The sequence below is a fragment of the Onychostoma macrolepis genome, chromosome 21 (genome assembly GCF_012432095.1).
Source record: "Onychostoma macrolepis isolate SWU-2019 chromosome 21, ASM1243209v1, whole genome shotgun sequence".
NCBI classification, from domain to species: domain Eukaryota; kingdom Metazoa; phylum Chordata; class Actinopteri; order Cypriniformes; family Cyprinidae; genus Onychostoma; species Onychostoma macrolepis.
The window spans coordinates 24,180,984-24,300,537 of record NC_081175.1 but is presented as its reverse complement, the minus strand read 5'-3'; the positions used below and the strand labels follow the sequence as shown (position 1 = coordinate 24,300,537).

At 34.7% G+C, this 119,554-nt stretch overlaps 5 protein-coding genes across 9 annotated transcripts in view; 3 read left to right on the top strand and 2 right to left on the bottom strand.

The window, feature by feature from the left end:
* Positions 1-14,835: 14,835 nt before the first annotated feature.
* Positions 14,836-33,236, bottom strand: LOC131529480 (olfactomedin-like protein 2A). Its single transcript, XM_058759261.1, has 8 exons — positions 33,083-33,236; positions 27,127-27,387; positions 24,471-24,578; positions 23,313-23,501; positions 22,434-22,689; positions 18,927-19,175; positions 18,429-18,614; positions 14,836-17,507 (listed from the first exon to the last, which is right to left on the bottom strand). The coding sequence occupies exons 1-8, from the start codon at positions 33,149-33,151 to the stop codon at positions 16,894-16,896; spliced, it is 1,932 nt and encodes a 643-aa protein (XP_058615244.1). The 5' UTR covers positions 33,152-33,236; the 3' UTR covers positions 14,836-16,893.
* Positions 33,237-34,384: 1,148 nt separating this feature from the next.
* On the top strand, positions 34,385-60,103 carry nr6a1b (nuclear receptor subfamily 6, group A, member 1b). Of its 2 annotated transcripts, none has more exons than XM_058757164.1 (10): positions 34,385-34,565; positions 41,167-41,202; positions 50,859-51,086; positions 52,497-52,552; positions 53,912-54,072; positions 55,569-55,661; positions 56,908-57,162; positions 57,260-57,381; positions 57,462-57,614; positions 58,400-60,103. In XM_058757164.1, the coding sequence occupies exons 1-10, from the start codon at positions 34,502-34,504 to the stop codon at positions 58,513-58,515; spliced, it is 1,284 nt and encodes a 427-aa protein (XP_058613147.1). In that variant the 5' UTR covers positions 34,385-34,501; the 3' UTR covers positions 58,516-60,103. The 2 variants fall into 2 exon arrangements, with proteins under 2 accessions (XP_058613147.1, XP_058613146.1); XM_058757163.1 differs by having other exon boundaries at positions 55,455-55,661; positions 58,400-60,102.
* Positions 60,104-68,154: 8,051 nt separating this feature from the next.
* On the top strand, positions 68,155-87,664 carry nr5a1b (nuclear receptor subfamily 5, group A, member 1b). 2 transcript variants are annotated; one of them, XM_058758965.1, is made up of 7 exons: positions 68,155-68,392; positions 69,248-69,366; positions 69,843-69,984; positions 71,514-72,259; positions 82,276-82,395; positions 82,486-82,633; positions 85,732-87,664. In XM_058758965.1, exons 2-7 carry the CDS (start codon positions 69,265-69,267, stop codon positions 85,983-85,985), a joined length of 1,512 nt encoding a protein of 503 aa, XP_058614948.1. In that variant the 5' UTR covers positions 68,155-68,392; positions 69,248-69,264; the 3' UTR covers positions 85,986-87,664. The 2 variants fall into 2 exon arrangements, with proteins under 2 accessions (XP_058614948.1, XP_058614949.1); XM_058758966.1 differs by lacking the exon at positions 69,248-69,366.
* Positions 87,665-101,792: 14,128 nt separating this feature from the next.
* Positions 101,793-106,408, top strand: psmb7 (proteasome 20S subunit beta 7). 2 transcript variants are annotated; one of them, XM_058758173.1, is made up of 8 exons: positions 101,793-101,947; positions 102,808-102,901; positions 103,029-103,126; positions 103,221-103,361; positions 104,136-104,251; positions 104,492-104,550; positions 105,346-105,497; positions 106,179-106,408. In XM_058758173.1, exons 1-8 carry the CDS (start codon positions 101,886-101,888, stop codon positions 106,288-106,290), a joined length of 834 nt encoding a protein of 277 aa, XP_058614156.1. In that variant the 5' UTR covers positions 101,793-101,885; the 3' UTR covers positions 106,291-106,408. The 2 variants fall into 2 exon arrangements, with proteins under 2 accessions (XP_058614156.1, XP_058614157.1); XM_058758174.1 differs by lacking the exon at positions 106,179-106,408 and adding an exon at positions 105,853-106,116.
* Positions 106,409-106,746: 338 nt separating this feature from the next.
* Positions 106,747-119,554, bottom strand: part of nek6 (NIMA-related kinase 6) — a 14,331-nt gene continuing 1,523 nt past the window's right edge. For both annotated transcript variants that reach the window (XM_058759270.1, XM_058759271.1), the window contains exons 2-10: positions 114,207-114,284; positions 113,880-114,020; positions 113,569-113,631; positions 113,374-113,484; positions 110,509-110,617; positions 110,301-110,408; positions 110,053-110,147; positions 108,938-109,051; positions 106,747-107,784 (exon numbers count right to left, since the gene is read on the bottom strand). In XM_058759270.1, coding sequence (XP_058615253.1) covers positions 107,674-107,784; positions 108,938-109,051; positions 110,053-110,147; positions 110,301-110,408; positions 110,509-110,617; positions 113,374-113,484; positions 113,569-113,631; positions 113,880-114,020; positions 114,207-114,269 — 915 coding nt within the window. In that variant the 5' untranslated portion in view covers positions 114,270-114,284 and the 3' untranslated portion in view covers positions 106,747-107,673. The remainder of the gene's footprint in view (positions 107,785-108,937; positions 109,052-110,052; positions 110,148-110,300; positions 110,409-110,508; positions 110,618-113,373; positions 113,485-113,568; positions 113,632-113,879; positions 114,021-114,206; positions 114,285-119,554) is intronic.

Here is a 119,554-nt window from a genome sequence, read left to right as displayed (position 1 = left end):
CTTTAAAGTCAGTTTTTTTATCAAATATTTTGCATTTTTTTGGAAAAATATTTTTTACAAGAAGGGAACACAAGTAAATGCTTACATTGTTGCCAACAATCACAGACACTTTGCACATTTTGTTAATCATTTTCTAAGTACAAACTCAGGGACATTACAAAATGCTTGGTTCAAGATAGATGTAAGTGAAAAGCTTCTAACAATTCATTTTGGTGAACCACCACTTTAGAAACTCTGGGGCACTGAAATATTACCGAATCCCAGGAATGACCCAGAAATTAACCTTCCTACTGATATTTGACTCCTTCAAGTTTTTTTTTTTTTTTTTTTTTTAAACCTTTGCCATTTTTCTAACTTTATTAAATGTATGTCATCTTTTGTGCCAAACAAAATTAGATTTATAAACTTTTATCACAAAATTTTAACTAAACAATAAAATCAATTAAAATAATAAGATATAACAATAACAATCAGGAAGAATAAGTTTCCAGTCAAATGAAATCAGCATCAACAATTCATCTTTGCATGGCACAGCAGAGCACAAATGTGGTATTAAGGAATATTTACAGAATTTAAGAAATTTTTGACAAGACTCAGAGGTGGCATTAATGCATCTCATAATAACAATGTTATGAGATTAATGTTTTAAATATAGAAATTTCAATAAATTAAATGACTCAATTTATACTTTAAAAATGAAACAGAAACTGCCAGTAGGTGGCAGCAAGTCACTGTCTTTGTCACTGAATCATTCATTCAATCGATTTGTTCAAACGGCTGATTCATTTAGGAACGAAGCAAGTGACTCTCTTTATGAATAGGTCATTGAATCATTGACTCACTAGATTTGTTCAAAAGCAAAGATTCATAAACGAAACAGCGCTGTCAAAGACTTGCAGAGGCTCAGCTGTGACTTTGATTTTAAACAATATTTTTGTTGACGAAATAGAGCAAAATAGACAACAGTGTTCCTAAAATGTAAGTCACTTAATATAAATTTTTGTATAAAATCAAAAATGTATAAACTGTTGTATAAATTCAATTTCACATTTGCAAACTCTCTATAATCATTAAAAAGCTGTTACCCTCCGTTCATCGCTATCTCACAAACTTCCATTTTAATGAATGAAGCTCTCTACACTGCACACTTAATATATTATTTACATATACTTTGTTTGTTACAATGAATGACAACAACTGCAGTCTGCTTTCAAGGTCTGTGCTGTGAGGAGCAGGACGCACAGCGATAGAGAAGCATTTCTATTGGCTGCAGTCTGCAGATATTAAATGGCAAAAGACGGCGAACCATAAACACATGTTTATATGCAAAACTGGGATCGCTTTCGTAGTCTTTTGAATGGATAAAATTCAAAAACTTATTTTTTTAATTATCATTTAAAAATTTTTAACGCAACAGGTTTCCTCAATTTTTTTAAGTTAAGTCAACTTATCACTTTTTACAGTGACAGTTGGAAATGAAATTATAAAATTAGCAACTAATCCAAAAAAATATAAATATTTACATACATATATGTATGTATTGTACATGCTATAATTATTAACAGAACAGATACATATACTTTTTTATGTGCATGTTTTATGCACTATGCACAATCAAGTATTCTGTAAAGCAGAGCTCTCGATGACAGGTGTCTTCTACAGCAGACCCTGAGAAGCATCTGGTTTGTCTGGCTAGAGCAAAAGCACTTAACCTCCGTCTGCCCCTGGAGGACGAACCCTGCCATAAATGCACTGTAAGTCACTTTAGATAAGAGCGTGGCTCTCTTTTGTGGTCTGTACAGTAGTACCCTCTCTCTTTCGCTCATAAATACACACTTTGATCTTACACTAAGGTTGATGGCCTTGTGGAAAAACAGGTATGTTCCACATTCTTTAAAGTATTCAAGTATAGCAGCTAAAATGTATCCTGCAGTATGTGCGTGTGTGGGTGAGCGTATGCCAGACCGATGTTTGTGCTCAGTTAGCTTGGCTGATGTAGATGCTCATGCTTTCCCAGCATGCTGTCTGTCTGGAGGGCATCAGGTGAATGACCTGTGACTTCAGAATCAGCAGGGCTATGAGTTAATGACCATCATCACCTGATCCTTATTTCTCTTTCACGCACACAAAGAAAACAGCTGGTCATGTGTCTTTAAAAATCTGTCAAAGTTACAGTTAAAACAGACTGTGTTTGCCAGAACTTTACTGTAAAAAAAACAACAAATAAATAGTATCAACATTTTAGGTTTTACATATTGAACTTGAATCAAATTTCATCACAGGTAGTTTTGCACAAACTGAGGGAAATACTAATATGTGACCCTGGACCACAAAACCAGTCTTAAGTGTCAATTTTTCAAAATTGAGATTTATACATCATCTGAAAGCCGAATAAATAAGCTTTCCATTGATGTATGATTTGTTAGGATCAGACAATATTTGGTCGAGATACAACTATTTGAAAATCTGGGGGAAAAAAATCTAAATATTGAGAAAATCGCCTTTAAAGTTGTCCAAATGAAGTTCTTAGCAATGCATATTACTAATCAAAAATGAAGTTTTGATATATTTATGGTAAGAAATTTACAAAATATCTTTTTTGTAAACACATAAAAAACATCCAGCTAAAATGTTTCAGAAAAAATGTTCCGTGAATGATGTACAAATAACATTCTAAGAACATTATTAAGGCGAGACACTGGAAGTGTAACTAATAAAAAAATAACTAATAGTTATCGCCTTACTTACCCAGCTGATTGATTACATTGATAATTGCAAACATTTTTGTATTACAAGTTTTCTAAAATGTTAGGTTTAGATGTGCAAACGAGTCTTTATTTAATGAAATATGTGGGTTTCAGAAAATAAGCAATTCAGAAAATGCTTAGAACGGACAGGAAACACTATATCTTCTAAATTTGGGGGGGATTAAAATGTTGTATATAATCAAGCAAATTATATATGAACAAATCCATCTGTAAAAACCTTCAGGATATAGACAGGAATAAAACTGTAAAGTTTGGTGTGTGTAAGTACTACTGAAGTATAGATTTCTGGCTCAGTGTAGGAGGAAAAAAACATTTTGAGAAAACGGCCTTTAAAAATATCTATTGTAATTGAAATCTATTGACATAAATAGTGTCTTTTAGATGTTTTCTTTCCACCTTTATGAAAAACCAAAAAGCCCAAAATCTCAAACTTGACAGGTGCATGAAAAAAACTGTGTTTTTGCCTGCAGTGTCTCCCCTTAAAGAACAGACAACGTTGAATATTAATATTATTAATTTAAATGTTAATTAATGTCACCAAAATGTTAGCCAAAGTTTTGAGGACGTTTCTTTTTTAGCTGGGTTGTGGATTGCCTGAACTATTAAGTCCCCATATAATATAGGCTGGTTTTGGATTTAACTGATTCGGATAATGCATGTCATGTTGCCTCAAAATGCTAATTCTCATTACATATTAATGACTTCCTGTTCATTTGCATACTTATTAAGAGCACTGTATGCAGTGTTCAGCTAACAAAAAAACTGTATTTCTCATTTCTGTATTCTTTCAATCACATATCCAACATTGTGCATTCTGCAATACCCATATCTTTATTGGATGAGATAACTTTTTGCTATTAAAATGAACGTGAGACACATCAGGCAATAAATACACACTCCGGCTTTCAGAGAAGGAAATTCCCCTCGCTACGCTCACTGCACTGGAAATCCCCCCATGTTGCCTTTGAACAATGGAGTATCTCACATTTCTTAAATAAAGCGTCTTTATTTTGGCTGGGACATGCATGTACAATTGATTTGGAGAGCTGGGAAATGACAAATCCTTTTAGTGTGACATGATATACGATTACTGCCCTTCCCAAATCACTATACGGCTCGCTGCTAATTAATTTGTTTTGTTGACAGAAAGGTTTTCTCCGGAGGATTAGCTAATTGATAGATTGATCTAAAACTCTTTCGACTAGCCAATTACTTTACAAACCTCTATACACAAACACATACCTAATGCTCAAACGCCAGCCAAACACACCCATGTCAAAAACAAAAGCCAAGACGGGGCCCAGAATATGGCATGTGTCTCATGGATGTATGACTGTAGACTAAATAGAGCAAAGTGTTTTTGTGGTTATGTTTTATAACAAATATATCAAGGAAATTTAGACACAGTTCAGTTCTGTAATCCAAACATGCTCAACAATGCTCATGACTGATGTTTATTTGAAGGAGGGATTTTTATTTTTTTATTTATTTTTATTGTTTGTATATATATATTTATATATATATGTGTGTGTGTGTGTGTGTGTGTACTTTAGTTATTTACATTGTGTAATAGTATATAGTAATAGTAATATTCTAAAATATTATTATAATTTAAATTAAATGTTTTCTATTTTTCTATTTTAAAATATTATTTATTTTTGTGATGCAAAACTGAATTTTCAGCATTGTTACTCCAGTCAGTGTCTCTTAGTATTTTTGTGGAAATCATGGATTTTTTAAAATAATTTGTTGATGAATAGGAAGTTTATGTATTTGAAAAATATATATTGTGCAGCAATGTGAAAGTCTTTACTGTCAATGTCTATCTATTTAATGCAATTATTGCATGAAATATTATATATATATATATATATATATATATATATATATATATATAAAATATAGGCCTATATATAATATTTAATATTTTATTATTAATAAAATTTTATATATGTATTCATTTTAGATTTTGGTGTATACCATGCACTAAGCTCCATCAAATAATTATATGTAATTTATATAATATAATTCTCAATAATGAGTAAATCTCATAATTATATTTTTGCAATATTAACAATATCAATAGACAAAGGCAATGTTACGAACACTAAAGTAAATGTTGCAACAGACTTAAACCAACTGTATTTCTAAGCACATCACTGTTGCAGCTGTTGGCTGTTGGTTGCAAAGTCAACTGTAATCACCAAACAGTAAAGAGAAGCTGGGCTTCTAAGAGAAAAAATTACATTGATTGAAAATCCCACAATAACAATCAGATAATTTCCCCCATATAAACAGCCCTCATGATGCTCTCTTAGACAAAGACGACTTAATTTCTGCCCAGTGAACATTGATTTTTGCACCACTGAAATTAATGGAGCAAGTATCTGTCACAAACTCCCATCCCAGCTGAACCTAAAATGAGTTTGGCACCATCCAGCTCAGAAATACTAATGCTTCAGGATAAATGCAGAGGAAGGTACTGTATGTCAATAGCACTGGCTAAACACTTTCTGTATGTTGCGTGCCTGCCTAGTTCTACATGTGTTGTGCAGCTTTATGATGGTATGTTTATGTGCACATGTGTGTGTTTCAACCATTGGTCCAGGATCTTAAAAGATCCCTTCATATTAATTTAAAAGAAATTGTACATCAAATTGTCAATCAAGTATATTCATTTCCCATGAAGCAGGATGTGATAAAATAGAAAGAGGTTGTTTTGGGGTTCTGTATATGTTAAAAGCAGCAGATGGCCTCCAGGCAATGCAGAAGTGCAGTAACAGGAATCATCTGCGGCGGAAATAACTCACTCTCACTCTCATCCGCACACCCCCACTTCTGCGGCTTCTCCTGCAGCCTTTCTGCCTCTCTTATCAAAGATGGTTTGATCCTCTGATTATTAATTCACTGTCCAGGGAAATTAAGTGATGTTACTACAAAACTTATTATAATTATCAACAAAATTACAATATAACCTGGCTTGCCATTTAGGACGCTTGTTGTAGTCTTTATCAATGTTTCATCAATCTAATTCTCTTGGATTTGCTTCTATCTTATAGAAATATCATTGCAAATTCATATCCCACTCAAGCAGTCACACTATTAATCCCAATCTAGGAATCACCTAAAAAAAAAAAAAATGCTATTCAAATATTCTGGGAATATAGAATTAAGATCTCTCTAAAAGACAACCTTTTAAAGTGATGTAATGAATCAAAGTCTAAAAATCGAGATTTACTATCTCACTTTCTGTAACCATAGGTCTTGTAATCAGATTTATAATATATATATTATACTCTGTATTTTTCCTTCTTTGGATGCTGTTTGTGACCTACGACCCACTAAAGGTCTAATTGATTGGTTGGTTGGGCTAATTATGATTACAGGTGATGCAGTTCATGGAAAAGCATTTTAAAAAAACAGTTTGTGGCTCTTGTGTCAGAAAAAATTATGTTGAAGAAATTACATTTTTAGTTTTAAATGTATGAAGACAAGATTTTATTTTATTTTATTATATTTTTTAAACAGAAGAAAGACTCTTTATGCTTTATGCTTTATGTGGGTCCAGTGAGACTGTTCGGAGCAGATCTGTGTTCTTGGCTCCCATTTACTCTTGTATTTAATACAACATTTACACAGATTTCACCACTAACCCATTTCAAGGGATAGTTCACCCAAAATGAAAATTCTGTCATTAATTACTAACTCTCATGTCGTTCCAAACCTGTAAGACCTTTGTTCATCTTTGGAACACAAATTAAGATATTTTTGATGAAAGTCAAAGACTGACACGAAAGAGAAGAAATTGTTGAATAAAGTAGTTTTTTTTTAGCTTTCTTTGCGCACAAAATGTATTCTCGAAGCTTTATAAAATTAAGGTTCAACCAGTGATGTTACATGGACTATTTTATCAATGTCCTTATACCTTTCTGGGCCTTGAAAATTATAGTTGTGTTGCTGTCTATGCAGGGTCAGAAAGCTCTCGGATTTCATCAAAAATATCTTGTGTTCCGAAGATGAACAAAGGTCTTACGGGTCTGGAACCAAAAAATTTCATTTTTGGATGAACTTTCCCTTTAAGAATGAAGAGAGAGAGGGGGCATGTTCGGTTCACTTAGTTTTGTCGTAACTCGTGGGAATGTGATAATATATTGTGGCCACGAGTTTAATGTGTGAACAAACCTGTGTGACCAATGACCATAGTAACCCAGGATTATCAGAGATTAATTAACTAATATTTCATTTTAATTAAAAGATTATATTAATTAGGCCTATTTTTTAGCGGTATATCTCTTTAACGCTATTTAAAGCAGGAAATAAACATTAATGCATGTCAAATGCAATAAGATATTGAAATATATCATGTATTCACCCAGGCAGTGTTTTAATCGCGGAAAAACATTAATAAAACCACTTGTGAACAATATGACACGTGACGTCATATTTACCTCAGGAAAGTCATTCAATGTCCATGGATCATTCATCTAGAAAAAGGAGCACTTCAGAGAATAGCTAAAACCATGAATATATTGTTAAATATGCATATATATGCTTTTTAAAAACTAGATGTAGTTATAGAATCAACCAGCAGGGGCTAATAAAAAGCCAAACCTTGAGCCCTCTGTTGCTATGCAGGGCTGCCAGCTGAGGATTGTTTCTTTTGTGTTTACGGGGCACAACCTCTGTCTCTGGGGACAACAGCTGGCACACAGGAGGGAAAATGGCCAGTGTCCAGACACACACACACCATTTATCTTGCTTAGCGAATGTTTTGATTTTGATTAATGATATAAAGTGTCATTTTATGTAAGTTATTACTCATATTTTTTGGTGTCAGCTACATAAAGCAAAGCCAATGTGCATGTATAGTGTGCATTAAAAGCCAGTGACATTTTACATGTTTGTGCATTTGGCAATCGCTCCACAAGCCTGTGTTCATTCAATTTGAGGGAGAGATAGAGAATGAGTATAAATGTTTGACGCTTAAAAGAGGGTATGCATTGATCTACGGCGTAAAGAGCTCTTTGTTCCCGGTAACATAGAGCAGAGCGTGACATGAGCTAATTAATCACATAGCCTTTAACAAGCCACGGCCTGAGCAAGATTGAAGGAGTGAGATAATGAGTGAGAAATTAAGGACATGGGAATGTGATGGAGAGATAAAAGGAAAGTCAGTGAGAGGGAAAGGGATACAAAACGAAAGTGTACATAGACACAACAGTGAAGAAAGTGACAGTACCAGCTGCATGTTGACTGGGGCACCCAGTAAACATTAAATAAACAGTTAATAAAACCCATTAAACAGACGATAAACAGTTAATGAACAGCTCATTAATTGGTGAAGATAAAGCCTTTATATTCTTTGAATTTTTGCTCTCTATGTGTGTGCAGTTTCAAGCTGGCTGGCACAAGTGGCAAGTGGATGTTTCGGTTGTTTTCAATGCAGACACATGCTGAAATGTCTGTGACAATGGTGTGTGTGTGTTTTTCTTTCTTTTTTTTTTCTTTTCAAAATGTAAAAAATGTAAAGAATTAACAATAACAGTTGTAAAATTTAAAATATTATATATATTTTAAAGTATTTCTTAATCCTTCCTCATCCCACTGAAATATAAATACGTGGTTTTCCTTTCCTTTTAGTTCTGTGGAATATATTTAAATTTCAAATTTACATTTTTAAAATATTTTAGTAAAAAGACATAATTATAAATGTCATTACTTTTGCAAAAAGTTGCAATTTAGGCTTGATAAAATTGCAGCTGTTTAAGGTTGCAATATTGATTGATTATTATTATTATTGCTATTGTTATTATTTATTATTTATTTATTTTTGTATCATTCATGTCCATTCTACAAATCTCGTGGGATGAAATACACCCTGAAGTTTAATACTAAAGGATAGGGGAAATCAGGCCATTTAACATAAAACTGCACTTCATATAGTTAACAGCTTTGCCTACACTGTAAACCCCGTAAACTTTACGGTAAAAAAATGGCAGCTGTGATTGTCGGAATTCTACTGTAAAAAATATGGTAGCAACATTTTAGGTTTTAACTTAAATTTACAGTTAAATACCGTAATTTCATTAACTGATGTAATGTTAATATACCAACCTATTGAAGTACTGAAATCTGTTTTGTACCTTTGAAATACACTGATAAGTGGTGATGAGAAAGTCACATGATGAACCAAAGCCCATCACAAGCAGCTTTTAAATAATAACATATATAGAAGGTGCACAGTGTCAGTCACACAAACAGTAAACAGCATCATGGTGAGACTCATTAAACTGGCATATGCAATAAACATTAATTTAAAAACATTAGATATAATATACAACCCTAATAAACATAACTGATAAGAAAAAATTAAGAAGAAACATAGTTATTTCAAAGAAAAAACATCAAATTCAAACAAAATTTGAAACGCAAAGCGGGGAAATCTGGGAATGTAAATTTACGTTTTTTTCCCCTGTAAATTTTAAATTCCTTTTCACTTCCAAAAATTGTCTGAAATGTCTATTACAGTTTTTCACCGTATATATTAGGGGAACTTACCGTTAACCATTTAACAGGTTTTTACTGTAGCATTTTCACAGTTTTTTACCGTTAAAATCACTGTAATTTTTTACAGTGTATAAAATCTATATTTCCTCCATAGTCATATTTCTCCAGGCACATTAATGGTTTGGCTCTTTCTGCAGAGTAATGTGAGGTTAGTTCTGATTTGAATTAGTGCTGGACCACAAAGTTTAACATCTGTCTGTTTCCGATCTAACCTGAGGTTATAGAGTTTGGTTTTAATTGTAATTCTTTTCTACAGATTTTACAGTGAGGCCCTGCATCCCACAACAAACCTGGACCAAAAATATATATATATATAAACAAACAGCTGCTCACATCCCATCCCATCTCTCACTGCACTGGATCTGGGGATTTCATGGATGAGCTCAAAAGGAGCCAGACATCTGATTGAGATTTTGGAGGGCTTCTTGCCATCATACACTGGTATTATTCCTTCATCAGCTAATGGATGACCGGGTGGAGGTGCTGACCAGCGTCTCCGTGAGTAATGATGATAATGCAGCAGAACTGGTTAGTGTGGCAATGTAACAGGTTAATTGAGTCTCATTTTATGACTCTGTATTGAGTGAAAAATTAATATATTAAATGGATGGCAGTTTCTCTAGAGGTCTGAAAAGGTGGCGTGTCACTGACAGAGGGGAGGGGCTAATACGCAGTTTCAATAAAGAGGCGGGGCCAAGACTACTAAGTATAATACCTTTGATCATCGTTTTGAACTTTACATTTTTTAAAATAAAATATATGTATTTATATACTTTTTTAAAAATAAATGTATATATTTAAATAAAAAAATATTTATTTATTTATTTTATTTCAGTGTGCCAGTGCTATCAATTTAATTTAATTTAATTTAATTTAATTTAATTTAATTTAATTGTTTGTGGTTTAGGTGTCCATATGATTTTTTGGGGCCATCTTCTTAAACAATTACAAATAACTTCCAAAAGGTCAGTGCAAAGTATTGTGATTTCGCAAGCAAACACAGTTAATCACTGTTGTGCTCATATGGAGAGAAGAATAACATCTCATTTCTCAGAGGCCATTTATCTGCGAGCCAATCTGATTATTAAAACAAAGAAAGCTCTGATGTACATCAATAATGATGAACACTGACGGAAAATCTAACACACATGCACGCATTATCCGCTCTCACTCTCAATCTGTTATCTGCTTCCTACCACAGATCTGAGCCATCCATGTACAAAATTTCATTTAATTGATTTACTATAAAGAAACCATCAAACCATGTATTTCAAGACACCAAGCCCATTGAAAATTAAAATGGGTGGGAGATTTTAAATAAATGGCACGGAGACCTTATTTAAAGTATTCAAATGCCATATTTTGCATTGCAGTGGTGGTGTTTAACATGTTTTTCCTAGCAAAACGGTGTTCTCATTGACTTTAGTTGCTCACCACCATAAATGTCCAAATGCCCACCCCAGTATGGCATCTTTGTAATGGCACTCATAATTACTGTCTATTAATAATAAAATCTTCCTGAGACAGTAGTGACCCACAACAATGACATATCAGGGAGAGATATCATCTCCACTCACTGTCTGCGGCATGTGTGTGTTTTGCATTCATCTGTGTCTGAGAGAGGTTTGTCCATGTGCAGATCTTTCCTCGCCTCCAGCTCCAGTCGGATAATGAAAGACTTCGTTGTTTTGTTTCTGAGTCTCTCTTATCTGCTTCTGAAGGACAGTGTGAGTGTTTGAGCTGCGATTTTTGCAGAAAAGTATTTGCTGTTGACTGAATAGCCAAGGTCAGCTGAGAGCTGAAAAACCTTCAGATGCCTCTTAAAAATATATGCACATTCTCTCCCACTGGAGACTTGAAGTACTGAGAGAAAAAGTACAAATTTTAATTTATCTATTTTATTTTATTTTATTTTATTTTATTTTATTTTATTTTATTTTATTTTATTTTATTTTATTTTATTTTATTTTATTTTATTTTATTTTATTTTATTTTATTTTATTTTATTTTATTTTATTTTATTTTATTTTATTTTATTTTATATTTTAAAGCACAGTCATTGTTATTGCATGGATATCCTGCTATTCTTCAGACTTCTCTCCTGGGACAAGTCCAAATACAATCTTCCACTGCCATGCTTAAAAACACAATTCAAATAGCATGGCCTCCTTAAGTTTCTTAATTTAGTGCTGATATTCATAATTTGCTCCAGAGACAGAGAGAACGTGAGAAAAAAGAGAGTCACTTTCTTATTCCCATGGAGGCAAAGAAACGTCGGAAATTGGAGAAAAGAATCAGAATTGTTTACTTATTTTGATGATTCTCCCATTTAAGGGCATCCATGAAGAATTGCTGTTATCCTGACATCAAGATCAGCTCCAAACTAAAGCTCCTCATTTCCTTGTGTTTGGCTTGGATTGTGCACATTAAAACACTGAGGATGTTTTCACTCTGAATGAGGAATTCTCTTTAAGATAAATCTGACAGCATCTTCTGCACTAAATATACTAATATTTAGTATATTTCATATTTAATATATATATATACTTATATATATATAATTTTTTTTTTTTTTTTTTACTGAGGAATTATGATGTCGCAAACATTTGCATGGTGCAATTTCCGATCTGGCAGGCCAGACAATTGAATCAGCTTTATAAAATGCCAAAAAACCATTACTCTATTGTGGGTTTGAGATTATGCCTAGTTATAATGCTCTTCACTATTATTTGATGAATTACTGCTGTCACGATCAATAAAAATGAACACAAACATCTCTTTTTAATAACATTTTCTTTACCGCTTGCTATCAGAAAACTTTCTTGACCCAAAGCAGTTGTATATGGCTTCAGGAATATAGCCCACAAGTCAAATAGACTGTTTTTAATAGATTTTTGTCTTTTTCTTTGTTTGACTACATTTCAATAATACAGTTTTCGGAAAACATGAGGGTGAGTAAATGATATAGCCTATTTATTTATTTGACTTTTAAAAAAAAAAAAAAAATGAAATCTGAGAACTTTCATAAATGGTCTCCATTTCTTAAACTGCAAGATGAGGTGGATAAACAACACTACTTATTAGGCATCTTACGTTTTAATCTAATATTTTATTTTATTCCAGCCTTATTTAAATGAATGAAAAATTATTGAATAGTTTTAGTTACCGATAACAACATCAGTATTGAAATGAAACGGGTGCACCAATTCAGTCTTGGTTGAGGATGAACCAGAAACAAGAATCACAAATGTCATTTCTCAAACTTGCCCTTGACCGCAGCACTTAACCTCAGGAAGCCCTAGAGGGATTGTTGCTTTTGGCCATTAAATTATTACATATGACACTTTGGTGTCTGTATGTAGAAGCACAGTTGGAGGACTATAGCTAACTAACCCCTGCTACCCCAACCCAAATACCACAGGATGAGATGCTAGATAATGAGAGTGAGTTCCCTCTGTTCTGTCTAATCTGGGGCTCAGTTTTAATCCCTAAACCCTCTGAGGCCTTAACAAATGCACAAACACATATGTGGCCTGAATGTATGTGTCAGCAGAACAAGAGGTCTGGTAGACCACTGTAGTCCGACGAAAAAACAGTTATCATGTTCCTTAATCTGGTTGGACCTGGTTTTTCCAGCACTGTGGGAAACATATTAGCTAAAAACAGTGTTATTTTAGTATACTAATATAAAATTATAGACTAATATAGTTTTAGTTGTTATTTTTATTTGTATTTTTTTAGAATTAATTCTGTTTTAATTTTAATTTTAGTTGAATTGTTAGTAAATTTGTGTTGTAATTTTATTAAATTTATTTTAAGTTTTAGTTTTGATTTATTTAGTTTTATTTACTTTAGTACTTAAACTAAATAAATAAATGTTGCCTAGGCTTTATGTATTTAATTTTATTTCATTTAATGCTGATTTTATTTCAAGTAATGAAAATGTTTTTATTTTTATTTAACGAAAATAACCCTGCCTAAAAACATCTGTAATGTTACCATGTGTGAATTATTAACAGCAATTGTTAAAACATTCTCACATTATCTTGTTTCTGAGAAACTAGTGTCTTCTCTCTCCTCCTCAAACTATCCGTAGCTTCAGCCAAAACCATAAAGTGCTTTCAGGCACGTCTCTCATCCGCTGCCTGATTCTCTTCATTGGAAGTTTGATTAATTGCAGATTACAGATTTTACAGTTTCGTTCTCCATAACATCACTCCACAGTTATTAAAACAAACTCCTCTTGTGTTCCGCAGAGTTAATCTAAATGATTTACAGACGCGACTACTGCCAAAAACACTGGACTACCACACAGAACCGCCCATCAGAGAGAGAAAACCGCTCAAAAACAACAAAACACACTAACTGACCAATTATCCACTGACAAGAACACTGACCATTGCAACAAAGGCCCACAAAACACACCCTTTGAATTCAGTCCTATAGATCCTCGCAGCAATATATAACAGTGAACAGCCTCAGGAAATGACTGATGTAACAGCACTGATCTGTAAAATAACAATGATCATCTGTGTTTGCATTACTGTGATCTCTTGTATATTTATAGATTACCTGTAATAGTGTGATGTCCACAGTATATTGGTGCTTGGGTTCCCAGCGTGAACTGCGGCGTGAATAAAATCAAGCAGTGATTTTCTTGTTTATTAAAAATTTGTTAAATATTAAGTCAAAAAAATAATAAATGCATAGCCAGTTATTTTCTGTTAACACTATTACACCAGGGAGAAAATTAAGCAAATTAGATCCAAGTTTGCAGTCACTTATCATAATGAAAAACCATTTACACTGTATATGACACCCTTCATTGCCGGCCTTAGTAAAATTCTGAAAGCTAATGCAATATTTTGTAACAGTTTATTGCTAAATATCATAAAGCCTGTCAATTTATTTTTTAATCGACATGAGACAGAAGTTGCAACTGATTTTACTGCCACAACATGACATTTTTCAGAGTAAAATAACTATAAAAGAAGAAAAAAAACAGAATGGGACTTGATTTTATCCATCGGTTGTTGATTGGATTGTGAAAATAATAATATTAATAATACAAATCTTATTAGGGTTTTTTTTTTTTTTTTTCATTTTTAGTTGTACTAATTTTAGTACTACAAGGTACAACTCAAACTCATTTTATTTCAGCCAATTGGCAAGGAAAGTTTTTTAAGCACATGTTTTTCATCTAATATTTATGATTCATGAAAAAGAAATTGCTACTGACTTTACTACTGTAATGTGACATATTTCAGATTGAGACAACTATCAAGCGAAGAAAGAAAAAAAAAAACTGAGTGAGACTTGATTTTACCCATAGGTTGTTGATTGGATTGTGAAAAGTGAAGAACAAGTTACATTATGATTAAAGATTGCAAATTCAAAAACAAATATAAAAATGCACGGATGAAGCATTCACAATAAGACCAGTGACATGCATTAAGACAATAAATGGGGTCAATTTTGATTTCATGGCCTTCGAGGCTTTCTTTAACAAAACCCACACGATCCCACAAACCAGAAACTACTCCCACTTCCATCCCAGAAGTCTTTTTAATCTGTTTAGAAATATATTTCACAATACCAAATGCACATTTAACAAAATCCAATTAGAGTTTATTAAAATCAGACATGCTGCATTGACAGAGTTAAAGAAATCTCTTCCTCTTGGGAAGATTGTGTTTCTAAAACTCAGTCAAAACAAAATAAAAAATATTCTGCTATTTACAGAGGGCACGAGGACAACAAACTGCTATAAAACAACATTCTAAAGACCGTTAAACTGTTTATACATGACATATGTATCCGTATGCGTCAGGCTTTCCTCGCACAACCTGCCTGTTATAAACATTCTATACATAACCCTTCCCAGTCGTTGAAGAGACTCCCAAACATAATCATACGCTCCCATTAGCACACAAAGCATTCTTTCTCCATTATGATGTCATGCTTTACCAGTCCGCTGAGGCTATATGGGCCGAAACACTGGAAGACAATTTTCATATAAAACATATAACATTTTTCCTTCAGAATGCTTGTTATGTTTATAAAATATCATTACAGGTACATGAAACATGAGGTTATGTTATGTTGTTGGTGTGGTTGGCATGACAAGCTTTTATTTGTGTTAAAGAAGAGCAAGTCACGAAACTCTTAACTTAATGGTTTACACATGTCCTAACCAGGAGCGATGAATAAGACATTTGTCACCAGCAGGATTTCAGACCAGTGAGATTCGCTGCTTGATATACTTTTCTTAATATATGTTTTTGTCTAATTTACCTGTTAAAATATCTATCCTTTAAACAAGATCAATTCATTGGAGAAGCAAAATACATTATATTTGAAATATAAATGTATTTTGTTTTACCGCAGCAGATTTTTTTCACTTTTTTAAACTTTTTTTACTCTTAAAACAGGTAGAAATGTAAGAATTACAAGACAAAATACACTTGTATTTAAGATCTAATCCATAAAAAAATTAATCCAGTGATGCTTCTTAAGTAAAGTTATAATGTTTTAAGATTTTTAGATATTTTGACTTTATTAATTTTATATTTAAATGTAATTATTAAAATGTATTATATACAAAAATTGTATTGTTTGATGATGCTTTATTGCAACATGCCTGATTAGGACAGTGTAAATTATGTAAACATTTGTAAGGGCTTTTTAATACAGAGTAAAATGATCTCAAAGTTCTAGAAGTTGTAATTGACCCTTCGAAAGGAGTTTGATTGACAGGCGATCTGTCCAATCATTACGCCGAATCTACCATTTTTGTCGGACAAACAAACCAGGTAGGAGAGTAGATTAACGTCAGACTTGAACTTGAAAAATGGTGTGCATTGTCGTCTTTCCACAGTTGAAACAAGATACCTTCTGATGTTCTTTCATGTTAATTTCATGCTATAACTAGTGAAGAGAAAGAGATGATCGGTTCATGTGCCGCTAAAAATGAGACCGCCATGGCTTGTCGGACACAGCAACAGCATTGGGTTTTTGCGAAGGGTCAATTGTGAACACTTTAGAACCTTTCACATGAGTCGTATTAGAACTTAATTGGATGTTAGGACAAGTGTTATGTGCAAATTCGAAAACCTATCCTGTTTTAAGTAGCAAAAAAAAAAAGGGACGTTATACAAAGTTTTCAATAATCATGCTTTCAGCGGCATGTGGAGTGAAGATGAAATTGGTTAACTTTTGTAAGCGTTGTGTAATTGTATGCTAATTCAAAATGTGTCAATATGGGTCAACCTGTGCACAACAAGAAGCTGGGAGTAGCTTAATGCATTGAGAATGTTGATGTGAATCATGTGAAAGGGCCTTTAGATTTCGTTCGACAGGATTCTAGATCTGGTAGTGAATTCTAGAGCAGCGGTTATGTAATCCCTTTGTTCTTATATAATATCTAACAAATGTCTATTAAAGTCTATTAGGAGACGATTCACCGTTTCAAAAGAGCATTTGTCAGTGGAACCAATGAGGCAGTTACAATCAGGAAGTGGCTTTTGCTTTGAGTAGATAAAATTGATAAAGTCTGATTTTATTTATTTTCTTGCTCTACAAAGTTGATGTTATAGGTGAGCTGGTGTCCATTGTCCCAGGCATACAGAACCTTCTCTTTCGGGTTGTAATCGACTTGTGTGGTGAACCCGTATTCGTTAATGAACGGTAAACTCGGAGATGCCTCGGCCCCCGTGAGCGTGTCGTACGCATACGAAACCTCCCCTTCCCGCTGATTGTAAATGTCCACCGCGTACAGGACGCCACATATTATGAAGCAGTTCCCGAATGAATTTCTTCGCAGTCTTGTCCTCCACGTGGTCTCCTTTTTGACAGACAGGTCATTAGGATCTAGTTTACTGACTACAATGACCTCGGCCTGTCCGTAGTCATCGTCAACAGATGGGTAAATGACCCAAAGTCCGTTCTCGTCCACGGCGAAGTCAATATCAGAGTGGCCTTTCCACTTCCAAGGTGTGGTGTCTTCATAGACGACGTCGTGGAGCTGAGACCAGGCGGCTACAAACCGTTGCTTGAGGTCGTATTTGATGATGTTCTTCGTGAAGGCTCGGTTATAGTAAAACCCTCCTCTGTACACAACATGACCCGTTCCGATCCAGTTATAAGGCAGCTTGTACAGGTTACTCCAACGGCCTGCCAGGAAAAGAGAGAGAAGTGCATAAAATGCGCACAATAACAAAATTTTGTTGGCAAAAAAGTCAATTTTCTATTGAGTAGGGATTCATAAAGCACAGCTCATGTTCAAACCAATCAGTTTTCTATTGGATACAGTCACTCAACTTGAACCTGTTGAGAAATCTGCAGGGGCAAATGATTCAGCTTCAAGCAAAACTCCCAGTTGCATAGATTCCTACTGAAACAACTGGATTTTGCATGCCAAAATTTGCAAAACAACAGTAAATGTGACCTCACCCTAACATAAACCCACAAAACCGAGGAATTTGAAATGTAAAAGGTAGATTTTAAATGCAACATAAAAATAAATAAATAAAAACTTGACTGTAGCTAAAAAAGGAAATTATGCATTAGAAAAATAATTTTTTTGCCCTAAGGTTATTTAGCCAAGCGAGCCAAAGCTGCCATTGTTGCCCCCTAAAAAATTCAGTGTATGACTCCCCTAGCTCTGTCTTAACAGGAAATATTTTTAGAAGTATATTAATACCAGTCTAAACAGGCACACAAACACACACTAAAATCAACTGGAACATCTTCCAAACTCTTTCTCTTGTTCCAGGGCCAGACACACACACACACACACACTCACACTTACTGAGCAGCACACACCCAGACACAAAAACAAACTGGCTTGTTCTCAAGAACAGACATTAATACCATTCACATTTACAGTTACCCAAAAATCCAAACCTTATCCAAAGAAAATCCCTATCATTGTTTCCTAAAAACAATATGAAGACCTTTTAATTCAAAACACACAGTGTCCTCTGTGAATTGATCTGAGTCACACAAAAGGTATTGCCTCAAATGTCTATCATATTGTCTCGAGACAGCTGCATTCAATAAATAACAGCATTAAGTACGAATTATCTTACACACCCTGTTTAAAGTTATCCAAGTTCCGGAACTCCACAAGGTTGTTGCCGTAGTAATAGTTGGTGACGTAGATTTTGGAGTCTTTGGCGGTGGGATCCTTCATCCATGCGCCCTCATTCCTACCGTAACTGTGCTGCTTGACCGGCAGATCAACGGAGGCCAGCGTCCCTTCACAGCTTTGCTCTTTAACTGCCAAAAAACATATAATTTGCTCATTTTTATTCAAAGTTTAGTTTTAGTTACATTTACATTTGCATTGTTTCATTCCAGTTTACATTGTTTTCAGAACAATATATTTGGTATCTTATATCTTGGTTTTAGTTTAGGATAATTTTTGTTGTGCTACTTTTCTATTAAACGTCTTTCATTGTAAATATACAATCCGATCTCACAGGAAAACATAACTATTTTAGAAAGTGTTGATTCCATATGAATTTTTAGACTTTTTTTTTTTTTTTATATTTACGAATTATCATAAGATTGTGTTGAAATCTACCGTACCTGCAATGTATGAGTTGTTACTGGTATTGTCCAGCACTAGTGCAATGGTTGGAGCTGGTCGCTCCTCTCTGTATATTGTTCTGCTGGTTGTTGTCACCCTCTGGGTTGTTGTGGGAGGAGTGGTTGTTGTTGTCATTGTCATGGGTACAGTTGCCGGGGTTGTCTCTGTTACTAAGGTGTCGGGAATTATGGTACTTTCCTCTTCCTCTACCCCTACCTCAAGCAACGTATCCGTTTCATCAGGTCTCTCTTCAAATGAAACATAAAAACAGAGAGATTAACAGTTTCAACATTGATAATAATAAGAAATGTGTGTTGAGTAGCAAATCAGCATATTAGAATGATTTCTAAAGTATCATGTGACACTGAAGACTGGAGTAATGATACTGAAAATTCAGCATTGCATCACAAAAGTAAATTACATTCTAAAATATACTCAAATAGAAAACAGTTCTTTTAAATTGTAAAAATATTTTAGAATATTACTGTTGTTGTTTTCTTACTGTATGTTTTTGATCAAATAAATGCAGCATTGGTGAGCATAAAAGACTTCTTACAAATAAATCTTAATAATTCCAAACTCTTGACCGGTATTGCATATGACTTGACAAATTCTGAAATAATACACAAGAGCCAAGCGCAGACCTATTTATTTCCTACATCTGCTCTGTGTGGGTACATAAAGTCTCTGGAAACATTGTAATGCCAATAAAACTTGTTGACATGTCAAAGTTTGAGTTTTAAATCCGTTTCTACACCAATTACTCAACACTTCCAGGACAAGATGACTTGCATCTAAAAACAAAGTAGTTATAAGTTGACGTTCGAGAGAGTATTTTGCCAAACTGCTTTCCAAAAATATGAACACACCTGGTTTCTCATGTTTAGCATATAACATGCTCAATCTCACCAGGGTTTGTCATATTTACTCTGGTAGTGCACCTGCTGGGGTGGCATAGGATTGTGGGAAAGCTATATTTACGAGACTGGATTCGATTACTGTACATTAGATCACAGGGTGGGGCAACAAAAATAAATTGCTTTTAATAGTAAAAGTAATTCATGTTTATTAGAACATATTTACTTGACTTAGGCTTGGTCTGCCGGCTTTTGTATTGGCTTTGCATTCCTGTCCGGACAGATCATACTGAATCTCCATCACAGCTCTGTTATACATTATCTTAAACCAGTCAAACAAATCCAGCCCAATAGCCAAGACACGCTAACAAAATTAAATAGACCTTAGTCTGAGGAGATGTCATGTTCAATTTGATGTGAACAAAGACAAGGCTTCTGAGGTACAGTTTGTTTTAACTGACGAAACGCTAAAAAAAAATCTCAATTTTAGCTGACAATAAACATTCAGTGGATACAAAGCATAGGTTATCCAACTTCCATCCAACTTTATCCATCCAACTTTACATGGTATGCAGAATTTGAAGATTGGCACAGTGGCACATTACTTACAACATCTCAAGATTTTTAAAACTCAACCTTATTTTGGGTTTTTATCTGCAAACCAAAATTGCAATGTGAGACGTTTCTAAAGTGCTAGTGTATATGGACTAATCTAAGAGCCGTTCGTTTACAGTAATTTATGCTTTAATCAAATTCCTTGTGATTGTATCTAACATGAACTGAAATACTCAGGACCCAATTTGGGTAGCAGTGATTAGGTTACGCCTATGGATAACACAAGATTAGATCAGACCGCATTACATGCCACTAAAGATGCCATTGATTGGGCTGCTTTCAGAACCATTATTGTATAATTAAAAGAAAAAAAATCAGTGCTGCCGCAATCACAAATGACGGTAACCATGGAGCCCGTCAGGCAAGAGGAACCCATCTAGGACTTAAACAGGAAGTGAGGCCGCCTGCCCAAAATGAATGGAAACACTGTTGAATTGGAGACATTTGGCTGGGTTTTGTAGAAACCCTGCAGCCGATATGAATGTCATGCGTGCATCAGAAACTGAAGCTAATTCATTAGTGCATGTTGGCTGTCATTTCAGACTCTAAAGTCACTGGTTCTCTGGCTGGCGTCCTACACTAGTATCCTGTTAATGTGAGTGCTGGATCATCTAGTCCCAAGATCCTGAGATCCAGTTTCACTGTGAGATGTTCATTATGTGAGACTTCAGTGTGTGTGTACTCGGCTATAGTTTAGGGCCAAAAATATCCCAAAAGAGAGAGAAATCCAACAAAACCTCCCTTTGAGGACATTCAAGGACTTCCTCGATTGGAAAACTGAATCAAAATTACTTGATTTGAAACTGTAGATGCAGTTCTTATGGTGATCAGGTTAATAAGTAAAGGATTTTTTTAAATTGTAAAAAAAAAAAAGCTAAAAGTTTTATTTTAGGGTTAGAATTAGCACTGGTGATATTTATAATTTGCGTTTTTATAAAATCAACATACGTCAAGGGTATTAAATAGCAAAGTGTGTAATGTGTAATTTCACTTTTCATCAGCTCATCTGGCAGATTTACGTGTGAAAAAGTGTCTCTGTGTTTGTGAGTATTATGATACTATGGAAGCTTATTAATAAAACTTTAAAAAAATTTGTCTCACAATTGCGAGGTAATATTTTACATATGAAGAATTATGAGTTTATATCTTGCAGCTGTAAGTTATAAATTCATAATTGTGAATTAACATCTTGCAATACAGATTTATTTCCTTTACATCTCATAATTTTCACCTTTTTTCTCTGAATTCTAACTTTATATCTCACAGTTCTTTTCTTTCTTTTATTTCCACCACAGAATAAAAAAAAATGGCTTTTTATTTCATAATTCAGACTTTTCTTCTCAGAATTACAGGTTTATGTTTTACACTTCTTTATAGTTTATATAAAATTTAAAAAAAAATACGAAACTAAGAATTGCAAGAAAAAAGTCCGAATTGTGAGACAAAAGTTATTTTGGGGTGGAAATAAGCTTCCATATGATACAGACAATTCCTTTGACAATGTATTCTGCTCTGAACCATATACTCACATCTGATTACAAATGAGCAGGTTTGTGTGTGTGTGTGTGTGTGTGTGTGCACACGAGTCCCCATATTAATAATTGTATGCCAGACCAGATCCTTGTCATACTACCAGAAAACTGTTTTACATTTTCTGCAGATGAAGTGGTTTATTGTATGTTAGTTTATTGTCTATTAGTTTATTGGCTGTGTGGATATGAATGTGTGCACATGTGTTTTGGGTTATGAGAGTGTGTCTGTGCTAATATCGAATTAAGTGTGTGTCTGGACTGGCGTGGATACAAGCAGCTGTGCTTCTATGGGGAACACAAAGGAAACAAGTTTGTCTTTACAAGAATGTGTGTTTCTGGGTGTGTGACATATCTAAACTTTTGTGGGCAAAACTGGTGAACATCTGTCCCCACAATCTGACTAAATCTGATAGTACCGCAAAGAATTATAATGTATTTAATAAATGCCAAATCCTTTGGGGATCAGTTTGAATAAAGGGGATAAGAATTAGCTGTGTCTTACCTTTTTGGTTGCCTGTCTCATCCGTTTTGGTGGCTTTGTAGTATGTGATTCCCCGGATGAGTCCTGGCTGGTTCTGTGATGGTTTGGTTTTACTGGGCAGTTCTGTTTGCTCTGGTTTACCGGGCTTGTTTGGTTTTGCGGTCTCTTTCTTCGGCTTGGCCGGCTTTTCCTTTACTGGCTTTGGTGGAGGTTTCCCCTTTTCTGGTTTCTTTGCTGGAAACTTTGAAGCATCTTTAATATTTGTCCCCAGTGTGTCCTACAAACATAACACATGTCTAGTTCAACAGATGTTAGAGATCTCATCCTAAAAACTCCATGTACACTTACATACTGTATGTAATCATATACGGAGTGTCCATTTTCACTAAGTGCAAATAGCCCGCCTTGTTGGCAGAGGCTATTTACACTAACTCCACCCACCAACGTGTGTTTGGTGTACTCAACACTACAAAATCTTCAGTGGCGTAGATGTTAAATCGTGTACTGTAGTCTTTTTGACACGATCGACCTGGGTTCAAATCCGCCTTTTGCTGAACTTTTTTCTCCCTTTTCAAATCTCATATCACATCGAAATAAATCAAAAATTAATTTTCAATAAAAATGAAGGAAATAAAAAGTAGAAAATAAAGTATCAGGGAGGTGTAGGATTAACATTATAATTTACATTCAATACGTTATTGCATACTGTTTTATAATGTACTACAATATTGAGGTGCAGATAATTGCCACTATTTGCAATGTGTAGAAATGAATGAGCAGAAAATCCCTGCTGTTTCCCTGATTTCCTGCATAGCAAATTAACTAGAACTTAAATTTTTATCTTTTTTACATAATATACTCAAATGGCTAAAGTCAGAGATGAAAGGTCACGACCCTTACCTGAGCTTTGCTTTTAGGGCCTGAGGCGGTGGAGTCTTTCTGCAGCAGCTGAAGGCCCAGATTGGACAGTTCTTTCTTTATGCTCATCATGATGTCAGAATGGTTCTCATACTGCCGTAGCTGGTTGGTCAGAGTTGCCACACTGTCTCTCACAAAGTCATTCTCCCGAGAGAGGTTCATCTTTATCATCTGGGTGAGATACACAGCTTTAAATCACACAACTGCCCCAAATATATTTGTATAAATAAAAGCACCCGCATCTAAATATATTTGTATAAATAAATGCATCTGCATAAAACTTAAACGGTCATCTTTCAATTCAACTTTTTACTCAAATTGTTATGCTGATAATACAATGTAATACACTACCATTCAAAAGTTTGAAGTCATTGAGGTTTTATAATTTATTTATTTTTTATCTCTTATTTGCTCAAAAATACAGTAAAATTGGGAAATATTATTGCAATTTAAAGTAACTATTTTCTATTTCTATCATTTATTTCTGTGATGCAAAGCTGAATTTTCAGCATCATTACTCCAGTGTCACTTGATCCTTCAGAAATCATTCTAATATGCTGATTTGCTGCTCAAAAACATTTCTTATTATTATCAGTGTAGAAAACTGCTGTGCTGATTAATATTTTTTAAGGAAAATGTCATACAAATGATGATCATGTGATACATTTTCTTTCAGGATTCTAAAAGAAGTCTTCATTTCTTTCATAAACAAAATAATCTTACTAATCCCAGAAATGCAAAACAGAAGCATTTTCACTAGTGGTCTCAGACTATGTAACTAAGGTATGTGATAATGACCCACATTGTACATGCTGTAAATCTTCCGCGGTGCAGATTTCTAGCCCAGCTTTATCCGATAATGAACAAAATTTAATTGGAAATAAAAACAGAGTGCATAAGTGTGACTATTACATGACTGTGGTTTTGTCCTTTGGACATTTCCTCTCTCTGTCCTGCTCTTTCTTACACGCACATTATTTTCCCATCCCTCAAGCCAAAGTGGAGCAGTATAACGGATAATAACTTTATCCAGAGCATTGTGGGTAGCTACAGAATGTCCTGAGTCCAGTTAAATCCAGCCACGGCTCATTAATGTTCACGTGTATGTTCACACGCACTCAGTAGTACCATCACACTCACCTCCTCTAGGTTGTTCATTTGAGACACCACCTTATTGATGTACGAGTGAACTTTAAGTAGGTCCATACTGAAGAGAGTTCCTTCCAGAAGGTCCACCATGGACTGCAGCTGCACACAAAGAAACAGACTTTCAAACATGAGTGGAAAATTAGTTTTGGAGGTTAACAAAGCAGCTTGGGTTTCATGAATCTGCAATAATGAACAGTTCTTAAAAATGTTTGCAGTTTGTCATGTCAATGATCAACAATAATGATTAATAATATATTTCTACTTTGGTCAACCAGCTTCACCAGAAAAATGCTTGTCCACCGGCTACACTCTTAAAAACATACTGGCATTGATGTTTCCGTGAAGAACCTTTAACATCCAAGGAAACTTTTCATTCCAAAAAGGTTCTCTTTAGTGGAAAAATTGTGGAAAGATATCCTTCATTGTAAGATCTGTTCACTGAAAGAGCCATCTATGCTCTTTGCTTCTATGCCATCACTGCGAAAAGCCCTTTTTAAAACCTTCCAAGCTAACAAAATTTGTTCTATGAATGTTTTGCTAACGTTCCCCCTTCCCAATAAGTTATTTCTCAAAATAGTTATTTCTGAATGTTCAAAATGTTTCAAAAATGTTTCTTCTTGGTTATATATGAACATTCAGTGAACATTCCATTTTATCATTTTGCATAAATAAAATAATCTTACTAATCCCAGAAATGCAAAACAGAAGCATTTTCACTAGTGGTCTCAGACTATGTAACTAAGGTATGTGATAATGACCCACATTGTACATGCTGTAAATCTTCCGCGGTGCAGATTTCTAGTTATTTCTGAATGTTCAAAATGTTTCAAAAATGTTTTGAAACTTATAGGGAAATGTCCTCTCAACATTCTATAAAAAGAAGTTACATTTAAAAACCATTAGTCAAACGTTTCAGAAAAAAGTTCCATTAATGATTTATAAATAACTTTTTTGTTAATGTTTTTAGAACATAACTTTTAACAAACATCCTATCATCATTACTGGAATAATGTTGGTTTATGACTTTGAGAGAACCTTGGCAGAACTTGGCAGAAAATTATTTTTTAAGAGTGTAGACCAGAAAAAAAAAAAAAAGTAGTTTGGATTTAAACTGTTTTTTTCAATAGGAAAAAGATAAACAGTATCTCCTCATATGCTTATTATTGTTGACGCGTGCTGCAGAGAGTTCAGCCGTGTAACAGCTTGACTGTCATGGTTATTTACGGCTTCATGTGAATCCAACAGATACAGTATGAAGAAACTGCAGCGAGGTCAAAACAGAGCCACATGCTTGGAGCTAAACAGCACAAGATCAGCAAATGTTTGAGGTGGAAATATTAAAACCATTGTGCTTAAATACTGCCTAAAGGTTGCTGAATGATTTTGAGGCCTTTAGCAGAACCAAATCTGGCGGGATTTGGCTCTGTGTGTGTGTGTGTAATGTGGAGATATGGACTGGAATGCTCAGACAGATGGACAAAAAAGCAAAAAGACGGAAAGAGTGAACCAGACAGGAATGATGCAGAGGAAAGAGGACAGGTGCTATAAAAACACACTTGCGAACACGTGTGCCGCATACATGAATTCTGCCGTCCTACATTCTCTAGTGAATAAGTGTGCTGTTAACCTCGAAAAGAGCACTTCCTTTCCTGATTCTCTAATATCCAAACACATTACCCAGGTAATAAAAATATATTCTAAAAATGTTTTAATAATGTTAGCTGGGTGCTTTGAAAGTGCATAGTGATTTTTGCTAAAGTTCAAATTAAGTTCAACATCCAGTTTTTTTTTTTTTTTTTTCTTGGTTATGTGAACCTTAAGGGAGCATTCCATTTTATTTACGTTTTAGAAAAAAAAATAAACATTCCAATGATTTAGGTTATTAAATACTAAATATAACTTTGAAAGAACATTAAAGATTGTTAAAATGCAATGCAAACATGTACAATAACAGGTTTAAGTAATACAGTAGAGCATCATTAATGTTTAATAATGTTTAAATGAGTCAAGTTGTAATTTTCAGCCTGGATCTGTGATATAATAAGCGAGTACACAATGAATGCATTTTCCAAACCGTGTTTTTGGCTTGACCAGAATCACTTCGGTACACCTATAATACATGTTTATATTCTGACTATTTTAGACTGGTTCGGGTAGGTACCGCTGCGGAGTAGCACAGAACCTGCGTGTTTCGTCATAGACATAAACAGAGAGGTAGCTCCGGCTACAATGTTCTTCCGCAAGACGCACGCAGTTCTGTTTATTAACCGCTAGAGTGCCAAAAGTTATGGACTGCAGCTTTAAATTAAAAATTAAAAAATCACACATTTTAAACCATCAATACAAATTTTTTTAAAAGTTTTTAAAATTAAGTTAAGTTGACTTAACTTAAAAAAATTGAGGAAACCCGTTGCCTTAAAATTATTAAGTACATAATAATAATAATAAAAAAAATATATATATATATTTTTTATTATAATTTACTTATTAATTTTAAGGCAACGGGTTTCCTCAATTTTTAAGTTAAGTCAACTTATCACTTTTTACAGTGAAGTAGGGCATGAAAGAACCTATGGTTTTCATGCAAGAACTATGGTAAATTTGAATAAGGGATGTATTTTAAAAGTAAAAAGTGAACATGGCCTACCTTGAGCAGTTCTGGCGCCTGTTTCTTGAGTTTTTCCATCTTCCATTCGTTCTCGCAGGGGTTGAGAGAGGAGGGCGGAGCCGTGCAGGAACATTTACAGTCGGCTCCGGAACTCACCGTCTCCACCGTGTAAAAATCCTCCACGCGCACACTTCCTGTCCGCAAGCGAGCGCATGCGTCCCGGGTCAAAGGCCGCATGATGCATTTACAGCGGCAGTCGGATCCCTCTGATGTCATGCGGACTTGTTCCTCCCCGAAGATCTGAAAGGGAAATGGATAGAAAGTGAAGGAAATTACATCATGACCTACTTCAGTGTCACTTCCGTCAAAACACTTTAGTTCTCTGTAGAGACATGCGACATTAAAATGTCCTTATTCTAATACAGGTCAGTCTCAAGTTAACCTGAGACTTGAGTTTATTGATCAGCACTTTTAACTGCTGTCTTCCTGACATCAGATATGAAAGTTTGAGGTCAAGAGGTCATCAGTGCCTCACATGTGCTACAGTGACCTACGACCTCTCCTCCTTCCCAGCTCCACATCTCCATCATTACTCAATTACTAAAATGTCATTAGTGTCATATGGTGAATTTAACGTATAAAACCCAAATCCTAAAACACAGAATCTTTTCTCAACCTTTCAGCTTCAACAGAACAGCCTAAAATCAACTAGTCTGTGTTAACAAGAGTAAATCAGTCACATCTTTAGGGTAACAGAGTTACCGTTCATCTGTCTTCTAGGACATTACTGTCAAAGGACTGAGTGGAAAACAAGCAGATGGTTTCAACAGAGTGACCTTTGACCTCTGAGAACAGAATGCCAGATCATACAGAGTGTGTCCTAATTCAGATCGGTTTAGATAGTGTGCAAGTCTAAAAGCACTTAGTTAAATTCTTGCAGGTATTTATATGTGTGTGTGTACACTCTAAAAAATGCTGGGTTAAATACAACCCAGCACTGCATGGGTGAAATATGGACGAACCCAGCGATTGATAAATATTTAACCCAACTGTTGGTTGAAAACAACCCAATCGCTGGGTTTGTCCATATTTTACCCAGCATTTTTTAGAGTGTAAGAAGGCTTAACGTCTTGGCTTACTTATATCCTCTTCAGCAATTCTGAGACCTTCTCAAAAAACAAATGGAAACACATACATCATCACACCCTGCCAGCTTTGGTAATTTAAAGCGTGAGAAAGATCTTATTGCTTGATCTGCACATCTGATAATGTGTTTATGAAGGGCATGTGGGTGATTTATGAGCTAGCTAGCTGTTCAAACATGTTTTTTATTCTATTGCCCCACATTTCTATGTGTGTTTGGATCTTTCTGAGGGATCAGTTTATTGATATACATGCCGATTTATTTAGAATATAATCAGCCAATGTCATGTCACCATGGATGTACCATCACCCTTTCCCAGCTTCCCAGCTATTATCTGGCATGTTTAGGATAGCAACCGAAGTCCAAACAAACAGAGGGCAAGTGTCAGCTGTGTTGTGCTAAAATAAGCGAATCCACTCTGATTTCCTCAGCAGGGATGCATTTCTTCCACTGAGATGCTGGCAGCGTGACAAATCCCTGAGAATTATTTGCTATGCTGAGATAGAACTACTGGATATTGTACACTGTAAAAAGTGATAAGTTGACTTAACTTTAAAAAATTGAGGAAACCCGTTGCCTTAAAATTTTAAGTAAATGATAATTAAAAAAATAAGTTAATTGAATTGTCAAGTTCACTTAATTTTTTTATTATTATTATTATGTACTTAATAATTTTAAGGCAACGGGTTTCCTCAATTTTTTAAAGTTAAGTCAACTTTCACTTTTTACAGTGTATTATTGTTATTTACACTATGTAAACATTCCGACAGCACAATAAAAGTAGCATAGTATTCTAAATACACTATATTAAAAGTCTTATGAAGTCATACAACTTTGTGTAAGGAACAAATCCAATTTAAGTTATTATTAACTGAAAACAATGAAAACAGTAATTTGGTAAAATATTAATGCAATTTAAAATAACTGTTTTCTAAATGAATATATTTTAAAATATAATTTATTTCTATTATGCAATGCTGAATTTTCAGCATCATTATTGCAGTCTTCAGTGTCACATGATTCTTCAGAAATCATTCTAATTTGCTGATTTGCTGCTCAAGAAACATTATTATTATGTTACTATGTGTATTATGTTTTTTTCAGGATTCTTTAATGAATAGAAAGTTCAAAAGAGCAGCATTTATTTGAAATTGATATCATTTGGAACATTATAAATGTCTTTACTGTCACTTTTGATCAATTTAATAAAAATATTAATATCTTTCAAAAAAATCTTACTGACTTCAATCTGCTGTCTATTCCGTCCATGCTGAATTAATCGTTCCATCTCTCTTTGTTGCCCCATATCAGCTGTGACTGACCACAGGGACTAACCGACCATCACAGGTGCAGGATGATGATCAACACTGATCAGCGGAGCCAGACGTTCTGTGCTTCATCTATATAAATGCACGAACTCTGATTCATACAGCAGCTGATATAACAAATGTGAGAACTCTGAAATGTAAACTTCACAAGGAGAGGACAGATAAAAGTGGAAGGACATGAGTAATTCTTCTTATAGGTCAAATCCTCTCTAATCCCATGCGAGGAACTGGACTGGCTTTTTGGCCATCCACTTTCTACTGAGGTAATTATTAATTTAGCTATATATAGTATCAATCTTTGACGTACTGCCAGGAATGAAGAAAAAAAAACAGAAGCATGTGAATTTTTCTCTCAAGACCTCCACCATCCATCACTAGTTCATACAGTCTTTCTCCTCTCGTTCCTACCCCTCCTCTATAACGCCTTGAGACTTCTTAAATTGGACTGACCCACTTTTAAGTGCAATTTGTTAAAGAAATAGTTCATCCAAAAATTTAAATTCGCTGGCCATCTAAGATAAATTAGTTTCTTCAATGGAACAGATTTGGAGCAATTTAGCATCACATCACTTGCTCACCAACTCACTTGCGCTCTGCAGTGAATGGGTGCCGTCAGAATGCCGAAACAGCTGATAAAAGCATCACAATAATCCATAAGTAATCCACACCACTCCAGTCCATCAATTTATGACTATGAAAAGCTGCATGTTTCTAAGAAACAAATCCATCAAAGAGGTTTTTAACTTCAAACCATTGCATTAGGGCTTAAAGAAAATATGAGTCCTTTATCCATAATATTGCTTTCTCCAGTAAAAAAGAAAAAGAAAAAAAGTTGTCTCGTCTGAATCAGGGAGAGAAATATGCTCAGATCAAGCACCGTTTACAAGCAAAAACAGTCCAAACCACCCTAATGATAGATTTGTTTCTTCCAAACACACAGCTTTTCACTTCATAAAACATTAATTGATGAACTGGAGTGGTGTGGATAACTTGTGGATTATTGTGATGTTTTTATCAGCTGTTTGGACTCTCATTCTGACGGCACCCATTCACTGTAGAGGATCCATTGGTTAGTAACTGATGCCAAATTTCTCCAAATCTGAAGAAGAAACAAACTCATCTACATCTTGTATGGCCTAAAGGTAAGTACATTTCCAGTAAAAAAAAAAATTAAAAAATCATTTTTGGGTGAACTGTTTCTTTAAGGAATGCACAAGTATTACTATTGCTTACACTTAAGTTATGAGCCATATCTACAGACCAGAAAATCACAAACTTGACTAGTCAGCAACCACCTACAAAACTGCAAAAAAACTCTCAATTTAGTAACCATATAATAATGCCCTGCAACACCCTAGTATCATGGCATTGGGCTTTGCATGTGAAAATGTAAAAAAAAAAAAAAGTTTTCCTCTCTGTCTTTTAAGTAAAAACAGTCACATTTTTCAACGGACCATCGTTCTCTTGTAGATTGTTTTCTCATGCTCACCACAGGTAACAATTTAGTGGAATGAATGAAACAAAAAAGAAATCCGACAAGAGTGAGGACTGGGGCCCTGTCGTTCTCTCCAGTGAGCCGTGACCTATGATAAGTGCGGCTCCTGATGCATCATGACGTCTCAGTGTCGTTTTCTCATGTGCAGTTTTATTCTTGGGAAATCAACCGTTTTAGCCGAAGTGACTTTCGCCGCTCACACGTCAGCCTTTCATCTGTCCGCCACAGCTGGAGGGCTTAAAGAGAAGCTTCCACTGAAGTGGTAAACACTTCTCGTTAGGTGCATTGTGAACAACTGGCGTGAAAAACTTTGAGGATGTCACCAAAAAATACATTTGGAGTGGAGATCATAATGGAAGGATACTGGAAATCTTCATGACGGATTAGAAAGCTGCTGTCTTGCAGCTCGCTGGATTTTTTTATTTTTTTTATTTCTTTCAGATGTCTCTGCACTCTGTTACTCAAATGCTTGATTTAGGATGCTAAGGTCTGCTCTTGAAGATCTACCTTCATGTGTTCAGTTCCAACTTTAATCAAATACACCTGTGAGTCGAGGCCTTACGGTTTACCTGAAAACGACAGGTGACCTTAAGAAAAAAAATAGAGCATTTGTGCTAGACAGCAATGAGATGAAATAAAGAACAAATGGAGATTTTTCCTTTTAAGATCTTTCTTCTGAGAACAAAAAAACGTTTTCTCCTCTAGAGTTGGAGAAAGATGCACTCAGATTTGTAAAAGACACCGATATCTGTAATCAAAGTCAGAGATCTCAATATAGACTCTCACGTTTTTCATCAAATTCTTTTAAATGCAAAATATCAGGTTATACACTTTTTAACTGCGCTATAAAATAATAGGAGTTTCAGTAGAAACATCTGACACATAGCTGATACTAAAATAAAACGGAAAGGATAAAAATTAGAGCAAATATTAGCATTTTTGGCAAAATTGGAAGCTAATTAAATCAGAGCTTATTTTTTTCCAATTTAAACAAATATTTTCTAAACCAGGCAGGTCGCCTCATTTTAGAGGGGGTTTCTTATGCTATTTTCAGACACCATGACAAAACTGCATTTGTTATACCAGCTATCAGTTTTTTAGAAAATTTTCATGCAAAAAAATGAAAAGATACTTGATGCACTATGTAGGGTGAAACCTCTGGAAAACCTTTAGGCAACAGTGCTATTTTATACTTGAGGAACTTAATACGAATATGAATTTTGTATTCCTCAAAACCTCTCAGTTTTATTGGGCTGCTGGAGGAACCACTGACAGTCTTGCAAAAAAAATAAATAAATAAATATGATATCTTTATGGAAGTTCCTAAGTGCCATTTTTGAAATGCGTCTTGTGTGTTGATCTTTAATTTTAACATTAAGACTAATGAGCTATGAAAGAGAAACCTCTGAGCAAGCGAATCTTCTTCAGTGCAGGTGTATTAGATTATAGTTAGAACAGCACAGCACAAGCCTCAGAAGCAGTATTGAGCACCTGTTATTTTAGACAGTATTATGCTATTTTTCACTCTCTGAACTCGTGCCAGTGGTGCGTTGCGCGCAGTGTGTGTGCCTGCTGAAGAGTTTAATCCAAACACTTTCAAAGCGCCCACCCGTGCGAGTAATCATTTCAACTATAAAAACACCAAATCCCGCTGAACTGCAACTGAACATGATCAAATATATCCGCTTTTATTTTGAAAACAAGCCATTCCATAGACTAATAATGTCATATCATCATGCAGGGAGTCACATTTGAATTAAACTGATATTTCTATATATTAATAAATAATAATAATAACGATATACAACTGAACAGGTGTGTTTTTATATGCAACTAAGTAAAATAAATCATGTTCTATATTTTAATAGTTCATGCATAAAAGAATGAAATGAAACGATTAGCATGATTAGTGATGTTAATAAAATGAGCGAAGAAAATATTTATTTTTGCATGGTCAGTTCTGCAGTAATATCCTGAATATGTGCAAGTAAATGCAAAACACATTCTCAAACTTTGACTCTTTCTTACCTTGCTCTGAGATGATACATGATTGGACATCATAAGCAAACACGCCACGAGCTCCACTATCCTCCACATCTCGCCGGTCTGTGAAGCTCCTCTGTGTGAATGTGTGAGATGTGCGCTGATGCGACTGCAGACTACAGACCCAACATCATCATCATTATTATTACCATCACCACCTCTCTCTCTCTCTCTCTCTCTCTCTCTCTCTCTCTTGCCCTCTCTGCCATCTTAACACAACGCCTCCATCTACTGGACGCGCAAATCCCTAAAAGATGGTTTTAATGTGATGACTATCACATCACCAATGAAAACTGATTTTTTACTATATTTATATTTAAAAATTAACTATATAGAACAGGTTAAAATCGATTTAAAAAAAAGAAAAGAAAAGGTAAATAGGCGACTGCACCAGTTGGACGGACACAGAGATACAGTTTTCACTGCTTTAGGATTAACAGAACTTTAGATAGTTTCCATATACTTGTCTAGATCAACAATTGGGTTATTATTAGCCTAGTTTATTGGGTTATTCCTATAATAATCTAGACTAATTATTATAATAATATAATCATTTCTATAATAATGCAATAATGCAAGTTACAGTAGCCTATGTTTAAAAGTTACATTGGCTAAGTGGCTTTATTTTTTAAAGCCAAGTATAGGCCTAATTAACCATGCAGGGTTCTACACTTATTTTTAATTTAATTTAATTATATTTTTTTAGCACTTGTACATGCCTCTGCACTTACAAAACTAAATTTTGATTTGAATTCAGGTCCTTTTAGTTCATCAACGTAGAACTTTCCTACTTTAATTATTTTATATTTATTTATTCTGGGTCTCTTGGTTCGTCGTCAGACATTCTACAAAATCAATAACAGGTGTATTGAAGTAAATGACCAGAGGGAGGCAGCAGAGGACAATTAAAATGTATAATATTCTGTTATAAAGTTTATAGTTAGTGTTTAAAATTCCTAAAAGCAGAGTTCGTGATGACTATGATAGCAAAATAGCATATTTATAACATGAACCATCTGTTTTCAATGTTACATATTAGCTTAAATAAATACATTATTAAACATGAGAGAGATAAATGTGTTCAAATCTATCTATCTATCTATCTATCTATCTATCTATCTATCTATCTATCTATCTATCTATCTATCTATCTATCTATCTATCTATCTATCTATCTATCTATCTATCTATCTATCTATCTATCTATCTATCTATCTATCTACTTGATGAACTCTAAATCCCAGATGGCGTCGCGGGGGCGTGTCGTCACGTGACCTGAGCAAGGTGTTTTCACGCTAACATGAGCGCTGGACATGAGCGCGCGGAGAGCAGAGGGCTCGCAGAGGTCAGAGCTCAGACTGCAGGCGGACCGAGGAGAGACACGCTCAGTTCATCTACAGGAGGATGGAGGTGGAGAACCGACCCAACGGATTTGACTTCTCCAAACGGGACAAATTACTGAGCGCCGGTGAGTTTCTGATTCCCGTGCACAGTTATGCAGCCACAGATGAAAGTTACAGTTCTGAATCTTGTATTATTCATGAGGGCATAGTTCAGGCAAAGTGTATTGTTTTGCTTTCTTGTTTCTCAAATTATCCTTCCCAGGTTTGTTTTAAATAATGTAGCCTACTTTTGGAGCTTTCTCAATGGAACTTTGTGCAATGTTAATGCAATTTGTAATTTGTTACCCGTGTATGGAGTAAATGTGTGTAATGCGATGAATGGACGTATAGAGCTGGAGTTTGGGGACAGTGAGGTCTTTTAAAGCGCTGCTGAGGAATGTTTTTTATATGCACGTCCGCGAGGAATCGTAAAAGATGAACTTTTGAACTTGAGCGAATCACCCTCGAGCGCCACAAAAACACATCGATGACAACAAACAAGCAGCTGTAACATTTTTAATCAGTGAAGATAAATCAATAGAGAGAGAAAAAAACCGAATTATATGTACAAAAATATATTTATTAATTAATTACACTCGTTAGTTTTTGAATAATAATAATTATTATTCTATACCATTCTATATAATTATACTTCTATACCATCACTGTGAAAACCTCCTTGTGTTGGAATTTATAATCTAAAGATATCACTGCATATGAGTAGTGTCCTATGGTGTGACATGTAGCAAAAATTTAGGAAAAAAAAAACTTAACATAGAAATAACATGAGAAAAATGTATCTTCATTCTTAGAGTTACAAATAGCATGAGAGAGGTTTATCTTCAATATTAGTCACACCATAGGACACATTGATACGTCAACTACCCATATTCAGGATTGGCATTGGCAGGATTCAGCAAATGTGATCATTTATGTGACTCAGTAAAATGCTAAATAGTGTGATATTAGCACAAAAAGTGTATCAAACTCCCTCGCTTTTAATGAATCAGTAGATTCTGCTCCGGTGGACAAGAGCGGGCTCGTGCCTTGACCCTCTGGATAGAGGTGTATCAGATGGACGGGTAATAAGAGAATGATTTACCATTACTGTCTGAAGAGAATGAATGATTATTGTTGTCGTAAATTATTCATGAATAATGTTACACTACATTTATGATGGAAGAGCTATTATACCTAGTTTTATTTTTTGCAACATGAAAATATAAATCTGTTCGAGTCAGTCACAGGTTGATTCAGTTATGTATATATATATATATATATATATATATATATGAGAAAAATTACTTAATTTAGATGTTAAAACATGAAGTACATTAAGGAAACACATACTCTCTAAGATGACCAGCTTGTTTTTAGCACACACACAACGGTTGCCAGGACTTCCAAATTTTACAGCTGCGTTTCCAACATCTGTTTGGCACATATATTAATTCAGCAACTGAGGACAACACAAACACATACAAACCCAACATGACGTGTTTCATTTTTACAGAACCTGAAACTCAGTAATTCAACAGTTACTTTAAGTCCAGCTGACGAGTGTTGCTATAGAAACACTGGATTGCTCACTGCACATACCAGAATACAACTGTATAGTCAACAGCCTTGACCTTTCACTTCTGAGTGACCTTTCTCCTCTCACTGACCTTACGGAGCGGAAAACGAGAGAGGAAGGACATGCCAATGTGTATGTGCTTTATATGCAAAATACATTTTATATACATTTTCACTGTGAGAAGTAATCATTTGTAGTTATTTATATAAATTAGACTTTAAATATCAAGTAAAAAAAAAAAATTCCTCCATTAGTAATAGTACAATTACTGTAGGTGAAAGGGAGTTTGTGTGTGCGTGTGTGTGTGTGTGTGTGTGGGTTGGTATTTGTGGTTTACGGGGGTGTCCCTGTAATTCAAAAGGCTTAAAAAACACACTAAATGGTGTTTTTTTTTAAATCTAAAAATGCCTGTAGTTTCCTGTAAGGGGTAGGTTTAGGTGTAGGGTTGGTGTAGGGCAATAGCACATACAGTTTGTACAGTATAAAAACCATTACGCCTATGGAGAGTCCCCGTAAACCACAAATACTAACATGTGTGTGTGCGCACGTGTTTGATTTGAGATTTGGTCTTTAAGGTCGGTATACCCTTCCCCCTCAAATAAACAAATACACAAATACACATCATAAACACATAGAAGATAAACTTCCTGTCCTCCCACCCTCACAGGGATCATAAACCTCCCCTGCCCCTGGCCATTCCATGACCCCTTGTTTTGACCCTCTTGTTGCCATAGAAATCTTGATGGACACGTTGAACAGGTAGATTCATTCTGCCCCATGAGAGTTTTTGTTTTCCTTTAATTTTGCTGTGTAAACTGCATTTTTAAAGCATTGCATTTTGAAGGGATAGTCCAGGGGAAAATGAAATCTGAAGTCATTCCAAACCAAGTATCCAAATTCCAAAAAGTAAATGATGACATTTTTGGCTGGACTTTTCCTTTAAATGTGTTGGATCTGTGTTTTCGACATCTTTTAGCTTTAATTTTTATAGCTAACATAGCAAACATCATAACAAAAAAAGATGCTTTAAATCTCAGCTTAACATTTTCTTATATTTGAACCAAATCTCATTTTGAATCAATTCTAAAACAACATGCAATAAAATGCTTCCATGCAGAAATTAAATATGATTCTGTTGTAAGTAAAGCAACTAGATTTATAGTAGAAGCTGAAGAAAATGCAAATAGTTCATAATAAATAATACATGTAATCTGTGACATCTGAGAAATCTTACCTGTTTTTTACCCATTTATTGCTGAAAAATATGTCACATTTTTTTAGGTTGTTTATGTTAAAACAAGTCATTTTATATGTGATTAAAACACTCTTAAAAAAATTATTGGCACGCTTTAATAGGAACTAGGCTACTTTTAGTTTTTCTACTTCAAAATTTCTCATTGGAATCAGTGTATTAATTGCTGTATCTCTAATTATTTGTGTTATTACTAGCAGTTTCCTATCTTTTTTTGAGTAAATCCTAATCTGCATTCTTCAGTGTACATAAATCTTAAATTTAGGCCTGAATTTGTGTAGAGTGTAGATGACATGCACACACACACAAACACACACACACACATTGTGATGAGCAGAGGTTCAGGGAGGTCGGCTAGGATCTCATGTCCTTGGATCTGAATGATGAAGCTCTGGAAAATGGAAAATAAATGGATATTCAGGTTACATATCACTACTACATCTGTACAGCTCCCCTCCCGATCCCTCTTTCCTTCCATCAGCCAAGTGGAACAGAAGACATCTGGGCAGCCTCATCCTTCTCTTCTGCAGGCGGGGGGTGGGGTGTTGGTATGTGTGAGTGTGCTTTTGTATGCATATGTCCCTATACCTGTGAGTGAGTATGCATGCCTGCCTGTGACTCTGTGTGTGTGTTCGTCCTATGTGAATACATGTTATGTTGTTTTTAACTTATTCCATTGCTTCTCGTGGACTCCAATTAATGATGTAAATAGGCAGAGTGATATATCATGATATAATGAGACAATATTTGTTTTGTTTTTTTATTTGTTTTGTTTTGAGACAATCTGCATCTGCGCAGAATGATTTCCTATTTACAGATTCATAAAAGTCCATGTAAATTATGTGTATATGAATATTGATTTATTTATATATTAATAATAAAGCATTTAATTTCCCATCATTAAATTGTAATTTACATTTTAGGTAAAATACTCATTTTTTAATATTAATATCAGTATATTTATTTTTATAAAAAATGAATTTGCTATTATTAAATTGACATTTAAATTGTGTATAAAATACATGTTTATTAATATTCATATCAATATATTTAACATTATTTCTAAAACATATTGATATATTTATATTTCCATTTGGTATAATTAAATTGACATTTAAATTGTACATAAAATGCACATTTATTAATAGTAATATATTTATTTGTCATATAAAAACATTTCCATTTGCTATCATTAAATTGTCATGTAAACAGTATATAAAATGTAAATTTATTAATATTAGTATCGATACATTTATTTTTATAAAACATTTCCATTTGATATTATTAAACTGTCATTTAAATTGTATATAAAATACACATTTAGTGTTATTAATATCAATGTATTTAATTTTTTAAATCATTTTCATTTACTATAATTAAATTATTATTTACATTTTGTATAAAATACATTTATTGAGCTTAATGCCAATATATGTATTTATTAGAAAACATTAGTTTGCCATCATTATATTAATATCACTAAATTGTCATTTTATAAATATTTTCAGTGACCACATAATATTTTCAAACTGTAAAGGCACAAAATTGCATTGCTTTAGATTGAAAATACCATACAAAGTAGCATTTATTTTGAAAAAAAAATAAATAATAATAATATATATATTATAAATGTATTTTGATTTCTCGTTTGAATAAAAACATTTGACAAAAATTTTACAAAACAATAGATATACTGATATTTATATTATAATTGATCAATTCTGGTTCTCAAACTTTAGCGCAACATGTGTTTTGATTTTTTGGCTATTAAATGCAATTATATTCAAACATTTAAATGTCAAAACATCTTAAGTGTTCAAAACCTTTTTAGAGCCAATGTATGTGTATATATAACTGAAAAACAGTTTTGTGAACCACTAATGCAAAGCAGTATTAGCCAAACTAGATTGAGCAGAACCAACCTTAGATATTTTAACCTCTTTAACATTGTCCAAAGTGAAATACTTCAATGGTCTGAGGAGGTTCAATGGGATGGAGTGAGAATATGTGTGTGGCACAGAAGGCAGACGCGAGTATTCGCTAATGTAGCTCAATCCCAATGGCCTACAGCCATCTCGGATATTAGATTATCTTCAAGGAGCCTGCGGTTGGTGGAGTGCGTGTGTGTTCTGCTCCACCATATGCCATGGATTGCTGGAGTGTGTGTGTGGAGCCCTGCGTGTGGCAGATCAAAAATCCGCAGCTGTCAGCGAGCTGAAGAGATCACACTCATACACACACACACGTGGCGCTTTCTGAAGAGGTCGCGGAGGTCGCGTCCTGAGGGACAGAAGTGAGAGGACTGGGCAGATGGGTGTGTGTGTGTGTGTGTGTGTATGAGAGGAAGATAGATAGAGAAAGTGTTGTTTTAAGAAAGAGAAGAGGCTTTGTTTTAAAGTGCTCTTGATGTTCTGTGTGGTTTGATGAACTGCTGTGCAACGTTTAAGTGTGTCCGTTATAAGAACATTGTAATGTTCATTTTAGCTTGAAATAGATGATAATAATGGCTGAAATGCCTGCGAACATATTTGTTGAAGGAATTTGAGGGGATGGTTCACCCAAAAATAAAAATATTTACTCATCCTTATGTCACTCAAAAGAAGCTTTAATTAAGAAAAGCAGTTAACTACAATAAAGGTATTTAAGCATAAATAATTTAGCAGCAATTATTTGGTGCAAATCAATGAGGACTTCAATGACAGTTGTAGTATTAAATTGAAGTAAAATAAAAAAAAAACTAGTTTTTGTTAAAACCCAAACAATTAAAAATCATTTTAATTTAGTGTTAATTAAAATAAATTGGAAATAAAGTAAAATATATACGCTTATAACTGGTTTTGTGGTCCAGTCTCAGGTATATTTGTAGCAATAGCCAACAATATGGATCAAAATTCTTTTATACCAAAAATTATTAGGATATTAAGTAAAGATGTCCCATGAAGATATTTTGTAAATTTCCTGTAAATATATCAAAACTTATTTTTTTTATTAGTAATATGCATTGCTAAGAACTTCATTTGAACAACTTTAAAGGTGATTTTCTCAGTATTTTTTTTTTTTTTGTGCCCTCAGATTCCAGATTTCAAATAGTTGTATCTCTCCAAATATTGTTCTATCATAACAAACCGTACATCAATGAAAAGCTTATTTATTCACCTTTCAGATGTATTATATGTATTAATCTCAATTTTAAAAAACTGACCCTTATGACTGGTTTTGTGGTCCACGGTCACATATATAAAAACTTAAGTATATAAGTTTGTTGAACTACTAAAATTACTAAAACGTAAATAAATGTAAAACGTAAATAATTTTAAAAAGCAAAGGCTAATAAAAATGATAACAAAATTACTAAAACTTTAACTATAAATGAATACTGAACATATAAGAATAAAATCCAATTCAAATTATTAATATATATTATAATGATCTATAAATAATAATAAAAAAAACACAAATAAACAGAAATTTTTGTAAATCATGAACAGTTACGACCAGCATTTAGCTAATGATTTCACTTGTAAAAAAAGACGCATACATTATCTGAAAAAAATGTAATAAAATAAATTGGTGAATCACTTTGATTCAGAATTAATTTAATTACAGGAACAGTCTGAACAAAACGATTCACTAAAATGAGTCAGCTTTTTACAGTTTGTATATATGCGGGCCCAACAGATGTGGGAAGAAAACATTTTAAGAGACTTTTTGTTGAAAAGGATTCCAAAAGTAGAATTATAAATCCTTATTTTTCTGTCTTTTAGAAATGTTTGAATTTCTGCTGAATAACTACTGACTTCCTAATGTTCTCTTATTCTGTTCCCTCCTCACATTCTCTCACTCTTTCTCTCGTCTGCAGGTTTTTATGAAGAGAACTCCCTTCAGGACGACACAGGTGAGGAATCTACTGGCTAAATTGCACACTCGTTTCTGTGCTTTGTGTCTCAAATACTTTTAGATTGCGCAGAATAGTGAACATTATATTGTGTGGGGTTTTTTCTTTATTTTATTAATATTTTTAAGAGAGGGTTGAGAATTTGAGTCTATTGTGACATTCTGGAATACAACTCAAATATAGACGGAGTAAGAAAAATAGCATCCATGTGTCTGCAGTACTCAGCTTCACCGGTAGAGCATGTCACAGAGCTCTTTTTTCCCCTCTCTCTCATTCTCCAAAGCTCCGGTGAAAGTGCACCTTTTAGGGGTCAGAATAAGTTCAGGAGCTTCTGATCTTATGTTGCCAACAAATCCTTCTGTGATACATGCATGCATGCTGTTGTAAAGCTGTACAAGTCAGGGTCGAACATTGTTAGAGAAAGCACTTGATTTATGTGAGAAACCAATTAAGCCATAAAGCAGCGGAAGAGCGTTCCAGAAGTGTGCGGATACGCACACACACACACACACACACACACACACTGGTGGCATCACCTTCACTCCCTGTGGCAGAGGAGTCAAAGTTAGGTCAGCAAACAGGAACAGTATAACAAGCAGGGATTCTAGGCATCTGATTGGCTAAAAGTATTTTGGTGATTTGGGTTATTTTTATTTTTATTTTACAGTACTATAATACTTAAAGGAATAGTTCACACACAAATGTACTCATCCTCAGGCCACCCTAGATGAGTTTGTTTCTTCATCAGAACAGATTTGGAGAAATTTACTAGTGCATCACTTGCTCACCAGTGGATCCTCTGCAGTGAATGGGTGCCGTCAGAATGAGAGTCCAAACAGTTGATAAAAACATCACAAGTAATCTGCACCACTCCAGCTTCCTCCAGTGAAAAAGTCCATCTTCTCACATCAAAGCCAACAGGCATATTTGTTTAGAACATTTTTGAACAGTTTTTGCTTGTAAACTGCTTGATTTGTGCACATTTCTCTCCTGAGAAGTTTTCTTCCAATTTCTCTTCACTAGAGAAAGCAATATTATGAATAGAGGACTTATTTTAGATGAAAGCAATAGTTTGAATTTGAAAATATCTTAATGATGTATTCTTGCAATGATGCATCTTTTCACTTCACAAGATGGTAATTGATGTACCGGAGTCATGTGGATTACTTGTGGATTATTGTGATGTTTTTATCAGCTGTTTGAAATCTCATTCTGACGGCACCCATTCACTGCAGAGGATCCATTGGTGAGCAAGTGATGTGATGCTAAATTTCTCCAAATCTGTTCAGATGAAGAAACAAATTCATCTACATCTTGGATCAACTATTCTAACTAAGTAACATTTATTTATATAGCGTTTTTATACATACAGAGTGTTTCCAAAACATTTAGTTTTTACTCAATATTGTAAGTGCAGTTAAATCAATAATATTTCAGATTATTAAATATCTTTTAAACCCCTAGAGAGCATTTGAATAAACACCAAAAGTGGAGAATTGCTTACCTTACACCTTTTACACCTTCTTGTGCTTGTTGAGTGAAGGTTTGAGAGGTTTATGCCGTTTTCACAGCTAATTTGACATCGGTAGGTCAGTATTTTGTCTGCATAGTTCTGTTGGTAGTTTTTTAGGTCTGAAGGTCACAAATGTAGTCTCTGAAATGTGTCTGAAGTGTTCCTACTGCAGTTTGCACTCATTGGTCAGTGAGTCGCTCACATGTTAAACCCAACGACATCAATGAATGTATATCGCAGCCGTAATAATGAGGAAAGTGCAGTCGGTTTGCTGGGAGAGAGTTGACGTGTAGTATATGGTAATTTCAGGGCACAGCCAACGGTCGATGGTTTCTTATGCATCCAAACTCACCGACAGCGTTGAATGTTCCCAGAATGCACCAGGTGTGTCTTTGCATGTCCCAAACTCAGTGTTAAATATGCTGTATCTTGCTATTTGATTAAACACGTATCCGGCTGTGTTAGATCGCACTGGGAGATTGTGTAATTATATGCTGATTTTTTTTTTTAGCATATAATTATTATTGTAGTTGTAATCATCTGCTATTGTATGATGTGCTTTAGTGGTATTCATTTGAATTAAAAATTAGTCGTACATCATAAGCTCTCTGATTTTTGTTAGCTTGAGAGAGACTGAAAACAATATGGTTTTATTTCATTTGTAAGAAATACAAAATAGTTATATACTTTTTTTTTTTTTTTGCTTGAGAATCATCTAATGCACACTAACCTACCAAAAAATACATTTTTTTTAAATTATTCTTCAAAATAATTATAAATACCTTGGTACGTGAGTGTAGTAATCATTACATACCAGTGTATATAACAAACCTGTATATAACCTTTTTTCACGTGTACCATGATATTCTATCGAGTACCCTTTAAATACTATGGTAAATTGATATGAAAATCATTGAGTAGCATGGTAAATATTAAAGTACTATAGTTTTAGTATGTTATTTGGTTCTGTACCATATTCTTTAAAATAAATAATATTCTTTGAAATAACTTGGTACATGACTATAGTATTTATTAAAATTCTCTGTTATTACCGTTTTTTAATATGTACCATGATATTCTTTGGAGTAGGCTACCCTTTAAATACCACGGTGCATGATAACCATTCAGTACTATTGCTTGTAACCTTGTAAACACACAAGGTTTATGTATGGACTCAGTTGGTTATGTCTAAAATGAAGGTAAACAGTTCAGACAAATGGATGCCTGCCTGTATGTTAGATGCGTGCAGGTCTTAAAGGGACAGTACTAAACATGCTGCCGACTGTCATTAAAGGGATAGTTCACCCTAAAATGTAATTTCTGTCATTATTTACTCACTCACATGTTGTCCCAAAGCTGTATTAATTTCTTTCTTGTGCTGAACACAAAAGAAGATATTTTGAAGAATGTGGGTAATCAAACAGTTGCTGGTCCACATTGAATTTGATAGAAGAAAAAAAAAAATAGTGGAAGTCACTGTGGACCAGCAACTGTTTGGTTACCCACATTCTTCAAAGTAGCATTTATTTTCAGCAGAAGAAAGAAGCTCATTCAGGTTTAAAACTAATTATGAGTGAGTAAATGATGGTATAAATATAAAACACTATGACAGAATCGACAGACAGATGACATAATTTGTATTCTTTAATGTTAAAACAAAATACAACACAAAGAGAAAAAAATAACTCTCTACTCTTGACAGAAAAAATAATAATACAGCTGCTTTAATAGGAATCAATCAATATAGTGTTTTATTTTTATATTTGTTCATTCAGTTTCTTGAATGCTCTTGCTAAATATACCTATTGTACCTGCAAATAAAGCACTGTTTGTTTTATTTGTATATTATGTGTATTTGTAATGTGTATCTTTGTTCTTATTTTTAATAACAAAGATAAAATAATTACAAAGATTTGTATCTTCGTCCACTTTGGCCTAAGTATCCACCATTCTTTTATATATGTTGTTACCTTGAAAGGCTTTGTCTTTATAATAGGGAAATTACTTTGGCTGCACTCAGACAAAATAGTAAAACCAACATGACAAAGAATTGTGATTTAAAATCGTGAAATTTCAAAAAAAAAATTGTGATATGATATTTTTGCCATATCGCCCACCCCAGTACCATGCTATATATCAAAATACTGTGCAATTACATAGTTGTTGTTGTTGTTTTTTTTTTTTATGTTTTCATGTATATATAGTTTGCATACCATGAAACATGGATATGATAATCATTCAGTACCATGATATATAATAAGGTGCCATAATTATATTACATGACATTATAGTTCTTGATACTGTACAGACACTGATTTATTGTAATAAAATGATTTGATTTGAATTAGCATTGCAGTCATTTGCATATGAAAAATGTATTTAGTAGAACTGGGTCAGTGTCACAATGCATTAAGCTGAACCAACTGAATCAGACAAAAGAGCGACTGAACTTACAGAGAGAGATGGAGAAAGCTACAAATACATCAGAAGAGAAAGCATAAGACACCCTTACCTTGATATAATTACCTTGACTCTCCTGTCGTGTTGACACTAATCAGATAAACAAGACTAGCTGCTTGTCGTCTAAAGAGTTAAATGATAACTGGAGAAATGCCTGCTTTTTCTCTGTCTCTCTCGCATGAAGAAACTGCTATGGTAAACAAACATGCACATTCTGGATGAGTCACTACAGAGCTAACATCCTCATTGTGAGTTCGTTGTATTTGAGATGAACTATATATGACCCAAATGATGTGCAGCTATGAATTTGGCCATGTGCATTGAGTGCTGGCTTCTGATTGGCTGAGATTCCTGATGCTGTGAATCGGAGCTCTCTGATTGGCTTAGGCTGGGTTCATTTGCATAGACAGAGAGACAGACAAAAAAAGACAAACAGAAAGAGAGAGATGTTGGAGGCGGGAGACTCTTGAGAATAATTGATGAAAGATATAATGATCAAAGCGAATAGAGAAGATGTGGTAGATGGATACACTTCGCCATCGGGCAGCTACCGTACGCTTAAATCATGCGGTTTGATACGCTCTGCCTTCGGCTGGGAGCAAAAACATACCTGTCTAATACCTGCAAAACATTTTTGTGTGTGTTTGTGAGGTTTTGTTGCATGGAAATGTTTGCCCCTAATCGTTCTGGACACCCTAGGGGTGCATTTCCCACAATCCTCTTTACCTATGGCGACCCTCTCGCTCAACATGTGTTAACTAGGTCAACGCGCATACATAGGATCATATGAAGTTACCAGGCACATCTAAAACCCAATAAAATAGGACTGGGGCTCACAGACCAATGATCTAGATGCTGGATCAGGTCACACCAGGTGGGTTCTTCTGCAGGTTTAAGTTCTTCATTCCTCACAATCAGAAGGAAGAGGTTACACTGTGTGAAAATGAAATTTACAGCAACATTATCGTGTAGTGTAAACACCCTTGTGAAGAAGTACACTTCAACATACTTTGTGAGTACTTGTTATGAAAAGCCCAAACCCAAAAATGAAAATTCTGTCATTTATTCACCGTCATGTCGGTCCAAACCTGTATGAGTTTCTTTCTTCTGTTAGACATAAAATAAGATATTTTGTAGAATGTTGGTATAACCAAACAGTAGATAACATTGTTAATGTTATATTTATGGTTAATGTTATATTTACAGACACATAATTGCATGCTATTTACAATTTAAAAATGCAGGCCTATGATAGTATGTATAAAATGTATAATAGTTTTTTTTATATTTCATTTTATATGAAATATATATTTATATTATATTTATATTAAATGCTGTTATTTTCTTTTTTAACCCACTTAAGGACTTAAGCACATCCTTAAATATAATTTTACAATTGAAAAATATTGTCTTTGAAATATGGTTAAAGTGTACTGCCGATTATACTGACAAGCATTTATGGTAAATGAAAATATACTTTACTGCAATTTCTATTAAAACTTGTATGTCATGTATTTATGAAGTTGCAATTTAAAACTTTAACTATATAATTAATATTATTTAAATCTAATGTCAAATGGCACTACAGTTGAAATTAAAATAAAATAATTAATTTTAGTAATTAATTAGTAAACTTAGTAATTAACAGCAGTATCAATTATTTTCTAAAATTTGCATGTGCTTTAATTTCATGTACGTAGTTTAGTCTGCACATCAAAATAAGTGTACCTTAAAGCACAACAAAAATGACAAAAACAATGTTTTAAAATGTACTTTTAAGTAAAACGTAATTTGACACTTAAAGTGCACTTTTTAAAAGTGTACTTAAGTGTGTTAAAACATAGTCATGGAAGTGTGTTTGCTTAAGTACACCTAACTTCACTTAAGTGGCCTTTTATTTAATTATTGTATTACTGCAAGTGCACATTCAAAACAATTAAGCACACTTCTTTTTAAAAGTGTAAATATACTCAATTCAATGTCGGTGGTGATTTAGCTGAGATAAGTTCATCACTAGTATCACTATAAGTTTAGCATGTGCAATGGTTTAGTTGTTATTTAGTCAACCAGATAGTTCCAGCCAGTTGCTAGTAGAAACCAATGCGAATAATACTTGAATGTTTTAACCCTCCACATCATCATCTTCATATATTCCAGTCTTCAGATACTTGATGGCTGAGGTTAAAATAATGATGTTCTGGTCATTTTATTATTAACAATTTCATCTAAAGCCATTACTTCCTATTTTCAGAAGTTTGGTAATATGTGAGTGATATAAACCAGCTCGAAAGATAGTAAGAAGACACAGAAGGTTTGTGAATTCCATTGCTTCTGAATGTAGGAGGCGGTAATGCACACTGACAGATCTAGAACAGCATGAACGGGGGATAGAGAGACGTGGAGTGAGAATGACAGAGGGATGCAGGGAAATCAAGGGATATGTTGCTCCTGCTGTTTCCTCTGGTGCTGTGAAGTGAACTAGATGGGCCGGCATCATCATTACACGCTGACTGTGAAATGACTATTTCTTCTGATCAGCAGAATCACAGGCCTGTTCAGAGAGGAGGAGTAGCTTACTCAATTCTATATGCATTATGTGTGCATGCTTTGTTTAAACTGTACGTGAAACATTATGCATGATGCAATGATTTTTGACATTTTAAATAGTCGTACACTACTTTGTTGGTGCATGATCTCATAAATGCTGAGCACATGTACTCTGATGCTTTGTTTTTTTTTTTAAATAAAAAAAAAACAACAACATTAAAAACTGTAATATTATTACAATTTAAAATCGCTGTTTTCTATTTGAATACACTTTAATATATAATTTATTGCTATGATGTAAAGCTGAATTTTCAGCATCATTACTCCAGTCTTCAGTGTCACAGATCCTTCAGAAATCATTCTAATATGCTGATTTGTGTTTAAGTAACATTTTTATTATTATTAATGTAATGTAAACTGTTGCGCTGATTCACATTTTTGCGTACATTATTTTTTTCAGGATTCTTCGATGAATAGAATGTTTAAAAGAACAGCATTTATTTGAAATGGAAATATTTTGTAACATTATAAATGTCTTTACTGACACTTTTGATCAATTTAATGCATCCTTGCTGAATAAAGGTTTTAATTTACTGTAGGTTTTTTTTTTTTTTCATGGGTCCAACTGCATGCAAAATTAAAATAACACTGAAACAAAATTGATTTAAATTTGCATAGCAAATACTGATTTTACTTTGACTATGCAGAATTGTAAGGTTAATTTCATTTTATTTACATTGAACTTTTTTTCCCCCCAAGTTTAAATATGTGCATATATTTGACTGTTCAACAAATATTTTTTAATAGCTGATGCTGATATGTGTGTCAGAATTCTAACCCTGTTTATTTTTAAATTATTTAATTTAATTTTAATTAAAAACAATTAAGGATGACCATGAACTGCATTGGTTCAACAGCTGGTCCATAAATTTGTCTGAAAAATAAAAGTGATTGAAATTTGTATACTATATACTGATTTTTAGTGTGCAAACTTTGAACAATTAAATGGCTAATTTAATTTCATTATTTGCATTTACAATTGTTTTGTTCACCCTGCTGTCTGTCTGAATCTGAAGAGACCTCTGACCAATTTCTGGCTTGCGAACTTGCGACCCACCACTTTTTAAAGAGTGGTCTGTTTCTTCCTCATTCTGTCTGTCAGAATGTGATGAGATGTTTTGTGGCATGATGATGATGATGCCAGTTTTTTAGCCTGTGGGTGATTTTTAAATCCAATTATTGCTTTTATTTGGACATTGGCTGCATTAGATGGAGTGAGAGAGAGTTGATGTGTGTGTGTTTTCATGTATGTCACCCTGTTCAATTTTAAAAATGTGTGTTCAATAGTTCCCATTTGCTATAAAGTTTGACCTGTGTTTGACCCAATCCACACAATACTGTGCCCTTACAACACACAGCCTTCTCGAGGGTTGTAAAATGGCTCTAGAGTTCAGGGTTAGGTTGAGTGCTTTCCGTACCGTTTACGACACTCAGGCTTTTAGAAGACCTTTCTGTGACCCCGACACTCACCTGCTCCCCCTACAGTTCAGCAGCACTTCTGATAAACCAACATATCTGTCAAGATTAGCCGATTCATTTCTGTGAATCAGTTCATTTGGGTTAATTTATGGTTATCGTGAATTAATTTAGAGAATCATTGCAAAGTCCTTGTGCGTGATGTAATGTACATATTACTGGAAATTTTGACTACTGTTTGTTTGAATATCAGTTCAACTGTGAGGCCATGTAATATTGTTTAAATATAGATTGCGTTCAATCGTCTCTGTTTCTATGTTTCCCATCCCCCTTCCTGCCAGCTCCGTGTCTCTTTGGTTTGTAGTGAAATCTGGGTCACACCGCATGATGCTGTAAGTCATCTCAAACGCACAGTGAGACTGCAGAAGATTCCTGGCGTTCGCGTATGTCACTGTATTAGCGTAATCCTGCTGTCTGTTGCGCTGAGATTTAGATAAGAACTTTTAGAACTCTATTTAACTTTATAAGTTTGTGATTAGAATGATTTCAGCAGCTCAGTAAACTCAGATTAACCCACTATCAGACATCACAGATGTAGCTGTGCGCATCATTATTGTCTTTCTGTTCTTAATATTAACCGAAAAGGTTATTTATTTTGTCAGGTTACATTTGTGCATATATTTATATCCCATTGACTGATACTTAGTGCTTAGTTTTTTTTTTTTTTTTTTTTTTAATAACTGATATGTATATCAGAAAAAATCTAAACCTATTTATCTTTTCATTGTATTAAAATATTGTAAGATTTATTATTTGTGATATTTATTTTAGAATTTATTAATATATTTATTTAATTAATGTATTAAAATATTAAAATAATAAATTTTACTACTTTATTTGACATTTTCTCATATCTTAAATATAATTTTATTTTATTTTAATAATATTAAAATAGCATATGGTATTACTTTAATATATTTTAATATTTGTATTAATTTTTACGTTTTATTTTCTTTTAAATTTCATTTGATTTTTTTTAAAGTATTACAATATCATGAAATAACGTATTTTAATGTACTTTTCATTTTCTTTTATATATTTTATATTTTTATTTTATTTAAATTTTTTTAATTTATTTAATATAACTATTTTATTTTAATAATGCATTAAAATAACATTAAATACATTGTATTACTGTCACATATTTTATTTTTTATGTTTTTAGATTTTCTTGAAATTTTATTTCATTTATAATAATGTATAAATAACATTCATGTATTTTTTACTTTATACTATTTTATTTGATTTAATTTTATTACATTTTTAGATTGTATTTTATTTTATAAAATTAACATTCATGTATTTCTTTCTGTCATTAATTACATTTTTAGATTATAATTAAGGTATTATTAATATTTAGTAGATTATTCATGTTTTGCTCACCAAAGGTCGGCAAAACCTCACACTGGACATTTACCTATCTAAATGAAGACATACCATTGATTTTTATTGATTTTATTCAAAGCTGATTCGAATTACTATGGACTTTACTGATAATTTGTCCCCAATACTTAAGAAATGTAAACTTCAGTAGGCAAAATGAGGCCTCACTCTTTAATTTGCATGTTCTTAAATGACATTTTTCTGTCTTTCTCTGTAGAGGATGGCGGTGAGCGCTGGTGTCTGATCTGCGGTGACCGGGCGTCCGGGCTGCACTATGGCATCATTTCCTGTGAGGGCTGTAAGGGCTTCTTCAAACGCAGTATCTGCAACAAGCGCATCTACCGCTGCAACAGAGACAAGAACTGCCAGATGTCCCGCAAGCAACGCAACCGCTGTCAGTACTGCAGACTGCAGAAATGCCTTCAGATGGGAATGAACCGCAAGGGTGAGCGAAACACGGCGCCACACACACACACACACACACACACACACACACACACACAGACAGGTGATGATAATTCAAACCAGCAGATTTGGTCCCGAATAAATCCAGCATGTTTACATATGGCCATGTTAACATACGGACCTGTGCTTCAGAAACGCAGTGACAAACCTGTTTAAATCAAGGTTATTATTATTTATTATTCAAATGAAAATGAGATTAAATAAAACATTTAATAACTAAAATATATGTTATTAATTAGTCAAATAATATAATTTTATAATAATGTAATATAACTTATATTAATTTCAAATTCTAATTTATTATAAAAAATAGCATAATTTAGATATAAATGAAAATGTCATCATCATTGTCTAAAAGAAACAAAAATAACCATGATTTATTTTTAGTTTAAGTTTTTGATTCCAAAGATATTATAAGACTTCAAAACTTGGCTATTAATCATCTAAAACGCCCTTTTATCTTTTTCTTTGGCCTTGTTTTTTCTTAACTTTACCTGTGTTATTTTTCTTTTCCTTTCTCCGTTTTTGCACACATCCATTCAGAATTACAATTTCACCCTAATTATGCAGCACATGTCTTCTGTGTAAACACAAAAACAAAATGTTCGAGGATTAGGCACTTTTTAATATTTATTTACCTCTTAACTCAATTCATCTCATCTGCTCTTTGATGCTGTTTCATTAGAAGCAGATATCTGATTTTTCTATTATGTAAATGAAGAGATATAGATCAGGGTTTGATTGGGCATGCCTGAAGAAAAATGCACAGAAATCAGATAGAAGATCTGGGTTAAGACGCTGATAACAGATTTCTTCCACAGCATGATGTCCCTCTCTTTCTGTTTCTTTGGGCAAAACTCTCTCATATACATAAACATTTCAATAATTTACAATTTCTACACTTTAGCCTATATAGCAAACACTGTTGATGTACTTGCCTGCGGTCTGCACCAGAGGGAGCTATTGGTCTTTATTGCTCTATCAGACACCAATTTCCTCTTCCCTCCCTCTGGTAATATTTGATTTGCAATACTAGCAACCTGCTTTTATACTGTATAATGCATTACATGTAAAAATTGTTTTTTTAATCAATTTTATATAAAATATATTATTGCCAATCCCATCGAGAAATCAGTCAAGAAAGAGCCGTTAAAAATCTCGGTCAGTTAATCAAATTGAACGCATAACGACATATTGAGTGAATTGCATTGTTGGATGTAATATTTATGCTGTGCTCTCTTGTATTGTGCACATTTTGGTAAATAATAAGAAATCATCCAGGCTTTTAGTACAAAAAAAACGCTATTCACAGTAAATGAATATTGTAGAAAGAGTATTTGTAGTATAGAAGTATGCAGTTCAAAATGTAACATTTGTATCTCTCTTTCAGCAATCAGAGAGGACGGGATGCCAGGAGGGAGGAATAAAATGATTGGACCTGTACAGGTAAGACAGTTGTGTGTGTGTGTGTGTGTGTGTGTGTGTGTGTGTTTATGTAGCTATTGTTTAAGAACAAATTAGTCCCCAGAAGTGAGCTAAATCTGACAAAACCTTATTTTGGGGTGTCCATATTTCATTTTTATGCTTTAAAATAGTCTTTTTTTAATCATGGTATGTCCTTATATAGAAAAACTAAATATGATTTTGTTAACCTTATGTGTGAAACCTCATATGCTTTTCTCACATGTGTGTATCTATATATCTATTTCTATCTATATCTATATAGATATATAGATACAGAATTTGAAATGTGAAATTTTGCTGAATAAAAAACAACAAAGTGACAGTAACAACATTTTTAATCTTACAAAAGATTTCTATTTCAAATCAATTCTGTTTTTTAATTTCCTATTCAAACTCAGTTTCATCAAAAATATTAAGTTGCAACCATTTTCAATATTGATAATAATCAGAAATGTTTCTGGAGCAGCAAATCAGCATATTAGAATGATTTCTGACGATCATGTGACGCTGAAGACTGGAGTAATGATGCTGAAAATTCAGCTTTGTATCACAGGAATAAATTGCATTTTAAGGTATATTCAAATAGAAACGTATACACAACATTCACAACATTGCTGTATTTTTTAATAAATTTGTCTTTTTGATCAAATAAAAGCAGCCTCAGTGAGCATAAGAGAACATTTTACAAAATCCTACCAACCCCAAACCTGTAGTGTATAGACTGGATTGATTCAATGGTTCATTCTTCTCCACACAATCTCAGCACATTCCCGCAGAATGGAACCTGAAGTGCTTCTCGCCGCTGGGTACTATTGCTCGCGTCTCATTTTTGTGCTTCCTCTGAGAGCTGAGGGAGATTGTGAAGGCCACAAATGGAGGAGATCAATTGTTCTTTGATATAAACAGAAACCCTTCCCTCTCTCTCCCTTTCTCTCTCTTTCTTAAAAGCATGTATATAGCATATAATATGTAGAGCATGAGACTGAGATGCACAGTGTGTGTGTTTGTGTCTTGGTGTCCTTGTTACATGCACTGAAATGTTTGTTAGAATTGTCGCTGACTCTCAGGCATTAGTTTACATCTCGCACTGTTTAAAAACACAGTCGACGGATAACAATTGAGGATGGGCACAAGATAAGCAAAAGTTTGTTCGGAGCTGAGTCCCTATTTAGACACCTCTGTTGCTATTGATTTTGTCTATTATTGACGGACTTAAAATATACAAAAAAAAAAATCTGTATGAGTACATGATCGATCTCCATCCTTTATTTCCCTCTGACGTTCTGCTCGCTGTCTATGGCTTGCATTCATCACTGATTTTCTCCATTTCTCTCTGCATAGATCTCACTGGAGGAGATCGAACGAATCATGTCTGGCCAGGAGTTTAAAGAAGGAGCTGAACTATCAGATTCGTGGAGCCACGGCTACAGTAACCGCAGTTCACCTGGCAACAGTATCTCCGAGGGCGGCCAGACCTTATCTTTCTCCACGCTGTCAAACAGGTGTGACCCGAACGAGATGTTCGAATGCTTTACACACGGATGCGCTGACCTGCGCCCTGTCCTTTTCATGTGCAGGGACAAATGGCTTTGATTAAATTGAATTAGGAGATGTTTGTGTTATGGAACGAACCAGATACTACAAACAAGAGCAAAAAGTGGGAACATGATAAAGAAATGCTCAAAATCGATGCTATGCATAGCATACTCGTTAATTAATTGATTTATTGTGCATGTTTTTTTTTGTTTTTTTCATAATCTTTCATTGTGGAACGACCACATGCTATAACAAATGTGAGCAGAGAGTTGAAACAAGATAAAGAAATGCTCTAAATTGATGCTATTAATATTATTTTATTAATTTATTTGTTGTTTATGTCATTGTAAAGACAAAAATGTTAGTTTTTTTTCATCATCTTTCAAAAAAAGGTAATATTTGTGTTGTGGAACGAACCTCATGCTATAACAAATGTGAGCAAAGAGTAGAAACAAGATAAAGAAATGCTCAAAATTGATGCTATTAATTTTTTTATATATATATATATTTTGCATGTTATTCCAAAGACAAAATGTTTTGTTTTTTTCATAAAAATGTAATATTTTTGTTATTAACAAATCATATTCTACCACAACATTAGCAGTCGAAACAACAAAGAAACAGTCAAAATTTATTCTATTTTAATTCACTTTCACAAAGAAAAAAATGTTTGTTTTCATAATTTTTAATTAAAATGAAGCGACTTTCTTTTTTTGCCAACATCATCTTATTATTCAGTCTTTTCCATAAATAGACACTTTTCACTATCTGCTCAGTTCCTAATGAATAAAATTCATAGATAAAATATGTTTTATATCTGATTATTTTTTGCACTTTTAAATATGTGACTTTGTGGGAATATGTGAGAATCGAAATGGGTTGCAAGTAAATGTTGTTATTATTATTATTAAGTCAATGTTATCATTATTAAGATATTGTTAACTAAAAAAATTTTACTTTAAATAAAGGTTAACTGAAATAAAATATTGAAAACTTAAAACTATTTTATTTCATTTAATTGCCAAGGCAACATTTCCCATTTTTGTTTAGTTTAAGTTGAAGTTCTAAAATAACTAAATAAACAAAAATTAATAAATTAATTTAAAACGTAATAAATATTATATAGACACATTTAAAAAAAAAAAAAAAATTGTAAAAAGACACAATAAATTTACTAAACTTAAAGAAAATAAAAAATTCAAGATAAAATAAAAAATAAAATCTACTTCAAAATATTAAGAAAAACTACTACTAAAAGGACTGTTGTAAATGCTATTTCATATTGATTTTTGCTTTTCCATATACGGCATATATGCTGTATAATTTCCTTTTCTGGTTCTCTCTGCAGCCGTTCTGTGGATGTGAGCACATACTCTGTGTCTTGTCGAGATCAGTGCAGCAGTCCTCAGCTAACACACTCTTTCCTGTTGTGTAAATATCCTGTACCGCCCTCTACTGACAGAAGGCTGAAGACGCAGTCACACACACTGACAGCCCAGCTGCTCGCTGCTGAAGACCTCACACCTCTCACAACACCCATGGTCATAGAAGAGGGGTAAGACACACACAGAATTAAATATCAAACACCACTTATCATTGCATTTGACTTTTTCAAAAGGGACATGTTTAAGTCAGGACAATATATTGCATATTTACAATACATTTGTGATGCTTTTTGTTAAAAGAAGCAATATTGTGGGGATTTACACACTTACTTGTCCATCAAGTCTCCAAAAGTCTGTGTTAGTTGTAAGTTTAATGGTCCAGACCTGAAAAACTCTGGCACCATTTTTATGTAAATGTGACGTGGGAGCTTGTCGTGAAAACGCAGCTGACCTTGAGCTAAATGCTGATATATTTTTTGTATTTTTTTTTTTTTTTTTTTTGTAATGGGTGATATGACTTCTTTAGTAAGAGTTTACCAGAAAAGATTTTAGAATTTGTATCATATGTTAATTTAAATTTGTTTTGGGTTTGCTTGGTCATTATTTAGTTTTTGCCATGAAAATTGCCATGTCTGCATCTAAGGCTATAAAAAGAAATAACTACTGCTACTAATGGATGATATGAAGAGTGAAATTGAAAATAAATGCAATATTTTGAATATTGGAAACACATTGGTTGCCTAATGTGTTGGAAAATAGCAATACATACATTTTTCTGATGTATTTACTTGCTATTTAAGGGTTAATAGAATCATTTATTTTAATGCTTGGTAGGTTTTATTTATTTCAATGAATCGTGTTTTAATTAATTGTTCGAAACACAAATGCATTGTGTGATTTGCTTGCATCATCATTCAAAAATATTCCCAGAAGCTCCTGGATGGCTTTTTATCTTTAAAAATATTTTAGCAAAAATATGTACAATACTGCTAAAAAGTAGTGTGTGTGTGTGTGTATATATATATATATTAGTAAGACATTTAATGCTGTTGAAAAAAAGTAATTTATACTTATCACGGCTACATTTGTTTAATCGAAAAAAACAGTAATGTTGGAAATATTAGTACAATTTAAAATAACTGTTTGCTAATAAACTATATTTTATAATGCATTGTATTCCTGTGATGTAAAGCTGAATTTTCCTCAGCCATTACTCCAATCTTCAGTGATTTGCTGCTCACATTTTAATTTTATAAACCTCTGTGATATTTTATAATATAATTATATTTGTTTATCTTTAACACTGCTATATTACTCATCCCTAAACATATTCGTAAAGGAGGATTTCCATTGCTCTTTACTGTGTCAAACCAGCCTGTTTAATTCGAAGGTTCTCTCTCTCTGTCATTTGTTCAGGTATAACGTGAGTCAGTCGGAGCTGTTGGCTCTGCTCTGTCGTATAGCTGATGAGCTGTTATTCAGACAGATAGTCTGGCTGAAGCGTTTACCATTCTACAGCGATCTGTCCATCAAAGACTGCACTCGTTTACTGGGGGCTTCCTGGCATCAGCTCATCCTGCTCTCTTCACTCACGGTGCACAGCGGACAGATACTGGGAGAACTGGCCAACATCACACACCAGTACACACCGTCCAGTCTGACACTACAGGGGTATGAACGATAATGACCAGTTGTGCACAGTAACTCCGCCCACCTTGATATCTCATTGGTCCAAAATGTTTACGAATGTATACATGTGTGTTTGCAGGTTTGGTGAGGATGGTATGGAGGTCATGGAGAGTTTAAATTTTCTCTTTCGTAAGTTTCATCAACTAAATGTCAGCAATGAGGAGTACAGCTGCTTAAAGACCATCACCCTGCTCAATCAAGGTAATACACACACATACACTAACTTTGAGATCTTTGTGGCCATAGCAGATGTGTGTAATTTGTGTGTGTGTGTGTTGCAGATATGGCAGGTTTGTGCAACACCTCCACGCTGGAACAGTTAAGTGAACGTTACTGGTCCGTGTGTCGTGACCTGACAGAACGACTCCACCCTCGCCGACCCAAACGCTTCTCTGAAATCATCACCTGCCTTTCTGAGATACGCCACACTTCAGGTGTGTATCTGTATATTTAAGTAGTGTGTGTATCTGTATAATTTTTTAAAGAAATGATAAATAGAGTAGTATATAATTGGAAATTAATACTTTTATTCAGCAAGGATGCATTCAATTGATCAAAAGTGACAGTAAAGAGTAAAGACGTTTGTCACAAAAGATTTCTACAGTATTTAAAATAAATGCTTTTCTTTTCAATGTTTTATTCATGAACAAATCCTGAAACAAATACATCATGGTTTCCACCAAAAAAAAAAAAAAAAGGTTTAGTAGCATAAATGTTTTCAACATTTATAATAAGAAGAAATATTTTCTTCTGTCTTTCTTCTCAGCTTTGCATCACAGAAATAAATTACATTTTAAAATATATTCAAATAGAAAACTATTATTTTAAACTTCAAAAATATTCCACTATATTACTGTTTTTACTGTATTTCTGCTCCAATAAATGCAACCTTTGTGAGCTTATGAGACTTTTTTCAAAAACATTAAAAATATTACAAAATTTGTTCCAAATCTTTTTGACTCTCGCTGGCACTCAAATGAAGATGTCCACTGCTTATTTCCAGCATTTAGTGGAAAACCTAAAAACAGTTCAAAAACATTTTAGCCTCAAATTAGTTTCATTGCAGCACAGTATTTCAGACTTGGTGTGAAGTATTTCATAGAGGTGCATTATTTTCTTTTAAAATCTCGTTGCGCATCTATTTCATGATGCTGTTTGATTTTGCAGCAGTTAGCCAATCAAAATGTACCTCTGCTAATGACGTCATTATTGGTTACAGGCAAGATGATAGCCATTCCACTGGAGCAGCTCCCTCTGCTGTTTAAGGCGGTATTGTACTCCTGCACAACCAATCAAAACCCCTGGCTAGCCAGCAGCTCCACCTCCAAGACATAAGCCACGCCTCCAACTAGCTGTTTTTATTCCCCACCCCCCAATGTATTTATTACATGACAAAGTTGAATGTAAAACTCTTGACAGATTTGTGTGTGATTTCGAAGTAGCGATCTACCAAATTAGATTTCAAGATGCCTGCAAAGATTACCTCAGGAACATGACTTTTGAAGGAAAAAAACTCTTTGACCATTGCGTTAATGATCAAAATGAAAAGAAAACATACTCAAATGAACAAACTGCAATCCATTGTTGAATTATGCAGCCTCCAGCTATGATATGAAATGTCCTTGTGTTGCAGGATGTCACTGATAAAATATGCCTGATATAATAGTGAAGATGCCAAGGTGCTGAATTTCATTCAAAAAACAATGCTTCTTATTGAGATGATAGCTACATTTGAGCTATAGGGATTTAAATAATCAAAATGATCATCCGCAGCTCACAAGTTTGAGTACCATAGCTGAGCGTGCCACAATATACGTGCTGTTGACCATAATTTTTGCAGGATGGAGACTTCCGGTAACGTTTGAGCCAGTCGCCGGGGTAACGAAATGCAATAAGCACACTCTTTATCCCAGGTGTGTGTATGTTACATGTGTGATTTCCTTTCACGTGTGTCTTCAAGGAAGTGTGAATGTTCGAACAGGGTTTATGTGTTTGTATTTTGCCGTAGTTGTAGGAAATGTTATTCCTCCTTTTAATGATTTGTTCATTTTTACTCCTGTTTTGGAACATGTTATTATGTGTTTGAACTGTTACCAGAGGAGCCATTTCTCAAGAAGGCTGTTTTAGCTGATGAGGGTTGAGTTTGATGGAGCATTCCGCATATTACTAAACATTGGAAGAATTTCATGTGGTTTTAACCTTCCATTCCTTCTTTGAAAGTTTACATATCTTTTGTTGCCGCAGCGCAGACAATGAGAGGGTAGAATATAGCGGCGCGCTTGCGGATAGCATGCGAGGGTCGCTCTGAAGAAGGGGGGTAATCATTTTCTTTGTGCACGCCATGATTCTCTCTGTTTTGTTACCATCTGAGGCCTTGAAGTGCCTGTGTAGTTGATGACATAAAGACCGGGCGGCAAGCAGACTGTGTCGCTCAGCTGTTTGTCTTTCTGTTGATATTCATTGTTCATCTGTTTAGCATGGTATTTTTCTTCTCTGCATTTGAATGTTTACAGCATTTAAAATTACATTGTACTTATTTTCGTTTCATAAAAAGGTCTGATAAACATGTCTCTGTGATGATAAAGCAACACCGTGTCTCTGTTTGGTTCTTGCGTTTTCCTGGTTCTGTGGCCTTGCAGATCTAAAGTAGCATGCTTTATGACTGTTTTTAGTAAATATGTATTCAGTTTAAAGCCATCTATGTGCTAAACATTGACAAATTTCACTTGTCGGGAGGGTGGCAGGTTAATTCAAGTTAATAATGTTGTGATTTGTAAGTTCCTATAACCTAGCAGGCAAGTGGGCCAACATATAGTGCTGTTATGTTACGGGTGTCCCGAGTTCAAATCCTGCCTCGAGGACCGTTCCCGATCCTGCTCTTACTTTTCTTCATGTCTGCTCTCCACTGTTATATCATAATAAAAAGCAAAACACCAAAAAAAAAAAAAAAAAAATGTTGTGATTCACCTCATTGCTGTTTGGTTTGGTTTATGGCTTATAACTGGGAAAAATACCAGAGCCAAGGCCGCTGAAAATGTGGACAGGCAGTTGCACTCTATTAGCATCATCACAGAAGTGAATTTATATTTGCATATAGAAAGGGAATAGTAGATACATATTGATATGGCTAAATACCCTGATGGATAGTAATCCAATCAATTTCCTTAGAACTAGATATGGGTCTGATTTATCTGACTCCTTAAATTATCTTCATGAATTGAGAATGAAGCCTATAAGGAAAATTACAGGAAGACTGGTCATTGAGAGAGAGAAAAAAGTCAATTGTGTAAATCTCAGATGTCAAAACTTGCAGAGTTGCCTTTAAGTGCTGAATATAGAAGCATGTTTTTGTCTCTTTTTGACTTGTGAGCAGAATTTTTGAGTGTCCACTTGAACTAATTTAGATGTCCATGACCTTGTTCACTTTTCATTCAGTTTTCTTTCCTCTCTCTCTCTCTCTTTTTCTCCATCACAATCTGTTATGATTGAGTAGTTTGGCAAAACCGAACAATACAACGTATTTAGCAAACTTAGAGAGTCAGATATCCTGAATCATCATACAGTATAATATGTGAGTTTTAAGTGAAGATCCTGTTTCCTGTGACAGGCTCCGCCCCTTCCCGTGGGAGTGCAGAAATTGACTGTTTTTAGCACAACTCTCCTTCTCTTCCTACTTTTCTCACTTCTGCTTGTCTCTCACTCCATTCTTAAAACTTATTTCCTACATCCTCTCATTTTGGTGACTGATTCTCTCTGTAAAAACAAGCAATCACGTCTTTTCTTTCCTTCGACAACTACATAGCAGTTTGGTATCTTAAAAATATATTAAATTGGCTCCCTGTAATTTTGCACTATTTACATTAAATTAAGGTTAATGCTAATATATATATATATATTTGAATATCCCTCATATAGGCTAGCTCAATGGAGCAGTAGCTAGCCTAAATAAAATTCATCTTTTTTACATTTTCAAAGGACAAACGTGCTTACATCGGGCGATTTTGTATGTGTAGGCCTAAATGAAAATGTTCGTATTAACTGCTTGATCCCTTTATGTGGATGTTGTTTCATTTTCATGGCGACTTCTTTTGCGAAATAAGCAGCACTTAATTACGCGTGGCATTCAATATTCGCGCACGTGCGCAAATTCGCGCTTTTCTGAAAATGGATCTGTTCATGACAACAACTGTCCCAGAGCAACACCCTCCGTTTTTCCGCACATTGTGAGAGCTTCTGAGAGCTAGTCACAGCAGTAATAACAACAACAACACTGATAGACCAAATATTAACAGTTAGCCTAAATGTTTCCAAACGTTGGCGGAGTTTGCCTGAGACGCGCATGCGTAAATTAAAAGGATAGTTTCAGACAGTTCAGTAGTTTTTTCCCCCTAAGGTTGTGTTAAAACTTTCAGTTTTAGATAGCTTATAAAATCTATAGTTATCTAGCCAAGAGTGAATGCTTCTCTATTGTTGTTGTCAATAGCAATTGTTTGATTACTGTTTTCTAATGAATGAAAATGCAGAGCTTCTTCCAGTATCACATATAAAGGTCAATTATGTTTTTGAAAAGACTTTAACAACTAATTGTTTCCTCAACAGCAATTGTATTTGCAACTTATTTCAAATCTTACCCCTAATATTTTATTATGTGATTCTGCTACATGCATAGCTAGAGAAGGAACAGTTTTTGTGACAAAATATGATGTTGCTGACTGCCACAAAAATAAAATGTATTCCTACAGTTGGCCAACTGCTATATATTTTAGCAGAATAAATAAGTATTTCTCTAGTTATTAACAAAACAACTATTTATTGAACATTAATGAGCATGATATTGCCTTTGCTGCCAATTTTGTGGCAATAGATTATTCTGTCTGTGAGTTGCAGTGATTTTTACTACATATAAGGCTTTTAATTAACAACGGTATAAATCAACACATGACCTCTTATGGCTTATTGCTTTCTGTACAGGGAACCAGAACAGCTCATTAGCTAATACTAAACATCTCTCTTTCAGAAAAAACACATTTTTGTCATCTGTGTTAAACACGTGTACGCAGTCACAGAGGTTCACTCTGACATGAGTAATCTTATCTGAGCTGAGCGTTCAAAATACTCCTGATGGCTCAGATAAGAAACTAAAACACACAGAGACCTTCACACACTAAACACTCCTGATACACACACAGGCACACGTGGCTGTTTTAATAAGGCCCCCCGTCAGAGTTAGTTATATGGCTTGCTGTTTTTTGTACAAATTAGAGCGTTTGAAATAATCTGTGTAACATGCTCAAGGTTTCGAAGGTCTCTGGGTGAAGCATCTTTACGTCATTGCAACACAGAGCTCAGGGCCGACGGCAATGCCCAATGCTACACTCACAAACACGGATACCACATATCTATCTATCTATCTATCTATCTATCTATCTGTCTGTCTGTCTGTCTGTCTGTCTGTCTGTCTGTCTGTCTATCTGTCTGTCTGTCTATCCATCATCTATCTATCTGTCTGTCTGTCTGTCTGTCTGTCTATCTATCCATCATCTGTGTCTGTCTGTCTGTCTGTCTGTCTGTCTATCATCTATCATCTATCATCTATCTATCATCTATCTATCATCTATCTATATGTCTGTCTGTCATCTATCTATCATCTATCTATATGTCTGTCTGTCTATCTATCTATCTGTATGTATGTCTGTCTGTCTGTCTGTCTATCTATCAATCATCTATCATCTGTCTGTCTGTCTGTCTATCTATCATCTATCATCTATCTATATGTTTGTCTGTCTGTCTATCTATCTATCTATCTATCTATCTATCTATCTATCTATCTATCTATCTATCATCTATCTATCTATCTATCTATCTATCTATCTATCTATCTATCTATCTATCTATCTAGCTATCATCTATCTATATATCTGTCTGTCTATATATCTATCTATCTATCTATCAACTATATATATGTCTGTCTGTCTATCTATCTATCATCTATCTATATGTCTGTCTGTCTGTCTGTCTGTCTATCTATCTAGCTACAAACGATGTGGAAACCTCTGAATGCGCTGTTTTTACAAAAGTCAAAAATGTTATTCATTGTGTGTGAATTAAGGAATTTATAAGGGTCAGATCGAATATTCAGTTTTCACTCTGTGTATTACTAAACAAACGGCATTCTTTGAATATAAAATGAAGAGTCATTCTTTCAAATTTATGACGCATACATGATGGACAGACACAATTCTGCTGTTATAGACCTACATGCTTGACATGTGTAACTGTGTGTATTTGAGAAACAATCTTCAGAAGCGTGGTGTAGAGAAAGTGTGCACGGGTGAAGGACAGATAAGAGGAGAGACCACCATGTTCACACACACACACACACACACACCATGGTGAGACATTTTCTTACATTTCAACACACAAGCATACTACAGTAACAGTGTTTAGTAGCCTATATAAACCATTAAATACAAATACAGTTTTTCTGTCGCTTTGGTGCATTTCTCGAACCGTCCTTAATATTTGCAAAGAAGTATGTGCATTTATCAATACAGTTCATACAGACAGCACCCCACAATGGATTTCCTGCAAAAGCCTGTAACCTACTCAAAATCTTTAGTTCATCTCTCAAAAGTAAGTATTTATGTCAATGAACATATCAGTGCCATCAGAATGAAAAGTCCTTGTGTCATTGTTCGCAAATAATGCTTAGTCATGTTGTCAATATAACAGTGCACTCTGTTAGTATTACCTGATGTAAATTATGGAAACAGTTTGGATGACAGTTACTGTATTGAAATGCAGAAGGCTGCACTTCTTATGTATGCCATGTATCCTTTCAAATGTACAAATTTACACATTACTGTATGTGGGATATTGATTGAAAGAGGCTGTTTCAAAATGTTTGAATAGTTGAGGATATGGTTGATCTCCCAGTATTTAGCTGCACCCTTCAGCCATTGTAAGGCCATGATTGACAACATAGTCCACAACAGTGGCCCTTATTTCATCTGTTATGCGCCTCTGTTCTTGGCCTCTTCTGCCTCTTCCTCTGTACCCTTCCACCATGCATCTCTACTCCTCTTCTTCCTCTCGCCTGTTGACCCTGATCTTTTTCTGGATGTTCATCCATCGTCAGAATTTGTAACTCTTGTGTTGTCCTCTGTCTATATATGCTTTCCAATTGAAGATTCATGAGATGCACCTTTGAGCTATTTCAGAGAACTGGTTTATAATTGGTTGATCTATTGGTCTCCTCATTAGTGAAAGTCAAGATTCACTTGCACAATTCATGGCAAATTTACTATATAACTACATTTAACTATATAATACATTTTGAGCAACATGATATTAGCAACTGAAAATGTAGGAAACCGCAGACATATGTACATAATCAGTTGCATGAATGTACCAAAGCAATCGCAATTTGTTCAGAAGAATGAGAAACTGCTTTTATGATGTGCACAAGTGACTAGATGATGTGGAGGTTGAACAAGTAGTTTTGAGAATTTCATTTCTGATCTGAGAAATGCACCAAAGTGACTGAGAAAAACTGTAATTTTACTAATTTAACTAATCTCACTTTTAAAGGAGTGCACTTAAGATATAAAGTGTGGCCAGAATGAAAGCAAATACAGTTTATTGAGCCCCCCCTCCCCAAATTCTCATTCTTATTCTTTTCTCCCTTCTTCTATTCATCATTTTTCCCAGAATATAATTTTATTCAACTATAGCTGAATAATAGTCATGTTGGTGGAAAGGCCACGAAGGTCAAAGACTACAAAGACTCTTTTCAATCTCTTCTTTTCTCCCCTTTCTCTTTTAAAAAATAAAATCAGGTGCAGTGTTGAGGTCTTGTGTGAGCTCGAGATGACAACTCCATTGGACGTTTGGGGTTTTGACCTTGTAGAGTCCTTTTGTTGAGGCACACAAAATCTCTTTTTGTCACTTAAGCTGTTGTTTAATTTTTTTGGGACAATATTTTGATGGACAGATCGTAGATAAAAATATCTATTCGAGATAGACATTCATCATGTCATTGAATAGGAACCATGTGTTGTACAACCATTCTTTTAAGCTTTTCTTAGATTTAGTCTTTAAGTGCTGTAGTTGGTGATGTGTCTTAAATTGATATTTTTTTTATGATAATAAATGGCTACTATGATTATATTGATCATTTTATATTAAGATATCATGATCCAAATCAATCAATCTATCTATCTATACATGGATCATAATATAAAACTATCAATATTATCATATTAGCCATTTAACATCACACACAAAAGATAGATAGATAGACAGACATATAGATAGATAGATAGATAGATAGATAGATAGATAGATAGATAGATAGATAGATAGATAGATAGATAGATAGATAGATAGATAGATAGATAGATAGATAGATAGATAGATTTTTTTTTGGTTCTATGATATCAATATTTGGGTGTGGCTAATATTTATATATTAAATTAGAATAATGTGCCAAACACAATAATGTAGAATTATAATGACTTTATAAATAATATTTATTAAATATAAATATTATACTATTATATAATATTGTTTAGGCCTATAATTATTTATAATTTTATTATATATATATATCATTTATAATTGTATATATTTGATAAGAATAAAATAAATAATACTTTTTATTTTTATTTTTAAATGAATTTATTATTTATTAAAATGTATTTTTATTTCATTTTTACACCACCTTCAGCAATGCTAGTACAGCAGTGATTTTTATTCATGCTGGGCTATTTATTCCATGTTTTGGGATATATTTTGGCTGACAAAAGGAAGTCAAGAACAGGGAAACAAAGCTTAAGAATTTCAGGCCTAATTGAAACAATTAGCCCTGCTGTCAGATTCATGTGATTATTTCTATCAAACGCCGACATATGACCTATGTTTTAGTTCGGATATTGTTCTGGCACTCACCCTCTGATCTGTGCTACTCGAATGTTTTCCAGAAGTGTATTAATTAATATGCTAATGAGAAATTTAAGCGTGCCCGTCAGCTATTGTAGTTATTGTGAGCAAACACATGTTCCACGTGCCTTTGATAGAGACTGAGAGCGCGAGGGAGCGCGAGGGAGTGCGAGGGAGCGCGCGCGCACACGAGAGGTCTCCAGCATCTCCGAATGTTGTCTTTCACCTTCTTTATTGATTAAGTAGCACAATGACTGATGGGAAATGCGCCATATGGAGACACTCGTGTGCACGAGCCACAGAATGACAGATTCTTTTGTGCGTGTGAGCGTGTGTGCGGCTAGAAATCCAATACCGATTGCTTCATTAAAAGGAATTAAAAAGTTATTAATTTATGCTGTTAATGGCTGCTCAGGACTAATTGATGCAGTGTGAAAACATGCAATTATACGGCGGTGTGGGTGTGTGTGTGTACCTGTTTTTCTATTCAGGTGGAGACTTAAACCTGAATACACACAGACTCATGGGGACTCGTGTCACGGTGGGGACCTAAATTGAGGTTGAAGCTTATCAATCATACAGAATGAGTTTTTTTGAGAAAGTAAAAATGCCCAAAGTTTTCTGTAAGGGGTAGGTTTATGGTGTAGGGCAATTGTGTGTGTGTGTGTGTGTGTACTGGTATATATGGTTTATGAGGACACAAATGTGTATAATAACATGGGTACTACAACGTAAACATGGTTTATGAGGACACATCCTGTGTCCCCGTTAAACAAAAGGCTTACAAAACATACAAAACGGTGTTTTATGAAATTCAAAAAATGCCAGTAGTTTCCTGTAAGGGGTAGGTTTAGGTGTAGGGTTGGTGTTGGGCAATAGCACAGTTTGTACAGTATAAAAACCATTATGCCTGTGGAGAGTCCCCGTATGCCACAAATGCCAGACTGTGTGGTGTGTGTGTGTGTGTGTTTATACGTGATTCAAGGGACACTTTGACTGTGTCATATTAAAATGTCACCTTCTCTTTTGATAATTAATAAATAAATTATAAAAGTTAAAAATGTCAAGAACTGACGGCAATTCTGAGCTTTGATTTTTCTGACACCATCACTAATAATTTCATTTTATTTTAAACACAATCCTCTTCAACAGATTAAATCGAAATATTTCACTTGTGACCTTTTTTTTTTTTTTTTTTTGCTTTTGACTATGGCAAAACTTTTGAAAAATCAATTTATGAAAAGATAAATTCTTGCTCACAATAATTCAGTGATACTTTACAGTCTTTGAAATGGGTATCTATTTTTCGGCTTGTTTTCTTATATTTTGTTAACGTTATTCTTGTAATTAGATGTCTTCTATAGCTCGAAGAAGGAAACATTTACCGTGATTTATTAGTCGAGTAGTTGTGATGAAGATGATGGTGTTGGAAGACAATCATCAGTTGTTGGACCAATCAGATCTCAGTGGGAGAAAAATAGGCTACGTAAAATAGTCGTTTATTTTTTTATCTAGTAAATTACGCGTTTTATAATAATGAATAAAATGAAGGTTACGTTAAGATGTGAATGTGCTATATTTGTGCAAATATCGTTAATTTTTATTCCTCGCTCTCAGAAAAAAAGGTACAAAAGCTGTCACTGGGACAATAGGCCCACCTTTTCAAAAGGTACACTTTTGTACCTTTTTCAGGTGCGTATTAGTAGCCTACATGAAAAGGACATATTTGTACCTAAAGTGTAAATATTAGTACCTAAATGGTACATAGCTAATTAGTAACTTTAGAAAACGTACCGGTCACCCAGTGACAGCTTTTGTACCTTTTTTCTTAAAATAAAAATCAGCTATATGCATGTTAACAACAAAAAATAGGTCGGTCGATTTGAAAGCAAAGCAGTATTTATTTTTAATCATAAAATTATCTAAAATGAATGAGAGTTCATTTGAAGCAATCGTTTGGAAACTGTTGTCTCCTCCCATCCTCAGTACCTGTTGCAGATAGGCGCTTCTTCCTGTCGCTCATTGACTGTTTTGTATGTGTGTGTGCGTGTGTGAATATGAGGGCATGTCTACTGTGTGAACGCATGAGGCCAAACACTAAAGAGCTGCTGCCCTCGCGCTGCCCTCGCACACATCACGCGGGTTTTTACCGGGGAAACACTCACGCATTGAACCGGCAGGATCGCGCGGTGTCGCGGCTCTGGTGATTAAATTCCTCGCGCAGAGATCAGCGGCACTGAAGCACCGCAGAGGAACAGAGAGTCACTGACAGGTAACATCACATGCTTTCGTTTCAGTCATTTGGACCTATTCGCATTTCAACCAGAGAATGATTATTCTATTAATAAACTTATCATTTTATACCAAATAATCAGGTTCATCATAACTGTGTTTGATAGGCTATATTTAACAAAATAATACAAATAGGCACATGGTAGTATTAGTTCTTAAATGACAACGCTGTAATATTTTCTCGTTTACTTAATGTAAGGTGATTTTATAGGTTAAACATTTATTGTGAAAAAATCAAATGTATTGTTAAAACTCACAAAAATTGCAAGGCTAAAATGTCATCTATAATGTTTTTTTTTTATTATTATTTCGAAAAATTTTAATGCACTTAGATTTGTCAATGGCATTAATGTAAATACCTACTTTTTGATAGACTACACACTAAAAAAAAAAAAAGGTGTAGAACATTTTTTACTCCGAAATTGCTAGTTAATTTCACGAATAAATAAACGGCAAGTAATTCCACGCGAAATTTTGAAGTAAAAAGAGTAGTAGTATTTTCTTGTAGGCTAAAACACTTTGTTGTATTTACAGCTTCTAAAAATAATGTTTACAGTGTACATCGGTTAATATATTGAATGTGATCATTTAAAGGCCTTTTTATAGAATTAGTTTTCATATCATGTTTCACTTAAAAAAAAAAAAAAAACTTTCTCTTTTTATTTTCATTATTAATATTTCTAGAAAACCTTCGATGTTATAGAGCTTTTTAAACAACCCAGAAAATCATCTGTAATAGCAAGAATCATATACAACGTTTTCAAACAGAAGATTGTTTGTTGAACCACTGAAGAACCGCTATTTTAGAAGTGTGTGTTAATATGTTTGTGCGCAGGCGCTCGGCGGGGCGGAATGGACTACAGTTATGATACGGACCTGGAAGAGTTGTGTCCGGTGTGTGGGGATAAAGTTTCTGGCTATCATTATGGTTTATTAACCTGCGAGAGCTGCAAGGTATTAAATCAGACGGTTTAAATATACTATAAAATGTTTTCAGTAACCTAAAATCTGTCTAATGTGATGACATTAATATAAATTAACAGGTTTCAAGTAGCCTATAAGAATCAATTGTTTAATCTAAATGTTTAATATATTTATCCTGAATAATTTAATAGGCCTATGACTGAATAAGCCTGGCTACCTTAGCAAAATAGGCTGTTTTAAGGGTCAGATCAAATAGAAACAGCTATTTTAGCTGACAAATCAATCTCATATAAAGGGTTAGACATTTTTTGTCGATATATTAGATATTAAATAAATAATATTTCGAGCTTACAGTCACTGCGAACAAATCACGTAGCCTGTTTATTCATTTTAAAGTCACTTTGGCAAATTTTCTATTGAATTTATTCTGTATAAATTTTTAATATTTGATTTCTTTTCTTCTTTCTTGTCGAATGGTAAAATTATTTTCTCACTTTATTTTAAAGGGTTTTTTTAAGAGGACCGTCCAGAATAACAAACGGTACACGTGTGCGGAGAGTCAGGACTGTAAGATCGATAAAACCCAGAGGAAACGGTGTCCGTTCTGCCGCTTCCAGAAATGTCTGAACGTCGGGATGCGGCTGGAAGGTGAGCGAAATATGCTTAATCTCATATTTAATCTCAAATTCAGTTCAGTATAGACAACTGCATAAATATGAAATTCATAAAGGATACTTGGAGATCAAATAATAAATTAGGCCTAATTAAATGATTACAATTGAAAATATTTTCTTATAAAAGTCATATTTTTCATTTTTAGAGCTGTTTGTTTTTATTATAAACCTATTGATTAATTCCTCGTACATTTTTTGTTATCTTATCATTATCATTCAAATCTTATGTATATGGATAAAGGCAATCTTGTGACAGGATCTGTGTATTTCCTAATCGAAAAATTGGCTAAAAACGATTAAATCATATTCTTATGGCAGGTTGGTCTATTTAAGAAAACGAATACGAATTTAAATTGCATTGCAGCCGGTTGATTAGTTTCAGATGTAGATGCAGAATTAGGGAAAAAGACGAGAAAAAATAAACAGTGAAGAAGAAAAAAAAAAAAAAAATCGCCGTTCTTGTTGCAAGGTCGCTATTATCTGCAGGGGCCTTTGCCTTACCGGCTGCGCGCGCTTTGCTTCTGGATCAAGGTTAAGTATTCATTTAAGCACAGCTCTATTTTTAATCAGTCAGGCTATAGAGGTATTTTTAACTAGTTCGTGAGTTAATAGAAGGACGCATTTTAGAGAAACGGACAAGAAGCAACATGTAACTGCTTGTAGAACACGATTCTTTTCTTCTAAAATAAATATTCCAATTAGAACCAAAAACGATTCTGCTACATTATAAGAACCTTTTTTAAGTTCCGAAAATATCTTTTATTATTTATTTAATTTTAGGGGGAAAAAAAGAAGAAAAAAAAAACCTCTGTAGTTGCTTCAACCACTGATCTGAAGAATAATTTGTATTTATTTGACTGTAATTTTATATTACTGTATAGAATATAAATATAATATAATAGTTGAGATATATATATATACACACACACACATATATATAGATACATACATATATATGTACACACACTTAATACTGAGCATGTATCAGACTGTTTTTTTTTTTTTATTATTATTATTCTTTTTGTACAAATTAGATTAGATTATAATATTCCATACTTTTAGAATCCTATACAATATTATACTACACTCTCGGAAATAAAGGTACAAAAGCTGTCACTGGGGCGGTACCTTTTCAAAAGGTACACTTTTGTACCTATTAGGTTCTAATATGTACACTTTAAGTACTAATATGTACCTTTAACTTACCAAAATGGACTCTTTAGGTACAAACATGTACGTTTTGAAAAGGTACCGCCCCAGTGACAGCTTTTGTACCTTTATTTCTGAGAGTGTATAAAATGTTATAATACAATATAATTATTTTCATAATACATTTATAATGCTTTTAAATATATAAAATAGAGAACATGTAGCATACTGTTTTTTATTTTTATAACTTTACATTGATTATAATATTCAATTATAAAATACTTTTGTATAATACTGTTAAATATGAATATTAATATAAAATGTATTGTAATATGGTTTTCTTTGTGCTCACAGCTGTCCGTGCTGATAGGATGCGAGGAGGGCGCAATAAATTTGGCCCCATGTACAAACGAGACCGGGCGTTAAAGCAGCAGAAGAAAGCTCTCATCCGGGCGAGCGGCTTAAAGATGGAAGTCACGCCCCCTTTGATGTCATCCCCTCAGTCTGACTACAGCTTCAGCACCGCTCTATCCACCCCTGCTCCAAAAAACACCCACCCAAACATCGTCACCTCGGTGGCCCCTACAGATTACGAACGGAACCTCTATGCATCCAGTTCCCTGACCTTATCCGTCCCCATCCCGGCCCACGCCCCTCTGCCAGCACAGTACCCGGCGTATCCCACCCTGTCCAGCCGCGCCATCAAATCCGAGTACCCCGACCACTACACAAGCTCAGAGCACTACACCAGTGCCAGCTCCCCAGAATCTGTTCCAGGCTACACGTACGTCGACCAGACGCGAGTGTCGACCAGCCCACCGCTTGCCCTGCCGGGCTTAACGGTACCGCCGCTGGTTCTGGAGTTTGTTCGCTGTGAGCAAGATGAGCTGCAGGTGCAAAGCAAGATAAGCGCTCACCTGGCCCACCTGCAGCAGGAACAGAACTCTCGGAGCGCGGCAGCCAATCAGGAACAGAACACACGTCTCGCTGCCAAACAGGAACGGCTCAGCACCTTCGGCCTGATGTGCCACATGGCCGATCAGACGCTCTTCTCTATTGTGGAGTGGGCTCGGAGCTGCATCTTCTTTAAAGAGCTCAAGGTAAGTGTGAACACGAGCGAAACTGAATTAAAGGGATAATTCATCAAAACATGAAAATTCTGTCCTCATTTACTCCCCCTCATGTTGTTCCAAACTTGTATGAGTTTCTTTCTCATGCCTAGCACAAAAAAAGATATTTTGAAGAATGTTGAGTTGACGGTAGCCATTGGCTTCCATATGGAGAAAAATACTATGGAAGTCAATGGCTGCCGTCAACTGTTACCAAAATTCTTCAAAATATCTTTGGAGTTTCAGCAGAAGAAATACATTTATACAGGTTAGGAACAACTTGATGGTGAGTACATGATAACAGAATTTTCATTTTGGGGTGAATTGTCCCTTTAATAAAACCGCCTTGCATCATATTTGCTGAACAAAATCCAATACTTGTTTCCTACTAAATGTGGGGTACTGATTAAAAAAATATAGTCTGTTTTGCTCAAGCATGTCACACTTTCTTACAATATATGATGCGTTTTGTTGCGTTTTGCTTTTAACAATAATTTGTAAGGTGAAAAATCTTGTATTATTCCTTAATCACCAGAAAAACTGCCACAAAAACACAATTCCTATCTTCCTGTAAACCAGGTTACAAGTATCTGTTCAGTTCTTAGCCATTTTCCACATGTATGAATGATTTTGAAGACATTATTATATGCCTAATACTGATTTCAAGCTTAGAGTCATGGCCAGCAGCATGAAAATGCAAACATGACCCAGAGGTTTTCTGCTACATCTGTGGGTGTTTTTCATCTAAATGTTGACATATAATTATGATTTTGTGAGCGGAAAAAAAGCTTTGTAAATTTATTTATATACTTGTGTTCATGTCAAATTATTTGACATTAAATGAAGCATTTGAGGCAAATAGAGCAAACATATTTTTTGCAGATGTTAAATGATACATTTTGAATGCAACCTTTTTTTCATTTGAATTTTTTTTCTACTTTGACAAGTGCAAAGATGATACATATATCTTAACTCTTAATTCTTATTTTGTGAAAAATCTGTACTTTATTGCAAATTTGTATTGATATTTTTGAATCCAGCATCATCAGATAATAATTATAGATAGCAATATTAGGACTTTTACACACATAAACACACACACACACACACACACACACACACAATGTTTGCATGAACAGAGCGGATGTGGTAGGCATGATGAAATGATGCTGACATGGATGAACAGGGAGTGTGTGTGTGTGTGTGTGTGTGTGTGTGTTTCCAGATGAACAGTCCTGGCCTGCTGTGTTTGCTCTGGCTCACTGTCACGTTTATAATGGCTCTAGCATGGGGACAGTGATGTCTGATGTGATCCAATCAACAGGTGTATTTGAGGAAATTATTATAGATGTCTGGTCATTTTATGAGGTTTTGTAGCGTAAATGACACAAATAACAGGAAACACTGCATTGTAATGATGGTTTGAGCTGGTGTTGATGGAAAAGTCTGAACATAGTGGAGTGAATAAAGATAATAATCACTTTAGGGCATGTTTTGTACACATTTATATAAACTACCATTCAAAAGATTGGGGTTGATAAGATTTATTAATATAAGAAGTCTCTTATGTTCACCAAGGCTGGATTTTAAATAACTGTTTTATATTTTGATATATTTTAAAATGTAATTTATTTCTTTGATGCAAAGCTGAATTTTCAGCATCATTACTCCAGTCTTCAGTGTCACATGATCCTTCAGAAATCATTCTAATATTCTGATTTGACATGTCTTATTATTATCAATGTTGAAAACAGTTGTGTTGCCTAAAATATTTGTGATACATTTCTTTCAGGATTCTTTGATGAATAGAAATTTAAAACAATCAGCATTGATTTGAAATAAATATTTTGCAATGTTACAAATAAAAAAGTCTTTACTGTCACTTTCGATTATTTTAATGTATCCTTGCAAAATAAAAGTATGAATTTCTTTAAAAAACAATCTTACTCACCCCAAACTCTGTTTCTTGAGAATTCATACTGGAACTGAATTCATTTAATAGCAATTTTGCAATTATCATAAGATTATTAAAACTGTATTTGCTGTATTTGAAGGCTGGATTTATTGTCCGAAATGTTGAGATATATTTCAGATTCACTTCAGAAGGCTCATTAACTTTTTTAGGAAAATAATAAATTGAGAGCTCCGGCTATATTGTGTCCATTATAACCTGTGGCATTGAGGGGTCTTTAAATAAAACACTTGAGTTCTGGTGGTCCTGAAGAGCTCTTTAAATAAACGCGAGAGTGTTTGTTGTCTTAGAGGAAATAGAGGATACACTCCTTTCTTTTGTCCATTTTGAGCTCCTGTCGCTCTCTGTAGAGATTCCAAACCCTGCTGACAATGCAGCATGAACACAATCACACGTTACAGCATTTCAACCACACACACACACACACACACACAGTGAAAAGTGGGGACATCCCATAGGCGTAATGGTTTTTATACTGTGCAAACTGTATGTGCTATTGCCCAACACCAACCCTACACCTAAACCTACCCCTTACAGGAAACGTTGTGCTATTTTCAATACACTCCATTCTGTATGATTTATAAGCGTTTTGAAAAGTGCACTGTAAAAAAGTTCCGTAAAATGTATGGTAAAAAACCGGCAGCTGTGGTTGCCGGAATTCTACCGTAAAAAATATGGTAACAACATTTTAGGTTTTACAGTTTTAACTTAAATTTACAGTTAAATACCGTCATTTCATTAACTGTTATAATGTTAATATACCAACCTGTTAAAGTACGGCAATCTGTTTTGTACCTTTGACGTACACTGATAACCACCAAATGCAGGTGGTGATGAGAAAGTCACATGATGAACCAAAGCCCATCACAAGCAGCTTTTAAATAATAACATATATAGAAGGTGCACAGTCTCATTCACACAAACACTAAACACCATCATGGTGAGACTCATTAAACTGAAATATGCAATAAACATTAATTTAACAACATTAGATGTAACATACAACCCTAATAAACATAACTGATAAGAAAAAACTAAGAAACATAGTTATTTCAAAGAAAAAACATCAAATTCAAACAAAATTTGAAATGCAACGCAGGGAATTCTGGGAACGTCAGTTTACGGTTTTTCCCTGTAAATTTTACAGGAACTTATTCCTGAACTTATACACAATTTTTTACCGTTAAAATCACAGTAATTTTTTACAGTGTGGGGACATGGGGTAATGTCCTGAAAAGTCACCTTCTCCTTGTAATATACCTATGTCATACCCTTGTCATTATACAAATGTATATCCTCATTTGTCACAAAAGCGCACACACACACACACACACACACAAACACACACAATATACATAGTAACCCTGGCCAATATTTTCACACACAGATAATGCTGTGAAATCGCTTACACATAATAGAATAACCTTCTCAACACACACAAACAAATATAGAGATAAAACGGATGTAGGAAACAGGGGCTTCGAAAACAATAGGAAGGCCAAAGTCAAATCTGAAATATTATTATTAAAATCTGAAAAAATGTAGAGAGTGAATGAAAACATGGAATTACTGCATTGAAACAGCAGCATTAATATCACAATAAATTTTTAGTTTCAAATAAAAATACAAGACAGCAATAAGCAATAAGACACATGATAGTCAGATATGAATTTGATTTAAAACAATTGCTAGTGTCTGCACCAGCTAGGATTGGATTAGGCTTTTACTTGATTTTCTTCCATTTTACTACAAACAGTACGATTTCCAGTCCTTTGCTTCTCAGACCTCTGTGTGTGTGTGTGTGTGTGTGTGTGTGTGTGTGTGTGTGTGTGTGTGAGCGCATGTGTGTGGGGGGGTTTAGCAACAACATTCCTCTCCAGATAAGGGGAGAATGTGAATGCTGCAGTGTCCGTGTGTTCAGTCTGCCTGAAGATTTTTCTTATTCAACAAGTCTCACTCTTTTTAATTCATCAGATTCCTCCAGAAAATAGTTGTTATACTCAGCTGACTATTATTCACTCCTGAAAGATTCCAATTAGAAACAAAGTAGTTTTTATATTCTGATGTAGTAAGAAAACCTTTTTACATTCCACTGAAACCTTTTTATTTTATAGTTCTTTAGAAACCAATACGCTGTTCTGAAGAACCTAAATAACTTTTTTCGTCTCCAAAGGACCCAATGAAAAGAACATTTGGTCCCACTTTATATTAGGTGGACTTAACTACTGTGTACTTACATTTAAATTAATCATTTGATACAATGCAATTATTGTGTACATACATGTTTTTACATTGTACTTATATTTTTTAAATACCTATATGTAGTTACATCTGTAATTCATTTCTGCAATTAAATTTATAATTACACTGTTGACCCATCCCTTACACCTTAACCCACCCTTAAACCTACCCATACCACCAAACCTGTCCCTAACCTTACCCTATACCACATCAATAACAGCAAAAGTGTTTTGCAATACAATATGAACACAATAAGTACATTGTACTTAATTTTTGCCGTAAGTACATAGTAGTTAAGGCCACCTAATAAAGTTAAAAAAAGTTGAGCCAACTTAAAATTTTAAGGCAACCAGCTTCAGCAGATTTTTGAGTTTGCGCAAATTATTTTTGTGGGAGATTCTCACATTTTTGTTGTATAAACGTAAAACAACAAGTTGAGAAAACTCAAAAATCTGCTGAAGCTGGTTGCCTTAAAATTTTAAGTTGGCTCAACTTTTTTTTTAACTTTATTAGGTGGCCTTAACTACTATGTACTTACGTCAAAAATTAAGTACAATGTACTTATTATTTTTTTTTTTTACAGTGTAATTCCTTATTTTAAAAAGTTGTCCAGGATTATCCTCAAACTAAATTTATAATCATAAAGTCTAAAATTTCTAAAAAAAATACAATAAAATTCAAAATATTAACAAAAACTATAATAGTATGTCAGTGATACAAAAAATAAATAAATAAATAAATAATAATGACACTGCAATGGTACACTCTCAGAAGAAAATGTACAAAAGCTGTCACTGGGCTGATATCCTTTCAAAAAAGTACTAATATGTAACTTTAATAAGGTACAAAGGTCTATCTTTTGAAAAAGTACCACACTAGTTACAGCTTTTTATACTTTTTGTTCTGAAAGTGTGCAGTCATGGTATCAGTTGGTAATACCGTAGTACATTGATAGGCCTATTCCAAAATACCTTATTCATAAAAGCTTTAGTGATACCATGGTATTTTTTGTAAGTGACTTGACATACTGGCTGACTGTAATAAAGCCAATGAGGCAGGATGCTGTACTAATACCATCATCACTTCCTCTGTCTGTGCTGATGGATTGTTTCCACTTCACACTATTACCTGAACAGGTGTGTTCACACACACATATCACACCCACACATAAGCCGGATGTAAACTTAGTTTATTTACCCTCTGAAGACAAACATATGCAGTGTGTGTCTGACAGTTTGAAAGATGTTCAGGATGGTTTGTGTGCATCTCAATCTAGCAGACAGTGTGTAGAATGCATTTGTGTGTGTGTGTGTGTGTGTGTGTGTGTGTGTATTCCCAATACACTGATGATTTCAAAAGTTTGAGGTTGATATGCTTATTTTTTTATGTTTCTAAGTCTTTTAGATTGACTAAGGCTGCATTTATTAATACAGAAAAAATACAGTAAAATCACTTATGTGTAACATATCATTTCAGTTTCAATATATTTTAAAATGTCATTTATTCCTGTGATGCAAAGCTGAATTTTCAGCATAGTTTTCAGTTTTCAGTGTCACATGATCCTTCAGAAATAATTTGAATATGCTGATTTGCTGCTCAAGAAATATTATTATTATTAGCATCAGTGTTGAAAATAGTTGTGCTGTTTTATATATATATGTGGAAACCATGATACAGTTTTTTTCAGGATTATTTGATGAATAGAAAGTTAAAAAAAAAAAATAGAAATATTTTGTAACCCATTAATGCCTTTTGATCAGTTTAATGTGTCCTTGCTGAATAAAAATATTAATTTCTAAATAAATAAACCTCAACCCTCAACTAACATTAACATTTTGATAATTAAATTCATGATTTACTCCAGAACTGGCAAAGTTAAGACATTCTAACACACACACACAAAACAATTTATGTAATTAAAAAAAAAATATTTTAAATGAATGACGGATACTTCTCAATTATTTAAACTTGAAGCCATGTGAAAAAAGCAGCATATTAACATTTACATATTGTCTGTTATTGCAAAATGTATTCTATTTATAATATTTTAAAGTCAACAAGAAATGAAAACCATTGACCATATTCATTTTCTTTATGCATGTTTCTGGTTGTATTTGAATCAATTATTTGACCATGTTATTACATGGTCATGTCATTACACACCTAAATATGTATGTGTGTGTGTGTGTGTATATACACACACAGAAGTAAACGTCTAATACTGAGCAGTAATATAATATATAGTGTAAACAGTAAACAGCTATATATTGAGCAGTGAACAGTACACTAAAACTGAATTCTAAATGTAGCTTCTGTCCTCTGAGGTCTGTTTGTGAGTTTTACTTCCACATTCACACAGCTGGACGTTTGTGTCTTTCTGGGTCAAAATCTCAAATTCCTGCAACACAAAAAGAGGCGGGTTTATTCTGCAAAGATAAAACGGAGAGAGAAATAGCAACAAGAATAAAGCCTGTGTTGTGGAAGTCTGGGGCAGCGGGCAGGTATTATCACCGATAAATGAGGGTTACAAAATATATAAAGCGCTGACAGGGAAGTGTTGTGGCGTTCAAGTGTGGATGTGAATGTGTGCGCATCTGTGTGTGATTTCAGAGTCAACAGCTACTGCTGAGAAATGGACAAGGGTCTTGTTTTACTCATAATCTTTTCAGAGCAAAGCTTTTTCTCTGTCCCATATAATAGCCCACACTGGGGTGCCAAGGGCATCTGACACTCTCCAAAAGCGGCCTCACACAGCACTTATGGTGATGCCGCCGAGGACAAGCTGAAAAATGCTAGTACACTAGTAATGGTAGTAAGTCGCAGGTTCAGTATTCAAAAGGGAAGTTTGTTTTTCTGAAAGACCTTACTGTAGCACTTAGTATCACTGATTGATTGACCTTTTTTTCTTTACCTGTGTTTTTTGTTTTTTTTCATGTAATAGTCATGTGAAGATAATGTGGCTATTAAAGGAATAGTTCAGTCAATAATAAATTTGCTGAAAATGTACTCACCCTCAGGCCATCCAAGATGTAAATGAGTTTGTTTCTTCATCAGGAACAAATTTGGAGAAATTTAGAACTTGCATTAGCACTTGCTCACCCATGCAGCGAATGGGTGCCGTCAGAATGAGAGTCCAAACAGCTGATAAAAACATCACAATAATCCACAAGTAATCCACATGACTCCAGTCCATCAATTAACCTCTCGTGAAGTGAAAAACTGTGAAATAAATCCATCATAAGGACGTTTTTAAATTGTTGCTACAGGCCACAATAGGAGTGTTCTATTCATAATAATGCTTCTTCCAGTAAAACGTCCATTCCCTGTTGTCCTCTCACATCTAATTTTTTTTAGGCTGTTTTTGCTTGCTTGATGTTTTTGAGTGCATATTTCTCTCCAGATTCAGACAAGACCACTTTTTCACTGCATGGAGAAAGCAATATTATGGACTCATATTTTAGTTGGTTGCAGCGGTTTAAAGTTAAAAAGTCTCAATGATAGATTTGTTCCTTACAAACACTGCTTTGCAAACACTGTTTTGCTGTTAATTGGTGGACTGGAGTCATGTGGATTACTTATGAATTATTGTGACGTTTTTATCAGCTGTTTGGACTCTCATTCTGACGGCACCCATTCACTGCAAAGGATCCATTGGTGAGCATTGTCAAAATCTGTTCTGATGAAGAAAAAAATTCATCTACATCATGGATGGCCTGAGGGAGAATAAAGTTTGAGCAAATTTCTGGGTTTGATGTTTACATATTGCATGGTACATTATGTTTCATATTATTTTCTTACTCTCAATATGGACATTTTAATGCTGTGCGCTTGTTATTCAGAGCATGCACATCTCCCTTGATTCTCTATCATTTTCAATGTATCATTTTGTGGTGTGTTTTCAGAGAGTACATTCTGCTAGTCCAGTTTTGTGGTAGCACTTGTAATGTGACTCTGACCTTGCAGTAGCAGTTGTACTGTTATTTCTGAACTTATTTATTTCTACTTGAGCACTTTGCTGTAAATCATACTATCATTTGATCGTACTTTTATTCTCTACAATAATGGCTAGCTTTGCTAAACACTAGTTAGCAGCAGCAGGTTCACTTCAATTCAAATAAAAGAGTGTTTCTGTGTTTATTCATAAAGGCAGCTGGAAGTGCAGAAATTTTTTTTTTTTCTATTCAGGTATGAAATTACTTGCTTCAAAAGAACTTTAGTCTGAAGCTGTTTCTCTGTATTCTAACTAAAATCAAACCACTCACTAGCTTTAGCTACTTCAGTAAGCTTAAAAAAGCTAGCATTACTTGCTTTTCATTCGTTTTTTTCAAACCACAAAGTTAAAAGGATAGATAAAAATTGAAAATATCACCATATACTCACACTCGTGTCATTTCAAACATAAATGTTTTTTTTTATTTCTCTTTTGCATTTTGAGTGAATTATATCTGATTTTCATAACATTAGTTTCTTGCGACTAGTAATCAGCTGATTACATAACTACAAAAATTGAATTCTTTAGATTTGAAATGATTTGTTTAGAGTACAGTGAAGTGGTTTTTAATAACATTCACCTCAGTATTGCTTTCCTCCATTTGCATAGAAAGCTTTGCATGCGTGTTTTTGTCGATCGTGCAGCACATTGTGTACCTGCGCATCTACAGCAACAGACAGACTCCAGCTTCCTTCACTGTGTGCAGAATGTGCCGTACGATCTCTCGTCATGGCAACAGGAGCGTGGCATAAAGGGAGTGATGGAGTTGCCGTCCAATTCTATGCGCTTTAAAAAATAACAAGTGCATTTCTGTTGCAATTAACTGTGCCGCCCCAGGAGGCTCCTGAGGGGTCATGAATCTCGTATGCAACAGTGAGCTGAAAGTTGTTTCTGTAGAATTATATCATCCACATAATTGGCTATTTTCCAATCCAATTCCACCTGCTAAATTGGAGTGTGAATACGCACAATAGCGGCCGGCTATTGAATGAAGCCTGACTCACATCTCTGCTAATCTGAATGATGGTTCAGTCCATTCTGTTTCATTTTTATACAGTAATTCAATGTTATTGTGTTGGCGGTTCAAAACTTGCAGCTCTCTCAGGAAATTTTGTGTGGGTGAGGCTCCTTTTAAACATGTCTGAATGTGTATGTGTGTAGGCACAATGACACATTCATATTGTATTGCACCGAATATATGTATGAATGCATATGCGTATTGATTTATTATTTATTTATAAATGAAATGAAAAATGAAAATGTAGGATAATAGGATATCTTAAAAATATCCTAGAAAGCAAATTGAGACTCATTTTCGTCTCCTCTTGAGATTTGGAAGAGACAGATTTTCCAAAATTTTCTATAAATAAATAAATAAAAATAAAATACTTCTCATCAAATAATATTTTTCCTTTCATATTTACATACCTCTATACTTTTATATTATATAAGTGTCTCTGTTTTTATTTATTTATTCACTAATTAAATCAAATATAATATAAAATATTAAAACATATAAATATGATATAATTGTAAATAAATATTAAATAGTATCAAATAATAACAAATAGCAATAAATATATTTAATATCATTTTTCATAAAAATATCTCCTCTATAGAGTTGATAGTATTTAATATATATATATATATATATATATATATATATATATATATATTCATGCAATCAATAATATTTTAGAATTTATAAAATAGTGTAAAAATCTACCAACATAATGCATATATAAAAATACTTGGAAATCATTTTGTCTACTTTCATGCATTCACTTTCTCTCTGCTCCACAGGTGGGAGATCAGATGAAGTTGCTGCATAACTGCTGGAGTGAGCTGCTTGTGCTGGATTACATCGCCAGACAGTTGCATCATGGGAAAGAGGACAGTGTGCTTCTCATTACTGGACAGGAGGTACACACACACTCAAAACAGACACAATGTAGGCACAAATATACACTTGATGTGTTGATTTCACGTAGTATGCGTCTATGTGTGTGTCAGGTTGAGCTTGCGTCTTTACTGGCCCAGGCAGGGGTCACTCTGAGCGGGATGATACAGAGAGGTCAGGAGCTGGTGCACCGTCTACAGGAGCTTCAGCTGGACCGCAGAGAAACCGCCTGTCTCAAATACCTCATCCTCTTCAACCCTGGTGAGAATATCAACTTAAACCTCAGTTACACTTTCAAAATGGAGAGAATTTACGAGAAACTTAGTTTTGCAGATATAGGCCAGTTTTTGGGTTTAGTGTTCTTGAATAAAACTAAAGAGTTAATGTGATTAATATACTTGGAGGAACATATAAAAGTTGCTTGCACTAAATGCATTCTTCATTTAGCTCTACAATTTTTCTGATCCTTTGAATTAAAGTTTTTTTTTTACTAGTATTACTATTAGACATCCATATGTAAATTGACTTTGATATGGCTGATGCCTTTCCATGTGAACTACTGTTTGCATGGGCAGTCATACAGTTCAAAAGTTTGGGGATTTTTAAACATTTCTTGAAATTATTACAGTTTAACTGTTTTCTAATTGAATACCGTTTAAAATATAATTTATTCCTGTGATGCACAGCTGAATTTTCAGCATCATTAGGCTACTCCAGTCTTCAGTGTCACGTGATCCTTCAGAAATCATTCTAATATACTGATTTGCTGCTCAAGAAACATTATATAACTTAATACTATTAATGTTGGAAACAGTTGTGCTGCTTAATATTTTTCTGGAAAAGAATTTCAATTTCTGTTGGGGTGCTGATTGATCTGCTCAAATCGAACACAATTGTATGCGCACTGCAGAAGGTGCGCCCATGCCCCTCCAATTAATTATCCATTAACGGTTTAAATAAATAAGTTCCTTAAGAAAACTGAGGGGGCACAAATTCTTTCTGAGCATTCATTGGGTTTTAAATGATTCGCTTACACTTGTTGAATTCAAGTAACGCGATTGGCTGACGGAATGAAAGCAATTATGTGCATGCATCATGGGATGTCTTCTCATTTTTATTTTACTATTTCCCTTAATAAGTTCCGCTAAAGTGTTTCAATGAGTTTTAGTTCTTAACTAATTCCAGAGGCCAAAACGACTTCTCATTAATGAGAAGAGGTGTGAAATTTCCACTCTTTCTGTGTCTCTCTCCCTCCGTTCAGCAATGCTGAACGCTGCTGATGTTTTAATAGTTTCATATAAAAGACATTTTCATAGGCCCAGCGTCAGCGCCTGTCACCCCGTCCTCCGCGTCTTATTGAGCGTATCTATATTTCCTCCGCTGGGGTTTGACCAAGGCTAATTAACTTCTCAAAAGATGAATATTGCATTGATTTCCAGCCCCGCTAACGAGGACGCGCATGTATCGCGCTATTTGTCGTGAGTGGCAGCGTGCTTTGTGTGGCGCGGGGCGCGCTGTTACTGGGTAATGGGCTTAATTAAAATGAAAGGCTGCTGAATCGCTCCCGTTTACAAAGGCAGGGAGCCGGACCCCGTATCCGCTCGCAGACGCACACACGCCGTCTATAGCGAGACTCCGGCTCAAAAGAAGTTTAATGGATTGACCCCATATTGGTCGGCGCCGACATAGCCCTCTCTTTCTCAGCTTCAGGAGAAAATGCTCCTTTATTGTTCGCGTTCACTTAAGTGAGAGCAATTTAGCGCCGACAAAAGCTGCTTTTCATAATAAGAGTGCTTGAGGGCTCTCTCTCTCTCTCTCTCTCTCTCTCTCTCTCTCTCTGTGTGTGTTTGTGTTTGTGTTTGTATTTGTATTTGTGTGCGTTCAGAAAGTGCTTGAAAACCCATTTTCCACTCATGCGGTCTTTATTGAGACTCATCTCAGTGTTATTTTAGTACCATTGATATAGGCTACTGTTATATATATATATATTTATTAGATTTTAGATTTAGATTTTCTGTTTTCACTTTATTTATTTTTTATTTTATTTTTTTTACTTTTTTTTATGTATAGTATTTTTTAAATTTTATTTAGTTTGAGTTATTTTGCTTCAAACTCAAAATGGCAACTAGCTAAAATGTTTATTTTTATGTCTATATAGGCTAGTTTAAAAAAAATTAATCATTATTAATCATTTTTGTTTTTTTAGTAGGCCTACTTAAAGTTTAACTAAACGAATATCAGCAATGTCACATTGGCAACTAGCTAAAATTGTTATTAGTTTTTCAAAATATGTCTGCATAGTGTTTATTACTTTTCATTTATTAGTTATAGTTTATTTAGTTTTAGTTATTTTAGTGCTTCGACTTTAAACAAAAAATGAAATATGTTGCATTGGCAACTAGCTGAAATTGTTATTAAATATGCCTGCATATGTAAAATATTATTATTTTTATTTATAGTTTTAGTTTATTTATTATAGTACTTAAACTAAACCAAAATGAGAAATGTAGCTTATTATTATTATTATTATTTCTTAATTTAATCATTTTTTAAAATCAGATTTAGCTTATTAAGTCTTAGTTATTTTAGTACTTCAACTCAAAATGAAATGAAAGTAAGAAATGTTGCCTTGGCAAATAGCTGCAATTTGTATTGTTTTTTTTTTTTTTTTAAATGTGTCTATGTAGTGTTTCTTAATTTTTTATAATTTTAAAAAAAAATGAACAATGTTGCCTTGGCAACTAGCTTTTTTGTATTTTATTTTATTGCAGTTAACATTTTTTAATAATAATAATTTTTATAATTTATAAATATGTCCTTTTTTTCTATATGTGACCCTGGACGACAAAACCAGTCTTAAGTGCTAATTATTTCGAAATTGAGATTTATACAACATTTTATACATCATCAGCTGAATAAATAAGCTTTCCATTGATGTATGTTTGTTAGGATCAGACAATATTTGCCTGAGATACAACTATTTGAAAATCTGGAATCTGAGGTTGCAAAAAAATCAAAATATTGAGAAAATTAAGTTTTCCAAATGAAGTTCTTAGCAATGCATATTATTAATCAAAAATTAATTGATACAATTACAGTAAGAAATTTACAAAATATCTTCATGGAATATGATCTTTACTTAATATCCTAATGATTTTTGGCATAAAAGAAAAATCGATAATTTGACCCATACAGTGTATTTTTGGCTCTTGCTACAAATATATCCCAGCGACTTAAGACTGGTTTTGTGGTCCAGGGTCACATATGTTGATTATAAGTAATGTAAATGTTTTTATGGTTTTAGTTTTAGTTAACACTTTTAGTTAATAACCCTGCTGCCCTGCTCTCTCTAACTGCAGATGTGAAGCTGTTGGAAAACCAGCCTTATGTGGAGAGCGTGTACGAGCAGGTGAATGCTGCGTTGTTGGAGTACACACTGTGTGCGTATCCACAATTCCCAGACAGGTTTAGCCAGATTCTGCTGCGCTTTCCTGAGCTCAGAGCGCTGAGCACACAAGCCGAAGACTACCTGTGCTACAAACACCTGAGCGGAGAGGTGCCGTGCAACAACCTCCTCATAGAAATGCTGCATGCCAAGAGAACCTGCATCTGACACACACACACACACACATTCACAGGCCCGATTCCTTCGCAGATGACACTGTTATTGACTAGATGTTTTGCAGCAGTCGTCTTTCGCACACAGAAAACCTCATCAACCATGCCACTGTGTTTCTGAAAGGAAAGAGGGGAGATGTCAGTGTTATTGACTGTATTTATGATACAGGGTGCTGCGGTGATGATGTATTTTTGTAGGCCAAACAAGAAGTCAGCATCACCCTGCTTCCTTTGACAAAAACCCAATACAATTTTTCCATTGGTTCTTGCAGAAAATAGGCTCTGTGATTCTTACACAGAACTGTATGAAGCCTAAATACAATCACAAGAAGTAAAAAGCTAAATGTAGTGTATACACAAGCTACAGCACGGTCACATGACTTCAGCTCTTTGAGTCCTTATTTTAAAAACATTTTCCTTGAAAGTTTGAATAGTTTGCAAGAGTGCAATTACAAACACAGTGAGGCTGTGAAAGCGGCTCGTGAGTAGATGAGTTAACTTGTTTGACCTTAAATGTCCTCAACAATGTCCCAATTAGGCAATAGTTAGCCAGCGCCTTTTTCAATCAAAAGGGTATTTTATGTGATGTATGTAGAATAAAACATGAAAATATATTGAGCTTGTGTTCATTACAGCCTTTATTTCAGGCATTTATCCAAAAACCCATTGACTTCAGAATGATGGAACCGAAAATGCTACGTAAAGTGTTTGTTTCCAGGATTTGGCCTACTAAAATACGTCATCCCTTCAACACTCTATTTAAAAAAGCAACAGATTGTGCCTTCCCTCTCAACGAACACACACACACACACACACACACACATACCAAGAAGCACTTATTCTTTTTTTTTTAAAAATCAGTAATCAAAAGATAAGATGAGGCACAGTCACAGCCAAGAACCGCCCACTTAGACAGGAAGCGGCAACATGTCTGTCATGACAAATGAGGTATTTCAATAAATACAAAACTAAAGCACAAATGAAACGATAAGCTGAAATCTAATGATTTCCTCAAGAGAGGCCAGTAAAAGAGCTAAACAACCTTCATTAACATTCCCTTTTTAAGATGGAAAGCGAGAGGGAGAAAGAAAGAGGGAAGGCCTCATTCAACACAAAGCACACCCATAATAGCTCTGCCATAAAACCTAGTGAGCTACATAGACAGCATCATATACGCTACTTATGAAATGTAATCTCAAGGCAGCACACTAGGTTTTTGAACAGAGCTCTTTATGCCTGTATTTATCAGACACCGCACACTTAAACACCGGAAGAGTGTACGTTTAAAAAGAGCTGAGTGCGTGTGCATATGCTGAGGAAAGGGAGGTAAATTAGGACCTGCAATTCTGCCTTAACACTAACACTGTTGATCCTGTGAAGCTGAGAGAATCAATGGGCATAAATAACCATTCAGATGTGTTTGTGTCTCTATGCGTACTAATGTGTGAGTGTGTAAGAGAGTGTTTGTGTGACTGTTATGAAATGTCATCTCAATATTAAGCCCCTCTCAAGCTTAGGCCTAGCTGATTATGATATCTCAGCATGTTTCATTTTTGTATAGTGGAGTGTCTGATTGGTCAAGTTCTCTTTCATGTAACATGTTTGTGTTAATGACATTTGTTATGAATGTGCTTAACTGTATTGTTTCAAATGAATAAATACAAATTATTTAAACCAGCAGATATTAGTTTGGGCGTGGGTTTGATTTTGGTATTGGTGGGGACATTTAATTGTTTGAGCAAAATTGTTGCTAGGGACAATTTAGTAGTCGCTAGATATAGGGACATGTCACAGCGTCCCTACTAAATTCTATGCCCTTGAAAATTATAACAAGCGATGTCTGACTTTAGAAACTATAGTTTCCATGTACTTGTTTAGATCAACTCTGAATAAAGAAAAGAGAGGTTTAGAGCCAGATTTTTGTTCATGTATGTGAAATTTAGCTAGCAGGAAACATAAATTAATTTATATTTCCTATAGCCTATTCTCTTTCGAGTAGTCAAACAATCCAAAGAAAACATCTTTAAAACAGAAAAGTCAAAATGAGATTGGATTAATATTTAAAAAATCTGACCAAAATTCCTCTGTGGGTACATTGCCAAATCAAGTGATTCATGATTGAGTTTGTAGCTTAATTCGCTAGGTTATATTTTAAATAGTTTGACCACAGCAGTTCAGTTGGTGACAGTACAATAGAAAATCAGTTGAAAGCATCCAGTCATCTCATAACAAGTGAATGTTAAATTTAATAGGCTATATATTGTAATAAAAGTCAGAAATTTCGCTAGTGACTGCACTTTAAAGCAACTGTATGTAGTTTTGTGAAGGCTATTTTTTTGCGACTTTGGAGCCCCCTAGAGATAAGCGAGTGAAACTGTCGTAAATATACAGTATCACTATCGTAATTACAGTGGGTAAGGGTAGATGTGCGCGTGAACTTGTTGCCGTAAAGTAACCCGCCCATTTCGTTTAATTTCGTACCCCCTAGCCAAACTTCGGAGGGAAAGAAATGCGCCTTATTACAAGTTAGTGTACCAAAAAAATTATTTTGGAACTGATATTTCAAGGTAAACCTACAGTAAAGTTTGCATTAGATAACACTATAAAGCTATAGCATTTTAAACATTTATCATTTAAATTATAATTTAAAGCCACCAAAGCAGTGGTGAAGTTTTGAGCTTATGCTGTCTTTTTTAATTAATGGTGCATAGTTTAATATTGTTATGCAATTAGATTTCATTTTAAGCATGACTTAACTCAAAAATTAAAACCAAATTATTTCATGCAGTGCAAAATAGAGAGAGAGATAGAGTACAAAAATAAAACAACATATTATAAAACATAAAATAATGTACAAATCATTCCTTTTCCAGAAACATTTAAATATACCAAAATAAATACAAATGTCTCATTTAATTTAAAAGAAAAGAAATAAACAAAGACAATTAGCAAATTCACCGTATTTCTAAAAATAAAAACAAGCTATTTCCTGCAGTGCTGAATAATAAATTGAATGAAAAATAATCAAGAGTACAAAAATAAAACAAAACGTATTTTCCTGAAACTGTGAATATACAAATAAACAAAACAAGTATAAATAACAAAAAAGTTTTCTCATTGCCTTTACAGATTCCATGGTATTTAAAATATGAAATAAAACAAAAATGTTATAGAATAAAAAAATGTGAATAGACGTCCAAGTCAAGAGACAATATTACATTATTTCCTTTACACTGCACTACAATCTAACACAGAGCCTTTGCAAGGAGAGGACGAAAATTGAGAAAAGGGGGAGAGCGGGAGAGCACAGCTGGGTCTTTTGAAAGTGCAAAATTAAAATAGAAAAAAAAAGAAAAAAAAAACATTTTTCTTTTCACAGATCTTCAAAGAGCTGTGTGTGTGTGCATAGTTGTGTATGTGCGTGAGTGTGTGAGAGGGTTCAATACTGCACCTGAGAGAGCCGGAGTGAAAGTCAGGACACAATTAACGTGAGAGCTTCTGGTTTAGTGCCAGGGCAGCGTGTGTCTGTGTGAGAGAGTGGATGTGGGAACAGGTGTGTGAGTGGCTGATGTGTTAGAGAGCCGTAAAATGGGTCTTTTCAGCCAGTGTGTGGATGTTTGAGTGTGTGTGTGTGTGTATGTGTTTGAGGGAGGGTGTGTGCAAACACGACACACTTAAGGGCCTCTTCAGCTCCATTAATTGGTCATTTGACATGAAAGACCTCATACCACCTTTTTCACATGGCTGCTTTCCTGAAGACCCAAAAACCTTCACCCTCAGAAAGGACACACACACATAAACAGCTCGATGCCTCTGCTAACATCCTCCTGTATATCACCTCTCACTCCTTTTAATAGATAGTTATTTTTTGTTGTCAGAACCAATGATGTCATATCCTGTGACTGAGGCTGGAAGTGATGTCACAAACGCTTATCCATATGCCCCTGCACATAAAAGTATTTTTATTATGTCCGTTTCTGTTTGCCCTAAATTGAATGTTCAAATTATGTATTAACCCTTATGCTGTTCCGAATGCTGCTGCACTGATATAAAAATATAGATAAGTCAATAATTAATTGTGTGTTATGGCTGATAAGTGATCAATTGCAGATATTACAATTCTATATTATTTTGTTGATATTTTGCATTACTATATTACTAAAATTTCAATTTTCTAAAATCAAATTTACTAATAGGCCTTTATTTTATGCATTTCAGTTTAAAAACTAAAAAAAGTAAAACAAAGATAAAATATCAATTATTGAAAGTAATTTTTATTAATAGTTTGAATTAGTTTTTATATTTAAATTTCAGTACTTTTGTTGTGTTTTTGTTGATTTTATTATTTCTATTAATTTTTATAATTTCTTTATTCATTTTTGTTTCAATTTTAGTTATTTTAGTACATCAAGCTAACTTATTTAAAAATGTTTCCTTGGCAGCTAGCTGAAATAAGTTTTGATTTTAAATATTTTATTTCAGTTATTGTTTTTTTCAAGTATTGTTTTAGTTAATCATTATTATAATTGCATGCCCAAATCTCGGTTCTAAATAAATTTAAAATAAACACTGAAATCTAAAATCTATCATTGTAAATTCAACAAGTGAAGTTAGGCATCATATCATTATAATGTACACTATAGAATACAAATATTAATCTAGATATTTGTTGGCTAAAGATTGCATTTAACAATGTTACTACATTATTAGAGTTTTTTAAAATTAACTCTGAATGTTAATTAGCTCATCTAAATACAAAAATAGGGGAAATTAGAATGTAAATTAAATAGGCCTACACTGTAAAAATTTTTCAAGGGGTTTCAACTAATTATTATTTAGTAACTAGTTCCACAGAAATTTTACATTCAGTCAATTTCTGACTTCAAAGTGTTATCTGAATTGTTATTTTTTAGTTGGCTCAACCTTTACTGAACTAGTTTTATAGTCCATTCAACTAAAATGGTTTAATTGGTCAAACATTTAGAAGACTATACAGCAAGTTATGTCAATTAAAATGTAACCGTTTACTCCATGTGTTTTATGTTACCTCAACTAAGATTTATTATTTGGGCATCATAAGAAATGGCTGGGGAACTACATAAACATATATTTTTATAGTTTAACAAAATTATTAAAAATGTTTATCAATCACTAAAAACACACACTTTACAACACACAATAGCCTTTATTTAATAACAATCTCCATTTATAACATGTTTCATACAAACTAAACATACAGGAATTAAGAAAAAAAGTCACCTACATCTTGGATGGCCTGAGGGTCAGTAAATTAACAGCAAATTTTCATTTTTGGGTGAACTATCCCTTTAAAGCTCCAGTTGACAAACATTACATCTGTAATACAACTGCAAAATTCAGTTTAAACTTTGTTTAATGAACTAAGAAAAAACTAAACAATCTAAACAAAATGTTAACAAACAAACATTTACACATATTAACACAGGTCAAATTGAGCAGAGGACTTGTCTGGTTCTCGTGGCCGACGAGGTCTTCGGATGGGATCTGTCTCTGGAACTCATCTAGCTGACATGGTATCCGCTGACATTCAGGGCTGTCGAGGTCATCTCTAGGTGCTGATCCACCATCTGATCTGGATACGGACTGTGTGGCTACATTCACCTCGGAATAAGAATGAAACAGACTAATATTAGCGTATTATAATTGTAGTAAAAACTCTAAACATTTACACATATTACCTGGAATGAAAACAATAAACTCCTAGTCTTGAAGGTACACACAGTATGTAGTTGCAGTGGAGCGGTCTGGTCACGAGCCAGTGTTTGGTGCCTTCAAAGAACTGGTTTGCATCTGAAATCTTGCAATGATGACAAAGCACCAATGAAACCTTTGGCCACACCCTGATGGAGAAAGAAAAGTAAATTTTAAGTTCAAAAAATGAAATGATGCCTTTTTTGATACATCATTTGAAATGATGTATCAATATCAGTTAATTAAATTTGTGATGAAACAGAAGTTGCAACCTTTTATTTTTTTTTTGGCACAAATCCATTGCACAATTGACTGATGCTTTGAACGGCCTTGTGAAACGATTCAGTTGTTCATTTTCGTTCGGAACGACAAACTTCTCTTCCGAAGCACCTTCACGAGACCAGAAACGGCGTGTAATCCACCCCGTTTGAAAAGAGTGACATTTCACCGTGGCTTGTTGTTAGTCACGTTTAATGTCGTCTTTTTACTTCACTGGACAATTATACACAAAATACACACGCAAAACCCATTCAACACGCCCATGTTAACTTCAAATGAGTGCGTTACTGTGGTTTACATTAAGTTGCATGTTTAATAGATTTCGGTTAACGTTAGTGGTATTAAGCATAATGACTTATAAAAGAGAGAAAGACCGCGCGATCTCTTCATATCTTTTCACGTCACGGAAACACAAAAATATCATACAACATGCCAAAATGAGCTAAAATTCATTATTGTCATGAGTCCTGTCCGTGGCCTTCTGTCCACTTGCCACCAGAGTTCCCCCTCCAATTACATTGACTCTTGCATTACACTACTGTTGCACTTCACCCCAGACTACAGTTCCCATCAGCCATTGCACTGATGACACACACACAACTGAATGCATTGATTACGCAGCTGATTCCCATCAGACATTCTACTTAAACCATGGACTTCCTCTTTCTCTCTGCGGAGTATTGTTTAGGTTTATCATAGTCATAGCTGATAGCTACTTTACGGAGCCACTCTTAGTCTTAGTCTTAGTCTTAGTCTTAGTCTTAGTCTTAGTCTTAGTCTTAGTCTTAGTCTTAGTCTTAGTCTTAGTCTTGCCACTGTAAAAAGTGATGTTAACTTAACTTAAAAAAATTGAGGAAACCCGTTGCCTTAACTTTTTTATGTAAATGATAATTAAAAAAATAAGTTAAGTGAATTGTTAAGTTTACTTAATTTTTTTATTATTATGTACTTAAAAATGTTAAGTAAATAATAATTTAGGGTTTCCTAATTTTTTTTAAGTTAAGTCAACTTATCACTTTTTACAGTGCAGCCTGTTTACCTGTGTTTTGATTCTTGCTTTGTATTTTTGGATTGCCCAATCATCTTGCCATTTGGACTGTGTTTGCCCCTGCCTGGACTATTGCTTGTGTACCCGGATTACCCCTCTTGTCAAGCCCTTTGGATATTGCTCACCAATCAACGACCCACGCATGCTCTCGGAATACTCTTGTGTCTTGCCCTCAACATATCTGTTTACTGATGTTTGACCCTGCCTGTGATTGTGACCACGTCCGTTAAATAAAGCTCTGCACATGGATCCGCATGCCTCACACCTCGTCGGTCCTGTTACAATTATAGTAACACAGCTTTTGATATGAAGTGTTTTATGGATTAAACAAGGTGAAAGACCACATTCCCTTCACTTAAATTTCCCTCAGACATATCATACAACGCTTATTCAATGTTTTTATATATGTTGTACGTTTGTGTATAATATAAACGTTTTAAATAAAACATTTACACCTTTTAAATATACATTTTGATACAAATATTTATTCAGTGCCACACCTGACGCCTGAACTTGACATACACTGTCTTATATCCACGTTTCTTTGGATATACAACTCATAAAACACTTCCTAAATGTCCACTCAAAAAAATCGAATATGTTGCATGATTTTCCCCATTAATTTAATGTTTTTAAAATATATTTGTGCAGACTTAATATAATATGTCTTCTCAACTAAGCCCAAGCAATAAAATTAATTCAACTTAAATATTTTTGCCCTTCCAACATTTTGTTAATTGGATTTTTTACAGTGTATCCAATATACACACATAACAAAAATCTCAAATATTGTCTGATAATAAATACGACACCCATACTTTGATGGTGCTAACTAACCCATTAATAAAACAAAGAGACAGCTGTGGACTGCGTTCTCATTTTAATTCACAACTTTTATACTTTGACATAATTTTCAGTATAAACACATTTCCTTCATTGTCAGTAACTGTCTTTGAACATCTGAGGTGCTTGTCAGATTTTGCTCAAAGTTAGTCAAAGACAAACTATAAATACAAATACGCCAGGATCCATGTGGCAGATGTGTGTGTGTGTGTGTGTGTGTCAATATTAACCTTGTGTGTATTTAGCTATCTGATCAGAGAGTGCCCACCTGCGGTTGTCCTAAGTTACATCAAAAACTTAATGACCTTGTCCGCTCCATGCCACCTGCCTGGCACAAGTTACCATGACAGCCGTTTGTGTCTGATCAAACTGTTTGATACCGGATCATTTGAGCTCTTCCCTTCAGTTTCTCCAGTCTTTGTGTCTTTCAAACGGCCACACACACACACACACACCTCCAGGATCCCAGTGAAACCTGTGGCTTATAGATTTGATTGGGTTAGAGTTCAGGTTAGGGTTTGGATTTAGCAGTGGTGGTTATCATGACAATTCTTCATAGACTAAGGCTTAGTCAGTGTATGAAGAATTTTTATGATAACCAGTGCTAAAGTGCTTAGTGACTAAGCTAATGTTCATACATGTTTTCTGTATACGGTCCTTTAGGAATCTGTGTTTTGTTACCTATGTGGTGATTACATCACAGTGATGTCATATGATCAGATTACCCATCATCCTTGTGGAAACTGAGAGATCAAAACCCAGGACAGCTCAAATCTGAAACATATAAATCTAGCTAGGCTAAACTTGATTTCATTTATTAGGCTATTGAATCAGGCTATACGTCAGAACGAATGAAAGAACGGATAAATAGACGTGTTACTTTAAGTGTAGCGCTTGACTGTGTGGTGGCATACAGGGAAAACTTAAATTTAATAATTACAGTATAGAAAGAGTGGAGTGTTTAAATCGGTAGGAGTAAGCTACACAAGCCTTATCTGCTCTTTGCCTGAACTGATGAGGCCAGAAGGAGAGCACAATGTTCCTAACACTGCTTTCATTGTCTGAAGACACTATATTAAACCTGTGTGTGTGTGTGTGTGTGTGTGTGGTTTGTCCCACACATCCTGTGGCTCCTTGTGGGAGAGACACTTATCACATCCGTGAGGAAGAAGAGTCTTCCTCTTGTGTGTGTTGTGTGAAGAACCTAACGTGTATTTATGAAGAGTATAACATGCATATTAATGAGTATATGTTTTTTTAATCTTTGTTTCATCATAAAATACATATTTGTACGTATACTGCAATAGAATGATATTCACCGTATTTGGCTAAGTGTGTTTTTTTTTGTTTGCGGTGTGTTTTTCATGTTATGCCAGGAGGACGGGTCAGAGCGAGGTTAGACTTTGTTTACCCATCATCCCTTTCTATAAATCTCCCATACAGACACAGACACACACACACACACACACACACACACACACACACACACACACTCACATGCAAGTGTTTTCTCATGAAGAGCAATTTTCTGTGTTGTTTAATTAGTGATCTGACTCTTACATCTGCCCAGATCTGCTCATTAATTCTGATTTACTGTAGAAAAAGAGAAAGAAAGAGTTAGCCAGAAATTTATGTATTGCAAGTGTGCTCTTGTATTACTGTTGTGGTAAAAAAAAAAAAAAAAAAACAGTACTCAGGGGGGCAGTAGAGTTACTGTCAAATGTTTGTGTGCTGTGATGATGAATTTTGGTAGGACAACCCAAAAGTTAGTACCACCCTTATTATTCCCTTGACAAATTCCCAATAGGATTTTTCCTATTGTTTTTTATTATTAATGACATTTGTATTAATTATTTTGAACTCAAGACTCACTTGCTTCAAAAACTCTGCAAAAACTTCTCCCAAAAACGAAAATTTGCTAAAAAATTTACTCACCCTCCCAAGGCCATCCAAGATGTAGATGAGTTTTTTTCTTCAATTGGAGAAATTTTGTGTTACCAGTGGATGTTCTGCAGTGAATGGGTGCCGTCAGAATGAGAGTCCAAACAGCTGATAAAAACATCATAATAATCCACAAGTAATCCACACAACTCCAGTCCATCAACATCTTGTGAAGTGAAAAGCTGTGTGTTTGTAAAAAAAAAAAAAAAAAAAAATGATCATTAAACGTTACTTCTGTTCCTTCAGTGAAAAAAGTCGTCTCGTCTGAATCAGGAGAGAAATATGCACAGCTCAATCACCATTTGCAAGTGAAACAGTCCAAAACAGCTCTAAACAACATGTCAGTGGATTTTATTATGAAAGGACAACAGGGAATGGACTTTTTCACTGGAGGAAGCGTTATTATGGATTATGGACTCATATTTTACAATTGGTTTAAAGTTAAAAAGCTTTAATGATGGATTTGTTTCTTATAAACACTTAGCTTTTCACTTCAAAATATGTTAACTGATGCACTGGAGTGGTGTGGATAACTTGTGGATTATTGTGATGTTTTTATCAGCTGTTTGGACTCTCATTCTGACGGCACCCATTCACTGCAGAGGATACATTGGTGAACTATTTCCTTAAGAGACAAGGTATTTCAAGCAAACTGAAACATAGGGTGCACAAAATAATTGCATGAGATTATATGTTTTCATTAATGGATAAAATACTATTTTTTTTTCTTTTTTAATAATAAAATATACACTAACTTGTAGAATGACTCACTCATTAATGCAGAGCATTTAGCAGAGCTCTGTATAATAGGGAGGAAGCTCAGCGCGAGATAGCACACCTTACACCTGTGTGTGTGCTCTGAATCCTCCCACTGAATACTGTCTCCATGACAACCATGTAAAAGTATGTCCTTACTGACCAGATCTGACACACACAAACGCATGCATTCACACACATTCTTTCAGAGCACTATAAATGCAAAACATGATTATGATTCAAAGTATCCTTTCAGTCAGGATTGGAATAAAAAGGAGAATGTGCGGCGAAAGAAACTAATGAAAGGAAAGCTGTCATCTTTTTCCAGTCACACACACACACACACACACACACACATAAACACACAGAGATACAGGCAGTCTCTGCAGTGTGCTGGACTATTTGAGCTAGTCTTTGTTTAGTTTCATTTCGAGTGGATGAGAAGAGCACGTTTAGATTGATGGAGTCTTTTGTGCTTATTTCTCTTTATTGTATTCAATTTTTTTCAAAGGGAAATATTTCAGCGCATGCTGTTCCAAGTCTCATCTAATGGCTGGAGAAATTACTATAGACATCAAGTCATAGAACGTACGGAAATGTAGGCCTACAAAATCAAAGCCAGTCGTAAATGTATTTTGTGTTCAGGAAAGAGTAAATTGACAAAATTGGCAGTGCGTAGCTCAAGAGAAAGAGTACATACAGCTAAAAGGGGTTTAGAATGAAGCCTTAAGCCTCAAATCTCCAATATAATCAGGGAAATGTACAGTATGGAAAAGTTTGACTCTTTCTTACCCTGTTCCAATTGGCGTACTAAGATCTGAGTGTATACTGCCTTCAAGAGGCCACATGTAGAACTGAACACTAATTGTTATACACTCATCAATCCTAAAACCAGTTCTACAGGTCATTCCTGTTATGTGTAATTATCATATATGTCTGAATATAGTGGATAAAATATTAAACCCAACGTTTACGGATGTTGGTATTTTGTTGGATGTTCTCCAATACTGAACAAGCTTGTAAAATGAAAAACTGTGAATTTAAGAAAAAAATTAAAAATCCAGTATTTGTTCTTTATCAAAACAAAATATTAAAAAAGGAAAAAAAGAACATTTGTTTTAATCAGTAATCAGTGTATTTTGCCCGTGTACCTAAATTTATACTTAATTTTACTTTTCATGTTTTGAATATAAAATTTCATGTATTATACAGTGGTGACCAAAATTATTAGAACATTAGTATTTTCACCAGCTAAAAAATGGTTTTGAGTCAGTTATTTCTATATTTTGCTGTATAGTGTCAGTAGGAAATATCAGTTTACATTTCCAAATATTAATTTTTCCATTAATTGTAATAATCCAGCGAGATTTTTGTTTGCACAAGGAGTCTGACAACAGCCAGTGCTCCACACAGAGATCTGATCTGATCATCATCCAGTCTGTCTGGAATGACATGAAGATCCAGAAAAACTGTGGCAACGTCTCCAAGATGCTTCAAGACACCTACCTGCAAAGCTACAGTACTGTTAAAAGTTTTAGGCACTTGTGTAAAAATGCAGTAAAATGAGGATGCTGTCAAAAATGATGTCATAAATAGATTTGCTTTATCAGTTAACTTCTATTAACTAAATTAAATCAACAATTTCCTTTGTGTTTAAAGCAGCTTTTGTCCTAGGTTTGCCTATATATATATATATATATATATATATATATATATATACAGTGAGGAAAATAAGTATTTGAACACCCTGCTATTTTGCAAGTTCTCCCACTTAGAAATCATGGAGGGTCTGAAATTGTCATCGTAGGTGCAAGTCCACTGTGAGAGACATAATCTAAAAAAAAATCCAGAAATCACAATGTATGATTTTTTAACTATTTATTTGTATGATACAGCTGCAAATAAGTATTTGAACACCTGTCTATCAGCTAGAATTCTGACCCTCAAAGACCTGTTAGTCTGCCTTTAAAATGTCCACCTCCACTCCATTTATTATCCTAAATTAGATGCACCTGTTTGAGGTCGTTAGCTGCATAAAGACACCTGTCCACCCCATACAATCAGTAAGAATCCAACTACTAACATGGCCAAGACCAAAGACACTAGAGACAAAATTGTACACCTCCACAAGGCTGGAAAGGGCTACGGGGAAATTGCCAAGCAGCTTGGTGAAAAAAGGTCCACTGTTGGAGCAATCATTAGAAAATGGAAGAAGCTAAACATGACTGTCAATCTCCCTCGGACTGGGGCTCCATGCAAGATCTCACCTCGTGGGGTCTCAATGATCCTAAAAAAGGTGAGAAATCAGCCCAGAACTACACGGGAGGAGCTGGTCAATGACCTGAAAAGAGCTGGGACCACCGTTTCCAAGGTTACTGTTGGTAATAAACTAAGACGTCATGGTTTGAAATCATGCATGGCACAGAAGGTTCCCCTGCTTAAACCAGCACATGTCCAGGCCCGACTTAAGTTTGCCAATGACCATTTGGATGATCCAGAGGAGTCATGGGAGAAAGTCATGTGGTCAGATGAGACCAAAATAGAACTTTTGGTCATAATTCCACTAAATGTGTTTGGAGGAAGAAGAATGATGAGTACCATCCCAAGAACACCATCCCTACTGTGAAGCATGGGGTGGTAGCATCATGCTTTGGGGTGTTTTTCTGCACATGGGACAGGGCGACTGCACTGTATTAAGGAGAGGATGACCGGGGCCATGTATTGTGAGATTTTGGGGAACAACCTCCTTCCCTCAGTTAGAGCATTGAAGATGGGTCGAGGCTGGGTCTTCCAACATGACAATGACCAAGCACACAGCCAGGATAACCAAGGAGTGGCTCTGTAAGAAGCATATCAAGGTTCTGGCGTGGCGAGCCAGTCTCCAGACCTAAACCCAATAGAGAATCTTTGGAGGAGCTCAAACTCCGTGTTTCTCAGCGACAGGCCAGAAACCTGACTGATCTAGAGAAGATCTGTGTGGAGGAGGCCAAAATCCCTCCTGCAGTGTGTGCAAACCTGGTGAAAAACTACAGGAAACGTTTGACCTCTGTAATTGCAAACAAAGGCTACTGTACCAAACATTAACATTGATTTTCTCAGGTGTTCAAATACTTATTTGCAGCTGTATCATACAAATAAATAGTTAAAAATCATACATTGTGATTTCTGGATTTTTTTTAGATTGTCTCTCACAGTGGACATGCACTTACGATGACAATTTCAGACCCCTCCATGATTTCTAAGTGGGAGAACTTGCAAAATAGCAGGGTGTTCAAATACTTATTTTCCTTACTGTATATATATATATATATATATATATATATATATATATATATATATATATATATATATATACACACACACTTGGTCAGAATTGTTGATATCCATGGTAAATATGATCAAAGAAGGCTGTGAAAATAAACCTGCATTATTAATCCTTTTGATCTTTTATTTAAAACAAATCACAAAAATCTAACCTTTCATTGAACTAAAACAATTGAAAATTATGGAAAATCTCATTCTGAAATAAATGTTTTTCTCAAATACACGTTGGGGCACAATTATTGGTACCCCTAGAAATATCTGTGAGGTATATTCCCATTCATATTTACAATTTTGAGCACACCAGAGTGATTACGAACATGAAATTATCCAGCCATGGCTTTCTGTTTCACAGGAATATAAATAGGAGAGAAAACAAAGGCCAAACTCCCTTAATCATCCATCACAATGAGAAAATAAATATATTTCTGATGTGTAGCAATAGATAACTGAGCTTCACAAATTAGTGAAGTGGCTTTAAGAAAAAAGCAAGAGCAGTGAAAATTCCCATTTCTACCATCAGGGCAATAATTAAGAATTTCCAATCAACATAAAATGTTATGAAATTGCCTGGAAGGAGGACGTGTGTCTATATCATCCTAATGCACGGTGAGGAGGAGAGTTTGAGTGGCTAAAGACTCTTCAAGGACCACAGCTGGAGAATTGCAGAAAATAGTTGAGTCTCGGGGTCAGAAAACCTTAAAAAAAATTGTCAAGCAGCACCTACATCACCACATGTTGTTCGGGAGGGTTTCAAGAAAAATTCTCCAAGCTCATCCAAAAACAAACTCCAGCATATTCAGTTATCAGACACGACTGGAACTTCAAATGTCATTGGTTTCTATGGTCAGATGAAACTAAAAAAATAGCTTTTCATTAGCAAACACTCAAAAACAAAACAAAAATGGGTCACTGAGCACAAAACCAAGCTTCTGCTATGGCCATTCCAGTCCTCTGACCTTAACCCTATAGAAAATGAGTGGGGTGAACTGAAGAGAAGAAGCAGTGGAGCTGTGAATCTGAAGGCTCTGGAGATATTCTGTATGAAGAAAATGGTCTCTGATCTCTTATCAGGTGTTCTCCAAACTCTTCAGGCATTATAGGAGAAAACTCAGAGCTGTTACACTGGGAAAAGGATGTTGTAATAATTGGGGGCCAATAATTGTGGCCAACATGAACTAGAGAAAGCATTTATTTCACAATGAGATTTTTCTCCCACTTTCAATTGTTTTACTTCAATGATAGGTTGGAATTTTGTGAATTTTTTGAATGAAAGATAAAAAGGATAAACAATGCAGATTTATTTTCACAGCCAATATTAGCGGAGGGCACTGTATATACATATATGTTAATGTATCTATAATTTATGTATATATAATGTATATACATTCATGTATATACAATTTAATGTACAAAAATATAATATAATTACATAGATACAATTTTTATTATAGTTTTGTACATTAAATTAGATTAGTTTGTCAGATTTTCCTTTTCCCTCAAATAAATGTCAAAAACCAGGTTCTCATTGTGACAACTGAGTCCATATAGTGTGACAACACGCCATTATCTTTCTAACTACAGTAGGCTACAGTAACGGTGGTTATGTTCAAGCGCATTTTTAAAGACTATAAGAGTGATTAGACGAAAATGGGCTTTCAAGAATAAACCAACCCTGAAAATATACCTTCAAATCCCTCTATTTTTAACATATATACAATAACTATAACGTTTAATTGTGATTTGGGAGTGTAAACGCTGATTTTTCATGTCAGCTGTATCTAGAATCTTCGCTATATGCGAGAGCGTGAGGCAGAAGGACGTGTTACATGGTATATGTTCCTGCTCTATAGGTTCCTACCGCGCTTATGCTTCTGCTTATGCTATAGAAATGAGGCGGGGCGCGGAACGGAAGCTCAAGCGTGTAACACAGAGGGAAGCTAGTCTCGCGCTTCCCGGAAACGGGACCGCAGAATCATGGCGACCGTCTCAGTTTGTCAGTATCACCCCGGCGGTTTCAGTTTCGAAAACTGCAAGAGGTGAGATTTCTTGCTTTATATAAGCAGGGATTTAGCCGGTGAAGTGGGGTAGTTTTTATATTATTGATTCGGTGAAACAACAAAGAGTTTGAGTGTATTTTAAAGGTCTTTTAGCGATCGGTTGAGTCACGGCCTGTGTGAATGACTCAGGAGAATTTATCCAAACTCATTTGAATAGCGGTTTTATTTAATGAAAACACATTAAATGACGTTATACGTTATGTATAAAATTTAGAAATATTTTTTGTAAGGTTAACGTGTTTTTATTTATTACTGTTGATATTTTGTTGTTATTGGTGGGCTTCGACCCCGCACTCGCAAGTTCAGTCTAAATTAACATTTAAGCTCTCAAATAACATGAGTTTATTCGTTTTTTCGTTAAAAACAACTTTCTTTAATTCATCAAATCGTTCTGCGATGTGTATTTGATTAATAACTTAGAGACAAATTAAGAGTTAGATACGTGATAATTTACATGACTGAGACTTGTAACAACAAAGACGAAGCTTTCATTTGTTTTTTGCAATGTAATGAATGCTTTCTATTTTAAAAACCTCATTAGGTTGGCTTAATTTGGTTGTTTCTTCATAAAAGTAAATATTTTCGTATTAACCACAGAAGAGTGCTTATATAAGGTTGTTTTAAAAGTGTCCACTAGTTGTCAGGATAACTTTGCAGATGAATAATCTGTTGTTGATACATACATATGCTGCTGACTGGTCAAAACAAATAGCTGTTTGCTTTTTTGTTGTTAATGTATAATCTTATCGAAGTTCATAAAAGAGTGGAGTTGAAATATAAAGGGCTGAATAAATAAAATTAAATTGTGGAAAAAATATGAAATGTTTGTGTTTTTATAGAAATGCTCTTCTGGAGGCAGACATCAATAAGCTCGGTTTCAGCTCTCCTGCTGCTCGTAAAACCGGCACCACCATTTGTGGAGTCGTTTACAAGGTAAGAAAAAGCATAGATGAGTGTAATATCTCAAATTAAACGGTTTGACTTAACCTCATATCTGACCAAAAAAAAAAAGATGACCTAGAAGAACAATTGTCTCATAAAAATCATCTCTCTCTCTCAGGATGGTGTTGTTTTAGGTGCGGACACTCGTGCGACTGAAGGAATGGTCGTCGCAGATAAGAACTGCTCTAAAATTCACTACATCTCTCCCAACATATAGTGAGTACGAACACATCATTAGAGACGATTTTACAATTAAACTAATTTACAATCTCTGAAAACCATCTCGCTCTCTCTTCTTTTCGTTCTTTAGCTGTTGTGGAGCCGGTACTGCGGCAGACACTGAGATGACCACACAGATCATCTCCTCCAACCTGGAGCTCCATTCTCTGTCCACCGGCCGTCTCCCACGAGTCGCCACCGCTAACCGCATGCTCAAACAGATGCTCTTCAGGTAATGAATCATCACAGCGCTCCATGAGGAATAATTAAGGTTTTTAAATGTTTTTGAAAGAAGGCTGGATGTCACTGATCAAAAATACAGCGAAACAGGTATATTGTGAAATATTATTACAATTCAAAAGAACTGTGTTCTATGTGAATAAATTGTAAAATGTAATTTATTCCTGTGATGCAAAGCTGAATTTTCAGCATCATTACTACAGTCTTCAGTGTCACACGATCCTTCAGAAATCATTCTAATATGCTGATTTGCTGCTCAAGAAACATTTCTCATCAATTTTGAAAACCGTTGTGCTGCTTAATTTTTTTTTCTTGGAAACTACAATACACTACCTCTCAAAGTTTGTAAGATTAAAAAATATATATTTAGCAAGGATGCACTAAACTGATCAGTAAATGCTTTTCTTTTGAACACTCTTCATCAGAGAATCTAAAAAAATATATCATGGTTTTCTCAAAAATATTAAGCAGTTACATGTTTTCAGCACTGATAATAATAGAAACTAACATAACTATATTCAAACTATATTTAACTATTTAAATAAAAAACAGTTATTGTAAGTTGTAATAATAGTGATAATAGTTATAATAATAATAATTCACAATATTACTGTTGTATTTTTTGATCAAATACGAGCAGCCTTGGTGAGCATAAGAGACTTATTTCAAAAACATAATAATAAAAAAAAAATCTTCATTCCAATCTTATGATCAGTAGTGCATATGGCCATGTGTGGCTGAGTCTACCATGTGTTTTCATATGTAGGTATCAGGGATATATCGGTGCTGCGTTAGTTCTCGGAGGGGTTGACTGCAACGGCCCACACTTGTACAGCATCTATCCACATGGATCAACAGATAAACTGCCCTACGTCACTATGGGTGAGTTACACTAACATACTATGAATCATCTTCATATTCCACCTAAAGAGGGAGACATTGTGTATCTTAAAAGCTTTTGATTGGTGCCAAAAATAGATGTCTCTCTGACTGACTGGCTTTATTTGTGCCCCATATGACAAGATAACATGCATCATTTAATGAATGTCTGTTATTGCAGAAGATGATTCTTTTGATTGGCTCTTTCTCACTGGTAACATCAGTATGTGTTTGTCTCATCAGGTTCTGGATCTCTGGCAGCAATGGCAGTCTTTGAGGATCGCTACAGGCCCAACATGGAGGTAACCCTCCCTCGTGTGCATTTACATGCCTTTTTTTTTTACTGTTCAGATGTTTGAGCTTAGCAAAGCTTTTTTTTCTTACGAACTTATTACTTTTATTCAGCAAGGATGCATTAAATTGATAAAAAGTAAAGACATTTTATAATGTTTCAAAATATATTGTTTTTAAATGAATGGTGCTCTTCTGAATTTTCTATTCCGCAAAGAATCCCCCCAAAAAATATTAAGCAGCGCAACACTCAGCATTTACAGAAATAACCACTAAATCAACATATTAGAATGATTGCTGGAGGATCATGTGATACTGAAGACTGGAGTAATGATACTGAATGAAAATTCAGCTTTGCATAACAGGAATAAATTACATTTTATAATACATCAGTTATTTTAAATTGTAATATTTCACAATATTATTTTTTTTGCTGTATTTTTAATCAAATAAATGCAGCCTTGATGAGCATAACGGACTTCTTTCAAAAACATTTAAAAAAGCGACCTCAAATGTTTGAATGTTAGTGTATATATTCAGGATTCAAACAGACAAAGACATTTACAATATCTGACAAAATCAACCTGTAAATTATTATTATTATTATTTATTTATTTATTTTTTAAATCTAGAAAAGTCAGGGGAGCCTATCTTAGAAATACATGGTCATTTTGGGTTTGACATTTGAAATATGAGCTGTAAATTGCTTTTTGTGAATGCAGTGTTCCCGTAAATTGGTGAAACCACACGGGAACAGTTTAATCCATTGTAGTTAACATAATGATTCTGCTGGTTGTGTCGATCAGGAGGAAGAGGCCAAGCGTCTGGTGCGGGATGCAATTGCGGCCGGTATCTTTAATGACCTGGGCTCAGGCAGCAACATCGACCTGTGTGTGATCTCCAAGGGGAAGGTGGACTACCTGAGACCTCATGATGTGGCCAACAAGAAGGGAGTCAGGTGAGCGACTGCACTGCCAGAGGAACACCACCTCATACACACCTGTCTGAACTTTGCACTCGGTGGCGTGGAGGCAGTGATGAAATCTGTGTAATCAGTCTAATTCACGTGAACATCTGAATGTGCTTTTTAAAAGAATCTTAAACTGACATAAATGCCAGCTTATACACCTCTATGATTAAGAAAAGGCATGTTATGATTATTACATAATCAGCTTATAGCGTTTACTGTGCAGTCTAGACACAAATGGTCAGTATGATTAACAATCTGTTAATGCAGGCCGCCACATGTGTGCATGATATTAATCAGAGAATTTAACCAAATGAAAGCTCATGCTTCACTGTTCCCTTTCAAGGGCGGATAAGGTTTATGGACGCCCTGTGTGAGTAACCCGTGTGTTCAAACGTGCACCACGTCCAGACAAAACTGTAACCTGCATGTGTTTGACTAACCAGGCGTGAGTTTGAAGTAGTTGAGTTGTTAAACTGACAAGCTGTTTGATGATTTTTCTCTTACAGTCTTTTGCTAACATCATTTTATGTTTTTGTAGAGCACCAAAGTGTATTTCCCTGGTCTGGATTGGTTTTATCGTGTGAACAATATGTAGAGTTGTGTGTCATTAGGCTTTAGTTTCTTAACAGGAGTTGAATCGTCTTTAAGTTCATTGTGTTTTCCTCACAGGACTGGAAGTTACAGGTACAAGCATGGAACTACCGGGGTTCTGACGAAGGCCGTGACTCCTCTGAGCCTGGAGGTGGTGGAGGAAAACGTGCAGACCATGGACACCTCCTGAGATGACACAACCCACCACACTTTGATCTGTTTGATTCCCCCATAACCATTGACCCCAAGTCTTATGTGGTGGTTTAGTAATTTTTCATTATTTCCAATAAAAGACATTGTAAGTTGAAGTTTTTTGTCTTTTTTTGTGCATCCATTATCATTTAGTTCAGATAGCCGATTATTTTGTGTTTTTAATATAAATGTATGGCAGGCAAAATACATTTTGGGTAACAAATGTTTAGGTAAGTCTCTTATGTTCACCAAGGCTGCATTTATGATCAGAAATACAGTATAACAGTAATGTGAAATTATATTACAATTTAAAATAACTGTTTTCTATATATTTTAAAATGCAATTTATTCCTGTGATGCAAAGCTGAATTTTCAACATCATTACTGCAGTCTGTGTCACATGATCCTTCAGAAATCATAATATGCTGATTGGCGGCTTAAGAAACATTTCTCATTGTCAATTTTAAAATCAGTTGTGCTGCTGATTTTTTTTTTAATGAATTCTTTGATAAGTTCAAAAGAACAACGTTTATTTGAAATAGAAATCTTTTGTAGATGTGCTCAAGTTACAGTGGCTGATGAGCTGAAATACAAATAAGTGTATTATGCTTCATGTGATAAATGATAGTACATATTACATTTGCTTATCACCAGGTGGCGCTACATAAAATGCAAATTCTCAATTCATAATAATTTGGGTCTTTTTCATCAAAAAATCTAATACAAACAAGAATAATAAAAATGATTTTAAATGCTTCAGATGTCCTTCAAAACAAAGCTGCCACAAAGTCAATATTTCCAGTTACATTTTATTGTTAATTACACATTTAAACACGAGAAAATGCTTCAAAATTCCTTAAAAATAACGTCTTTGAATATAATGAATACTTTCATATGGTAAATATTTGACCAGAGAACAAAACTGCTGAACAACACAAGTGTTTCCTTGCAAAACATTTGACAATTGTGTGTGTGTGTGTGTATGTATCAGAAACATAAAGAGAGATAAGTAACGAACTGTAAGGCTCTTTAAATGCTGTTATGAATACAGAAAAAGTATGCATAAATGGAACCACCTTGCTTTGACTTCATCAACATGAGGCACTGGTCACCTGACCTGACCAACTTTCTCTAAACCAATCAGCATACAGCACTGATACATCATTCGAAGGCACAACAGAATATATCAGCATTCCTTTCAATACAAATCTAGAGAAATGCTCAGCTTAAAACAGTACAGGCACTGTTGGCATTCTCTCCTTACTCATTTCTAGATCGTTCTATAGCTTGATCAGTTGGACTGAGAGAGCAGCGGAGATCACAGGTTTGCACAATGGTTCTCATTGCTGCAGGTGTGTGTGTGTGTGTGTGTGTGTTTGTATCAGGTGCTGGACGTCCACAGGTGCATCTGTTTGGCGAACTGCAGGACGAAGCTGATGTCGGGCCGCTGGTCAGGATCTGGGTTGATGCACATACTGACCAGATCTCTGAGCTGCAACACATACAAGGTGTGTAGTTTACATCACTGTTCATATGCTGTATCTTTATGAAATGATTGCTGAGATGGACTGTGTTACAAAATCTAGTGAGTTGACTACCTAGACAGCAAGAAGATCTTTCTAAACACTAGTGTTCAAAAGTTTGAAGTCAGTAAGATTTGTATTTTTGAAAAAGTACTTTCTTTAAAAATAAATGAATAAAAATTACATTTCAAATAAATGCTGTTGTTTTAAACTTTCTATTCATCAAGTCCTGAAAAAAATGGCTCATGGTTTCCACAAATATAATAAGCAGCAGCACTGTTTTGAACACTGATAATAATGTTTCATGAGCATCAAATCAGCATATTAGAATGATTTCTGAAGGATCATGTCACACTAAAGATTGGAGTAATGATGCTGAAAATTCAGCTTTGCATTAAAGAAATAAATTACTTTGAAATATATTCACATAGCAGACACTTATTTTAAATTATAATATTTCACAATAGTACTGTTTTTACTGTATTTCTGATCAAACAAATGCAGCTTTGGTGAACGTAAGAGACTTTTTTCCAAAATATTTACAATTTTTACTGACCTCAGACTTTTGAATGGAAATATATATTTAATTTCTTTTCTTTTCCTTTTTTCCTGGACTTGCTTGCTCATTTATTTATTTATTGTTTGTTTCTATTTTATTATAAAGCATTATTTCTGCCAGAGAATTAAAAAAACATATCAATTGACTTTTTCTCGCAATTGACTTTTTCTTGCAGTTCTGAGAAATTGCACGAATTGCAAGATAGAAACTCACAATTACAAGTTGATAGCTTGCAATCGTGAGACACAATCTTCCAATTCCGAGAGAAAAAAAAGTCAAAATCAGGAGGTAAAAAAAAAGTTGCAATTAAATTTTTTTTTACTGTGGTGGAAACAAACTTCTAGTGTTGTAAAGCAAATGCCATTAAAGCATTTAATTAATTGCATGCTTAAATGCATTAACTATTGCAGATGCATCATATAGAACTATGAAGTGACAATAACACTATAGCATCGTGTATGATTGTGCTCACTGGAGTATTGAGATGTTAGCTCATGGTTTTCATAACAGAGGCATGTAATGCTGTGTGTGTGTGTGTGTGTGTGTGTGTGTGTGTGTTGTACCTTCTGAGAATAGTGCTCTGAAGGCAGAGGAGGGTAATCGCACTGTTCGATCTTGTGGCACAATGAGAGCAGGTTCATCTTGTCGCTGTAGAAGGGGCTGTGCAGAGCCGCCATCTAAGAGACACAAATATTACTCATAAAAAATAATTGCATCTCTTTCTGCTGTTCTTGCTTGTATTGCTTACTATTTGACAGTATTACTGTTCCACTATTCTTGTGGCTGTACTTTCACAACAATGTATTTCAGTATTTGTTCTGGTACAGTGCCTTGCCATATAGACTTTGATTGCAAGTGCATTACTTTAAAGCAATTTGTGTTTGTTTATAAATATTAATGTACAAATTTAAATAATTTTATATGGTAATCAACAGATGACCTTAATTTGTACTGAATTTTATTGGTAAAAATAAAAATCATAATGTTACAATAGATTTCGGGGTAACACTTTACAATAAGGTTCATTAGTTAACTACATTAGTAAACATGAACTAAGAATGAACAATACTTCTACAGCATTTATTAATCTTAGTTAATGTTAATTTCAGCATTGTGCTTGTTTACATTAGTTAATGCACTGTGAACTAACATGAACAAACAATCAACAACTGTATTTTCATTAACTAACATTAACAAAGATTAATAAATAGTGTAATAAATGCATTGTTCATTGTTTGTTCATGTTAGTTAATACATTAACTAATGTTAACAAATGACACCTTATTGTAAAGTGTTACCGATTTCGGTTTCAAATACATGCTATTTTTGTTCATCAAAGAATCTTGGAAAAAATCCCTCAATTTCCCTAAAAAATATTTAGCAGCAGAAACGGTTTTCAGCATTTGTAATAATCAGAAATGTTTCTTGAGCACCAAATCAGCATATTAGAATGATTTCTGAAGGGTCATGTGACACTGAATATTGGAGTAATGATGCTGAAAATTCAGCTTTGCATCATATTGCTATAATGCAGTTATTTTAAATTGCAATAATATTTCTCACTTTTTACTGTATTTTTGATCAAATAAATGCAGCCTTGGTGAGCATAAGAGACTTCTTTCAAAAAATAAGTTCAAACTTTTGGACGCTAGTATGAACAAATGATGTGTTTGTGTACCTCATACAGCAAGCAACCCAAGGACCAGATGTCTGATTTGAAGTTGTAGCCGTTTTCATGAATCCTCTCGGGAGACATGTAATATGGAGTTCCAACTGGGAAAGACACAGAGAGATGTTAAGCAGCAGGTATGCAATTCCTGTGCATTTGCGTATTTGAATTGACTGGATGGTTTGTTATTTCACTCCATTTAGTACATGCATGAAGTGTGTGTTTATTTGAGTGTTTGTGTGGAGGGTCAGTGGTACCAAGAGAGTGTGCAGCAGTGGTTTTGGAGCTAAAGAATCGACCTAGTCCAAGGTCACCGAGTTTGACCTCTCCAGTAGCTGTGATGAAGACGTTGGCTGGTTTTATATCTGATGCACACACAAACATTTACAGAAGAACAAAAAAATGAAGACACATGAATGAAAAAATCATGTGTGTCTGTATTAGAATGAAAGTTAGTGAGTTTACCTCGATGCATGACTCTGCGTGAATGCATGTGTTCCAGCGCGCTGCACAGCTGCACAAAATACTTCCATATCGTTCGTTCAGGAATCAACCTCCGCTTCTTCTTAAAATACTAAACACATGCCAGGGTTATTATCATTAACTAAAACTAATAACAACACCATAAACATTTCCTGTGCTTGAAATAAAATATAAAACACATTTATTTTATTTCAGCTAGTTGCAAAATCTTTTAGTTTAAGTTGTAGTACTAACACAACTAAATAAACTAATACTAAAAACTTCAACTAATAAAATGACAAAAACACACAAAGAGTCTGATAGATGCATAGATAGATAGATAAATAGATAGATAATATTAATACTTATAATGCTAAAATACAACTTGATAAAAACTATATATACATATTAAAAAAACATGTAACTAATAAAAATGACAAGAACACAATACAATTATATAAGATTAAATAAATTTAAATTAAAAATAGATTGAAATGAAAATAAAAACAGTAAATACAAAAATAAAATAAAATTCAAAATATTAACAATAAACTATAATATTTCAAATATATAATATTTCAGTTAGTTGAGAAGGCATTATATAAATAAACTAAATAAACAGATACTAAAAACTACAACTTTCTAAAACTCTCTCTCTCTCTCTCTCTCTATATATATATATATACACACACACAGGTGCATCTCAATAAATTGGAATGTCATGGAAAAGTTCATTTATTTCAGTAATTCAACTGAAATTGTGAAACTCGTGTATTAAATAAATTCAATGCACACAGACTGAAGTAGTTTAAGTCCTTGGTTCTTTTAATTGTGATGATTTTGGCTCACATTTAACAAAAACCCACCAATTCACAATCTCAATAAATTAGAATACTTCAGAAGACCAATAAAAAAGACATTTTTTAGTGAATTGTTGGCTTTCTGGAAAGTATGTTAATTTACTGTACATGTATTCAATACTTGGTAGGGGCTCCTTTTACTTTAATTACTGCCTCAATTCAGCGTGGCATGGAGGTGATCAGTTTGTGGCACTGCTGAGGTGGTATGGAAGCCCAGGTTACTTTGACAGTGGCCTTCAGCTCCTCTGCATTTTTTTGGTCTCTTATTTCTAATTTTCCTCTTGACAAAACTCCATAGATTCTCTTTGGGGTTCAGGTCTGGTGAGTTTGCTGGCCAGTCAAGCACACCAACACCATGGTCATTTAACCAACTTTTGAAATGAAATCAGCATCTTTCAAAAGCTGGTCAGCAGAGGGAAGCATGAAGTGCTCCAAAGTTTCTTGGTAACTGGGTGCAGTGACTTTGGTTTTCAAAAAACACAGTGGACCAACACCAGCAGATGACATTGCACCCCAAATCATCACAGACTGTGGAAACTTAACACTGGACTTCAAGCAACTTGGGCTATGAGCTTCTCCACCCTTCCTCCAGACTCTAGGACCTTGGTTTCCAAACAAGATACAAAACTTGCTCTCATCTGAAAAGAGGACTTTGAACCACTGGGCAACAGTCCAGTTCTTCTTCTCCTCAGCCCAGGTAAGACGCCTCTGACGTTGTCTGTGGTTCAGGAGTGGCTTAACAAGAGGAATACGACAACTGTAGCCAAATTCCTCGACACGTCTGTGTGTGGTGGCTCTTGATGCCTTGACCCCAGCCTCAGTCCATTCCTTGTGAAGTTCACCCAAATTCTTGAATTGATTTTGCTTGACAATCCTCATAAGGATGCGGTTCTCTCGGTTGGTTGTGCATTGTTTTCTTCCACACTTTTTCCTTCCACTCAACTTCCTGTTAACATGCTTGGATACAGCACTCTGTGAACAGCCAGCTTCTTTGGCAATGAATGTTTGTGGCTTATCCTCCTTGTGAAGGGTGTCAGTGATTGTCTTCTGGACAAATGTCAGATCAGCAGTCTTCCCCATGATTGTGTAGCCTAGTGAACCAAACTGAGAGACCATTTTGAAGGCTCAGGAAACCTTTGCAGGTGTTTTGAGTTGATTAGCTGACTGGCATGTCCCCATATTCTAATTTGTTGAGATAGTGAATTGGTGGGTTTTTGTTAAATATGAGCCAAAATCATCACAATTTATTTAATACACGAGTTTCACAATTTGAGTTGAATTACTGAAATAAATGAACTTTTCCACGACATTCTAATTTATTGAGATGCACCTGTATGTGTATATATATAATATATATATATATATATATATGAAGAGTTCAGATGCAAAAGCCTCTAAGTGCTGTCTGAAATTTTCTTCTGAAATTAGCATTTTTATCAGGCTCCTATATTTATGTTCAGTTATTTCACTTTAATTGCATAGAAAGGGACATATACATTGTCATTAGAGTAAAATTACTGAACCCAAACATAGGAGCCTGATAAAAATGCTCTTTTAAATGAAAATTTCAGACGGCACTTAGAGGCTTTTGCATCTGAACTCTTCATATATATGAGTTTATTTGCAAAAACGGAGAACTCCATTTTTACAAATTTTCAAAAATCATGTTTTTTGTTATCATGTTTTTATTGTGTTAGTTAGCTGTTTTTTTAAAGTTATTTTTTAACCTAGTCAAAATAACCCAACTGCAGTTTGATTGAGATTAATTGGAAAGCACAATGAAAAAACATGATTTTTGATAATTGTTAAAAACAGAGTTATCTGTTTTTGAAAATGAACTATTGATATATATATATAAACTAAAAAATAAAAAAACATATAACAATTACAAAAACTTTTAACTAAAATTAAAACAAAAACAGAAGATTCAAGAATAGTATCCTATTCAAAATATGAACAAACTACATGTACATGTATTTGGCCATTTAACGTGTTGCATGACACTGACCTTAATCATCTGGGAAAGGTCACCAGCGCCTGCTAACTCCAGAACAATATTCAGCTCGTTTCCTTCAATAAACGAGTCCAAATACTTAATGACGTTTGGATGGTTCAGTTGCTGCAATCACAGAATGAATATAAAACATCACCAACTCTCACAAACAGAGACACTTGTTTGAGTTTAAAAACACACGCTGCTAACCTTTAACAAGTCGATCTCTTTAATGCAGTCCTGCCGGGCTTTAGCATCCATCATTTCAAAGATCTGAGAAAACAATACATTGTTACAACATCCACCCAGACACCATGTTGTGTAAAATTTGGTAATTTAATGTTGAACAATGGATGATAAAATTGGTTCTTGGTTCATTCGTCACCAAGATAAGGTCAAGTGCATTGCATTATGGACAGTTTTCTTTGGTTATACACTGCACATTTTACATAAATTTGCATTTAGTATACAAGCTGCAACAGTATGAGTAACATGCAATTTAAAGGCATGTAAATGCTCACCTGTACTTTCTTTAGTGCCACTTGTTGGTTGTTCAGTAGAAAAGTGGCTTTATAAACCTCACTAAACTGACCGCGGCCGATCTTTTTCTCGATGAGGAAGTTGGACATCACCGAATAGAATCCATATCCTAACATGTTCCTCTAAGAGACAGACAGAGGAACAGAAAGAGACAGTGAGAGTCAGAGTAGTGTGGTTATATCAGCATTATCACTGCGATGATTCATAAAAGCTTCTGTATGCAGTTGTATTAATAACAGCATGTGCCCACGTGAGCCCAGGCCTGTGCCAGCAGCTGCACGTGTGTGTGTGTGTGTGTGTGGTCAGACCTGGTCGTTCTGTACTGGCACTGTGTAATTTTGATTCAGATCTTGAAAGCTGTTCTGCTCCATAATGACATTCCAGACCTGAAAGCAAACACAAAGGACAGAGTCAATCAAAAGGCTGACATTCGCAGCGTCTGCTTTATCAAACGGGTCGTTTTATTTCCAGATGGCTGCTTTGTTTAATTGTAGTTTTTCAGTAACGATAAAACAATCCTGAGCCGATCAAACAAAGCCTAAGATCAAAAAGCAGCTGTCAGTGCTTTAAAACCGTAGTGGATTATGACGGATGGGACCAAAATTAATAATTGAATTTTGTGGTATGAATCATCCTGCATTTTTGTTCAAAAGTTTGGAATGGAAGCTATGGTCACCAAAGCACCATTTTTAAAAAATTAAAAATACAATTCAAACAGCAATATTGTGAAATATTATTAGAACTTAAAATAAGTGTTTCCTTATCTATTTTAATATATTTTAAAATGTTATTTATTTCTGTTATGCAAAGCTGAATTTTCCTCCAGTCTTCAGTGTCACACGATCCTTCAGAAATCATTCTAATATGCTGATTTGCTGCTCAAGAAATATTTCTTATTATTATCAATGTTGAAAAATTTGTGCTGCTTCATATTTTTGTAGAAATAGTGAGACATTTTTTGCATGAGTTTTTAATGAATATATATATTTTTTTAAAGCATCATTATCGTTATTATAAATCTCTTCACTGTCACTATCACAATTATGTGCATCCTTGCTAAATAATTAAAAAAGTATATATATATTTTAAAACAAAACCCTTACTGAACCCGAATTGATCAGGGTAGTTGTCCACTGTTAAATTTAAAATACATTTTTAAAATGTTAAAATATTTGAATGTAATATTTAATTTGTGCTTACTTCCAAATGTTTAATGCAAGTAAAATGCAGTATTTTTTCTTTACTAAATGAAATATTGCTTGCTTAATTTTATACCACTAGCAAAATCATATTGTGAATATTCAATATATCACCCAGCGCTATGCTGCATCCACACCAATAGGTGTCAGAATAAAGTCTAAAACCACAACCATTTATGCCACTAAAATATGAAGAAATTTTTACTTCAAGAAAACACTAATCCTGGCTCTAAGCAATGATTTCTTATTCTAAAGTGATAAGCAGCAGGAAATGACAACACGCATGCATTTAGACAAATTCTTCCTGTCTCTTATCACCCTGTTTTAGCATTTTATTTTTTCCAAAACGCCCACTCTCAAAATACTAGGGAATACTGTAGTCATCCTGATACTTGCAAGATTATCCTTTTTTTTTGAGCTTGACAGTAACGATCATGCCTAACAGACTGGATTGGTTGCGTCTCACTTAAATCGAACCCATTAAAAAAGGTCAGTTTTAGTTTCAGCACCTATCCAGGTATCAGATTAGTGTAACCTGAGTAAAGTGTTCCAGAGAATACATTTGTAAGTGTGCTGTATGTGCGCACACGCATAGGAACAGGAGTGTGTATGAGGGTGTGTATGTAGTCTTCAGGGCATGTTCTCTTCTGCACTGTACGGCTTGACATGTACAAACAGCTCCTGTTTTATTTTAAACTCCAGAAAAACCTACTGACCCACATTCACAAATACACACAAACACAAAATGCTGTTCCTGTAACATTCCGTGCCTAAGAGGCATAATAAAGACTAATTAGCAGAATGAGCATGTGTTGAACGTGTTTTTAAAGTGTGTTTGTGTGTGCACATCTGCTTCAATGTTGTCAACAGCATATATATATATATATATATATATATGTGTGTGTGAATATTTTCAAAATATATACTGTATGTGTGTGTATTTATATATACATAATAAATATACACAGTACACACAGATATATTATGTAAATAAAAACTTTTATTCTGCACGTCTGATGCATATGGCTCACAAAAGTGGAAACGTCAGGAGTTTCGAAGTCGTTGTCAGATTGGTTGAATTATACAGGATTTCCAGGAGACGTGTGTGTCGCGTTCTTTAACGTTCTGCCTGCAAACAAAGATGCCGTGACGCCAAACCCCCTCACGAAAGAAGAAAGCCAGCGTGTTTATAAATGTGACGACAAACGCTTATCAGAATAAACGCTGGATTTGATATAATATACAGTACACCCCTCACAATTTTTTTAATATTTTATTATATCTTTTCATGTGACAACACTGAAGAAATGACACTTTACTACAATGTAAAGTAGTGAGTGTACATCTTGTATAACTGTATAAATTTGCTGTCCCCTCAAAATAACTCAACACACAGCCATTAATGTCTAAACCGCTGGCCACAAAAGTGAGTACACCCCTAAGTGAAAATGTCCAAATTGGGCCCAAAGTGTCAATATTTTGTGTGGCCATCATTATTTTCCAGCACTGCCTTAACCCTCTTGGGCATGGAGTTCACCAGAGCTTCACAGGTTGCCACTGGAGTCCTCTTCCACTCCTCCATGACGACATCACGGAGCTGGTGGATGTTAGAGACCTTGCGCTCCTCCACCTTCTGTCTGAGGATGCCCCACAGATGCTCAATGGGGTTTAGGTCTGGAGACATGCTTGGCCAGTCCATCACCTTTACCCTCAGCTTCTTTAGCAAGGCAGTGGTCATCTTGGAGGTGTGTTTGGGGTCGTTATCATGTTGGAATACTGCCCTGCGGCCCAGTCTCTGCTTCAGTATGTCACAGTACATGTTGGCATTCATGGTTCCCTCAATGAACTGTAGCTCCCCAGTGCCAGCAGCACTCATGCAGCCCCAGACCATTACATTCCCACCACCATGCTTGACTGTAGGCAAGACACACTTGTCTTTGTACTCCTCACCTGGTTGCCGCCACACACGCTTGACACCATCTGAACCAAATAAGTTTATCTTGGTCTCATCAGACCACAGGACCTGGTTCCAGTAATCCATGTCCTTAGTCTGCTTGTCTTCAGAAAACTGTTTGCGGGCTTTCTTGTGCATCATCTTTAGAAGAGGCTTCCTTCTGGGACGACAGCCATGCAGACCAATTTGTTGCAGTATGCGGCGTATGGTCTGAGCACTGACAGGCTGACCCCCCACCCCTTCAACCTCTGCAGCAATGCTGGCAGCACTCATACGTCTATTTCCCAAGCACAACCTCTGGATATGACGCTGAGCACGTGCACTCAACTTCTTTGGTCGACCATGGCGAGGTCTGTTCTGAGTGGAACCTGTCCTGTTAAACCGCTGTATGGTCTTGGCCACTGTGCTGCAGCTCAGTTTCAGGGTCTTGGCAATCTTCTTATAGCCTACGCCATCTTTATGTAGAGGAACAATTCTTTTTTTCAGATCCTCAGAGAGTTCTTTGCCATGAGGTGCCATGTTGAACTTCCAGTGACCAGTATGAGAGAGTGAGAGCGATAACACCAAATTTAACACACCTGCTCCCCATTCACACCTGAGACCTTGTAACAGTAATGAGTCACATGACACCGGGTAGAGAAAACGGCTAATCAGGCCCAATTTGGACATTTTCACTTAGGGGTGTACTCACTTTTGTGGCCAGCGGTTTAGACATTAATGGCTGTGTGTTGAGTTATTTTGAGGGGACAGCAAATTTACACTGTTATACAAGCTGTACACTCACTACTTTACATTGCAGCAAAGTGTCATTTCTTCAGTGTTGTCACATGAAAAAAATATAATAAAATATTTACAAAAATGTGAGGGGTGTACTCACTTCTGTGAGATACTGTGTGTGTGTGTGTGTGTGTGTGTGTGTGTGTGTGTGTGTATATATGTATGTGTGTGTGTGTATTAAATGCTTAAATGCCTTGTTTTTATTGCCTGTCTTTTTCTTTTTTTCACTTTGGTCAACACCAGTGGTTTTTAAATGTGCTATACAAATAAACTTGTATTGTATATATGTATATAATGTGTGTGTGTGTGTGTGTGTGTGTCTATTTGGAGATATCTAGGCTATCTATCTATCTATCTATCTATTGATCGAAAGTTATATAGATAAAGTTAGATAAAGCTATTTTTGGATGTATATTTGGAGATATATATGAAAATATCTCTATCTATATATCTATCTGGATGGATGGATGGATAGATAGATAGAAAAGACACAGCACATAAGAGAGAACAGACTGAAGGACTGTGTAAACTATCTAGTCAATGTGACTACAGTAATACTGCTGACTACTATAATCATACTGTAGCTAATGATATATTAAAATGGATTACAGAACACGGAGCACATATTTTTTCATTCAAAAATCAGTTTCTGCTTACAGGGATGGAGAAAAACAGGTCTACAGAAGGAGAAAAAAGAGAGAGATTTTGGGGAAGGGAAGGAGAGGGTGGTCCTGTACCAATTTCCTTCCATTCATGTGAAGAAAAATGCAGAGGAAGAATTCTATCCTACCGCCTGAAACGGTGCCACTCTTCTCTCATACACACTCACACACACACGCACACACACACACATACACAAACACACACAAACACACAAACACAAACACAAGGGAACATTATAACAAAGACACACATCTGGACGTGCAGTCTTCTGTTCAAACACACACCACTGTTTGTTTCCAAAACCACACTGCTTATGTGTGCTTTCGGTGTGTATTTTCAGATGGGTTAGAGGTTTTTTCTTAGAAACCCTAGAATACTTAGAAACCCGACAAGCATCATCTTGCTAATTCTTATCTTCACAGGATTTGTGTCATGATGGCTATATTTAGAATCGCACACAACACTACTCTTATATAAAAAAGAGTATAATGTTTCTAGCATGTGACTTTTCTGGATGGGAAAGGGTGTAGTAGATAGATATTTAAAAAAAAAAAAAAAAAAAAACTTTTTACAGAAAAAAATACTGTACTTTGTAAAAAATGACACTTTTACTGTGTAAACATGCTACATTAATAACATGTTAATTGGTTAACTGTAAGTTACCTTACATTACCTTTTGCATGGCATGCAAAAACTAGGAATTAGCCTATCATATAATTTATGGTGAAAAAGTATGGACAGGCCATTATAGGATGAACTCTGATTCAACACGGTTTTCTGTTTTTACCACCTGTATTATTATAAAAATAGATTTTGGTATATTAACAGATTGTATGAAAGATCGTATGAAAACTAAATCAATGTCTACCGTCAACAAAAGAAAGAAACGTGCACAGGTTTGGAACAATTAGAGAGTGTACCATCCCTTTAAGATTAAGGATGTAGGATCTAAGATTAGCGGTGGTCTTGAAGAAGTAAACTGCGCGTGGTTCAAGCACTTTGTCTTCCTCTCTGGTGAGTCACGCGCATCTGTTTCCGCCCGGTAAAATGCTACAGATCTAAC

What these genes read in the sequence shown, in the direction of transcription:
- LOC131529480 (XM_058759261.1), bottom strand. Translation starts at nt 33,151, where the DNA reads ATGTGGAGGATAGTGGAGCTCGTGGCGTGTTTGCTTATGATGTCCAAT. An exon ending in AGGCGCCAGAACTGCTCAAG is followed by an intron (nt 24,579 to 27,126) that starts GTAGGCCATGTT and finishes CTTTGTGTGCAG; the next exon opens with CTGCAGTCCATGGTGGACCT. An exon ending in GCCCTAAAAGCAAAGCTCAG is followed by an intron (nt 22,690 to 23,312) that starts GTAAGGGTCGTG and finishes TTATGTTTGTAG; the next exon opens with GACACACTGGGGACAAATAT.
- nr6a1b (XM_058757163.1), top strand. Translation starts at nt 34,502, where the DNA reads ATGGAGGTGGAGAACCGACCCAACGGATTTGACTTCTCCAAACGGGAC. An exon ending in GGACAAATTACTGAGCGCCG is followed by an intron (nt 34,566 to 41,166) that starts GTGAGTTTCTGA and finishes TCTCGTCTGCAG; the next exon opens with GTTTTTATGAAGAGAACTCC. An exon ending in GATGGGAATGAACCGCAAGG is followed by an intron (nt 51,087 to 52,496) that starts GTGAGCGAAACA and finishes TCTCTCTTTCAG; the next exon opens with CAATCAGAGAGGACGGGATG.
- nr5a1b (XM_058758965.1), top strand. Translation starts at nt 69,265, where the DNA reads ATGGACTACAGTTATGATACGGACCTGGAAGAGTTGTGTCCGGTGTGT. An exon ending in TAACCTGCGAGAGCTGCAAG is followed by an intron (nt 69,367 to 69,842) that starts GTATTAAATCAG and finishes TTTATTTTAAAG; the next exon opens with GGTTTTTTTAAGAGGACCGT. An exon ending in TTCTCATTACTGGACAGGAG is followed by an intron (nt 82,396 to 82,485) that starts GTACACACACAC and finishes TGTGTGTGTCAG; the next exon opens with GTTGAGCTTGCGTCTTTACT.
- psmb7 (XM_058758173.1), top strand. Translation starts at nt 101,886, where the DNA reads ATGGCGACCGTCTCAGTTTGTCAGTATCACCCCGGCGGTTTCAGTTTC. An exon ending in AGTTTCGAAAACTGCAAGAG is followed by an intron (nt 101,948 to 102,807) that starts GTGAGATTTCTT and finishes GTGTTTTTATAG; the next exon opens with AAATGCTCTTCTGGAGGCAG. An exon ending in ACTGCCCTACGTCACTATGG is followed by an intron (nt 104,252 to 104,491) that starts GTGAGTTACACT and finishes TTGTCTCATCAG; the next exon opens with GTTCTGGATCTCTGGCAGCA.